The 142,775-nt window shown below is 37.5% G+C and overlaps 6 protein-coding genes and 2 long non-coding RNA genes across 22 annotated transcripts; 5 read left to right on the top strand and 3 right to left on the bottom strand.

The window, feature by feature from the left end:
- Window positions 1-8,760: 8,760 nt before the first annotated feature.
- LOC145214603 (b(0,+)-type amino acid transporter 1-like) lies at window positions 8,761-18,177 on the bottom strand. Of its 2 annotated transcripts, none has more exons than XM_080083163.1 (12): window positions 18,002-18,177; window positions 17,687-17,834; window positions 16,693-16,842; window positions 15,993-16,088; window positions 14,878-15,003; window positions 13,889-14,030; window positions 12,554-12,677; window positions 11,988-12,091; window positions 11,703-11,799; window positions 11,036-11,185; window positions 10,553-10,721; window positions 8,761-10,281 (listed from the first exon to the last, which is right to left on the bottom strand). In XM_080083163.1, the coding sequence occupies exons 1-12, from the start codon at window positions 18,086-18,088 to the stop codon at window positions 10,208-10,210; spliced, it is 1,467 nt and encodes a 488-aa protein (XP_079939289.1). In that variant the 5' UTR covers window positions 18,089-18,177; the 3' UTR covers window positions 8,761-10,207. The 2 variants fall into 2 exon arrangements, with proteins under 2 accessions (XP_079939289.1, XP_079939290.1); XM_080083164.1 differs by having other exon boundaries at window positions 17,992-18,036.
- Window positions 18,178-24,461: 6,284 nt separating this feature from the next.
- LOC145214763 (persulfide dioxygenase ETHE1, mitochondrial-like) lies at window positions 24,462-27,929 on the bottom strand. Its single transcript, XM_080083367.1, has 8 exons — window positions 27,298-27,929; window positions 27,042-27,131; window positions 26,796-26,850; window positions 26,194-26,342; window positions 25,853-25,982; window positions 25,491-25,580; window positions 24,983-25,099; window positions 24,462-24,739 (listed from the first exon to the last, which is right to left on the bottom strand). The coding sequence occupies exons 1-8, from the start codon at window positions 27,418-27,420 to the stop codon at window positions 24,693-24,695; spliced, it is 801 nt and encodes a 266-aa protein (XP_079939493.1). The 5' UTR covers window positions 27,421-27,929; the 3' UTR covers window positions 24,462-24,692.
- Window positions 25,075-26,171, top strand: LOC145214765 (uncharacterized). The gene is made up of 2 exons (XR_013857119.1): window positions 25,075-25,142; window positions 25,772-26,171. It is a non-coding gene; the product is annotated as an uncharacterized LOC145214765 (long non-coding RNA).
- A 1,692-nt stretch (window positions 27,930-29,621) lies between the features above and the next one.
- Window positions 29,622-34,907, bottom strand: LOC145214990 (uronyl 2-sulfotransferase-like). The gene is made up of 8 exons (XM_080083643.1): window positions 34,227-34,907; window positions 33,318-33,568; window positions 32,388-32,467; window positions 31,824-31,983; window positions 31,206-31,300; window positions 30,678-30,797; window positions 30,237-30,277; window positions 29,622-30,042 (listed from the first exon to the last, which is right to left on the bottom strand). Exons 1-8 carry the CDS (start codon window positions 34,333-34,335, stop codon window positions 29,882-29,884), a joined length of 1,017 nt encoding a protein of 338 aa, XP_079939769.1. The 5' UTR covers window positions 34,336-34,907; the 3' UTR covers window positions 29,622-29,881.
- Window positions 34,908-39,856: 4,949 nt separating this feature from the next.
- On the top strand, window positions 39,857-64,419 carry LOC145213558 (neural cell adhesion molecule 2-like). Of its 4 annotated transcripts, XM_080081883.1 has the most exons (23): window positions 39,857-40,031; window positions 46,129-46,286; window positions 46,590-46,734; window positions 47,041-47,184; window positions 47,693-47,830; window positions 48,119-48,224; window positions 48,880-48,959; window positions 50,942-51,034; window positions 52,848-52,984; window positions 53,440-53,596; window positions 54,137-54,435; window positions 54,681-54,806; window positions 55,355-55,490; window positions 55,941-56,078; window positions 56,878-57,005; window positions 57,246-57,354; window positions 57,712-57,804; window positions 58,933-59,040; window positions 61,075-61,204; window positions 61,590-61,613; window positions 61,833-61,928; window positions 62,549-62,692; window positions 63,120-64,419. In XM_080081883.1, the coding sequence occupies exons 1-23, from the start codon at window positions 39,989-39,991 to the stop codon at window positions 63,202-63,204; spliced, it is 2,817 nt and encodes a 938-aa protein (XP_079938009.1). In that variant the 5' UTR covers window positions 39,857-39,988; the 3' UTR covers window positions 63,205-64,419. The 4 variants fall into 4 exon arrangements, with proteins under 4 accessions (XP_079938009.1, XP_079938011.1, XP_079938010.1 ...); XM_080081885.1 differs by lacking the exon at window positions 61,833-61,928; XM_080081884.1 differs by lacking the exon at window positions 61,590-61,613.
- A 4,012-nt stretch (window positions 64,420-68,431) lies between these two features.
- LOC145215187 (uncharacterized) lies at window positions 68,432-88,422 on the top strand. Of its 4 annotated transcripts, none has more exons than XM_080083843.1 (31): window positions 68,432-69,065; window positions 69,192-69,314; window positions 69,376-69,498; window positions 71,539-71,607; window positions 71,691-71,933; window positions 72,339-72,437; window positions 73,556-73,678; window positions 74,803-74,880; window positions 74,958-75,200; window positions 75,269-75,379; window positions 76,726-76,848; window positions 77,548-77,709; window positions 77,770-78,033; window positions 78,147-78,257; window positions 78,425-78,568; window positions 78,632-79,141; window positions 79,197-79,359; window positions 79,429-79,544; window positions 79,611-79,700; window positions 79,885-80,015; window positions 80,270-80,425; window positions 80,766-80,984; window positions 81,643-81,861; window positions 81,962-82,081; window positions 82,146-82,283; window positions 82,349-82,458; window positions 82,519-82,726; window positions 82,784-82,928; window positions 83,397-83,563; window positions 83,638-83,808; window positions 86,742-86,837. In XM_080083843.1, the coding sequence occupies exons 1-31, from the start codon at window positions 68,630-68,632 to the stop codon at window positions 86,748-86,750; spliced, it is 5,124 nt and encodes a 1,707-aa protein (XP_079939969.1). In that variant the 5' UTR covers window positions 68,432-68,629; the 3' UTR covers window positions 86,751-86,837. The 4 variants fall into 4 exon arrangements, with proteins under 4 accessions (XP_079939969.1, XP_079939967.1, XP_079939968.1 ...); XM_080083841.1 differs by having other exon boundaries at window positions 68,433-69,065; window positions 86,770-88,422; XM_080083842.1 differs by lacking the exon at window positions 81,962-82,081 and having other exon boundaries at window positions 68,433-69,065; window positions 86,770-88,422.
- Window positions 88,423-91,180: 2,758 nt separating this feature from the next.
- Window positions 91,181-108,781, top strand: LOC145215188 (uncharacterized). 7 transcript variants are annotated; one of them, XM_080083846.1, is made up of 34 exons: window positions 91,188-91,299; window positions 91,929-92,045; window positions 92,107-92,195; window positions 92,261-92,349; window positions 93,379-93,501; window positions 93,560-93,682; window positions 94,684-94,752; window positions 94,836-95,078; window positions 95,336-95,449; window positions 95,749-95,871; window positions 99,941-100,018; window positions 100,103-100,345; window positions 100,418-100,528; window positions 100,711-100,833; window positions 101,869-102,027; window positions 102,090-102,353; window positions 102,485-102,595; window positions 102,767-102,910; window positions 102,976-103,479; window positions 103,536-103,698; window positions 103,766-103,881; window positions 103,948-104,037; window positions 104,222-104,352; window positions 104,853-105,008; window positions 105,333-105,551; window positions 105,856-106,074; window positions 106,234-106,353; window positions 106,419-106,556; window positions 106,626-106,735; window positions 106,798-107,005; window positions 107,066-107,210; window positions 107,569-107,735; window positions 107,812-107,982; window positions 108,258-108,781. In XM_080083846.1, exons 3-34 carry the CDS (start codon window positions 92,176-92,178, stop codon window positions 108,465-108,467), a joined length of 5,004 nt encoding a protein of 1,667 aa, XP_079939972.1. In that variant the 5' UTR covers window positions 91,188-91,299; window positions 91,929-92,045; window positions 92,107-92,175; the 3' UTR covers window positions 108,468-108,781. The 7 variants fall into 7 exon arrangements, with proteins under 7 accessions (XP_079939976.1, XP_079939972.1, XP_079939977.1 ...); XM_080083845.1 differs by lacking the exon at window positions 91,188-91,299 and adding an exon at window positions 91,444-91,507; XM_080083847.1 differs by lacking the exon at window positions 91,188-91,299 and adding an exon at window positions 91,444-91,507 and having other exon boundaries at window positions 95,345-95,449.
- Window positions 108,782-109,412: 631 nt separating this feature from the next.
- LOC145214660 (uncharacterized) lies at window positions 109,413-115,437 on the top strand. Of its 2 annotated transcripts, XR_013857095.1 has the most exons (5): window positions 109,413-109,750; window positions 112,608-113,196; window positions 113,338-113,392; window positions 113,470-113,549; window positions 113,696-115,437. It is a non-coding gene; the product is annotated as an uncharacterized LOC145214660 (long non-coding RNA). The 2 variants fall into 2 exon arrangements; XR_013857094.1 differs by having other exon boundaries at window positions 112,608-113,392.
- The last annotated feature ends 27,338 nt before the right edge of the window (window positions 115,438-142,775 follow it).

The raw sequence follows: 142,775 nt of genomic DNA on the forward strand, positions 1-142,775 counted from the left end.
GCAAGGAGCCAATTGTTCTATGTTCATGGAATCATGAAGCAACTGGTGAAAGATAGACCTATGAGACTTGGTATGTGTTGAAAGACTGTTTCATCGTATCTCAATCATTCATAAACTTTACCCAGTGGATTACAAGTTTACCAAAAAGGGCTGTTTTAACATTTAAAACAAAGAGGTGTATCAAAATCACCACATAATACTTCAGATCAAAACAATCGCTTGTCTATATGAGCTGATCCCAGTACTGAATACAGGTGCAAAGTTATAACTTTAAAATCATCACAATTTTAGTTTATGCTTATTCTTTGAAACGTACAACTAACGCTTTGGATATCAAAAATTATGATGAAAATGAAAAGTTAGTATGCCTTGTGGGTAAACCTTCACCGATTTGACGGTTTTATAAGACCTTGTCTTTGATCTGAAGTACCTACTGGCTGAAACAGTTATAGATTTCCTGTACACTGAGTCAACATCCTAAACTTGCCTTCATCCTCCACCATAAACATGTGGTCAACGAAAAAGGCCACAAATATCCTTGTTTAACTTGTTACCTTTCCGTTGGCGAAAGTAATAAACCTTTGCCCTAATATGAAACTTTCAATTTTCTTAACAAAATTGATGTTTTTTGTAACGAATGTATTAAAACGTGGGTACACAACGGTGTATTCTTCTAACAACTGTACTACCTGTTTAAAAACAACATTTTTGTAATGTTTCTAGAACGGTACACATGCTTAACACAAAAGCATTTCCGCCTATCAAACTATCGCTGTATTGGATACGAAATATCGCCTGTTCAAAGTTTGCTCACCACGTACTGCCTCAAATTATCCACTAAACAACATAAATCTTCAGTTCTACAAATCATGTTATACATGTTCAACACAAAATCATTTCCGTCAAACTATCACTGTATCGAATACAAAATATCGCCCGTTTTTCTTACGTTCAAAGTTTTCCTTACAAGCTCTACACGTACTGCCTGAAACTCGGCAGTAAACAACAGAAATTTTCAGTTTTACAAATCATGTTGTTGTTTTGGGGCAAAGTGCAGACATCTCATCCACCAACCCCATCCCCGTGTCCAAACCAAATGTGACTAATCGAAAAAAGTCAACAGAATCGCAACCCACGCCCTGTGATCTCACCTGAGTAAATCAACGACCAGACTGCCTCAATCGCAACATAATATTATGATGTCATAAGCGTCTCTTGTTCGTCACAATGATCACGCGCGGATCGAGTTCAACAAGTGCGTAATGAGCATTGTTGTGTCACAATCCGCCGGATGATTGCCCGTCTCGCATCGCTTGAGCCGTGTCACGTGGTGTAAAGGCAGCAACAAATCGTGCCCAGTTGCCGGGGTGATAATTATATCGGTTGATAGCAGGGTAATTATCGGGCAAATATATGAATGGTACTTCGGCTCGGCGCGGGTAAATTGATTTGCAAAATTTCGCCAGTCTATATTATTAAGCGGAAATTTCACATCATTACAGGTATGTTAACTTGTAGACGACCGCCCTATTGACCACGATAGCAGGGTAATATTTTGTAAATCGCTTTTCAGCAAACTCCACCTTAATTGAAATAATCATAACTAATGTGTGCTCGCTTTAACGGAGTTTTGCTTTTGTTGCCCTATACGCAGGGTTGTCATACCGTCCTTATTTCCAAGATTTATCCTTGTTTTTGTTTTGTCTTGAGTCCGTATTTTGTGTTATTTTCAACAACTACAAGGAACAGACTTAATGAAATGAAAATTAAATCCCTGCAATGTAAAAGTAAACCTAGACCTGAGCTGTCGTGAGATGCACAAAGTATTTTCTACGAACAAAAAGTTGCTGTAATAGATTGTTTCTAGCAAAATATATGCCATGTGATTTGTCATGGCTCGTATAAATACAAACATTTGTTCAAAAGCGTTTGTTTCGTTTCATATGAAATTTAATTTTTCGTTTGTCCTTATTTCGATGGCTATACGCAACAATCTAAACGTCTAAGATAACACGAACAACAAATTTGCGTCTTAACGCATCGCCACAGAAAATGTGAACTATTTATAATTGAACATTCTTCAACGCCACGCTCTTGTAAACGAACAAGACATTGATGTAGGTTTACATTGTAAAGGATTTACTACAGGATCTTCACACTTTCTTGATTTACTAAAGAATCTTCACACTCTCCTGCACTAAACAGCAATTCTGGGGCAGTTTTTCTAAGCCAAATAAAACCGATCATCTTATATATATTAGTTTCGAAATGGAAGAAACGCTTTGATTTTTTGCATTGTTGTCTAAAACTTTAATTAGTTGTACCATATTTTCTGCCTCCGATTAAAAAATTAAACATTATAACATTCCCACAATGCAACACCTCTAAAATTTACCAAAACGCCTTTGAATTACAAGACTCAAGGACAAAGAGTTTCATCTCAAGTTAGTCTTCACTGCAGAGCGGCGAAGCTGTTTATTTGGAAAACGAGCTTAGAGCGGCGAATTTTGCTGCAGGCGAGTTAGCGCGGCCATGAAGGCGGGCTCAACCCTGCTTCTCACTAATGCAGACTTAACGAGCCTTCCCGCAAATCGATCCAGCGATATTAAAGCCGGCGCTAGGGCATGTAGCGGAAAATTGGTAAACACGAGTACCCGGTAATGATAAAATCTTTGACAAGCTTGTTAGGAACTGACCTCATCAAATAAATACAAGCGTTACTTTGCAAACTTTAAGCCAGGGTGGCAGCAAAATGAACCAAAACTAAGTGATAAGAAAAACTAATTTTGAAAGTCAGTGTTTTAGATAGCATAGGAGAACGTTCATAATTTAGCTCCATCCTTGCCCTTTTCAAGTAAAGCAACAATCATATGTCAAAATGTAGAATACAACACTGCTGACTTGAAAAAAGATAGTATAGCAGTCAAGTGTGTAACTAAGCGTTAAATAATGAATGCAAACGGTAAAAATGCGCTTTTAAAGACACATTAACGCCGCTTTTTCCCTTTCAAAAGTGCATTGATCTTTCTAAAGAACAAGTTAATCAATTGTTGAGCTCAGACATGGCAAATAAAACTTTGTGATCAAATTCAACCAGAAAAGATACGATCTGTTGGCTTTAGTAATAGAAAACCACTCTGTTTTTGTTCGCACCTTATTCAAATAGAATCATGCATTGTAGTTTTTACCAAACTGACGCGGACCAGACCTTAAGCAAACACGAACCAGACCATTGACAAACTATTGCACTGCAGCAATGACGCTAAACACACAACCAGTGGAAATCACCAGGTTAATTGTCCACCAACCTTATGTTGTATCAATGCAAAACGCAACGTAGGCTAACTACCCTCATTTTTGCACTATAATTTTTTACAAAGTCATTACTTTGTTAACAATAAGTTCTCGATGTCTGTGCATCAAAACGTTGATTGACTTGCCAAAACTTTTCTGTTTGAAATCGTGATCAATTACAAGAGTTAGAAGTTCATACGTGAAGATAATCTGAAAATGCACACCTCATAACATTCCAATTTTAACGCGTTTGCCTGCCAGTAAAATTCAAGAAGCAAACCTGTAAAATTGTAAGTTTGAAGCACACAATTTAGCGAGGTTCCTTCATTAAGTTAAAACCAAAATAAAGTCTTTGATTGGGCTAATTGAGCTTGTTTGGTGATGGTTACTAACCAGTCAGTTAAAAATCGGTTAACCATAGTTTACAATTGCCAGATTGTAGGACTGTTTTATATCGTCTAGCAAATAACCTAAATGCTAAATGCACGTCAAAATACCAAATACCAATATCGAAAGTTTACGTAAAAACTCGTTAAAGATGTCCCAAAGTCCTAATCTCACATGACTAACAACTTCGTAACTCGGACTTTCAGCAAACCAGCATGTTGGCATACCTTAGCTGGGCCACAAAAACAGCGATCACCGAGACAAGCGGCTCCTGGCCAAAAGATACGATCGCCCACTTTCGCCTGTTCGGAGCCGAAGCGATCACACCGCGAAAAGCAAAGCCGACCTTTCATGACTCACAACAGAAAGGCGATCGTTCATGCGTTACGAACCCACAACGCTCTCGAGAAGCGAAAACACGGCCGACCCCCTTTACACGATGACTCGATTGAGTTTGGTGCGATTGGATGTTTTGTTTGTCCTTCGCTGAATGAAACGCCCCTTCCTGGAGTTTCTGCTAGTTAAACATTAACACAAACCCGCAACATCGCCTATTAATGTAAAATGAGGCAACGACTTGCAAATGGCTTATATTTTGTTGCTGCTGAATCTAAATCGTTTACCGTGCTGCAAAACTTGATTCATTGCCGTTTTCAATATGAGTCACATTTTCCGTATTCTAGAAATGATGTTTTTGGTTACAATGACAGAATTTCGTTATTTGAGACAAGTGTCTTTGAACAGCCGATTTTTGTTGCAAATAGAACCAAAGAAACCGACAACATTCCTTAGCACAGTTGCAAAATCATAAACATATATGTATCCTTGAACTGAAACATCCAAACATCGAAAACTACCAGGAAATAAAGACCTGATAAAAGGTAAACCCCAGTTTAAGACAAGTAGCTTTAAAATGTTTTCGTAAATTCAAAACAAAACCAAGTTGATGACCAAATTTGGATCAACAAACTAAACTGTACAGGGTAAACTGTTTAAAACATTGAACCGTTAATACAGCATTTCAAAAATGCAGGCCGTTACCTCATGACTTACTTTTTTGCCTCACTTTCACTTATAAACCGTACAACAAACTTAACCTTGGAGCTGGGCGTACTTAAAACAATTTGTTTACCTTATCCTACACCTACATTTTTGCCCTCAATCTTAAACTTAAAATACCCCTAACTGTCCACAATCAAACACAATGCAAACCTTAGCCAGGCTCAGTGTCAATATTCTGTACATATCGAGCTTACAACGGGTGCTGCTGGCAGGTTGCGACATCGTACAGCGCAGCGAGCAAGACATTTCGTACCAGAAGCTGCCAGCCTGAAGCTTGCGTTGATCCCCAGTGTATTGAAATGCGTCCAGGCGTGACCGCTGTTATTGGAACGCGACTTTAAGTAACGCAGAGCTAGAAATGAGGACAGTCAAAAAGTTGAGCAAGGTTCGAAATTGTTTTAAGTTTGGAGCAAATCATTCGTTTTTTTTCTGTGTTACATTTCTATTGTAAGCATGAAAAGCATGAAACTTTGTGATTCTGCATTTGATGAATTATGTTTCTTTATTCTTGCTGCTTAATATTTTACAACGGAAAGGACTACCTAATTGTTCACTAACAACAAAACACTAACTTGTCCAAGTACGTTTTAAATAATTGCATTCCTAAAACCGGTTTATCATTTGTATGTTTTTTGGTTTTTAGGTTTGTGTTAGGTAAAATTACCAGCTAAAAATTTTAAATTTTCTACAGTGTGATGCAAAAACACAAAGTTTCGACTGAGATTTCGTGCAAGGTTTAAATAACCGCACCCACACAAACAACTGAACACAATGACACTCCTCGACAGGTGGCCTTAATTTGTCACACAATAAGGGGAGAAATACATTGGAGTAAAGGGTTTTAGAATTCCCCCTCCTTGAGAATAATATAAAGTTACTCTTGGAAATCTCTTCTTTTGCAAGACAAAAACAAAATGGTTGGTGCATAATTTTGGGTTTAAATAAATTTTTTTGAATTTTTTTTAACTATGAGCACAAAAAGTGTTTTGTGCCTATAAAATCCATAATGATCTAGATCTTAACCGAAAACAAAACTGCCGAAAGCATGTATGTATGTATTCAATAAATTTTATCACAAGCGTTTGCATATAATGTTTTTGATCAAGCCAAATTTCAAGTCCTTGTCTAGTGTTTCAAAACAAACCACCGACCAAAACTATATCTTGATGGATATTTAATTAATTTCAACTTATAATTGTTTGCAGAGAGAGAAAAAATGTAACCTCATAACGAGTTCGCCGCCTAAAATGCAAACAAAATAAATTCCACATACCTTTTCTCCTTAAATCGCTGTCGTAGGATCTCGGTCTCGCGCGTTGTTTGTGGTGGAGGTAGAAACTGTTGTTTTCTGGCAGATTGCGATAAAAAATACGTGGAAACTGCGGTGATTCCCCCATTTGCGAACCGTCTCGCCACTCGGAGTTGGGAACTATTGAAAAGTTTCCCGAAATTTGCATCAGATTTTCGTTTCATGTACATTTAAGGAAGTCTGGGAACGAAAGCTAATTAGGTAAAGATTTTACTTCACACAAATTACACAATTCGTTTACTACACCTGCTAGTTTTCTTCTGTTTCGATTTTAGTTTAATCTAATCACATAAAAAATTCAAAAAAAAATGTCAAGTTGCAATACTTTTTATTAAAAGTTTTGTTAAATAATGCTAAGAGTACTTAAACAAATAAATCTGTCTTTCTGTTTTGTTTCTCACTTTTTTCCCTCAGATAAGTGTATGGCTGATAATAATAATAGAAATGCATACAAAAGCAAAATAATTTTCGTAACCGACGCTTTTTACGTTTAATTAAAGTCATGATTAAAAATTAAAAATCTTGTTAAAAATTTGCCAGAACATTAAATTAATACTCAAATTTAAATTATCACGTCAGAATGTACATTATTTATATTTCCTATTTCAGTCTATCTGCCTAATAATAATGGTCTTGCTAAAGTAAACTGAATTATTATTTGCTACAAAAACTTTCATAGTAATGAAGCCTTTGTCCGTATTATTCTACGATTCAAATAGTATGCCGTCTTTCGAATCACTCCAGTCATATTTATAACCTCTCCTCCTGCCATTTTCCCCTGTTTTGATCAAAACCGAAGTGTAACACCGCGGCAGGTAAACTTCCTTTCTCCTTAACGGGAAAATCCGAAATTGATCTTCGGGTAACTTCGGACGGCTTCGGATTATGTGGTGCAGGATCTGCATTGTGGTGGGGTGTTTACCTGTTCGTTGCGGTCTAGACGCGTTCAATCGACCGTAAATATCACAGGTGACGTAACGGGCGGGGGCGTTTTAGTCTCAATGAAGACTTTTTGTGTTACAATACAATTTCAGTTACGGTGTCTGAAAATTCGTTTCTTCAGTTAAATTGGTAAACCAATTTTGTAGATAAGGGATATTTGTCCAGAGCTGACAACGCCTGTTGATTTTGCGTGAGATAGAAGTGTTTGTTGGAAGTTTACCAAAGAATATATTTCCCACCGCATTTTATTGCTTCTGTTAAGGTTAAATAGTTTTGCTATATAGTTTCAAATTCATTTGTTGATGTAAGTTGTCCACGTATTTTACTCAACCTGTTTGTAACACCATTTCCGAAACCTGGGAATATGTGCTTATAAAATCAAATTTCGGTTTATTTCAATTTCCCAGTTACTTAACAACAATTGGTAAAAATATTCAGGAGGCAAAAAATGTTGAGCTTAAACAAATAACGTGCATCGTCAATGTTTTCTTTACCGTTTCTAGCCAAAGTCAGTAAACACCACTTCATTGTTGGTCTCGTGTATTGGGGATTGGATTGAAGAGTTTTTGACAAGCAAACTTCAGAGCATGCTGCTACGATTTGTTTCACCCGTCGAAATAAACTCAACTCAACGTTAAAAAACAAAATCAGCCAATGCCTATTTTGTCTAAAATAACAGTCCGCTATTCAAATAGAATCATTGTATTTGTTTTCAATATTACATGCAGTGGCAAATTTCCAACTTCCGTTGCACACATATTTTCATCAAACCGAAAAAAACACGCCAGGAGAAGTGGTCTATATCACGTTATGGCGGGAAAGCCCAAAAATATCTCAACTTCCGCCTGTTTGCTACCGCGATGGGTGCGATCAAAACAGATAAAATCGAACGTCTAGCGCAGCGTCAGACTGCAAAATCCGGTTTATGGTTCGCTAATCCATATCGTCTTCCGCGCACATTGTATTTTAAATGTGATGTAAATAGTCCTAAACCTCTGTAACACATTAGGTGGAGGATTATAAAGCGACAACAGAAGACGTTTTACACGATTTCGGATCAAATTTACCGAAAAAACTTCTCGTCGTTCGATGCGTCGCCACGCAAGCGCTCTTCCCGCCCACCAGGTGACGTAATACTGGGGAATTCCCCGCGATTTGCGTGACGTCGAAAGGAAACCAGGTCAAGCTGTTTCGGGAAACTAACGATGTTATCGAGATCGAGATCAATTTACTTGGGGATTTCTGCATTCTACTTCCCGTAACATTTAAGCAACCGGATTTTGTGGCCATCGCTCGTGAGTTGATGAAGTTGTGAGGGCCAAGGTTGAGGTCAAGGACGAAAATTGTAACTTTGTTTGACAGTTGACTATTTCCCGCACGTTAGATGAAAAGTTTGTAAAAAGGAACAAGAGGAAACGATGTGTTCGAAAAGCAACAAAACCGCAGAGGGTGTAGAAACAACTCCAAAAACATAACTAAGTTAAACTCGCTTGTTTAGACATTTGCTGACTCTATAACCTTTTTAGAACATAAACACTTGTTTCATTTATCATGTTTTCCGACAAAATATGTTGATTTAAGGATTTTGGAATTCCAGAGGGATGGCAAGTGCCGGCGCCCGTCAAAGGTATCACACAAACAGAAGGCAATAAATAAAAGGTTCCAGAGGCTCCTATCGCATCGATTGTAAAAAAAACACGTTGATCAAGTTCAAACTCAACTTTAACGCCTATATGTTTCGGATCAACGATCATCTGTTCAAAAAACACTCACAACCAGTGTTTATTAAGTTGCGCGTGTATTTGAACTATCACAACGAACTACACCAAATGATCACACCTGAAAAAAGAACAGGTCATATTTTTTAGTTCAGACTGGAAGGAATACTCACACCTTATATCAAAACAAGCATAAAACGAAAACAAAACTCGAATGTAGGCCTGCAAGCTAAGAATCGTTTAAATCAGCGGTTCCCAACCTGTGGGTCGCGACCCCAACTGGGGTCACCTGACAATTTGCCAGGGGTCGCCTAAGGCAGTGGTTCCCAACTCATTTTAGGCCATGGACCCCTAGCCCCAATATAATAAACTCATTGACCACTTTATTGTTGAGAAAAAATATAGTCAATGTTAATTTAGAGCCTACTAATTTTATCCTTGGGGTCACCGCAACTTGACAAATGTTATCAAGGGGTCACGGTACAAAAAAAGGTTGGGAACCGCTGGTTTAAATGATAGACATATATTAAGACTAGAGTGAAATATATATATATTTTTAATGGAACTTACAAACATACTTAAATGCATTACATTCTTGGTATGATACAAGAGTTTTCGGCTGTAACACTTTGTCAGAATGCCAATTGGCACAAACAGAATGTAAACGATAGTGTAATATTGTTTCTTTGATTTTAAATAAAACTGAGCCTATACTATCAACACTGTTACATAAAAGTTAAGGCAGATTTAGTGGAGGTAATAGTGGTTTCAAAGTGTACCGGCACAATAATTCTAAAACCAATATGAAATTTCACGAAATTTGACTAAGTTATTAAAGCGCTAACGTAAAAATTGGACGATGATATCACATTAAGGTTGGCAAACTTGGTAGCCAATATAAATGAAATCAAACTTCATTATTTGTCACAAAGAGTTAAACGCCGCATTGTTTTTTTGTTTTATGCGCCAACGAGCATGCCAAGTTGTCAAAAAAGTCGAAAAATGTCAACAAAATTTTCATGATTTGTGTAATCAAAGATGACATAAAGAATGGTAAAATGAATCGTTTTTTTTTGCGTTAAACAAAGTTTGGGTATTTTCGATATTGCCATGAAGCTTAAGCTTGTAAAATGAAAACTTTAAAGGAGATAAATTTTAAACTTTAAGATGAAATCTTTCGCAGTTACTTTTTGGAGTTGATGTACCGCAAGTAATATTTTGTTTTTTTCTGAATCACAGTATACCAGGCTTATTGAAAGCGTCATACCGAATCAGAATTGTTATTCTTGTGTGTGATTTCCCCACATGGTGACATTTTTGCATTGAGAATTGCCGTGGACCGATCAACAACAAGCAAGTCGCTCTAAAACGGCGAAAAGTGTAAAATCGAAATTTTGCAACCAAGCTGTAAGCGTAAATACGACAGCTGCTGGAGACCGATGAACGAATACGAAAATTGTATAAAGGTTGTTTGAGTTTGGGAGTTGTTAGGGTGCTACGTGTCTTTGGGGAGGGGGGCATCGACTGGCGCCACCTGGAGGAGCTTCTGCAGGAAATCGGTCACGGGTTCTGAAAAAGTAAAAAAAGTTACCAGGACAGAATCAAAATGCGAAGATACAAGAACATATATTAAACGCTTCTAAGATTATTTACAGACAAATTTCTGAGCGACTTTAACAATGAAAATGTATGCCACTATACCTTCAAATAAAAAACTGGAGCCAATTATAGCGCTTAAAAGCCTAACAAATACAAGGACACTGAGTTTGAAGTGACTCATTTCGTGCATTGTTTTCTCACAGTCATCAAAACGTCTATTTATCTCCGAGCTTTAGCTTACCCATAAATTCCAGTTTTATGTTAAAGTGAATGAAAGGGACGTAGAAGAGTAGTCCGCTCAATATAAAGAGAGCTGCGTATAGATATTCCCATGCTGGTTGTGTAATGATCGGGTAAAATATGAGGTAGAGGGCAATCACAACAACAATAATGGGAATGAAAATGGGAACCTGCAAAAATAAATACAGTTTGTACACAATCAAAACATAACCATGTTGAAAATGTCCACAATTCACCGCAGAAGCAAGCATTTTAACCAGGTGTTACGACCTTCTTATTAGGGCCTATACGATATTAAACAGGCCTAAAAATTGAACTTTGGCAATAAAGACAATCGATTAATGTTTAGGGAAGCGACTTTGGTTTATTTCAAGAGATATAAAATAGATGGTAAACAAGATATGACAGCCTCCCCTTATTCCAGTACAACGCAAAACAAATTAACTGGGGAATAAAAAAGTCCATATTCTATCTCAAATGTTACCTTGTACGGTCTGTATCTTTTCGGCTGAGTTCTGCGGAGCACAAGCAGAGCTAGAGCAGACCCACCGTGAAACATCCACATACTGAAGGAAAAATAATTCACCAACGAATCGAAGTCATTTGGAACCAGAACCAACAGAGCTATCAGTGTCTGAACAAAAAGTGTAAGTGTTGATGTATAGAAGCAATTGTGCTCTGCATTGAAAGTAATATCAGTGGACTCGGTTATCAAAACGTAACAATTCTACCTCTACTACACCAAGTAAAGTTTACAACCGCATGTTTGCTTTTGTAGAGCCAGTTTCATAAAACTGATTTTTACGCGCCCTTAAACATTGGTTCTTCATGGTTTATGCAATTCAGAAAGGTTTGAGCTTGTAGAAAGTATTAAGGGTTAGTGTCAGCTACCAGCAATAATACTTGTTGATCAAGCTGAACCCATTTGTTTTAATGCTTTGTATTTTATTTAAAACAAAAGGATTTAAACGTGCAAAAATGAGTGTATTTAAATAGTGTTAGCTATTCGACCTGATTTTGCTATATTAGATTAAAGCACGAAGAATTTAAAATTTGAAACTGAATGGGTTGCAAAAAGTTTAGAATAAGAACAATATCTGGTGGCATTGTCGACACTTTTGCCGAAGTAAAGGCAGAAAACTTATTCTTACATTAAAAAAGATTGCAGCAACTGGCGTGATTCTTTTGTAGTTGACCATGGCCAACACCTCAGGCATGTGTCCGTTTCTGGCTGCTGTGTAGATAATTCTGTAACAAAAGTTAAGTATCGTAACTTCAAAAAATAAGTTAGGAATCAAAAAGTAACTTTTCTAGAAAAATTCTCGAACGAATAAAAGACAGATGTGGTTTTTAACAACGAATTATATAGTTACTAATTCAGTCTGTTAAAATGAACACTTGTTCCTTTACTTCCGTAACTAATTATCTGTACCCACCTAGGTCCTGTTATTGTGTAACCGTTGCAACCGCCAAAAGTGGATATGGCGACACCCAGTGGAATGACCCACGACATAGCTCCAAGCAATTTTGTACCAAACGTCTGAAATGAAAAATAGCAAAATTAATATATTGATGTATTGACAAGCGGAGATGTAAATTCCATGTGGAGTTTGAATAAGACAGCCGTATGTTTAAAATATGTTCAGAAAATTGTTTGGGGTTGATGAAGTCTGTTCAAACTTTTTAATGCTCCCGACCACCCCGTTGTCTTGTTTTTATACCTCTCACCTTATTGTTTTATACTTTACACATTTACCTTGCCTATACTCGAATAGCGCAGCTTGTTTTTTGTTTTTTTTTAATTGTTTAAGATGCCCATTACTTGAAATATACATAATAAATACATCACGTTTACTTTGACTTATTAAAGTTTTTTTAGGTTTCAAAAAAGCTTTCAGATGAGTAACTGTCGCATAATTGTTGGAAACCATGAAATTTAAATCGAAACAACGAATTATTGGAACACAATAAATCTAATCGTCACAACGAAAGGAATAATTACCACAGCAACCGCTCTTGAGGACATCATTTCGGTCATGGTCAGTCCAGCCAAATAAGCGGTGTTGGTCAGCAGGTAAACCAACGTTACGAGAGGAATTCCGATGATAATAGCACGAGGCAAGTTACTGTTAAAAAATAACACATGCATTGCTCTCTTGGGATTTCATAAAGTTACATCATATCATCGGATTGGTCTAATGTCTTGAGATTAGTTGAGTTTATTTCGCTTGGTGATAGACAACATAGCAACACAATTGCACTAAAACAATCACCAAGCCGGAAATAGCTGCGCAACGTTAAAACGTTATGGAGCGCACGAAAGTGTCCGACACAATTGATGGATAGCGGTACAACGCGCTGCAGCTACACCATATTATAAGGCGTTAAGTGGCGGGAGCTCACAAGAAAGTGAGTTTGGCGCACTGTGAGTATAACACGACTGGGGGTAAACGATGGTGGGACCAGTCGCGGGGCCCTAGAATCTAACCACCTGTGTTAGGGAAAGAGGCTGGGGTTGGACAGGGAAAAAAACAACGAAAGAAACCCTAGTGTTTAGTAAGCTTACATTTTCAGAGTTATAGAATGATATAATGAGTGGCATGGCGCCAGTTTAAGGTTTCTACAAGAGAAAATAAAGTCTCTACTAGTTCAGTTCCACAGGTAGCAGAGAATTTGTACAACACAATTGTTTAAACCAGGAAATTAAATTATTTTATTCTTCCGTTCATTTTGCATACTTTTTAAATTAAAATTGCGGAACTTTTGCCCCTAAATTTTTCTGATGTTATGTACGACTAATTTTGCACCACCCACATAACTTTGCAAGGGCCAAGCAGTAGGAGCTTCACAGTAAAAGAACTGGTTTGGACCTGTGTGTAAGTTGGACAAAGCTTTTTAAATTATTAAGTCCAAGAGCTCACGTCTACGTTTTTTAAATAAGACACTTTTCGCCTACAAAAACATGCGGATGTATTCTACAAACAAAGAGAGTTCCGCCTACCCAATTTTGCCAAAAAAAAACACGCGACTTGTACCGTTTTGGCTAAATAATACCGATTTATATCACTAACCGACCTACGTAAATTCCAACACAACTAAAACATGCCAGAAAAAGCTTTGTGACATGAAAAGGTTATGGAAAGCATAGTAGGGCAAAAGGGCGAGTGGTTGTAAACACGACCTGCATTTACACCAGTGCTTTCCCACATATCCTTCCCCTTATTCATCCTGTTTTATGTGGTATCAGAAAACTGCACAAAACCCTGTATGGAATGTGAACAGGAAAAAAATTGCTGCACGTGAATCAAAAGAGCACTACTGTTTCATTTAAACTCACACGAATGGGTTCTGCAACTCCTCAGTAATGTAATTCAACTGGTTCCAACCGTCGTAAGCCCACAAGCCTTGATAAAAAGCAGTGCCGATAGTTGACCACTGGATGTCGCCAGTGAAGCTGCTTTCCAGGTTGTCGGTCAGCCCTGCGTGTTTAAACAGTTGATGGCTACTTGAGTTTTCAAAAGCACTTCAACCTTGCCCATTGAAGCGGAATGAACTTATGCGTAAAACTATATAAGCAACCTTGTATGAACCGTTGGAGTTGGAAAATTTTGAAAATTTTCCATTGTCCTTAAGGATCACTGCCTTCTAAAGTACGCGAGAAGCATGTGGTGATTTAATAAGTTAATTGAGTGCTTTAAAGTTAATTCGAGACAATTTCATAACTGTTTTGGGCTACCGCACGGTTCGTCCAGGTACAAACGTTTATTGTAGGTTTGCAAGCAAGCTCTGTTCACGGAACCATCAAAAAGTGTGTAAATATTGTTAAAAAACGTGAAATGTGATTTTTCATATCTAACTGTTTTACTCTAAATTCCTCACTTAACAATGAACTTGTTGCCATAGAAGTTAGAATATAATGAACGTCAATCAGAAACTTTTGGGGCAATTTTGTTCTTCGTTAAAATACTTTGCAACTCTATGTGATGTGTACGTAAAGTTGTTTACATTTTAATAAATTCGTCGCGAGGCAATATTGCATCCAAACAGATTTTAATTAAAACGTTTGAGTTGATTTTATTTCGCTTGGTGAAAAAAACATGGCGAGACGATACCACTAAAACAATCACCAAGCCGGAAATAGGTGTGGAACGTTAAAACGTCATGAAGCGCAAAAAGCGGCCGGCACAATTGCCAGATCATGACTGAACGCGCTGCAGCTACACCGTATTCTAATGCGTTAAAATTGGGCCTAAACGTCTTGTAGATTTGTGACAATTGTATGTGAGAATTAGATTTAAGTATACCCAACTTGGAAAACATGCCCACCTGCTGATAGAGCGTAGACTCCTGTGCAGATAACAATGAATAGAGCAAGCAACTTGGCTACGGTAAAAACTATCTGAATCCTTTCAGCAATCTTTACGCTGTAGCAGTTGATGAAACCAACCAACACTGCAAAAAAACAAAAATCAAGAATAAAACGTGACAATTGTACTTGAATATTTTAACGGGATTAACGTTGCCCTTATTTGGACAAGGAAGCCCCTAGCAAATAAACATATCAATCAAACTATGTCTGTTTCCTTCTCGAGTAAACTCTTTTTATAGTTTCTTTCAAGTAGGGTCGTTCATAAGATTTAAATGAAACGCTAACTTACGTTTAAAACACAGTTTGCAATAAGATTACAGCTATATATCCTGGAGAAGGAAGGAGTGCCAACCGCATTCTGTTAAGTAGCAACTTTATTGCTATAACATGCTCTTACAAAATAAGTAATTTAAACCGATACTAACATAACACACTTTACAGCTAATGTATGGTTTACCGTTTCTGGTAAAATGTTGCGGTATTGGTTCCTTACTATATGATTGTGGGTGAATGCAGTAAAACTTGGGGTTTCGAAATGGTTTCAACAAGTTAAACACAGCAAAGGTTACGTGAACCGACCAATAAACGTTAATGATTGGTGTTGAAACCGAACAACATGTACCTTCACATCACGCCACGGCACCATCGTTAAATCAAAGGTTGTTTTTTATAGATTGACCCAATGCAAGTAAATACAACATTGTGGTGATGGCGGCTTGTCGTTAAAATGTGCCAAATTAACACGCGTTTAGTATGACTTATTGGTATGACTTACTATATATCAGTGATCTATAATGTAAAAACGATATTTGAAATTTAATATAAGGGTACATATTTCCTAATTTTAGAAAACATATTCAACTTTTGGCAAAGGTTTCAATTTTTTCTTTGACCAAATTGGTGTGCCGTGATCTCTGGTCTGTACAGGCGCTTCAGGTCTGTCCCAGTTGTGAGTTAATGTTCATATTTAAGCAAATGCTTTCATTTTATATTTATTTTGAAAGCCATTCGTCAAACCCCATTTCGTCAAACGTTTATACCTATGTTAAGAAACATTGTGTATAATACTCACGTATTGCGCATGCGCTGGTCAGTTTGATCGCCATCGCAGGAACTACATCACCGTCAGAGAAGAAAGGCCGTACCACATATTCTCCAAACACCAAACCTTGAACAGACAATTACCAGAGTTAACCACCACACTTTTACCAGAAAAAAACACATTAAAAATTAGCGCGACTTTTACCTTGCACATTATTTGTTAATGATTGTATGCGACTGTGGCTAATGTATAGTCTCATATCACAGATGATGGCATAATCATTTGCCTAAAAATCTGGACAATACAGCATGTTGCTTTTAACATCTATTTAAGTCATTAAATTTATTATTACACATTAAAGGTTTTTTTTTTTAATTAGTGACAATGTTTTTACTACATCTGCAAGTTCAAATGCTTCGCCAAGATTTATAAGGTTATGTCCTTGGTTTACGAAATTTGTAAGCTCCTTTAAATTTGTATTTTGAAGTATGATTTAGTGTAGGCAATGAAGCCATTTATGATAAGAACAGGCAATGGCATCTTCTTTCACAAACAATTTCGTACGTTACTACACTATGAACAAAGGTAACCGGGGTTCGAACCCGCGACCCTTGCATTGTATAGTTGTAGCGAAACATCGCATTGCGACATTAACAGATCACAACATCATGATGCCATTGTCAAGTAACAAAACGATGTAACCAAAAAATTCAACTACGCGAAACCTTACCTATGATGGCAACAGCAGACGGCTTTAAAACAATAGATGACGTCCATGCGAAGAGGAACGCAGGTACGGGACCAAAAGCCTCTCGCAAGTAAGGATATTCCGCCCCTGATTTCGGAATCATTGTTCCCAGCTCGGCATAGGTGAGCGAACCTATTATGACGACACAAATGATTAAAAAACAGATATGGAAACTTGAGACAATGCAGCAAACCAGACTGCAACGTGTGTATTGTGTCTCGCTAGGACGAGCAGCTTAGGAGAAAGGTGATAAACTGATTGCGCAATATACAGGACTTGTTGTATGTTTTAAGTGGCACGTTTTTGGACTTAATATAATGACTAAATAAACTGCATGAAACTTTGTGTGATGGCGCAAACATAGAAAAAAAATTTAAATACTAAGATTTCCTAATCAATGTCAAATCTGCTAAGTTTCCATGTGGCTGTTTCGTATCATTAGGATACCTGCTGATATATAGATGTTAATTTTATGACAAGTTTTTTAACAGATACACTTCCTTATTTGGATTAAATGTTGTTGTAACTTACATGTTTCTTTACGTAGAAACATTAACGTTTGGATGTACGCCAAGAGTTGTAATAAAAAGTTATGCTCAAGGCCTTGTTGGCAGTTTAATTCAATGTAAATTGTGTGTTTTAACATTTCCTGTTTGCCCGCAAACTTACAACCCTGATAACGTCTGGACCAAACCCTGTTTCAAATCATGCCTGATGAAACAAGCAGAAGATAAGAAATGACATGAGCTTGATAATAGTCAACAAACGTGATTTCTAAGTTTTCCTTGTTTAACAAATAGACCTGCACACTGAAATTTGGTAACTATCAATTGGAGTACCTTTTTGTACACACATCTACATCAAGAGGTGTTCATTTGTGCTATGTTAGCGGACGGTAAGAAAATATTTAAGATAAATTTCGACTGTAATTTCACAGTTACGGTGTTTGTTACGCATCAATGACGTAGCGGCTTACCGAACGTAGCAACCATTCCGCATAGCAACCAGATGCCAAGACTGGCTCCGATTGATCCCACATTCCGGAGGACTCCCACAGGCGAGATGAAGATCCCACTTCCCACCATTGATCCCACTATCACACTCACTCCTCCGAGAAGAGTGATCTGTTACAAGGAAAAGTATTTTCTACTTAACAATAAAAACACAAAATTTAGCAACATTGAAAATAAACAGAACAAAGTTTTTTCAAAAAAAATTATTTCAATTCCGTTTGGTCAAATCATTAAGTTGGAGTTATTTCGTTGGAGATACATTAGTAACCTTGACTTGCCTCTCGTTTTAGACGAAACTTCTTCGACAAATCTTCATCGGTTTCCATAATGTCCTTCTCATCATTATTGTTATTGTTGTTGCCCATGTTGATTACAATTTCCAGTTTATTATATTGATTCAGTTGGAAATTATTGTTAATTGCTTCGTCAAAAATTAAACCAGAGCTAAAGGATTCTATCTGCAAAAAAAGTCAAAAAACATATTTTTTCTAGTTACAAACCTACCTATACTTTGACGACCATTATTAACGAGTATCTTTTAACACTCATTATGTAAACAAAAATTCTGATTTCATGTAAGCATTTTGATTTCAAATCATTTTGAAAAATATTTATTGCATCATCTGTTACATCATAATCAAAATAAAAGCAAATATTATAGTTTTTGTAACAACTTTATAATTAACCGTAAATAGCGTGAAGTTAGAGTGTTTGTAAGCGCAAAACAACGCTACACAACGTTTTAATAGGGAAATCCTGTACACATTCTGATGCAGTTTTGACAAACTTATAATTCTTGCTTTTTTGTTACACAAAGCGCAAAACATTACCACTGGCCCCCTGTCAGTTTTGTCTTATCAATGCCATACATTCTCCACCACCCGTCAGCACTACAAGGACCTAGTCTTCTAGCGTTAAACTGACAAACAGTATTTTTTTAACAGTCTTGTCGAACCGATTGACGTCATGTAACTTTTTGCCGTACACTTAATGAAGCAAACTTTACGATGCCGAAACCAATAAGACGTCGCAAATTAGTTTAATGTACCGCGATGGACCCAGTGAATATTGCGTATTAGAGCGTACACAGTGACGAAATCAACGAAGATTAACCCCTCCCCTACTTATTTGCAAAAGCGTTTCCAACTGACCCTTTAGGCTCTAAACATGACATATCTATTTATATTTACTCATACGTCTACGATGTACGTACTTATAATCCCCTACGCACTAATTTACAAGCTGAATGATAGTTAAGTTATGTACTTTAGTGTAGCGTTTAACAATTCCATGTAAGTCACATAAGGCTCCCGACCACAATGACCAAACGATGCAACTACAGGAAAATATCGTGACATGAAAACAAGTGTAGGTTTGTTAACTCTGTTTTTAGACATGCTAACCTGCCAATATGACAACACTTGCAATGTACAGAAACCTGCATCGACCTATGCTGCCGTAACTACCGATATACAGTTCTAATCTCAATCACGCGTTGTACGCATGCGGAACGCACGTAAGATAACGTTTGGTTTTCCAAATAAACTAATCTTAATACAAAGCCCTTCAGTGAACTTATTTTAATCTCTTTTTAGCAATTTCCACGTAAAATGCGCAGGTGTCGTGTCTTTCGACACGGAATAACTTGTTTGTTGAATTCCATTGAACCGGGATTTGAAACAAAACTTCACGTCTTTGCTCTACTAATTCCAACCTATTATAAACTACAAACATAATTAAAATTAAAAAAAATTAACATGGCTGCATTTGACATTGCAGTTGACAGACCTAATAACAACACGTTCAACCACAATATACAAACTTTACAACTGTGCGGAAGGAAGTTCTCACCGGCTATCGGTTGTGGCTGTGTCAACACAACAAATACGTGGTAACAATTGTCAGCTTTTGTTTACAAATATAGCTTGATGTTTTGTTCTGAGACGGATCAAATTTTCGACTGCCTGAAACTAGTTCGAGAACCGGCTTGAAGTTGGTCCAAATTAAATATATCTGTTTGCTTGTCATGGCACAAATATATTTGAGCTAATGTATAACTGTGTCAATCTTTCGGTGCGGACTTTTTTTAAATCCGTCAAAAATCGAACTTTTAACTGCATTAAATTATTGCTTAAAGTTTGTAAAATACGATAAGTTTTCTACGAAGTACCTAATGTTTAAAAGCATTTCAATTAACATGAAAGTTGTTTCGGAGTGTCATTTAAAAGTTTTTTGTCTTGACAACAAAAAATTCCATCCCAAACATTCTTCGGCACGAATCTTTGGGGTCCTGCAGAATTATTTCTTTCAAATCACAGGCCACGGTTTTGTCCCGAACTGTTGGAAAAAGGGATTCTGTACATCGTTGCTATTTACCAAACTTAACTCTGTGCATAAATCACTTTTTCTTATCTTTCCCAACCTGTCTTCTCTGTGACAGCTCATCCTTCTTTATCTCTTGTGTATTGCAAGACAGCTAATACAAGAAAAGATGACGTAACATGCTTTTTCTGTCGCTAATTACGCCTGCAGCGAACGAATATTCCAAAGCTTCTAAGCGTTTGAACCTTGCGTGTTCGTGTATTCTGCATTATGCGCTTATCTACAAAAGTGGTTTCTCAAATTCAACTCATCTACTTGGACTTATGATAACAGCAGTGATTGCTAAAACTTCTCCATCAAATGCATTCAATGTACACTAGCTGTCTTGAAGTTTTTTTATCAAGGTCCTTTAAATTGTCCAATTAAAATCATGAAGTCCTTTTAGAATAGATGCCAAATAGCAAAACAACTGCAACTTGGAAACCACTTCACTATGTATTTCTTTTCGAATCACAACAAAGTGCATATCGTTGTTAAAAAAGTTGCTACGCCGTTGTGCAGACATTTCAGAAAAGTTTCACAACCATCGGCCTATTATATCCGGGATGACCGCTGTGGTAAATTTAAACCACCCTGAGTACAAGTTAAAGTGCTTCGCACATTAACCAACAACGTACGAATTCGCTTTAAGTGGTTGTTAGAAACACCGCCGAAATGGTTTAGCCAGGTTACTTCCAGCGGTCCAATGCAAGTAAACCGGTTCCAAAGCTTCATTCCAGCAAGTTGCTAAAATTGCACATGTTTTGTAGACTAGCAATTCTACAACTAGTTGACTTTGCAAATTAGCAATGCAGTTAGTATTTTCGTATCTTCTCAAAACGACATTGCAATTGTTCCCCTAAAAATTTCAATTAGATAAATATAAGACAAAGGTCATAGTCGTAACATAAACACGTTTTTAGGGGGTGCAAAGAGGGGGGGCAAGACAGCCCTGTTAGGGTGAGGTCAGTTATCCATCACATTTACAACTAATCACATCAGGTCGTCAAGCCGCAGATGGATTGGAAAACTCCAAGTGGCCCATTGAGAACCATTTCGCGTAAAACAACAAAAGAATCCGTTGTTACGTAGACAAAAGAAAGCGCTGCCACAGCAGGACCTCTTGAAATGAACAAACCGGTGAACTGGGTCAAAGGTCGTGGGTGACCTTAAAATGCCGGTGGTTACGCAATAATGGTCAATGTGACGCGAAAATAGATTTTGCGACGGACTGGTTCGATCTCATCAAATAGGTTTTGCTGATTCAGGTACGCCCAATCTACATTGTGATTTCCCGAGAATTTGAGTATGGCTCACCAAAACAAAGAATTACCATTTTAAAGCGCCAGATTCTGTAAACGGTGTAGCTGCAGCGCGTTCAGCCATGATCCACCAACTGTGCCCTCCAACTTTTGTGCTTCATAACGTTCTGGCATTGCGCAGCTATTTCCGTACTACTGCGTTGCTATGTTTTCTTTCAGTAAGAGAAAAGAACTCAAAGTCTTATATTATATACCACACTGCAAAAAAGCCTTGAGTTGTCTATTTGTTGGAACAGTCTATTCAAAATAAAAAACAACAACATCAATTTCTTAAATTGTTGCAGTTGTTGAAATTCTGGTTCAGTTAAGCTCGACACGTATCTTTTTTTCACATCGTAGTTACATGAGTGCTTTAATCAATAGTAGTTATTCCTTCAATCTCCAAGGATGACTAGGTTGATTAAAACGAATTGATTTTCGTAAATGCGGGAAATTAAAACGATGCCTATCGGTTTAATTTAATCTGGTTCTATCATCTGCCACTGTCTGGATTATACGGTTTTGCACCAACAAACAAAATGAAGAATATAGTATAATTCTGAAAAGAAAAATTGCTACATTTATGTGTTTTTACTGACGGTGAAAATAAAAAACAAAATTGAATTTAATGTAATGATTTATTCGGCGTTAAGCGGCGGAAAACAACCATTAAACCACGGAAAATAAACGAATATTCAATTCCCAATGAAAACATCAAGTACTGCCACTACCACAAAATTAGCCATGGTTTCAACACAACAACAGAAATTTAACACTTCTCTGGCATGCGTTGTTAATCAAATCGTAAATGTAGCTAGCAGTTGTGGCCACAACAATTAGCTGATGTTTGTATACCATTCCTAGCTATCGTTGCTAACAGACTGGAAATGTAATTTGAAACTGTTTCGCCACCCAACAAGTTCCTGTCCGTCGTAACGCCAAACTCTATGTGTTAATTTTGTGCATATACGGGGTTACTAAGCCAACAATTATCAAAAATTTAAAGCATTAATTATTCGGCAGCACATGACCTTTACGCCAAATAAAGACTGAAATCTTATTCTTTTCAACACAACAACAACAACAACAACAACAACAACAACAACAACAAAAACAGTAGTAAAATGACCCTATTTGTAGCTTAACAATCCAGTATTGGTTTTACCAGTCGTGGTCCACAACGTTACTACTATTACGGATATGACGATGGGCGGTTGAGAATCTAGGACACCACAAACATAAGGTGTCGTAGCAACCATTGAAAATATCAACGGTATTTAGTCTAGAGTACTAGGAGATTTACTACAAAACCGTTTGAGGTTTTAATTGCAATGATCTGGAGCTTCACGTTGTACTACGAAACTAAAAAATGTTCAGATTCAAAAATGTATTTGAATTTTTAAATGATGCAAGACAGTTTGACGGCTACTTGACACGAAGTCAAAAAAATGGTTAATCCAGAACGTATTTTTTTACAAATTTTCCTGTTTCTTCACTGCATTAAGTTCTGCACAAAGCGATTCTTTTAAATCCCCTTCCTGACAAACCACACTAACAGATGCTCTGATACGTAGTCTTACAGCCTCCTGAGTTCACTGATTTGCTATTGGCCAGAGAGTCTTAACGTCCTAGGAATAAAGGTATACTAGGCCATATTCGCGGCTTCAACACTACATGCAGGCTACGCTCTCTGGAATACATTTCCAAACTCCTAGCAGAAGCACAACGCCCGAATCGAAATGTAGAGTTTGGTTGTTGGTTGTCAAGCGTGGCACGTGCAATCCTAGTGATGTGTGACGCCCCTTTCTCTCGTGCTGTTTGCGCGGGAAGGACATCTACTTGTTTCTGTAAGTTGTTCTTTGGTTTCACGCACGCGTTGACCGACTGATCGAGTCCTGATAGAATCCAACCACGTGCTATTGCAGAGGGTGCACAATCTGCGGCCGTATGACCGCATGCCGCATGCGAACGATGGAGCAAGTCTATGCGGCCGTGAACATGTAGCCTATGCTAAGCAAAAATACATGTACTGGCGGTTGTGACACAAGTAAATTTTATATGTTTGGATTTCAAAACTGCCCTTTTATAGATTTTGTGGCACTGAATAGTTTTACCAGTCTAGTAGCCATATGTGTCCGACCTTTTGCATGCCTATTGTGTGCAAACAATGCGAAAAACGACCCCGTATGCGTCAAAATATAGATGGTGACGTCATAAACAGTTATCAGCTCCATCTGCGCATCAAGTTAGAAATTAACCTTGGCTTTTCAGGCTCCTTTAAGTATTATATATTTCGAATAAGCCTATTTCTTTACATCAGTATTTTATAAACAAAAACAATAAGACACTTGGTAGCCGTTGAGGAAATAAGTATCTGCGATGCGGCCGTCATAGCGAAAAAGTTGTGCACCCCTATTTAATTGTAGTAAGCAGCGTAATTGTAGTAGTAAGCAACTTTACAAGGGGGATGGGACACAACGCATGATTTGAGTGCTAAGTACACGAAAAATTGCTTCAAAAAGAATTGCAACATTTGATGTGAAAGAGATTAGTGGTTTCAATCTGCAGAAACAAATGTTTTATGTCGTTTCTATCGTAACGTCCACTTAAAATCATGAATGGGCAATGTCTGCTTCTGAAATGTACTTTTGCACTTGACTGTCACCTCGCGGCAAAAAGTTTAAACTTATGTGCTCACTTGGTAACAGAAGCGAGCTTCCTAGGTGTAAATTTTACAGTATTTTTTTTTCTCTTTGACAATTTGAAATGGATTGCAAATGGGCTATAAAAGACGCATAACTTAAGCATTAACAAAAAATGACTCTTTGCATAAAATACCTAGTTGAAAAAGTTGTTGTGTACCTGTCGTTCGATGTTTGGTGTTTTTTTTATAATGGTTGAGGCGAACAGTTACATGAAAAATAGCCTATTATTCTTTAGCCCTCAGTTGTTGGGACATACTGACACAACACTTAGGTTTTTTTAATGACTAAGCTGTTTTTTTTTAACTGAACGAGTCGTACTTTCATGTATGACTTACTGCAGAATTTACTCCAAAAGTAGAAATTGTACCAAATACATGTGTTTCTTTTTTACTGATAAAACGTAAACCACGACACCGCAGTAAAAACAAAAACTTAATCAACAAAACGTGCTAACAAAGAAATTAACATGAATTATGGAACTTTTTAACAACAGAGGTTAGTAATACAAAGCAAGTGTACAAATGTGTGTTGCATATGTTAAATTGTTGTTGAAGTGCTGGTGAGTGTACAATTTCCATGTGGATGTTTGATGACTTAACACTTTATTCATCTATTATTCCACACACTAGGTTGGCAGGGACAGATGCATCTGCAAAAACATGATCAGGTTATATTTTTTAAGTAAAAGTGACATGTTTCGATATTATGGATAGGTTATTTTGTAAAAATCACTGTTGCGGTCTTAATTGTTAAGGTAAAACAATAATGTTATGTAATATTGTCATACCGTTTGAGCGTTATCAATTAAGAAAAAAATTGACAAAAAAAACTGGTAAATTTTTATTTCAGTTTTAAAAGCAAACCTTTTTTTTCACCATATAAGAACACTGACCTATACGTTTAGGATAAGGCAGGTTTAAGTTTTCCATAATGTTTATAAATTCGTCTTTCGATTTGGAAAGTCTTGGATTGTATTTCATTTCCTCTGCGACACTCGTTTCACTGAAACCTAAATCAACAGTGAGTAAAGCATTATGAACTGTGTTCTGTTGGTAAGTTAGCTGGATGAATAATGCATGAAACCATCATATGATTGAATGCTGTTTTTAGCATAACTTTCAGCATAATGTTTTGGTCTGTATGATGTCACACATGTATAAAGGACCATTTAGATGTATAAGGGACCATTATGACCATTTAGAAGGATATTTGTAAAAAGTCACAAATTGTGAGGAAAAAGTGTCAGCTAAAAAAACTTTAATTCAATTAAACTTTTTGTCATACAGCCTACAAACAGAATCATACAATATACCAGAACTTATCTTCAATGTAAATACATAAACGAGAGTAACTCCTGAATTACATCACACGTAATACTCTACTGTTACATCTCTGGTTACCTTTGTAATCATGTGCAGGAAAGATCCTGTAATGTGGTGGCAGAGTGAAGATTTGTTTGTGCACAGATTCATATAGTGTAGATGGGTCACCTGGTCATATAAGAAAATTGCTAGTTTAAATTTATTTATGTTTTCATAACAAACATAGAGTCCATACATAAAAATTATCCGTCTAAAATGCAATGATTCTTTTGTCAAATAAAATATACTGACACACTTACAGATCATTTTACAACCATAAAATTGTGTACTTGTTTTCTTTTCATAATTTCTTTACACAGCACCATGCTAATTGGATTTGATAGTCCTTTCATTGAACTGACACGAAATATGGGTCAACACTTTTCACAAAGGGTACCAACCCTGTTGGAAGTCCGTTCTACCACAGGCCCGAACCATCAAAGCATCACCAGTGAATGCAAGACTGTGTTCATGCATAACGTAAGTTGTGCAACCATTGGTGTGACCTGGGGTTGCTCTGGCCTCCAACGTCTATAAAAATATGACAAACAATGTCAATTTAAACAGGCATCACCCATTTTCACTAAAATGAGTGGTTAGTTTAAGGGCGTTTCTTAATAGACCCAACCATGTCCATTAGCATTAATTTGTTTTATGTTGATATATTTGTACAAAGTGATATATTTGTAGTGTTAAATAAATAAATTCATGTGCAATTCACCCCCTTAAAATATTTGTATACCTGATTACCAAACTTAAGACTATCCATATGTCCAAGATAGACATCAGATTTTCCCCCACTTTTGTCGCTTAGCACAGACTTGCAACAAGGCAATGCTTGTTTTAGCTTTCCAGTTCCCGTAATATGATCAGCATGAACATGAGTGTTTACTACATAAACAAAGAGCAATGTTCAAGTTTTAGTTCAAGAGGCACCTGTAGGTTTAGTTGCATGTGAAGTGATTCTAATGCAGTTTTTCAATTAAATCCTGTGAAGTTACTAAGACATAATTTTCTCTTCAAAAAAAGAGCTTATTCTGATAATAAATATCAACAAACTGATTTTCGTTAATGTGTTTCTTTTTTATTCTCAATGGGAGGGTAACACTTGAATGTGTTGTGCTCACAATGGGCCCTTTAAGCCCACAATGTATTTAAAGCAGGTTACAGATAAGCATCATATATGTTGGAGTATCAAAACAGATCAAGAATATATGCAACAACTCCATGTTAAGAAACAATTTTGTTTTAAACTTCAGTCATGTTTTTGACATGGTATACAAGTTCTGTGCAAACAATAACCCAATTTATTTAAATGTTGGGTACAAAAAATGTGATACTTACAGCCATAAACCAATTTAACATCCAGTTCTTTAATCAATTTTAAATCTCTTTCAACCTGCAAAAAATAGTAAATGGGATAACTTTTATTGCTTTTAACATCATAATGTGATTTATATAATTATACTTTAGCCAACAACTAATCAATATAAACCCCAAAAGAACTAGAAATTTATAATTTAATGAATCTTTTTTGACACAGTGTATATATACTGTATCAAAAACTTGTGTAATGTATCATAAACTTACACAATCGATTACTGGGTCGATCAGAATTGCCTCATTTGTCTTTGTGCATGCCAACAGGTAAGTATATGTTGATGTGTCCTTGTGAAAAAGCTGCACATAAGAAATTGACATGAGATGTTTGTAAAACTACACATTTTTTTCAATCAATCCAAAATGCTCATTAAAATACTTGGTTTTTGTTAAATAGTGCATTTTGCAAGTAAAGGTAAGTTCGTAAATTTTAGTTAAGTAAAAAATTAACTTAATTATTAGATACCTGTCGAAAAAGCAGGCCGTTTCCATTAGATGTGATAGGCATGTTTAAAACAGAATACCAACAGGTCCTAGTGATAATAATAAGCTGGAAACAAAAGCATTTTAGTTTAAGCATCATTAACATTTATACATCGGTTAAATTATTTCAGGCAAGCCTAATTCAAGATTTAGTCTTTTACTAAACTTTGGTTCTCCTGCTTTCTTTCTGTATTTGCATCCTAATTACAAATGAAACAACTGCAGTCAAAATAGCCTGTATTCAAATGCAAAAATCTATTACTTTTCCGTGCTCTTACTCAGTACATGAAAAGCAATTTGACCCCAGAAGGACAAAAGGCAATGCTGGTGTTTGTATTTATATGCTGACGGAAACTGTTGTCGGTGGACAGTAGTCACGTAAGCGCCATGACGAAGCAAAACAGCAGCGTTGACAACACACAACAGTGCACGTATCTCCATTACATTGACATTCTCTTCCTAAAGTTCGTAATGGTTTTAGGTCGCACCGAAGTACGCTAATGTCAGACATTTTGCATTGTGGTAATTTGTGGGCGTTGCCACTTTTGCAGTTGTTTAAACAGGGGGTTTTCCCCCGGGAAATTCTTTCAAATTTGGAATTTAACTCAAATGTCACTGCACTGAACGCTACAAAAAAGATTTTCTCCCGTTTAACTGAAAATGAATAGCTTGTTTTGTTTTGGATCTGTTCTGTTGATAAGGTTTCAGTGCAACGTAAACACACCTGACACAGAAAATTATCCAACAAGGTTTCTTATGGTGGTTTAAGCTAAGCCTCTTTTTCTGTTAAACCCCACCCCCTTGATGCACTAATGCGCCAACCTCACCCTCCAATGCGCGTCCCTGCCACATAGTTATCGCTTAAAATAACGTTGTAGCTGCAGCGCGTTCACCATTCATCCATCAATTGTGTCAAATCACCTTTGTAGCGCTTTATAACGCCCCAACATTGCACAGCTATACCCGGCTTGGTGAATAATTTTGCGCAATTATGCTAGTACAATTTGTATCACCCGGCGAAATAAACTCAATTCAACAGTTAGATTAGAGTAGACTTTCGTTTCACAAAGCTGGAATCTTTCACCAATTATTAACCAAAGCAGAACTACTCTGCCTGCGCTGACGATTTTATGTACATGAATCATCGTATAAGCCTGCCCCGCGTAAGGGATTTTTCCAGGGTAGAACTACTGCGCTCTTCATTTTCGCTTGAAAACACACGAGCGAACACCGAAAAGGTCTGTGCAAACAAAGCTTTTCGGTTTTTACCTAATTTCGCTCAAACCACCGCAAATTAACAGAGCGGAATTTTAGAGTTTAGCTTTGTCAGCACGTTTAGCCTGATGTGTGCTTGACGCCTCAAAATTTTGGTGATAAAGAATTTAAACCATCATACTGTGATTATTTAACTTGAGAATTGCGATTACGTTGGCTAGTGAAATGAAATATGTCTGTACAGAATTTGTAACAAAAAGTTTGAAACCACAAATTTATATTTTAGCATTGTATTACATGAGCATTAATAAGGTACAGCATTGCCACCCACAGTTGCAAGTCCGGTCAATTTTTGGGAGAGTTTCGGAATTAAGTTGACTCGATTCGGGCCTGACTTCAAAATCGGTCACATTTTTGTCATAATTTCTCGATGAAAAGCTTCGTGTGGTGACCCCTGTTAAAGGTAAATTAAACCAAATTCCTCGCTTGAGACTTTGCGCAGCTATTTCCGGCTTGGTGATTGTTCAGTGTTATTTTGTTGCCTTGTTGGTTTTCACCATGCGAAATAAACTCAAACCAAGGCAAGCGGTATTTTGCAAACAAAATCGACATATACCTTAGCGCCACTTAGCGAAACAATGATTTAAAATAGTTGGCCGCTAAAAAGGCGAATACCTCGCAGCGATCGCTCGCCCATTTCAGGCTTAGTCCAGCAGACACGTATTACTGTTTTTGGAAACAACGTATTGTCTCTAAAGTAGGCCTAAAGTACTGGCACTGGGCCACGGCCTGCCCACCGGTGGACGACATTCCTGGTGGTCCACTAATACCTTTCGGTATTTTAGGTGTTCCATATTTTTGACGATGTAACCTTAAAGTGATATACGGCCGTAGAAAGGTTGGGAATCGCTGCTTTAAAGTAAATTTAAATCACAAAAGACACATATTTGTAAAAACGGATGGATGGGTCTTTGTGTTTGGTATAAAGCTCTGGACGCCTAAACTGTCTTTGATTCGCATATGGCCCACTGGTTTTTAAGTCAATGAACAAGAAAGTTGACCTAATTAGGCTACGTGGCACATACATTATGGTAAAACATAAACTTCTGAATGTAATTTTGCGGTCAAAAACTGATATCTCATAAAGTGACTTATGAGGTATAACTTGTAAATTACAAACGTGCATCGATAAAGTACAACACACAACATGCGCTAGCGGAGGTTTTTCGTTTCTATTGAGGACCAATTCGTTGCAGCGACAAAAGTACAACGAGAAAATAAACATAAATTTAACGTTGACATGAGACTAATCGTTCGATTGAGTGAAGCCGATCACAGGGCTTTATTCTTTGTCATGAAATTTTGTTGCTTTTCTTCAACCTGAGAACTTGTTCGTAAAAACGTTTTTTCACGAATTCATAGAAATCGTATTCGTGTCGAAGACTTTGACGTAATATTGACCTCACTTTCGGGGAGGCGGGTTCTTTGTGCAAAGTCTTTGAACCTTTGATTTCTGCAAAGGAAATTTAAACATAAAATAAAGCTTAAAATAAATTTTGATTCTTTTGGCTGCTTACCACAAAAGCAATAATATCAAACTCATCAACTCGTTTTAAAACTCAGTTATCTTCCAATTGAGTCTCTAGTTGTGACTTAATTAATTGACAACGTGCTACTTTGTTGATCAACTAAGTATCAAATTCTTACCTGGCGAGGAATGGTAGATATCTCCAAAGCCGGCGAAGTATCTGGAAATATTCGTGGTTAATTTTAAATAATTAATTAAACAAGTTGTTATCTTGTTAAGATGGGGTTAAACTGAAGACCTGCGTAAGGATACAAACGCCTTCAAAAACCTGTTACGCCAAACAAGCTTTAACCGCAGTAGAAGTCAAATCAGAGTTCGGGTTTGAGTTTGAACTAATTGTGCTTAGTTCGGGTGTGGCTTAACATTCGGCATCATTTGTATACACTAAAACGGCTCATCGTTAAAAAAGATGTTGCTGCCAGGTATGATATCAACATTATAAAGTTCTTCTGCCAATTGTAAAAAATACAATTGCCAGAAGAGCTCTATAAAGTTGATTCGTGGTTAGAATCACAAGTCTATGCAAGTTGTGATGACGTAACTACAATATTGCGTCATACCTTGGCAGTACCGCTTCAAGCACCTTCAAAGTTGTGTTCATATCTTCAAGTAATCCGATCACAGAAAAATATCGAACTGCGTTTACCTTGGACTGCTGTAGGGCGTATTTATCCCTGTTTCTGTAATATGTCAAAAAAGAGTATTTTAAATTTGTTAAGTTTAATAATGAAAATAACAGACCGAATACACGTAATAAGCGACATGCTTCATTCGCACCTTTTTCATTAATCTTTTAATTGACTCAAGTGGATATAAAATGTAGCTGATGTGGCCACTTATAGCACTGATGATAGCATGAGCATTTGCCGCAACGTTTAAACTTTAAACAATAAACCATGTCGCTTTTTTACGTCTATTTGGGCCGTTATATTCATCATTAAACTTATGAACAGATCCGTATGTAGAAAAAATTGTTAAGCTTAACACACAACATAATTTTAGTCTGAAAAAATTACATTATTATGTATTATGCCATGCTTGATTGCCTAAAGCTCGTTCGGCAACACTCTTCAACCGTGCAAACTTACTTGCATTCTGGTCTGAATCCGCAAAAGTGTGCAAAAAGCGGCATAAGTCCTTTGGTGCACAACATTCCTTTCGTCAACACACACTCGTTGAAACTCTATGACATAATCTTTGTTTAAGCTTTGTTAATCTGTTCCGAATAGTGGATTACGAAGAGTAGTGAGATTCAGCCAGTTCTATAGAACCGTTTCACGAAATTGTATGAAATCAGCTAACCGGTTAGCACTACTGGTTACTGTCCATGAACTTTTTGTAACAGAACCGGCTGAAAAATATGACCTTTGTGATAGAACTGGCTGACAAGCAATTTGTATTCCACCGCTGGTTACGAAATAGGAGAATACTAGTTCAAGAGAACTTTGTTTTAAAAGGATGGTCTTATTTTATATTGCAAAAAAGATATCAGGTCTATGTTTGAATTTATTGCCGAACTGTGTGATTCTCAGGCGTTAATCAGGCTTCAACGAGCTTCTCTAATCGTCTTGACCACAATGTTCCAAAAGTGTAATGATGCGGTCTACATGTCCCCATAAAACTATTTCTTTTATCAAACACTGGTTACAATGACTTGACGGTTTGAAAAGCCATTCACAACGGTTCAGTCGGCTACACTTCCTTACCTGGTTTTTCTCTGCTTCTGTAAAGTTGTTTCGGGGCCGGTTCATGTTAACTTGACCTTGACGTTTCTTGAACCCGAAGCGCTGAAAGTAATAAGCGGATACCATACGATCTATCGGATCCCGAATCACGTTGATATAGATTGGAAAATCCATTTCAAGTCTTTCACACGAAAACAAAGCAAGTTTGATGGGTCAAATACTAACAGTAATCCAGCCTCTATGAGGGACAATGATTAGTTAGGTGGCTTTTATGAACAAAATCACTTTTCACTCTTGCTCTATGAGTAGTGGATCCCAATCTGGGGTTTCGTAGACCCACATGGGGTCCAGATGGTTAACAAGATTATGAAACTTGTCAATAGGGTTAAAAGGAATTTATAAAATTGGCTTTATTACTACAAACAAAAATTAAGAATTCCTTCCTGCTCAAGCCTCCCGGGCCCGTTTGACACAGAAACAGGCCAGGACAAGTTTTTAAAGTTAAAATCTCGCCACGGGCTAGATGTGTTGGCCGTTGCCCAAAAAGTTTTGCGTGATCGACCAACAAACAAATTCGGTATTTACCTGCTAAAATCGACATAGGGTAGTTGAGAAATCGTTAGTGTATCGGATGATTTGCTCATCACATATTTTGCAAGAACTCCCTGAAATGACCAAACATAGAAGCGTTTGTGAAAATGTAACGTATAGCTTTATGGATTAATTTTTTTAGGGGGGCGTTTAGTTATTGAAGATACTACATTAATACATATTTAGCAATTGGTAAAACTCAAAATATGTGTAAAGTAAAATAACGTACATCTTAAAATAAAGAATCAGCAAAATGTCTAAATGTTCCTTTATATCAGGGGTTCCCAACCGGTGGTACGCGTACCACTAGTGGTACGCGAGTAGCTTCTGTTTTGTTCACAAAAACCTCAATTTGCAACTTTATATTTTGTTTGTCTGGTTTTGTTTACAAAAAAAACAGTCCCCAGGCCTATTGTCATTGTTACGTAACTATTCCTGTTGTTTCGTATCATTACGATCTTCAAAATACAGGTCATGTCAATTCTCAACAAAAAGCATAGTTGCTACTTGCTATAAAAAGCCGAACAACGCTGCGGCACAGTGGGCGTTAATTATGTCTAATGATTGCTCTTGATAGATATATCTACTGTTTTGGTGCTTAAGATAGCGTTGAATGAAATATGATTCAAACAAATTAGTTGTTCTGCAAGAAGTGGTACCATAGAGCACTGTAGAGCACATTAGTGCTCTATGGTGGTACGCGTGGCAGTGCAGAGCGTCCAGGTGGTACGGGATCGTAAAAAGGTTGGGAACCCCTGCTTTATATAGTATCAAACAAAAAGACGTTTAAAAGAAGTATTTGGCACGTTTAGTATCTTTTGTTACATTTGATGCTACATTACCATAATTAGAATTAGCTGCTGCACAATTAGCAACGCACAAAAACAATAAATCAACTTTTTTAACCAACAAGACTTTTCTTACTTCTAAGTTGTCACCGTAGACTTTTTGGATATTGTGGTGATCGAAGGTATTGAGATTATAATTCAACTTGGCAGAAATCCTTCGTAAAGTCCATATCATGGTGGTGCTCCCACACTTGGCAACCCGATTGTAAAAAACGACTCTGGTATCGTTGACCTCTGTCGGCACCGTCCAATTGCTGTTCAGTTGGGAGTCGGTCAACCGTAAAGCGCCCGAGAGTGGGTGTGGCGTAACCTGGTGGACGATCGTACCTGAAAAAAATAAAAAAACATTCAGTAAAATGTTTGACTCCTGAGTTTTGTGATTGCATTTACTATGGCTATTATGTTTTTAAGTCAGTTAAATTCAATCAAAAGGTAAATAAAACAGCAAGGCGTTTTAAACGTCGTGTACGCTGTCGTAACATTACCGAAACAAACGATATCATTCAGTAAGACAATATGTACGTTTCGGGTTTATACAAGATGGTAGCTACCGATTTCAAATGTTAATACAAGCATGTAGGCTACAAATGATTAATTAAGAAGGAAGTGCTTCTAACTCAAAATCAGTAGACACGAGGTTGTTAATCGAGATATATATTTTACTAATGCAGGCATTGTCAGTCTATAAAAACTGCAAACAACGAAGGTAAAATAAAAGAGAACAGATGCAAAAGCATACAAAATAATATAGTAAAAAACTTAAAACACTAAAATCATTTATATCTAGTTTGATTAACACAGTCTACACCAGAACAAAAGCATAAATCTGACGAGGACGAATCTCAGTGATCGTGAACATTAACATGTCTACTATTAGAGGGGCAGATCCTGTGCATAGCATTTATGTTTACCGAAGCATGTACAACGGTTTAAAATTTGGAATAAGTGGTCACAATAACATGTTTCATACAAATTACTAACTTACCTTTTGTGATGGTGGTTATTATAGTAGAGCTTGAGATATATGTTAGAAGCATGCTACCAACTAAAAGAAACAACAGTATAGTGCGTCGTATGGATTGCCTAGATACCATCCCTGTATCGTGTTTGAAGACTATACTGGTATTTCCGTAAAATAGGTCTACTTGAACTGTTTCATTGATACGATTGTTATTAATCGAACAATTCCATTATTGTTACGAAGGCACATAAACCATGTAATGATTTGTTGGTTGCAAATTTGCTTGATAATTTCTGCTTCAAAATGTTGAATTCAGTTTTCTTTGTTTCACTGTAGTAAAGTAAAAAGGCATTTTTGTAAACTATAACGCTCATGTACAATTAATAAAAATGTCAACAAATTGTCTAAATGTACCTTACCGCATCAAAAAGAATCTGCAGATCAAATAGAAACAGAAATTGCACCATAAACTAAAATCAGTAATTCCAATGAAAACGCACTGGATTATGCAGTCGTTAAAGAATGACATGCTTTATACCCGAAGTTTAGACACATATTTTTATCCACATGGGCATTAATGTCTTACAAAATTAGATAGTTAAGCATGCTTCTTTTAACGGCAAGCATGGGCCAGTATGTTTATCATAGAAATCTAGTTTACTGTTCTATAATCAACATAATTGATTAGTTGAGAAGTATACTACATATCAATTTGTAAATTGCGACTAGATCAACTTTTCTGGTCCTAGAAGCCTTAAAGCTGTAATAATCCAGGCAAATTTCTCTCTCAATTTTGCATCATCGAAATAAACTTTACAAAAGCTTTTCCGCTATCTCTAACTTGCAGCACAGCTCGAAACACCTTAGTCGCACGAAAATAACGTAAAAAAGCGGCTATGTAACCTAAAATCTCAAGTATAGCAGGCCATAAACAGGTTGCACTGAAAGTTGACTGCAGAATTGCCCCAAGGCAGACGGAATTTTCGTTTGGTCGGTGCCAAAAAGTGTCGATGCTCTTTAGCGCTATTTAACGGAATTAGAAATAAAATAGCTATCCACTTGCGGAAAAATAACATGCATTTGTAACCAAATCGACTTCGTAATGGAAGGATCTGTTCGGATTTCGGAACCGAATATTTAGGTATAAATAAAGTAGAACAAGCTGTATTATGATGATGACATTGCTTGGAAATCGCATTCAGGGGCGTCTTAGATTATAAACTAGAAAAAATAGCTTAAAAAGACGAGAAAAGGATCCAAAAGCACTTGACCAAAACAATGAGCCAATTAAATGGGATTTGCTATGTGAACTTCTTAAACATGGAGCCAAAATTTTAAACGTTTATACACGCTTAGTAAGTATAGTAAGTAAGTACTAAGGCAGTGGGCTGACAACATAATGTGTACCGCACCACCAAAACTTACGGAGGGCTTGAACTTGCCTTTTAAAAACGTCGATCGATAAAGTGCTGCACGCGCCAGCCACTCACCCGCACACACCTATTGTTATTGAGAGCTCAAAGAGGATTTGACGAAAGTCAAGTACACTGAACTTTTTGGATGAGAGCTGGTGGATTTATCCGGTGGTTGATAGTTCGGTCTACGATAGAATTGGCTTTGTAGGTTTAATTTGTGTTGTAGTAGGAAGGTTTTACGTAAAAACGATGTTCGGCGTTCTGAAGTGCCTAGTTTTGTGTTGTTAAAAAAAGATTAGAACGAGGCGAAGATTTTTTTAAACTTGCTTACTGTCTTACTTTTTCGTCTCTATGGCAGTAGTAAAAGTAAGTTGATAAAAGTAAGAAACGGAAAAATACGCCAAGAGTAGGTTACGGCGTTACGCCAAGAGTCTCGTCGCAAAGGCATCGGCGCTGACCATTGGCGTAGTCAGGGAGGCAAGGACACAAAAAATAAAAATGCACATTTTGGCACCATAAATCGGTGTTTCGAAAGGAATTGTAAACAGTAAAAATGTTTGCCCTCTTGCAAGTTTTTACCCAAATTTTGTAAGGCTCGCTTGTACTAAGAAGCCGATTACGCATGGGCGCAAAAAGTTTGGTCTGTGAAGGCTTATACAATGACATGCGGTTTTTATTTACATGAAATGACAAACCATAAAATTTTTTTTAACATTTGGGTATTAAAGAATGGACAATCCCGCTATGTGTGGCCAACTGCCAAACTATTTAGCACGAAAAACGCATCAAAAATCGAAATTGACCGTTACTGACTTGTAAGGGCCACCGGAAGAATCATGTATGAGAGCAACATTTTTTTGTCTAATATTGTTTTCCGTTACAAAGTAGAAGTTGGTTTTTCAAAAATCAATACTACACAAGAATTTGAACTAAGTAAAAACGGCGCTTGGCGCAAGCTAAACGACTCACTTTAATGTAATAATCGATTGGCTATGACATCACAACGGCAATATTAAGTTCACATCGATTGGTAATGGGTCATGTGGCACGGAGAGTCAAACTGTGTGAGCAAAACGAAGTGGTTCAGTTCAGTTGGGAATAAAGCATTCCTTTGGATAGAAGGAAATTGCAATGTTTTTGTCAGGGGAATAGAAAATCTGGCAGCGGTGTTTGGCCTTTGTGACGGGAATGTAAATTGTAGCGGAAAGTAGTGGCGTTTACATCCAAAACTTTTTAAGTCAGCTAAGAATGGAAAGTATTTTCCTAGCAGCGAAATCTGACGATGAAATCTATATATATTAGGAATCTATATATTTCGCCTTATTTCATATTCAGTTTTTATTTAAATGGAAACATTCTTAGTTATTTAATCACACAAACGGCGATCGTCGATGACCAACTGACCATGCTGCCTGTTGAAGGGTCAGATTTTGTTCAGTTCAAATACTCTCAGTTTTTTAAATCAAGTCACAAAATTGGTACATTTTAAATACTATTTCGATAACTAGTGTGTTACCCTTTGCATTGTAATAAATATCTTCGCTTAGTTTTGATACACAATATTTTTTTACGGAATTCGAAACCATATTGCCGAAACAAACCACTTCTAATACTGAAAGCATTTGTACGACATATGTTACCCGTTTTATTCGTCTTTTACAATATGGTCAGTTACTGGGCAGCAGCAGAATGGGCGTATTTCTAAATTAAATTACACGGCTCCTCGATTTCATTCGTCCAGCGCAAAAATTGTAAAAATCGCTATAATTCTTTTTCGCTCCTGCCCATGGGACATCCGGCCTTGTTATGACCTCCATGACGTCACAGTGCTCGCCGAGGCTATCCGTAATAAGCATATGACGGTTTGGGTGGATTTTAAGAGCCCAGTGGCTCGTTAGAGAAATCATCTGAGACCTGATCCAAATGTCAGAATTCTTGGGCAGTATTGTGGATTGCTCGGCGGGTTTGCGCAGTGAACCATATCTTGTTGTTCAGTAACATTTTAGGATAAAAATGTTGTTTTAAAATGTTTCGTGCAATACTTAATAGCTTGAATTTTATTTGTTTTCTTCAATGAGAGTAATATATGCGTTTAGTTCAAGGTTCATACGTGGCCTACATGTAACGACAGTAAGAAGTTTTTTTGTCTTGTGATTTTATCCACTCAAACATACTAAACTAAGCAAACCAATCACCCAGAAGAAAACATTTTTTAGGTTCGTATTCCACCAAATGCATAGGCTAAACGTTAGCTCAGATAGGCTACAAAATGCATTGTACTGATATAAATCACACAAGCGTGTGAGCAAATCAGTTTGTTGGGGTGTAGCAGCTAAATGGCAGCTACAGATTTTCAGTTTGAAAAAATTAAAGGTCGTTTTTATCTTTTGTTTTTGCCCTTAAAAATGAACATTCTTAAGAGTTTTTCCACTGTTCTGTCATCTAGTATGGATTAATAGCCTATATTTCATGATTTTTGAATCGATGCTGGTATTATATTCCTAGTAGTACCAAAAAACGAGCTTATAAGCTTATAGTGTATGCACTATATTGGCCCTGTTGTGAAAGGAAAAGGATTTTTGAGATTTTTAAAAAGATGTTTATCACTTCCGTCTTTAAGTTTTAACTCTAATTACAAAAAGTCACCAAAATAAAACAAACAATTAAAGGATACGTGACATGAAACGCGATCGAGACAAAATCTTGTACAAAATCTGAAGATTATACAGGGTTTTATTAAAATATTTGTGGGCTTTTGCCGATACTTTTGACACCAATGCGTTTAGACTCTTTGCGGATAGTTGCTTTTGCAATAAAAAACTTGTGTTTTTGTTCAAACTGTTTGCAGGCTAATTGACATAGTCCAGTCCATAACATACTATGCATTTGATATCAAAGGATTTGCTTATTGTTGTTTGTTTAAGCTTTCGGAAATAAACTGTTTATTGTGGTAGTTTATCCGATATATGTCAACATTTGCGCAGCTATGCGACGAAAAGCTTACAGGATATCAAACTAGGTTGCACGTGTTCAGTGCTGCACGCAATACGCCGTCAACGGCAAGTGCACCAATTAAATTGGCCAATCAGTACTTGTGCTTTCGGGCGAAGCGCTACGGCGCGATTAGAAGTGTGCGAGGGCACGGGAAGGTCTGCTATGCCCAACGTGCGCCATCTGTCCGCTCGGCTATGAATAATTCAAGGCCTTTTTTCCCAAGCACACGCAGTCCAACTGCTCAAGGGAACCACACACCCATTTGTTAGTGAGAAAGAGCGAGTGGTCGGGTGCGCTTTAAACTCATTTTTTGCTGCCTATGGCCTTCAGGGAGCGCATGTTTCTGCGATCCAGCGGTGCACTTTGCTCAGGGAGTTAGTTGGGTTGTTTCTATTGTCAGTCTGGTACGTTAGTAGAGCACTATTAGATCGGCCTGGCTCTATCGATTTTTGTGTCGGCTTTGCAAAACTTGCGCTACGTCAAAATATGTTTTTCTCGTCGCTTGTTTTCCAGCGCTAAGCAAAGTTCAGTTAAGACTTTCTGTGTATTCATATTTAATGTGTAGAAAAAACCTTGAATATGCTTTTGACAACAGAGGTACGTAGACAGGTGGTCAACTTTTTAAGTTGAGGTTTTTTTAGTCAATAAGTCATTATTTGAATGTAAAATTAAAATACAAGTCATGGGTTGTTTATTTGTTGTTACTGTGCAGTGTGCATATATCGTAAAATATAACTTTTAAAGGAATACATTACAATTCAAAAAAATAAATAAAAAAGATTTTTATAAGAACCGGTTACCACAAACATAAGTGCATTATGACGTCTGCAAGTAAAGCGTGAATGATTTAAGATGCGCGAAAAATTGTAATCGGCACACGCTTTTTTTTCAGCACACGATGTACTATTAAGTTTATCCGTATTAGTTTCGTTGTGCAGAACGATTGTGAAGTTTTGATTGTATTTGCAAATCGATTCAAAACCACCTTTTTCACATAAAAGTGGTAATTACGTATAGTAATGCTGTTGTACAATTTGTGCAATATCATTTTTTTAGTAATTATTTTGGTGAAATACTGTTTCTTTAAATTATATTTTGTACAAAATGCAGTATATTTTGTGCAAAAGTGTTTTTGGAATAAACAAATTCCAAATTTTTGGAATAAAGAAAAAACTGTAGTAAAGAGTATTTTTGGTAAATGGAACCCAGTATACTTTTGTAAATAACCTATATTTCTTCAGATTGTTTGAACAATATTATTCTTTTAAAATATTGTATCAGAAAACTTCACAGGCAACCAATTTAAAGTTTTTTTGAGGCCACTGTGTGAGTTGTGCAATAATTCACTTGTGATTAGTGGAAAAAAAACATTGCAAGATGAAGATAGGATTTCTTACTTTACTACTACTTGGATCTGTTGGTAAGTGAGAAAATTTGCAAACTTTTTTAGAAGAAAGAATATAATTTGTAATTTTTTTGATTGAGTTTTTCCAATTAGCATTGAAACATGCACAAGTGGACACTTGTATATAATCTTAGATTTAAGTCTTTTTTGATTTACCACAACAATATGACTAAATAGGCAACTATGTAAGTATTTATACACTTGAAAATATGATTTTAGTTCATAAACTGTTTCAGTGTTTATGGTGTGTAATATTTATTCCAATGATGCAAGGCTAAAATTAACAAATCAATAACTAGTGAATAATGATTTTGCCAATAAATGGTATTTTTTTACATATCAATACAAATCCAATAATAAATCCATTTTTAAATAAGAGATAATAAGAACCAGACAGACACCAATAGACTCGAGTGTCTGCCAACGTGGGACTTGTTTCATGTTCATTATTTCCCTACTGATCTCAGTAACTTCCTTCCTCTGTGCTCTGTTTTCGTGGGAATTACAACCAGTGATAAGCTTGAGCTGTCTGATTTCAAATATTGTGCCCTCAGTGAAATTAGGAAACTTTGCATTACTTTTTAAACTTCTAAATTTTTATGTGTACACAATCAATTTTGGCATATCAACTGAATAATTAAAAATATGTTTTTAAAGAAAATTTAATTACCTTCAGTTAAAGACATGACTATAGACCAGGGGTTCCCAACCTTTTGCTGCTCGTACCCCTTCATCAGGTCTAAGCATTCTTCGTACTCCCAAAAAAAATCTAATGGAATTTTTCAAATATATATTGCTAAATCAAATTGGTTTTATAGCTCAATTAAACGTTTGTAAACCGTTTGTAGCAGATTTACAGCAAGACTGCATTGAATGCCTCCTTTATCTGTGCTTTTTCCCCTAACTTTATGCTTTGTTTTTTATTGCTGGCAGCAAGTAAAGAAAAGCATTGTTATATGAGACATATCTGTTTGAGTAGCTGTTTCATGGCCCAAAGATCTTCGTAACCCTTGATGTTCAAACTCCCCAGTTGGGAACACCTGCTATAGACAATGTTTTAAAACTTAATCACAGCACATGATATTTTACTATTGCCAGCTACATCAATAGTTTTTTTTACTAACAGCCAACAATGTGTCTGTTCAATGGAATTAAAATTAAAAGCAGATGGGCATGTAAAGTAAACTGCTGTATTTTTCTGTAGTTCATTATTGTAACATAAGATGAAGTGTAATAGTCTAACTGCAATTGCTTTTGTAAGTTTTGATTGTTATCCCATTGCCCAGAAAGCAATCAGTGTCTGCGCCCCCTGCGCTGTCACATAGTTTCGAATTGAACGTCAATCATTGCGAAAAGACAACGGCTCTTATCCGTTTGCAATTAACATACATTATCCCAATGGAGCAAGCTTGTGTAACAGGCGATATCGGATGACCCTTGTATTCCGTTCTGTCTTCCAGCGCTAAGTTTAATCGGTTCCTAAAGTAAATGAGGTTAAAGGCCAAACCTACATATATTATAGTGGTACCGATAGCCGTATGTACATGGTGTTATATTTTGTTGCGGTTTATGAAGTACAACCGACCAAGCAATTGTTTTATCGGTTGGACGATACGAGTATAGCTTTTAGCATGTATAGGTTGGGCCATGTTTGTGTCTTTAAGGTGACAAATACGTCTGCCGGGAGATTTGGTCTGTAGTTTACGAGGCGTAATAACGTTTTATCGCCCTGCTGTCAAAAGACGGCGACAGCTCCATTCAGTTACAAGTTGTACAATGTTTTGACGAATTTCCCGCGGGAAACGCAGGATTAAATCATTCGTATCCCATTGTGTGGGCTGTTAAAGTGTAGAAGTTCTTAAAGTTGCTGGGGAATGAGTATGATCGGTATATAGACGCACGCCAAAACTTTGTCGTTCATTATCAGACTGCGTACTGTTGATGAGAACTGCTTCAACATTAACGAAAGCATATAAAGGTTTGCTAAAACTATAACTGATTTTACCCACAGAAGACAATGCAGCCTATGTCTTGTCACCAGCTGCACTAATTAGACCTCATAGGTCAGTGTGCATTGTACACTTCGTTTCATACGCCGATTTTTGGTAGTAAATGAAATGGAGACTATTGTATGGATGGACAAAGTGCGAAACATTCTCGTTATTAGTGACACCAATAGTTGTCCTTTGTAGAACCAATTAAACTTCACCCAAACTTGACTGTTTAATATTTCAGTAGATCACTGATGCGTGTCCCCGTAGCTTCAGACTTTCTCGTCCTTGGCTGACGTAACGCAATAACATATCGATTAAACGTTCGATTAGTTAAGTCTGCTGGCCCGGGCGAAACCCAAAAGACAAAGAAGAATTTCTTTCTGATTTTGTTCTTCAGTTGATTTCCCGCGTGTACAGAGTCATTAAAATTTCCATTACATTTCTTTGTTGCTCAGTTAATGGATGTACGAGTCAGATATATATACGTGTTTTTTCATGTGATAGCTTTGAACCTTCGATAACGGGTGTAAAGTGGATATCTGGTAATATGCCAAATCTTATATGTGATGTTTTTGATGTTTGACGTTTTTAGGAATGAAATGCCCGTATACAACAGATTCAGACACAGCAAATACACTTTACCACTCCGTACATGCTAAGAAGTTATTACTAACACAGACTGGCACATTTAAACGCGGCTTAGTTCAGTATTTGTGGTTCGCGCTAAAATCGCTTGAAAGTCAAACAAACCTCCCTAAATCTCCCAGCAGTTTTAACAAATTTGATCCGGCCTCTGCCTGCGGGTGGGCATTGTTATCAGTGGGTTTATGTTGATTGAGAGCCACGAAACTTACATAAACTAGTTCTTATCACAAAACTCAGTATGAAAATCCCCGCATTGACCCGATTGCATTGTTTTTTTGCCGCTTGTGTATTGTAAGAGTTTATGGCAAGCTTATACCAGGCGTCTCGTTTAATGGATAATAGGGGTAAATTTAAACACGATTGGTCTAATTTTGGTTTTTAGCTTAAGCAGATTTAGCGTTTGACAATTAAAACCCTGCAGCTTGTGGAAGGCAAAACATTTTTATGGCAAATTTCGGAAATAAACTTATCTTAAAAAACACCTTTGATATTTTAAAGAAAGACTAAAATTGCGGTACACCGTTTTCTTCGCTGTATTCTATTGAAAATACAATCACCAAAGCCTTACGAGACGAAATTTCAATCACATACCACTTCTTCCAACTAGCTAATTGAAACGCCAAACGCACTCCATCAATAAAATAACGATCGTACTTCGTAACACCAGTAAACAGATTGCAAAGCGCTTTCCGATATCCAGTTATTGGCTTATTGAATAACAAGGGGAAAACCAGCCCATTGTTTAACAATCTGTTACTTCGAGATCAAGACATATGTCTAAGTTGCGACGGCTTTAATCAAATTTCTTTGGTCCAGTCCCTAAGGTCCATTGTTACTGCGCCCTTTTATCCAGTTTGCCGGCTGTGTTTTTAGATGTGACTGCTCGTAGGGTCATCTATACCCATTAATGACTTTTGACTTATGTGACTGGACATATGTCGTGCATCAATAGTAACACATCTATCATATCAGTAGTTTTAAAACCGTGGTACGTACACTGTTCTCAGGGCCCCTGCGCCAACACAACGACTTTCACAAGTCATGATTTTCTAAAAATGTTTTATCGTTTAACACAGGGGTTCTTAATCAGGGGTACGTGTACCCCTTGGGGGTACGAAGCACTAAAGCACGGGGTACAACATGCAGGGTGAAATCATACCGTATTTAGGGATATTTGTAAAGAATGCGTAACGCTTAAAGGGTACGAGCGCTAAAAAGGTTAAGAAACACTGGTTTAACATCAGGCACGAAAGCATGCTGTAATTGTTTAATACATCATCGATTTGGCCGGCAAATTTCAATGTATTGTGATGTGTTAACCCATTGTAACGCAACAATCAAATTGTTCTTCACACAGCTAATTTTTCACCAAAAAAGACTTAAATGTAACATAACATTTCGCCTATATATCCTAGTTGAATTACGCGACATGTTTAAAACGATTTTACTCCCACTGATAAACGATCGGTTTCGTGTCAGCTGGCACGTGATCTCGCTGCATGACGTAATCGGTTGCGAAACTGGCGCTGCATTAAAAATGGATTGGGTTACTTCAAATAGGTATCAGGGCGTATCCCAAAACCTTAAAAGGCTACCGAAATGTCTTGTTATTAAGATCTGGGACTTTTAGCTGAATTCTGTACAATGCAAATGAAACACAAAAATGTTAAATAACGCTTTTTGGTGGGATTTCCTGTTTAAAAGATATCTATACGTCTTGGAAACTGTTATTGGTCCAGCATTGATCGTTTTGGTAAAAACTCAAAATACGAACCTGAGGTTATGTAACAAACGTTCACTCCGTTTCAAGTTAAGTTTATTTCGCTGGGTTAAAGAACACTTATCGACACAACTACACTAAAACAATCACCAAGCCGGAATTAGCGGCGCAACGTTAAAACGCTACGGCTACGCAAAAAAACAATGGAGGCGGAGGGCACAATTGGTTGATCAAACATCGTGGTATAAAGTGTTATCTGATGGGGATCGAAGTAGCCGTTGTTCTTGGTGTAAACAGTCCAGACACGGAAAAATTCCAGGGCCGCCCTGTCCAGTAGTTTACGATTGATAACAAACCGATCCCTGCAAAACCTCAACAAAATGTCAGGACTAATTTCCGCTGGCTGTTCAACGTTACGTGTTTTGTAAGTCATAGGCCATGTTGTGGCAAACGTGATTGTGTCCCAGGAAATTCTGACAATATCTTATTGTTTGCAGTGACGATTTTTTGGGCTTGAATTACTGGCGATTTACTGGCCTTGAATTACTGGCGATTTACTTTTCAAACCATTTAAAATCTGCAAGGTCAACAGCCGTTTATAAAGTCGGTAACTTTAAAGCTATTCGAAATCGCACAGTCAGCAAGATTTATCACTGACTTTTGTCGGTGTAAATATCGGGTTTGTTTCACATTTTAGTAAGTGACACAACTAAACAAAAACAATCAAGTAAAAAGCAGCTTAACGATAAGGTCAAACACACGGTCGTTTTTTGCACAAACGAGATATTAAAGAGTGGGTTACATTAGTGAGCAAATTCGGCCGGTATTGCTAATAATGCTGTTTACAATTTCCGTAAATTAGGTTTGAAATGGCATTGGAACTACTTAAACTAGGACCATATTACGAATATATTTGTGTAGAAACCAACTTATTTTCAGCATTTTTATTTTTTTAGGTATAAAACATTACCACGTTCCGATACGTACTGCTGTCATCGCCAGACTAGGTTTAACCCAAGGAAAAGTTGTTTTGTAGTAGCGCAAAAAAATTACCTGTGTTTTGTAACATGAATTCCAACAAATAATATAACTTGTTGCAGGAAGTTGGATGAGTGAAAGTTACAAAAAAATGATTGCGTAACTTGACGTTTTTAGAGTTCAACGTCGGGCATGGCGGCTCAAAACAATAGTGGCGCCTTTTTAGTACGCTGGCAGACGCCTTGTAATTGGAAGAGCAACAGCTGAAGTATAGCGCGCCTCGTTACTCGTCTGCTGCGTAATCTCATTGAAATAAGTTAGTGCTGCTTGCCACCTGTTACGAATGATGATGATTGTCATATTGAACGTTGTGTGCAGCTCTGCCCTACCCTATTTATTTTTTGGCTCATTGTTTGCTGTTTATTCTTTTACTTGCACTTGCTTACTACTCCACTTACACAGACAAGCTTACTCTAAATTATTGCTAATGCACCAAAATAGAAGTCCACATTATTCAGTTTAAACAGGGTGACGTTGAATCCAGACTAAATAAGTGTATGTTTGTATGTCTTGACAAGTTAGCAAAACAAGCTATAGGGATCTTAGAGAAGTAGTATTATGATTTGTACTTGCTTAAACGGGCAATCAATAAGTTAGAATTGTTAACAATCATACAAAACAGTTTTGTTTACAGTGCTCTAAACCTTATGTGTGTGTTTTAAAAACGATTTCATGTCTCTTTGTACAAGACAAACTTAACACGACTCTGTTTTAGCTGCCCAGGATGGAATGTCCGAGATTCAAATCCAACCAGCTGTGGAAAAGGATTTCTCTAGGCACGATACTGTCTTGTTAACTTGTTTCTACTCTGACGTTATTAGCAATCCCCAATGGCTGAGACCAAATGGAGAAGCTGTCACCAATGATACAAAGGTAAACTGACTTTGCGATTTTTACTCATTTTTCATTAGCCATTTCCATCTAATACTAGTTTGACATCAGTAAATGTCATTACAATTGCTTTTATTTCCGTTAAAAAGTGTCTTTACCATGGAAAAGTATGCACATGGTTTGCCAAAAGCTGCAATTTTGTTCTCTAAGTTTTTGGAACATATTTAGCACTAAATTTCTGTTGGTCAATCACCACCAAGTATTACATTTGGATTTGTGTTGTACAAATATGGCACAAAACCACCATTTGTCCGTGTGCATAAACATATGAATATTTTTACTCAGGGTTTTTCACTTGACAATGATGGAAGCAAACAATTTCTTCAAATCCAAAATTTGACAGATAACGAAGCTGGTCAATATGTCTGCCAGGGTTATGACAAAAATATTAATGAAACTATTTCAACTTCTGTAAGAGTGATTGTTTATGGTAAGTTATTGTCAAATTCAAAGGATATTATAAGCCATGCTTGTGGTCCAAATGGGCAGCCTCAGTTAGAAATCATATCACAAAAGCAAAAAAAAAACATTTTGTGCTTTGAACCAGTTTAAATTAATGCACAAATGCACAAAAATGCACAAGTCCACCCCACATAATGTATTGTTACTGTGAAAAACTGTACCCAATTGCTTGCAATCTGCACCTTTTTGTCTGGCACTCCTTGTTTAAAGCCACAGTACATTTAAGTGACAGTCCGATAGTTAATGTTTCACAATTTGTTGTGTGTTTTTGCAGATCCAATCAAGTTTGTGAATATCAATGAGGTGCAGCCATTCGAACAAGATAAAACCATCACAGTGACTTGCGACGTGTCAGGAAATCCCCCTGCTACCATCACATGGACCAGAGGAAACAAAAAATTCAAAAAGGATGACACCAGTAAGTATAAGTATATGCTTCCTACTCCTGAGATTTACTGTGTTATAAATCCTGCAACTGCTTTGAATAAAATGTTTTTGAACAAATTAAAGCAGCTTTACAGGTTGGTCATTAGCACAGTGGTTCTCAACTCGTTTCAGGCCATGGACCACCAGTTCAATTAAATGAATCTCATGACCAGTCCATTGTTAATTAAGGATAAGAAAACATCCACAATAAGCATATTTGCATGAAATGTATTCCTCAAAACAGAATTTCAAGGAGTGATCTCAAAAATTGACATCTAACATGGATAAACGTTTTTTGTACTGAATATTCTATAAATTGTATGCAACTATTTCCAGTTTATCACCAAATATAATTAACATCCTATGGACCAACGAAAACATCATCTTATACCACTGGTGGTCCATGTCCCACCAGTTAAGAACCAATACATTACCACAAAGCAACTTCGGCACTAAAACTGTAGCAAACAAATTTTTATGGTGGTTGATTTTTGTTGCAGAGCGAATTTACCAGGATGCATCTGACAATTTGGTGATTACCAAAATCACAAAATCTGATGAAGGTTATTATACATGCACGGGAAGAGAATTGACTAAAGGACAAATTATCAATTTGCCAATATTTGTTGATGTCCAATGTAAGAAAAATAATACGTGTATGATGTCAATATTGGTTTTTGTGTTAACCTAAAAATGGAGCAAAAATGTGTCTTTTAAACATCTCAATTCATCTCTTGACATTTTTTTTCCATAACATTATACTCATGAGAACAAACCTGTTGGTTTAGTAGTTTGTGCTTGTAAATTTTGGTTGGTTTTAAGGTTAGAGTGTAAAGTTTTAAACAACAATATAATTATGTTTAAAAATATTATAGCTTTACTGAGAGTAAAACAGGAAAATGTATATTTATATGTATATGTTGTAGATGGGCCAGCTGGCATCCAAGTACCTGCGTTGGTAAAGGGAATAGCTGGAAAAGATAACATTACTATCGCATGTGAATCAAGCGGGGAACCAGAACCAGCCTTCCGGTAAGCTAACTTTTTGTGGAGAATTCAAAATGTCTTGCCTGAGTTTAGACAACACCGAAAACTGTTACTGAAAACAAGCATCAATTACTGCTTAAACAAGCAATCAATAAACTGGAATTGTTTGTTTTTTATTTTGTGTGTAATTTCATTTGATTTACTCCTAAAGATTTGTTTTTCTACTTTAGCTTGGGTTTTCCTTTGATCTAAAAGCTAATGACTTTTTAAAGATCAATATTTGGCAAAACCTAATGGATTAATTCTGCTGGTTGGTGTTAAGAACTCAGGTTTAATTTTGTTCTTATGGATTATTGTTGAGCAATATTCAGATTAGATGATGCTAATCTGATTCAGGATAATCTAGATAATTTGGAAAGATCAAATAAATGCTCTTGGATCACAGGATATAACAAGAGAGCATAAATGATTTAAATCCTAAAAAATATTGAAAAACACATTTTATATTATAATATGTCTGTTAAATGACTTTAAAGTGTGATTCTGTCTGAAAATATTAGTTCCAATTTGGACAATGTGCAATTACCTGTCGCATTGGGAGTTTGTGTTTAAAACTTTTTTTGAGTCTGCTGCCTGGGTGTACCTTTCTGTGTTTTTGTAATATATACATTTTTTACAATGTAAAATATTCTTTGTACAGTTGGTATCGGGGAACCACTGAATCGGATGAAAATCGTATCACAGAAAATATTAGTGAGGATGGCAAAGTTTTGACTTTGGGTGAGTAATAAAAAACACTTTTTATTTGTTTATGAAACAATCGTTCTGTGTGAATTTACCAAATTTTCACAGAAGAGCCTAAACACAATCAAATTGTAATTAACATGCTTATGTGCAAAAAAGTCATTGAAACCATCAATTTTATGTAATTTAGTATGAACCGCATGTTTTTGATATTGCCCTTTTCATCATTGTTTGACACAATTGGCCTGTGTTAATTATGGGTCCCCTTCCCTGAAGGGGACACATATTGTTTTTGTCTATATTTTTTTTTCTTTTTTCTTTTTTTCTTTTTTCTTTTTTCTTTTTTTCTTTCTAACGCAGATTTGTTCCCACGTTTTGGTCAAGAAAGAATGGTTCAAACTTTTTCAAATTTACACATATTACAGATATTGGTCTAAAGATGGTCCATGTGAATTTTGACCCCGTTTGAACCCTCGGTTCACCCACAGCCCCCCAAAACGTGAAATTTTTAGCGCGGATTTGTTCCCACGTTTTAGTCAAGAAAGAATGGTTCAAACTTTTTCAAATTTACACACATAATAGGTATTGGTCTAAAGATGGTCCATGTGAATTTTGACCCCGTTTGATCCCTCGGTTCACCCACAGCACCCCAAAACGTGAAATTTTTAGCACGGCTATTGTTCCCACGTTTTGGTCAAGAAAGAATGGTTCAAACTTTTTCAATTTTATACACATTACAGATATTGGTCTAAAGATGGTCCATGTGAATTTTGACCCCGTATGACCCAGAGATTCACCCGCAGGCCCCCGAAACGTAAATGTGTCTAACGCTCGTTTGGTCAAGAAAGACACTGTAGGCAGAAGTACCAAGAGAGTAACTCACTGGTTTACGATAGCGGGAGGGCTCAGCTTGACGTCGGACAGACGTTTTACGAGACGTCGTTTCAGTGATTAGAAATCAGCTGTTTTGCACAGCAATGCTATGTCGTTTTATTAAGTTATCACTCACATTTTTAGTTTTGGCGAAGGTTTTACACCTATGACGTGATTTAAGCCTAATAACCGTGCTTCGGTTTTGTATATGTCAAGAAAAACTTTGTTAATAAAAGTTAAGATGAAAAAATTAACTTGACTTTTTTGCCAAATAAATGTTTTTTTAAATGCTCGCTGTCAGGTTGGCCGCCGCATGATCACGGGTTACTTAAGGTCAACTAGTCGGTATTACAAACACAGCTCAGAACTTTCTTCATAACGTAGCGTTTTTTTAACAATCAATTTAGGAGTCAATACTCAAGGCATGTATAAATTAGGCTTAACAGTATTGTTGCACACGAATGACGGCGTGCTATTGAAAACGGTGTCAAAAGGTCAAACAGTCGTTTGGCGTGTGCACCCTGAGAGGTTACTACAGGTCAATGGTACTCATTTTGCGAAATAAAGTTAAATGAAAAACAATTTGTTATGTATACACTTGTAGCAAATTGCTTTTTAATTTAAAGTGTCTGTAACACAACTGTTACAGCTTTCTAAAAAAAATTGCCCGACCTTGGAGGACTATATCTGGGTTAAAGCAAGAGATTAGATTTAAGTCGTTGTTACGTTTTTTTAATGTTTTTGTAATTACATGAATAGTGAACAATTTTAACAATTATACGAACAATTTTTTTTATTGTTGGGTTAATGCTTTCTAAAAATTTGTCCTTAAGAATGTAAAAATCACCGCAACATTTGTTTACCGTAAATCCGCACAAACATGCGTGTGGGGACCCATTAGTTTTTGTTTACAAAAACAATCATATGTGTAGATCAAATGATGTGTATAGTAAATTGGTAAATATCGTATAGAATATATAAAATGGAAGTATATCAGAAAGCCACTCTTCTAGTTTACCTAAAAACGTTCATGACAAATGGAAAAACAATGTCATTTAGTATGATCAACTTGTTTTTATTATTGCTCTACAGAAGCAAGAACTTTGTTTTATGATATGATAGATGATTGTTTTGCTTTTTTGCAGTCAACCCAGATGAATCATTCAGTGGCGATTACACTTGTGTTGCTGAAAACGTTCGTGGAAAGCAGAGTAACACAACAAAAGTGGTTATCCTTGGTAAGTACAACACAACTCACTGCAGACAATTAATAGCGGATTCTGTTTTTATGGCATAGTAAATTCCAAATTGTAGCTTTTCTTGAGGTAAAACTGTATTTCAGCCTTTGCTAACTCCCGATAAATGAGAACAAAGAGCTTGGCAAATTAAAATTGCAATCAGTATGCAATTTTTCCAGCTGTCCTAACTTTATGCCCATATATCACACTGTTGTTAAAGTGGTTTACTGGGTTAAATGACTTGACAACTTTTGGTTGTTTTTTCTTTTCTGTTGTTCATTTGTTTTGTTCTCTCTATTCCAACTTAAAAAATGCTAACCCAGATTTTTTGTATTATGAGACACAACCCTTTTAGTGACACAAACTAGTGTTGCACCGAAGTTTCGGTTGGCCGAAACATTTTAGCCAAATACACTGTAAAGGTTCAGTTAAAAACATCTATAGAAACTGGGATTTTAGGTTCGGTCTGATTCGGCTGAAATTATTCGCCCTCATGGCTGAATATTCGGCTTCGGCCCAAACTTTTTTAGGCAGGTTCGGTGCATCACTAACACAAACATTACTAATTTGGGGTCCAGGGACTAAAATGGTCTAAAATACACCTATACACAACCAGTAGCTGTTGTTGGTTGGAAATCTACAGAAAAAATAAACTTCGTTACATTACTCAAAAAAACAGCAGGGTGACTTTTTGTTTCAATAAATAATTTAAGCCTGTCTGGCTGTTCAAGCTATCTCTTGTCGGTCGCATATATTTTATTAATGCGCTTTCATGCAGGTTAAGCCTTATTTTTTCCAACTACATTCATGCAGTGTGAGTAAAGGGTTTATGTCAATGTCAACAGATGACGTCATCTGTAAAGTTTTAGTATTTTTCCAAAGTTATAACACATTTGGTTTTGAGGCCTGTAGACATATTTACTTTTTGCCTAAGTGTATTGCTTTAATTTTCATTATAGCGCTATGGATGGTTTGGCAGTTAGTTGAATAGAATTTACCAATACGAGCTCCTACAAAAACTGCCTCTCTGATATTATTCATCCACCTTTCTAAAGGGTTATGCCTAGACATTTGTAAAATTAGGTGTGCAATAAGATCTTACTCATTCAATTGTTGGTAAATATCAATTTTAATTTTTAAAACCTGTGGTTGTGGTGTAAAAAAAATTTTGTTGAAATTTTTTTTGTTTAAACTTTTTGTTGAAAACCCTAAAAAAATTATCTGGTTTTTTGACTTGCGTGATGATTGTGTTCAATATTTTATGTTTTTTCAATCGCCGTTGGTTGACATCTTAGTATTTGACTTATTCAGAAATCACAAACACTTGACAAATTTGAAATTGAAAAAAAAAACTAGTATATGTTCAAGCCCAAAGAAATCTTTACCACATTTGAACACTGTCTCACTATATCTCCGGGGATGGTAAACTCAATACATTAGTTGAAAGGATTCCTACTGAATGAGTCATTTTCTTTTATGTAACATGACACCACTGAATTTAATAACTTACAGTTGTGGTTTTATTGTAAGGAACTAATTTGGCACTCTTAGCTTTAACCCTTTTCAAAACTGTGGTTTTTGCTTCTTAATTCAGCATCCACTGTGTTTGACAAAACATGTTCTTTTTGGTAAACTAATAAAATTGTTATACTGTTGTATTAAAAAAAACAAAATTCGATAACAATAATAATTTATTTCTAATCAAAGTAATACTAGATTGTATACAGAATAAAACCTAAGCGCCTTTTAAACAGTAATTGACAAGTTATTTTGTTGGAAGAAAAATTTATTTCTATTTACACATTTTTTTCAGTTTATCCTGAGTTTGTGACACAAAACAATGCAACTGTAAATGAAAATGAAGATGCTACGATAAGTTGTGTGGCAACTGGACAACCCAAATCAGAAGTACGAGTGTACAGAAATGGAAAACTACTTGAAACTGGGCCAGTAAGTCTGAAATCACAAAAAAACTTTGGATGCAAGAAACAATACATTAAATCTCATACACAGCTGAGAATGAAAATGATTTCCAAGTGACTTAATCAGTCAATGAGTTACATGGAGTGTATATATATATTTCTCCTAACTGGCATGGTCAGTTCCCACAGAACCACATGATAAAACATACTAAAAGATGAAAAAAGTGAATCTCATACATAGCATTAATTGTTTTTCTTATTTCAGTTTTTTGTGCATCAAGGTATATACTGTATTATCAACTGTAGTTAAAAAAAATTGATGGGAAATTTTTTTTCTTGATGTGGTTCTGTGTTAAGTTTTTTAATTCACAGAAACACAGTATATTTTGTTCAAAAGTACAAAATAGCTTGTGACTTGTGTGAAAGCTAAGTTATTATTTACACCCAGTATAATTTCATGTTAAATTATTATTTTTTGTTTAGATCGATCAACCATCCAGGATCACTGTGGATTACTTGACAAAAAACAAAGCCACCGTTACATTTTCACCCACTCAATACATGGACGATGGTGATTATAAATGCCTAGCAACCAATGAAGCAGGAGATGCGACCACTTTTATCACACTCAATGTTCTTTGTAAGTAGCAAGTCTTTAATTTTTGTCTTTGGTGATTTTTGTTATGAATGTAGTGCCTCCTTAGCAGGTTTTCACAACTGCACTGAAACACTCCCCGTGCCGGTAGCAGTTGCTCAACAATGAGACAATATTATGTGACAGACTAATTGTTATAAATGGTGGATAGACTACTACAAAACATTATGAGGCTGCACTTACACTACAGTTCAAGTAAAAATAGCTAAAAGAAACTCCCTTTCACCTTAAAGCATTCCCAAAAAAGTGCCAACTCATGACAAATACTGTCTTAACAAGATATAAAAAGTTAAATAAATAAGCAATTCCTGGCAGGCATGATGTCTTATTTATTATTGCTCCTCCAGAAGTTTTTGTAAAATAACTGATATGCTGCATTTTTTTAAACATTTCAGCAAATACTTATGCCATCAGCAGTGATACAATATTGTTGTTACATCAGCCACACTTTATTTTATACAACTGGTTTGTGAAATAAAAGGAGGAACGAAGCATCTCAAAATTAAACTTTATTTTTCTTGCCAGATGGGCCACGCAATGCTGATTTACCGACAGTTTACTCCTGCGTGGGTGAACCTACCCAGCTATTGTGTTCATTCGAGGCAAAACCTGTGCCAAACCTTGCCTGGGGGAAAATGGTTCTGCCAGATGTTGACATGGCTGAAGATGTTAACAAGACTTCAATTAACGACGCATTGTTGCCATTTGTGAAGGACTTTAATGCTGTAGATGCAACTGAAGCCCCAGTGACTCATGTGTTTACCCCTCTTAATGTGACAGATAATGTAGGCACTGAGATGAAGATGGGAAAACTGTTGCTTAATGTGAGTTGTTGTGTTAATTCTAGAGCTTGTACTGAAACGGCAGAGTTCTTTTGGTCTACTTTTTATGGTCATAAACTGCCATTTTTATATTTTAAAATTACATAACTTTTTGGTCATCTGATTTTTTTTTTAAACTGAGTTTCAAAACAACACATCAAATCTGTAATTACCAATTTTATTACCATGCCTTTTAGTATTTTTTGCACATGAGACTGTAGTACTTGAACATAATTATTGCATTTTAGATCAAATTGGTAACGAAAGACAGTTTTGGTGAATATTATTGCAAAGCTGAAAATGTCCATGGTACAAATGGTGGCTCTGCACAACTTATTGAAGCATCAGCCCCTGGTGTACCTACCAATTTGCAGGTAAGATTTTTTTCGCTACAACGATAAAATCCACTTTCAAGTGTTGGTTTGTTTGTGGGAAGGGGACAGTACTGCCGACGAATTCATTTATTTGCTTGATACATTTAATTGCATAGGGTTTATGAAAAAGTTGTCTACCATTCGTTTTAAAAAAATGTTTGCTTTATTGTATAATTGTATAATATGCTTAGTTGCGAAATAAAGCTATGCAATTCAATTATGCACTTTATCTGTATTTCCTAAGCTGTACACATCGGGTTATTTTAATGTAATGGGTTTTATTTTAAAACTTTGCTATGTCACTTTATCTCTATGTCTGAGTTATAGTTCAATGTTAAGAAATTACATTGTGACATTGTTAGACTTACTTACAATAAAACTAAAACCCAACTTTTCAACCTTCCAAATTTTTAGTACTATTTCTTTTACAAAGCAAAACAAATAAACTGAACTCACTAACCAGTAATATTGCAGAGACAGACTTTCCTTTTTTGTTCTCATATGCCACTTGTCTTCTAATGCATTAAACCTGTTTATTGCTCCTCAAGGTGTCGAACATTGGAACCCAAAGTGCAACAGTGAGTTTCTCACCACCTGAAAATCTCACTGTGCCAATCACAATGTACAAAATCGAGGCTCGACCTGTCGATGGATCAACCCCTCTTATCACCAGTTTTGTACCTGGTATGTTGATTGGTCAGTTTGGAACTTTAGAATTTTCGAGAATAGTTACATAAGATCTATAATATCCATTTCTGCTCATCTCTACTGGTGTACCTTGTTAAGTTTATTTTCCACTTCTTCCATATTCAGCCCGCTATGATGATTTAAAATTCAATTCTGCTTGAAAAAAATGTATTAAAAGTGTCCGCTTCTCTGAACTTTTGTTAACACCAGACTCTCAAATTAATTTTGTAAAGAACTGTACACATAAAAAAAATGAAAGTTGTTTAATTAACAATCAAGCAATGTGTTTGAAAAATTCATGGAAACGTTAAAATGCTTTCAACAAAAATTTATCATGTATCCTTGGAACCCATGGCCCGCTATTCCTTTCAGAAAAAATATTCAACAGCCATAGTAAACAACTTATTAGAAAACATTTAGAATTTTTTTTGGATTTCTATTGTACAGAAACAAGCATGCCCGAACAGATGTACACCTTCACAAACCTGGTTCACAACACTGAATACAAAATATTAGTAAAAGCCGAAAACTGCAGAGGAAAAGGAAAAGCTGCGAAGACAAGACCCTTCACAACTGAAATTATAAGTAAGTCATCTAAACTGGCTGTATTCATGTTTGCATGTCTGTATATGTATTACAGAAGCTCAATGTATTACATGATGTACATTTGTTAGTGTGTGCCCTGGCTTTTATGCTAAAATTTTGCTGGGCTATTCTGCTGAAAGTTTTCTGTTTAAACATTCTGCTTAATGGGAGGAATGGCATTTGCTTGTTGAACATTTATTTATCATACAATTATTACAAACAAACAATTAAAATTGCCATGAAACAGTGGAATTTGTTGTTAAATCACATATACATGTTGTTTTGGTGATAAAAATAACGGCCCAAACAGACATAAAAAGCGACATGCTTTAATATTTGGGACATTATTTTTATCATTAAACTTGTGAACAGATTTGTGTTTCATGTTTTTTTGTTCTTAAAAAATGTATTTTCTTATCTAACCAATAATAAAATAATTTTTGTTGCATGTTCATTTTCATCGCATGGCTCATTGCATGTTCAGTCAGTAAGTATTTCTGTTATATTCTAACAAAAAGAAATTGCCAATTTGTGGTTCAACAAAAACCAATTTACATGATGTTACTGTGCCCCAAAATTATTTTGTGAATACCTTTTGTTGTACTCTAACCTATAACAATTACAACAGCTATATTTAGATATAAAAGTTTTTTTTAATCTTGAAAAATTATTGATATCATATGTCAACTTGTCAATCACCAACTTACCTGAATTTAAAGTGTTTAAAAACACTTTTTTGTGTAATAAATAACAATGTAAGAAGAGGTAATTGTGTACCAACATACTTTTAATACTACAGCTAAGCCTGGCCGTGCTTCATTTGTGACATCACAAACACCTACAGAACCAACCTCTTACCCCCTCGAGTGGCAAATTGGCAACACTGGAGGCGGAAAAATTTCGCAAGTCCAAGTCACCTACTGGCCTGTAAGTAAAGTTACGAAAGTAAAAGTGAAGTTAATCAACATACATGTCGAAAGTTTTAAAAGAAATTTTCAAACACGTAACTTAGTTCACGCATGGTAATCTGTTATAATAAGAAAAAAAGATGTTTTTTATAAAAAAAATATTTGCAAAAAGGAAAGAAGTGCTGCTCCGAAACATATGCAACTAGCACAGAAAACAGTTGAATTGCTTTCAAAAAGTCCTTTTCTAAATTTTTGACAGATGGTTGAAGGAAGGAACAACACAAAACCAATTTCTGCTGATCATATCGTAACGGTTACATACAGCGACTCGGATAAGGAGTTTGTTGACCAGAAATTTTCACTAGAAGGTATACATGCTATCAGTGTGTTGGTGTCCTGATAAAGAATAAGACATTTATGTCGATTTGACAACACCAGATTGATTGTAGCTGGTTCTATTTTTACAGTTCAAAATATAGTCAGATTTGTCTTTTAGAAAACTGTTAAGTAGAATTAAAAAATAATGTAACTTGAATAGGAAATATATTCATACATAAGTTGAAAACTGTGCTAATAGTAGCAATTGTTATAAAACACACTAATCGCTTGAATCTAAATAGGTTTGCTCACACAAAAAATGTATCATAGCCAATTTACCCAAGGTTGAGATTCCGTTTGACTCTATTGCAGGATTTTATTTTAATTTGTTGAGTATTTATTTATAGGACTGAAACCAGGAACGACTTACATGGTGAAACTTACGGTGACTAACGAAGTTGGATCTGCTGACTCCCTTTCAGAATTCAAAACACCTCCAAGTTAGTGATTAAAGTTTTTATTAAAATGTTGAAACTCGCTTAACTTTGGTTTAGGCCACTTTTAAGTTTTTCTTTGAGGTCTTTTATGTTTTGACAGCTTGGTATTTGGTTGTCGCTTATATAGGCCACTTGAGGTTAACATTTTAACAGTTTGGTTTGGGGTTTAATTTCATTTTGCCCATTTGAAATGTTTGAATTAAGGCTGTTTCATATTATTTCATATTTGACAGCTGTTGACAATTCATTAGACAAGAAAACAACAAAAGAAGAAATTATAGATTATGAAGAAGAAGAAAATGTTACTACAGTTGAGGAAAAGTTAGTTTCAGAAATTGATAAGCAGTGCAGTTCTGTATTGAGTATTAAATCATATTTTTCAAAAGTTTAGATTTGTTGGAGAATCAAGCAGTGACAGACAGTCAAATAGACAGCATGAGGTTTACTACTCAAGAAAATAAGAATCAGAATGAGACAACCCTGCAATCAACCTTAGTGGAATCTAAAGAAATCAATTTAAGAACTCCTAAAGGAGCTTTTAGTCAAATTGAACAAAGTACCATGGCAGCCAGTACAAACATAAGCGTGACAACTAGTTCAGCTTCTTCAAGAAATTTCACAGATTCTCAAACTGTGTTGCCAATGACCGCAGTGCATGACACTATAATTTCGGAAATAAACTTTACAACTGCAGACTTTACCCAGCTAACAATGTCAACCGCTCCAGTGACATTAAAGTCAGGCTTGGTAGATGAGAGAGCAAGGTTGGCCGATATTTATCAGATTAGTGAAGGAAATATGACAGGTTAGAAATTTTTACTAAAAAGACTTCAGTGAAACATACTTTAGACAGGCATAAAACTATATGACAGTGGAGCTTATACCATCTGACCATTACTGCTAGCCACTAGCCACTAAACATTAAATGTTTTTAAATTTTAATGTTTATGGGATTAAAAGTAGACAGAAGAGCATAGTTTAAGTCACAGTCAGTTATATAGCAGTGTTTTTTAACCTTCAGTCTGTGATCTCAACCAAATTTATCAAAGGTTTTACACAACCAACTTTTTACCAACAACAACTTATTCCATTTATGCTAATTTCATCAAAGCTATACTTTTTTGTGTCCAGAACCCACCGAGGCCACCACTACAACAGTTGATTTGACCACTGGAGCTTCAAATACTCTCATTATTGGTGTAATTGTTGCCGTTGCTTTGATTTTGCTGATAATATTTGGTGAGTATTGCATTAGTTGGGCAAGCTATATTTATGGGTCCCCTTCCCTGAAGGGGACACATATTGTTTTTGTCCGTATTTTTTTTTTCTTTTTTTCTTTTTTCTTTTTTCTGTCTAACGCTGGTTTGTAACGCTCGTTTGGTCAAGAAAGAGTGCTTCAAATTTATTCAAATTTGGACATATGTTAGATATTAATCCAAACTTGGTCCACGTGAAGTTTGACCCCAAATTACCCAGCAGTTCACCCACAGGCCCCCGAAACGTAAAATTTTTAACGCTGGTCTGTAACGCTCGTTTAGTGAAGAAAGCGTACTTCAAATTTATTGAAATTTGGACATATGTTAGATATTAATTCAAACTTGGTCAACCAGAAGTTTGACCCCAAATTACCCAGCGGTTCACCCACAGGCCCCCGAAACGTAAAATTTTTAACGCTGGTTTGTAACGGTCGTTTAGTAAAGAAAGAGTGCTTCAAATTTATTCAAATTTGGACATATGTTAGATATTAATCTGAACTTGATCCACCTGAAGTTTGACCCCGAATGACCCAGCGACACACCCACAGACCCCCGAAACGTAAATGTGTCTAACGCTCGTTTGGTCAAGAAAGACACTGTAGGCAGAAGTCCCAAGAGAGTACGTTTACGAATAATAGGGCAGAGCGGGAGGGCTCAGCTTGACGTCGGACAGACGTTTTACGAGACGTCGTTTCGGTGATTAGAAATCAGCTGTTTTGCACAGCAATGCATGTCGTTTTATTAAGTTATCACTCACATTTTCAGTTTTGGCAAAGGTTTCACACATATGACGCGATTTAAACCTAATAAGCGTGCTTCGGTTTCGTATAATGTCAAGCAAAACTTTGTTAAACAAACTAAATATGAAAAAATAAACTTGACTTTTTTGCAAGATAAAAGTTTTTTTTAAATGCTCGTTGTTAGGTTGGCCGCTGCATGACCACGGGTTACTTAAGGTCAATTAGTAGGTATTACTAACACAGTTCAGAACTTTCTTTCGCCATAACGTAGCGTTTTTTGTTTTTTTTTGAATCAAATACTCAAGGCATGTATAAATTAGGTCAAACGGTGTTGTTGAACACCAAGGACGGCGTGCTATTGAAAACGGTGTCAAAAGGTCAAACAGTCGTTTGGTGTGTGCACCCTAAAGGTTACTACAGGTCAATGGTACTCGTTTTGCGAAACAAAGTTAAATGAAAAACTCGTTTTGCGAAACAAAGTTAAATGAAAAGTTATGTATACACTTGCAGCAAATCGTATTTTAATTGTCTGTAACACAACTGTTACAGCTTTCTAGAAAAAAATTGTGTTTAAAACCCGACCTTGGACGACAATATCTGGGTCAAAGCAAGAGATTAAATTGAAAGTATTTGTTTCGTTCTTTTTTAATGCTTTTGTAATTATACGACAATAATAGTGCAAAAAAATACAACAAAATTTTTCATTGTTGGGTTAACGCTTTCTAAAAATTTGTTCTTAAGAATTTAAAAATCACCGCAACATTTGTTTACCGTAAATCCGCACAAACACGCGTGTGGGGACCCATTAGTTTTTGTTTACAAAAACAATCATATGTGTAGATCAAATGATGTGTATAGTAAATTGGTAAATATCGTATAGAATATATAAAATGGAAGTATATCAGAAAGCCACCATTCTAGTTCTTAAAACTGATTTTGACAGTTTTTTTTCAGTGTTATCCTTCAACTGGCTCCAAAAATCAATTAATCATTAAAAAAAACTTCTGCTTGACAAATTTCACTATTTTTAGTGCAAAGTTATGGTTTACATTTTTGTTGTAAAAATAAACAATACAGTATTTATTAGCTGTATATTGATCCAAAAAACATTTTATTGTTTATAAAAAAAAATATTCGCCTGTCTAATCTTTGTATGGTTTTCAATCATGGCAACCTTTCTCACCATTTTGTGAGTTAAGATCAAGTTAGCAAAATAAATAGTTTCCTTGTTATTCTTTATTAAACATTTTCATGATAAAAGTCTTGTTTTGTTGCAGACATTTCGTGTTGTATTTCACGCAAGTGCGGTTGCACCCACTTTATTTACATTAACTCTTGTGGAGCTTCTAAGAAGGATTCGAAAACTCTTGAGACCAAAGATGCAGAGGAAGGTTCAGCTGAATACAGGTAACAAATTTCAAACAATAAGACTGATGTTTTACTTCAAAAAACATACTTTTAAGTTAAGCATTCCAATTTAAAGCAAAATGTAAAAAACCACACTCATATGTTTGAGAATGTTACTTTATAAATGAGATTAAAAACATAAAAATACATTTTCTGTTGCTTTGTCAGGTGTGCGGTATAATGTAATATTTGCTTTCAAAATTTTGACAAAGTGGTTTTTAAAAATTTACTTTATTTACTGTTGCAAGTTTAAAAATTTATTAAAAATCAATTGAAACACCAAGTGTAGATAAAATGAAGCATTAATTGCAAGCCTCGATAATACGCAAAGTATAATTTGGTATATTTGTGGGCAAAATTTAATCCAAGCTTGTTTTGTTAAAAGACAAGGAGTAACTGGCACTTATAGGTGAGCTTTAAGTGTGTGCTTAGGGTTTTTGTGCTGTTTGACCAACAAATGCTGCTATGCATGTTTCAATGCTGAGATTGCTGTATTTTTATCCATCATTCACCCAAACACAAACATGGTTTTACTCTAAATTGATTTTTTCCAAACCTTTGTCATCCAAGACAGACTTAAATTTATTGAATACCATCTCGATACGTAGCTTTATCTTTTATTAACCAGAAAAGACAATAAAACGGATGAAGTAACTGCTGTAGGTGATAGTAACGACAAGCAGCCTTTAACAGAGGAAGCAGAACCTGTAGCTAACGGGACGCAGTATGTCTAAAATGCTGCATGTCTATGTAATGTTGTACATTATTTTGTTGTACAATGCTGTCTCTGTGGGGTCGATTTTACTTAAAAAATTTCCACAAAAAACAAGCATTTAAGGTTGCTCGTGGATGAAAGAAATTAAAATGTTTTCAAAGTTATATTTTTGTTTTGTACATTTAGTTGTAATTCTGGCTCAATGGGGCTAAATTTTATCCAATTCCAAAAAACACATTCAAGTTCTGAGTGTCATGTGGTTTTAGATACCACACTGGACAATAATTATATTTTAAACATATGTGTATTTGATGTGGTACAGTAGATGTTTTTGTTTTGCCAAGTCTGTTTTAAAATTTGATTTTTTCTAACCTAGCAGGACTCAAAGAGAACATAACTTAGAAAAAAGTGGTTGTTTTATTAAAATACACACAGTTATAGTTCATTCAGTTCAATTCATTTTGTATTTGTATGCTTTTTTACTGGAGACTAGTTTGGTCAAAACGTCCATAACAAAAACTGACCCATAATTAGATGATACACAAGCTGTTGCATGCATGTATTTTGTATATGTGTGTGATGAGGCATGTGTTGTATTCACTCATGCCATCATAACATTTCATTGGTAGGCAAGAACATGGCATTGTGAATGAGGAGACTCCGTTGAATGATGAGCAAGTTTTGAATGGAGACAAACCTACCAATGCAAAGACCCCACTTGTTGCAAATGAAGTTGAAACTCCAGCTAATTCACCCATGGAGGGAAAGGCAGAGTATGTTGGAGTTATGTTTGGGTCCTGGGTACTTTTTGTCCAACTTAAAAACATCCTTTGTTTAACATGCAATGTTATTTATCCTGATGAAGGCGACCTGTATAGGACGTCGAAACGTCGAAATAAACATACAATTGCCAGAATAGCTCTATAAAGTTGATATTATGTCGGGCAGCAACTAAAAAAAATTTGTACAATAATCCAAATTACCTATAGATTTTTAATTGAGCTGGATTTATTCGGAGATAAGTTACGTTTTTTTGCATTTATTTCTCCCCTCATGGAAAGAACAGTAACCTTCAATTTGTTTCTACACATAAACTTCTTTTTCGGTTTATTTTAAAATTTATTCAACCTTTTTTTTCCCTTTCACATAAACTTTCACACAAACTGCAAACTTTATCCTAACCATCAATACTTACCACAGGACTAAGGAACCCGTTAAGCTTGATGACGTCAACGTTGCCGTTGGCGACGCCGACAAGCCTCAAGTGCAAGAAACCACTGCATGATGACGTCATCCCCATTTACGTCACACCGCTTGTCGCCGCACGTGTGACGTCATGTGAAGTTTACCGGCGATGGCGTTTTTTTGCTTTTATTTACCGCGGTGACGTCATTAAGCGGCTGCTGACGTCACCGATTGACAAATTTGATTTTTTGACGTCATTGCATGTCGGTTCTTTGCCCATATATTTAATGTTTGTGTGGAATTTTCGTTCATTCCTTCACTGCCCCCCGCTCATGCTCTCTGACGTCATCAGTTGGTGACGTCGCTTGTAAATTATGTACATTTTTCTTGCTGTAATTGTTAAAACAGCGGGCGGTCGTTTAAAACTTGTTGTACAGAAGTCGTGCTTGTGTAAAGTGATGCTTAAGTTGTTAATGGTGGATGGTTTAATCCTGATTTGCCCCACAATAAGTGAAGTATAGGCCAGTTACGATCGAACATGTTTTGCCCGCTACTGCAAAGTCGAGGAGAATTTTACGTTTATTTTTGCATTTTTGTTTTACGTAGCGACTTACTTTCGTTCTTTTGTCCTTCTTCAATTTTTCTTTTGTTTTTCATTCTGTTCCAGCGAGAAGCGAACCACCTAAGATGACATCATTAAACAACACGCGAAGAATTCAACATGCGACTATCGCCGTAAAACTACCAGATTTTTTTACTATGTACTCCTGCTCCACTGGTGAACAACAATACTGCACAAGTCAAGAAATGAATGTGTTTTTATATCTTAAACTAACTTTGTTCTATTTTGCCAATTTCTAAAACCAACAGTGTTTTGTAAAGTCAGTTAGCCATGTTTTTCTATCTGTTCACAAACATTTGTCCCGACTAAAGTGTTTATGAAGTTGCAACAAAATCTAGTTTCGGACCGAGCCTTATGCATTCAATCGTGACAAGAAGATAAAAACCACCCCTTGAACCGTCTAAACGTCGTTCTGAACACAACAAATCTGTACACTCACCTTTAATTAAGCGAGGTGAGATAGTTGAAGCAAACCGTACGAATTTTCCACATGCCTTTCGCATTATATCCTCGCATTTTTTCACATCGGGTGTTTTCATTTTAATTGCTTCCTTGCTACAATGGTGCGTTGCATGACTGTTTTTCGATTGTGGGAAAGGCGGCATATTATGACGTAACAACGGCTACTAGCGCTGTTTCGAATTCGTTTCCGATTGTATTATGTCGTAACAATAAAAGTCGGTGTTGACAACATTTGCACGATCTACATTACGAAGAAGATTTTGATTCTTGTTTTGTGCAGTGGTGGGATTCAGCCGGTTCGCACCGGTTCTTTAGAACCGTTTCACGAAATTTTATGAGATCAGCGAACCGGTTAGCATTTCTGGTAACTGTCAATGGACATTTGTAACAGAACTAGCTAAAAAATATGACTTTGAAATCCTACCACTGGTTTTGAGCGAAAATGCAGAAAAAACAACGAAATTTGAGGCGTTTGTATTTACCCAGCCCTATCTCTTACATTGTATTTGTGTAGAGCCACTGTCAAACAGTAAAGTGCAACATATGGTCTTGACGGAATCAAGTTATACTTTTGCCGAAATCCATTGGGTGCAATGTGTTGTTTAAGAACAAACTTGATCGGTTATAATACGCTGGAGATTAAGTCACCCTTGGTCGGGCTATATCAAAGTGTACATGGGTTATACCACATTAACTTATTTGAGCTAAGATATTTGTGAATCGGGCCACATGATTTGGTTAATCTCGGACTTTTGCATGGTCACATAATGTATTCAATACATTTTGTTGCATTCGGAAAACGTTGTTTGATTGCTTACCGGGTAACCACCATGCCTGTTCAGCACATGGATACTAATTAAAAGCAGATCTGTGATCATTGCAACATACAAGGAAGTAGGAAATCCTTAAAAGAACTCGAGTGGGCTGAGACAACGCTGTCAGATGTTTTGTTCATTGCAAGTGAATACAATGCGTAGGTAACACAACGTAGCGATTTCCTACCATGGTCTTATGTATTTACTGTCTTTGAAAGTTGAATGCCTAGAGAGAAAGTCACTTTTTTGTGGGGGTTATAACGATTTTTGGTCGGTGCTTGGGTGTGTATTGAAACGATTTGTTTGTGTATCTGTCAGTTTTACAAAGACCGACAACAATGCTATTTTGCTTGTATAGTCTGATTATTGTAACAGGATTCATTTTTTCTACCAACGGAAGTGGTAAGTTCACCTGTGTTAAACAAATCAAATTTAATCAGCTGGCCCAATACCACAAGCTTGCATTAGTTTTTGTGCTGCAAAAAAGGTGATGGAGTTTATTAAGTTGCACCAACTAAATGTATTTAAAAGTCCGGAAAATGACATGTGGTGACGTCACATCAGACCAGACAGCAAAACAGATTTTAAACAGTAATATATGTCAAATAACATCGATTTTTTTGTGTTTTTATATCTGACTTTCGCACAGGCGGATTAACAACTTTAGGTAAAACTCCTTTAGACCAGCCTTTTAGCGTTAATGTAAACACAGTGCATTGTCTTAAAAAACAGTTGAATGTGGATGTGGTTAATAAGAGATGTGGGTTGCATTGCATTAGCATATTCTTTACAGCAGGGGTGGGCAACCTGCGGCCCTTTATTAAAGGTTGTGCGGCCCGCAGAGACGCTTGGATTTCAAAAGTACTAGCAAACGAGTCCAATTAATACATATTTTTGAGCTGATTAATGCGCCTGGTGCTAGTTTACTGCGATCTGGCAAAATGTGGCTAGAATCAAATACGAATTATACTTGTAGTTAAGCATATTTGGAAAGAAACTAAGCAAAATCACTTTGTGTTATGCACATGTGCGGCCCGCGATCCAATTTTGACATTCATAATTGGCCCTACAGTAACAAAGGTTGCCCACCCCTGCTTTACAGGGTGGTACTAAATATCGTATATCATAGCGCACGGTAAACCGCACGGTATAACCTACTGCACGGCATGCCGTATAGCAGGCAGACATGGGGCAATTCGTATTCGTCATTCGTATTGGAATGCATTCGAATACAGGTTTTGCCACCTTCGTGCTGTATTCGAATGATTTTGGCTTTCGTTCGATAGTGCATGAATACAATTCGAATGGTTGATGTTATCTTTTGAACCAGCAATTCATGAATACAAAAGCTTGAGTAAATTTATTCGAATGCAATTCGAATTGTTGTAGGTTTTTGCCAACCTAAGAATTTGCAAATTTGAATACACGATATTTTTTACGAATACAATTCGATTTGTTGTCAGCCTTTGGCAACGTAAGATACGTAAAATCAAATACATGACTACATTTTTACGAATACAATTCGAATTATCGATTACCTCCAAACTATGAGCATTCGAGAATATTTTGCTACATATTTTTGCCAAATATATTCGAATACGATTCAAATTGGCGGTGAACGTGACCTGATTTGACAAGTTTTTGCAATGACACATGGAAGTTTAATTGTGACGTTACATAAATGGAATTGTGTTACAAAGCTTGCAACATTGCGTTGTTCTCAGCACATGACAGGTGTAGCGTGTTCATGAAGCAAACATCTCATGTTAATTTGGTGAAATTTATATAACGGAGACTTAAATCAGTCAAGCTAATATGACAAAAAAGCTTGTTGGTTTACATTTTTACAAACAAATTTGCAATTCAAAACCCATATTACTTTTTGATCGAATACCTTTCAAGTTTCGGGGCGCCTTTATTTCTTTTATTTTCCGCAACTGCAAATACCCGAATCGGTGCACTCGAATGCTATTCCAATTGTTTGCTTCTTACAACAACTGAACAATTCGTGAATACTTATAACTAGAACTATTAATTCGAATACAATTCGAATTGCTACTTCTCAAAAAGTACAAAGTATTCATGAATACGAATACACGTTTGGGGTTTATTTGAATAGTATTCGAATTACACGTTGTTGTTTTTTGGTCAACTATTCATGAATACTAATACTTGACATGTTTTATTCGAATACAATTCGAATTGCTGCCACCTTAACATTACGAAACAATTCGTGAATACCAATACTTGACTCGCATTATTCGAATACAATTCGAATTGTCGAACTTTATAAAGTGCGTAGAATTCATGAATACGAATACATGCCTTGGTTTATTCGAACAGTAGGCTAGCCTATTCGAATTACTTGTCGTTGTAGTTTGGTCAACAATTCATGAATACAAATACTTGACTCGTTTTATTAGAATACGATTCGAATTGCTGTTACTCAAAGATTACCAAAGTATTCATGAATTCGAATACAGTCATGTAGGTATTCGTGAAGTATTCGAATACAGGACGCGTGTATTCGACCCCATGTCTGAATTAGCAGGGGTGTCCAAAGTGCGGACGCGGGCCAAACGCGGCCGTTAAAAAAAGTATACATGGTGCTGGCGCAACAAAATCCCAAGATTTCCTTACAAACCGTATATTTTGTGTTATAATTGTCCGGTCGAAAACGTGGTCCGCGGCCGTCATCACCTGATAAAAATTGCCCCCCCCCCTGATTAAAAAAGTTCTAACAATATAAATGAAAATAAATTGTAGTGTTGTTTCAATTAGAAACCCTCACCCCAACCCGTCAACTTTAACCGTCAACGCGTTCAAAAGTCCGCAAAAGGATAACTTTGGGATTAAGAACATCTATGTCCATTAAAACTGGTTACCATGTGGTATCATGTGGTCTACCGTTTGGTATCATGGGGCAACATGCGGTGTTAAGTACCATAGGTCTTCACATACCGACTATGGTATTACTTGTGTGCCATAATAACATTTTATGGGAGATTCGTAACGTATAACGATAGAATGGCGAACGGCTTCAGAAGCGTGGTCAAATATTTCTAAAAAACATCAAAAATAAATACATGCGGATGAGGAAAAGGCAAAAAACCATTCCGTCTTATTAGACGTTGATGAGTGCTCTCTTGGAACCCACAAATGTCACATTGAAGCTACTTGCATCAATACAAACGGAAGCTACACGTGCAAATGTAAAGACTGGTTTGCTGGAGATGGATTTACATGTAGAGGTATTAACTGCACACTACTGTTTTGTGTGCAAAGTATATACTACAACGATTCACTGATTTTGGATTTGTAGATGTTTCCCCTGCTACTATTAATTGTCTGCTAGGTGGCAATGTGTATTTAAATACATCGACGGTTGACGGTTGCAGCCAATAAAAGTGTTATTTTTTCAAGAAGGACAGGTTAAAAGAACGAACACTCGTCTCGGCATTTTGTAACGAACACGAATATTTTAAATTACTTGTAATGCTACCATTATATTTTGTTCAATTTTTAAATGTATTCAACTTTTCAACAAGAGACAGCGTTTTAAAGATTGGGAGTGTCACAAATAGTTGTTGTTCTTGTTGCCCTTATGTAGAATAATAAACCCTGACATGTTGTGTTTTCATCCAGGATACTGCAACATAAACTGCTCTCAATCCTGTAACAACACATGCTCTGTTGGTGGTGAGTGTAGAGAAGGACCAAATGGGTACACTTGTTTCTGCTCCCGAGGATCCACCTGTGAATGTCTGTGTTGCAGATGCCATATGATACCTTGTTTGTGTAATGAAAGCATTTGTTTTGTAGCAAAGCCAACTGTGCGTATTATTCGAATAAGCAAGGTAGCACCAAGAAGTATTTTGGTTGTTTGGGAAGTGGGAAATGCATACGGTGCATATTCCTATACTGCTCCACATACATCTGGAACATATTCTTACACGGCGGAATATTTTAGTAACTTGGTTTCTAACACCAATTACACAATTACAGTTTCAGCATATAATAATGTTGGAAAAACTGATCAGTCAATTTTTTATTGGTTTTCAGGTAATATTTTTGTTTTTGTGATCTAGGTTTACCTCAGACTTGGCAATGCAAAAAAATAGCACGGCCCAAAAGTAGGTATTTTGGGGCTACACATGTATTAAGCAAAGCTTTTTCATATCCACACAGAATTGGGGGATTCAAACAACATTTCAATCCAAAATGAAATTAATACTCCATTGATAGACTTACAATGCAACAACAAAACACACTGTTGTCCTGGTTTTATTATGAATGGAGCTAACTGTCAAGGTACAAAATTGCCAAAGCATCATTTTAAATGAAAAAAAAATGTTTGTACATATTTTTTTAGATATAGATGAATGTTCTCTTGGAACCCATGACTGTCACATCGAAGCAACTTGTCACAACACTAATGGAAGTTTTACTTGCAAGTGTAGTAACTGGACAGCAGGAGATGGAAAACATTGCTTTTGTAAGACAATGTTTTTAATGCTTGTTTTTTTCACTGTTTTATTGTAATGTTAAATATATATACCTTCCAAAGAATACTTAAGATCATTAGCATATAATGAAAAATGTAGGAAAGTTACATTTCTAGTAATATACTGTTACATTTAACTATTGTGGGATAGGGGAGATGCGAGACCATTGGGCATGAAGGACCTTTGGGCCATCATGTGTTTCTCTCAAACTGGCCACTGTAGCGAGTTCTCAGTCATACGTTAAAGTACTTGTGTTGCAATAGTTTTAAAGCTGTAACAACAAGAAGGTCAGTCACTTACAGAAGAAACTGTGAGCAGAACTAAGTTTTCGCAGCTTGAAAGTAAATATTTTGCTCCTTTACATTTTTGTAATTTCTTCATAAGAGAAAGCTAGTTAAAACACGAAGTTTGCAGGATATTAGTTAGTTAATTGTAGCGTTAGGTGAGCATTAATATTTCTTAGGTTAATCTGTGTAATGTAGTTCAGTAAGATAAGTTCGTAATGGCGGCAATACAGGACCATTGAGCCAGTTGTTCACAGGACCATTGGGCATGGCCCTTTGACTTTACACCATTGGGCATGGCCCAAAGGTCCTTGGCCTATGAAGCTATTGATGCTGGTTGTATTTATTTCTTTTGATTAATATTAGATTTATTTTTCAATAAAATTGTTCTACTTTCAAAACAACACTTTTAAGCTCCCTCGTGCGTGGTTTAATGGTCCAGAATATCACATGAAAATACTGGCCCAAAGGTCCTTTATGCGAGTCCCCAAGGGTAAGGACCTTTGAGCCATATTTTTTGTAATTTTTAAAACAGAATATCTTGCCAACTTATTTCCAAACAAGAAAGTTATGCCCTTGTGTAAGTGTGTTAAAACATGTAGTATTAGTACAGGTGTTAAATGGCAATTTTTCTTTCGAACTCAAAGAAATAGTCATGAAAAACTGAAATTTGGCCCAATGGTCCCGCATCTCCCCTACCTACTATGCTAAAGTTATGATTTGTGCAGTTACTAGGGATTTTCAAAGTAGAATAACTGAGTATTCTAGAATAATTGTTTAGAATCCAGAATATCAAATCCAATTCTTGTAATAATTTGGTTAAGTAAGAAAACAAATTTAATACATTATAAAACATTATTTTTCATTTAAAATGCCATAAAAGAAAAAAAACAAAGAAAATCCACTGCTGAAAAGCTTGCGAACCTGCATAAAAACAAAATGTACAAAGACAAAGAAACTAGCACAATCACAAAAAGATATCTGTAAAAGTTCACATATTTATTTAAAGGTTTGTATTGCTACTGCATGAGTAATGTGGACATCCTGAGGTAATTTGGTTTGCTAAGAAAAGACTGACATAGACTATCCAAAGTACAGTTTATTTGACTTGACACAAATGCCTCATGACATGCAGCCTGTAAACAAAATTGGGACATTGGCATAATTTTTAAATTATTATCATTAAACTGCTTGGACTTCTGTGGCACACAAGTTTAATTTTGCAATGTTTACTCACTTTTTTATGTTTGTCTGTTTTAAGAAAGTCCAAGATGTGCACTGGGTATTACTGCATTTTGTTGAGGATATTTATAGACAATCAAAAGCTTGGAGAAGCTTTTCTTTGCTGCCTAATGCAAAACCGTTCACTGTATTATTTTGATGTTGTTAAAATTGTAACAACTAAATGATGGTACAACATTGCAAACTGCATCGCATCAACTGATGCGTAACAAACAAGTGTCACATACTAACTATTAAGCATGCCTTCCATGCACACCGTGATTATGACTTTGTTATAGCGCCAGCTGATGTGACTCATACAAGCCTTTAGCCATATTTTGCGACAGGTAAAATGACCGGGAGCCAACACAAATAAGGTACACATGGTTTACATTTTTAGGAATCGTCAGAGCACAAATTTATTTTAGTTCCAAATTACCCGATATTAACGGCGAAATTGGATTTGAATCCACCCAATTCGATATTCTACTTTGAACATCCCTAGCAGTTACTTTTCTTTTCCAGATTATTGTCGACCATCATGTAGCTATTGCGGCAACTATGCTCTAAGAACTTGTGAAACAGTTTATGGAGGTAAGAAACATCAAATATTTTTTTGCTTTTTACTCATAAAAACATCCACACTAATATATGTATTTTGCTGTTGTCTTGAATAGATCCTAAAATTCGCCACTTGAGAGTGGCATGGAAGAATGACACAGCTGCTGCTCTTTTATGGGATCAAGGAGCTTCTTTTCACAATTCCATAACAATCAGTAACAACAGTTGGAGTGAAACTTACAACAATCATTTTCAACAAATCTCATTCACAAACCTTCCATCAAATACATCATACACAGTTGTAGTACAAGCTGAGTTAGGGGCCAAAACGACACAGAAAACTGTGAATTTTACATTGGGTAAGCATCACAGTTTTTCAATAAATGTTTTGATTATTATAAATACAAAAAAACAGCAACTTAATTAAAGTTAGTTTAAAAATCAACTGGAAACAAAGTTTACACATAAGGTGTGTTTTAAAGCACTTATTTTGGTTGCATTTTACGAAAGATTTACCACATTATTGTTTGAAAACATTAATTCATCCATGTTCTAAATCTACAAACAAAAATGCATCAACATTTAAAAAATAATAAGCCCAGAAAACCAATTGTACCCTCATTATTGTCGCGCTTTTTAACGTCTGAACGTTGCGCAGCTATTTCCAGCTTGGTAAATATTTTAGCGCAGTTGTGTTGCTACAATTTTGTCATGCGAAATAAACTCAACTCAACTCATATACTAAGTTGCCTGGATGTTTTCAGATTTAGAAACAACACCCAATGTAAGTGTATCAACAATATCGACAATACAATTTGACGGATGCGTTAATGGATATAAATTAAAAAATGGAACATGCCAAGGTTTGTGTTTCTATTTGGTATTTACATGCTACCTTCCATGCTACCTACCCTTTATTATGGGTCCCCTTCCCTGAAGGGGACACATATTGATTTTACTCAAATTGTTTGTTTTTTTCTTCTTTCTTTTTTCTTCTCCCCAAAGTTTCTCCGACTCGTATTTCCATCAAATCCTTGATTTACACAGATGGTAGATGTAGTTATGTAGATGTGCATCCCACTTTGTTTTTGTTGATTACCCCAGTATTTACCCCGCTCGCCCCCTAAAATGGGTATTTTTCCCCCGAAGTTTATCTGACTCGTTTTTCCATCAAATGTTTGATGGATTTGGCTGAAATTTACACAGATGGTAGATGTAGTTATGTAGATGTGCATCCCACTTTGTTTTTGTTGATAACCCCAGTATTTACCCCGCTAGCCTCCAAAAATGTTTTTTCCCCAAGTTTGTCTGACTCGTTTTGCCATCAAATGCTTGATGGATGTGGCTGAAACTTATGCAGATGGTAGATATAGTTATGTAGATGTGCATCCCACTTTGTTTTTGTTGATAACTGCAGTATTTACTCCGCTAGCCCCCTAAAATGGGTTATTTTCTTCCCAAAGTTTGTCCAACCCGTTTTTTCCATCAAATGATGTGGCTGAAACTTACACAGATGGTAGATAAACTTTGTTTGTCCGGATAACCCCAGTATTTACCCCGCTAGCCCCCTAAAAGGGGTGAGTTTGTAAACAATGTCAGAATTGGCTAAAATTTGGATAGCTTGTAAAGTATGCCATTTATAGGTGTCGATTGTTCTGTTCAACCCTGTAGCCCTAACATTTACCCCACAAGCCCCCAAAGTGTAAAACGTATGTGTGTGTTACTCGGCAACACAAACAAAAGATTTCTGTGACACAATAGTCTTACAAGCAACCAGTTGTATGTTACTCGTTTGCGACTTTGTGGGTTGCTTGGTGGACGTTATTGCGCCATTGCAGTTCGGGAGTTGTTAACAGCCCTTTGACATCAGAAACATTAATGGTTGTTGCTCAAAACACCAATATGTGCTAAGCCACCCTTCTAGTTTAAATTAACTTTTTTATTCTTGCAAAAATCTACTGCACTCTTAACTAATTCTTAGATATGGATGAATGTTCACTTGACACACATGACTGTCATATTGAAGCTACCTGTCACAATACAGATGGAAGTTATACTTGCAAATGTAAGGACTGGTTTATTGGAGATGGTAAAATTTGTGTTGGTGAGTACATGAACTACTTTTTGAAAAAATAAATGCATGTGAAGGGGGTTATAGGACTTCGTTTAGATCAGGGGTTCCCAACCTGTGGTACGCGTACCACTAGTGGTACGCGAAGGGTTTTCAGGTGGTACGCGAGTAGCTTTTGTTTTGTTCACAAAAACCTCGATTTGCAACTTTATATTTTGTTTATCTGGTTTTGTTTACAAAAAAAATATTCCCCAGGCCTATTGTCATTGTTACGTAACTATTTCTGTTGTTTCGTATCATTACGATCTTCAAAATACAGGTCATGTCAATTCTCAACGAGAAGCACAGTTGCTATGAAAAGCCAAACAACACTGTGGCACAGTGGGCGTTAAGTATGTCAAATGATTGCACTTGGTAGATATCATCTACTGTTTTGTAGCTTAAGCTAGTGTTGAATAAAATATGATTTGAACAAATTAGTTGTTCTGTAAGAAGTGGTACATAGAGCACAGTAGTGCTCTATGGTGGTACGCATGACAGTGCAGAGCGTCCAAGCGGTACAGGGTCGTAAAAAGGTTGGGAACCCCTGGTTTAGATAAAACAGAATTGTTGCCCAGTATATTTAACCTCAACTCTTTACTAGCCATTACTCTTTGCCTTTTTTTCAATATAGACAACTCCTCTATGTTACTTATGATTTCTCTTAATGTAACATGTGTCAAAAAATAGAAGTTATCAATTATTGCCCTTGACACATTTTAGGTGAGTTCTTAGGAAGATGAAAAATAGCAAAAGTTTGTTTTTTACATTAAGCAGAAAAAGTTCAAATGATTGTTGATATAGTGCAATTAGTCCCATGTTATTTAAGTAAGATTGGGAGCACATAGACATTCATTGACAGGATACACATGCTCACAAACATTTGTTATGCTGTGTGATGTAAAAGTAGTATATCTCCTTGTATGTTACTTTTTCAGTAAATTAAATGTTTATTGTTTATTTATTGTCTTTGCCATGTATCATGTTGTATACAAATAATAAAACTCAAAAACAATTGTGCTTGTTAAAAAAATGCTCCTACTTTTAACTTCATGTGTAAAAAGGTTTTGTAAAATAAAGTGTATTTATTTATATAAGCACGGTTGTTGTTTTTTCAGGATATTGCAGTAGTCTTTGCAGATATTGTAGCCATGGTGCAAGTGGGTACACATGTATTTGCACAGAAAATTGTACAGGTAATATTTGTTATTTAGTTTCCACATACTCATACAATTAATACAAAACCGAATATATTAATAACAATTACAAGCAGAAACTCCAATTTTATTGGACCTGAAACTTGTATGGAAAACTTCCACAACTCTTGGGTTTACATGGAGAACTGGAAATGCTATTCAAAACATAGTAAAATTAACTGGCCCTGGTGTTGAACAATGGGAACACAGTTTTAATTCAGCTGTTTTTCTTGACCTAAAACCTGGAACAAAATACAACTTAACTATCACAGCAATTAACAATGCTGGAATAAGTATCATCAGTAAATATTTCACCACTGGTAATAAACACAACACACATTAAGTGTATGTGACAATGAATTTATTTTGTTTTCTGTTGTTTGAAAAGAGAATAATTCTTCAAAAGTTGTTGGTGTAATATCTAAACCCATTTTAAACTGTGACAACAACTCATCTATGTGCTGTCAAGGATATACACTAAAAAATGGAATTTGTGCAGGTATGTGTGTGGATAAACAAATATAAGGAGTAACACTGTGGTTTCCCTTTTCTTACATGGGTTTGTTTTCACCTTTTTTTGGTCTAATTATGGGTCCCCTTCCCTGAAGGGGACACATATTGATTTTACTCAAATTTATTTTGTTTTTTCTTCCTAAAGTTTGTTTTACTTCGATTAGTTTTACTATCAAATGTTTAATTGATTTGGATGAAACTTGAACAGAGGGTAGATATAGCTATGTCCATCCCACTTTGTTTGTCTTAATAACCCCATTTTTTATCTGCTAACCCCTTAAAATGGATGAGTTTTTAAACAGTGTCGGAATTGGCTTAAATTTGGACAGTTTGTAGAAAGCTTACTTCCTTTGTCTCGAGTAACCCCGCTAGCCCCCTAGCCCCCTAAAATGGATGAATTTTTAAACAGTGTCAGGGTTGGCTGACATTTGGTTAGCTTGTAGAGTATGTCATTTATAGTTGTCGATTGTTATGTTCAACCCTGTAGCCAGTGGTGTGATTCAGCCGGTTCGCACCGGTTCTATAGAACCGTCTCAAGAAACTTTATGAGATCAGCGACCAGTTGTCATTACTGGTTGCTGTCAATGGACTTTTTGTAACAGAACTGGTTGAAAAATATGACTTTTATGATAGAACCTGGTGACAAAAAAATTGAATCTCACCACTGCCTGTAGCCCCAACATTTACCCTACTAGCCCCCACAGTGTAAAACGTGTTTGTATGTTACTGGGCACCACAAACAAAAGATTTCTGTGGTGCAATATTGTTACAAGGACAACCAGACATATGTTACTTAAGTTAGTTGGTTGCTTGGTGGACGTTTTAGTGTCATGGCAGTTAGGGGATGTAAACAGCCCAACGGCGTTAGGGGCATTAACGTTTTTTGCTCAAAACACCACTAGTGGTCAATATAATAAACATTGGTTGATTCCGATTTGTATAGTTTGTACTCTACATAGTACTATTTTTAAGCCCAGTGCCGATCACTGTGTTTCACCTTACCACACCAAACTTCCTCATGGTTATCTCTTAAAATGCTTTATTTTTAACTTTGCATGTGTGGGGACCCATGAGTTTCTGCCTGCAGAAACAATTATAGTTATAAAAGGCGGTGGCTAATATGGGACCCAATGTAAAATAAGCATAGGAAATATATTACCGTTTAAATAGGTTATAGTGTATGTGCAAAGCAAAAATGTGCTAAGCCACCATTGTATTTAAATGTGGACAACTATTTTTAACCAAAAACTGTCATTTATTACCCTATTACAATTGTGATGCCGTCACTGTTAAAGTTTATTTTTACTCAAATAAGTTTGCATGTATTTACAGATATTGATGAATGTGCCAATGGAACCCACAATTGCCACCAGGAAGGAACTTGTTTTAACACTGAAGGGAGTTTTTATTGTCAATGCAATTCAGGGTTTGCTGGTGATGGAATCACTTGTGTTGGTATGGACATGAATACAGTCGAATTCTAGTTCATCTCGCAACCAATTTACCAACCTTGTATGTGCGTTAAACCAGAATCTGTGATAATTGGGATGGAAATAAACAGCACATGTTGTCAACAGAAGTGATTCATTACCTTTCAAGTTCAAATAGGTTACTATGATGCAGGGCCCACTCAGAACTAGACAAATAATGCGTATATAAACCACAGTGCATATTGTAATGTCCTACTTATTAACTGTCGTGGTTTAAAGCAACCTCCCATGTGTGTTTTATGACCCATGATGCCTGCCTTAAACAAGTTTTTGAGAAGGACAATGTTAAATTGAAGGACACCAATTCAAAAGAAGTAAGAAAAGCCAATACCGCTTCTCTACCAAAACATAACCTCACTCACAACATTTTTTTTTAGCTCTACCAGTATAAATAATGAAAAAAAAATGTTGATACATTATGCCTGGCAGCAACAGTTCATTCATTACCTCACTCTCCTTTGCTCTCTTCCAAAACATATTATTTAAAATATTGCTCATGGTGCATTTTTAGACCAGTTTGTAAAGAGCAAAGAATTCATTGAGTAGAAAGCATAAAAGAACAAGAAAATTTTAATTATTCATTCCTGGTTTGGTGCAAAATTTAAAACACCTTTACAAATCTGAGTAAAACTTGGTTTCGTTGTTAAAATGCTTTTATGTTTAGGTGTTTGCTACCACCATGATTCATACTTTTCACATTGGGGATGGTATCGTCTCTATCTTGGAAACTCTTATTATTATATTACCTGCAGATATTTTGGTCAGTGTATTAGTGGAAGTATTTTGGGATCGATCTGCGAATGCATAGTGCCTTCAAAATGCAAGGGTAGGTATAACACATAGTAATGCAAAGACACAAACTATTAGAGATACTACTATGTTGCAGCCAGGCTTTGTTGTTTGAAAGTGGATTCTCAATCTCAATCATCACTGACTATTACCTGGGATCAAATGCATAAGGAATACAGTTTCCTATATAATGTTGAACTTCGCCTCACAAGCAATCTACGAATGGTTGCATACTATCCTGGTATTTACCAATCTCAAGCTACATTTGGTAACTTGACAGCTGGAATGCAATACACTGTAACTGTGTTTGTATCTCCATTATACTTGGCTTCTGAGAGTATAAATTATACAACATCAACAGGTATCATGATATTTACTTATAGCAAAAATAAACGTTTAGCAAAATTTTGTGCATTAAATTAGAAGTGACAATTTTTTTTAAAAATTTTAGACTATTTTTCTGTTTTTGTACAGTGTCAACATCTGGACCAAATGTTTCAGTTCTATCAGTTGGATATCATGAGATCACTATTGCTTATGATAAAATTATAGGAGCAAAACAATACAATATTGTTTATCAGCATGGTAATGTTAAGTTTGAAATGATACCATGGAAGGGTTAATGAGAGTGTTTATGTCAACACAAAACTTTCCTTTAACATTAAAAAATCTGTTGGTATGAGTATAACAAGCACATGTTGACCTGCAGCCAATGCACATTTATATTTGCTGTCATCATTTGTTTTGTTTAGGAAACTATACTAAAAGTGTCCTGATAAGCACCACAAATTACACACTTTCCTGTTTGATGGAAAACACTCAGTATAACATCACTGTATATGTTGTTTATGAAGCAGCTGTTGGAAATCCTGGAACACCAATTCATATTATAACAAGTATGTTAAAACAGAATTAAAGCGAGTTCTTTCTTTTGACATAAAACTTATTGATGATTTCAGAGAGTATACGGAATCATGATACAAAAGCAAGTTGTGCCATTGCAAACCCATGTCATTTAAATGCAACATGCAAAACAGAAGCAAACATATATTTATGTCAATGCAAGAATGGATTTTTTGGCAATGGAAGGTGTTGTTCTGATGTCGACGAATGTATTCTGAAAACAGACAATTGTCATGGCAATGCCATTTGCGAGAATACTCTTGGCAGCTATTTTTGCTCTTGCAATCCTGGATTTGCTGCAAATGGAACAATTTGCAAAGACATAGATGAATGTATTTTAAACACAGCAAACTGTCACATAAATGCACAATGTAGCAACACAATAAGCAGTTTTTATTGTTTCTGTAACAAAGGATTTGAGGGTGATGGTTTTGAATGTACTTCTGTGAACCAATGCTCTATGGGGACTCATGATTGTGATTCAAATGCTAAGTGTGGCAATTTTAATGGAAATTTTAACTGCACTTGCAATGCTGGTTATGAAGGAAATGGAAAAACTTGTAACAGTAAGTTGCATTACCATGCCAAAATGTTTCAGTGGTACTAACATTTTTTTTTCAGAATTGTTCCTTCATGAGTTTTCTCAAAACTTTACCTCAAATGCCTTAAGTGATGAAATGCTTAAAACAAAACTTAAAGAAAATCTACTGAAAGCATTTCAACATAAAAACAACAATGTTAGAAAAGTTATTATTCACACTTTTCGGCCCAATTCTACAGTGAGGTAAAAAAAAAAAACTTTTGTATATAAACTGACATAAACAGTTTAATAATTTGTTTGCTCTTTACACAGATATTTAGTTCAGTTTAGTAATGGATTTCAACCTCCTTCCGTTCTTCTAAGTGGATATGTCAAATATTCCTCTCAAAAAAATTCCAATGGTTTGCTTTTGGGGATTCCCCAGACCAGTAAGTCATTGATGCCATGCAACAAAAACAACTTTGTCATGATCTGAAACTGTTTGTTTTGTGCAGCTTCCTGCCTAGAAAAAGTTCTTAAAGGATTTAACTTTCCAGAAGTTTCTGTGAATTCCATGAGTTATACTACAGAGCTATGTCCTGGAGGTTTAGTACATGAAAAATATGTTTACATTCAGATACTTATGGTTATTTGTACATCTAGGGTGCAAGCTTTATACAATTAACCAGAAAAATCATTTCTACGTTTTTTCTTTCAGTTTGTTTGAAATAAATGTTGTCAACCCTACTTGAAATGTGTGGTGTGCATAAACACCATCGAATTTTCCAGGTTACTCACAGGCATCATTGCGATGTATTCCTGCTGTGAGTTTTGGAGTTAATGGTGAACTTCGCTCATCACAGTTTGATGAATCAAGTTTGTCTGTCATCAAATGTGAAGTTAAGATTAAAGATATTAAGGTAGTATCTGACTCTTCATGTTAAATGTACACTTAAGTTTATCCCTTCATAATGATGGTGTCCTTTATCTCACTTACAACAGGCCTGCTTTTTTATGAAACAACATGGCCCATAATAAAAAAACATCTGCACATGTGCATGTATTGTCCTTACCTTTGTTCTGGTATAACAAAGATCAATTTATTTTTAGAGATGTTTCAAATTTTTCAAAAAGTTTCAAATTCGTCTGAATCCTAAAAAAACTTTGTTTTCAGATTAACGCATCAGAAGTGACTCAGGAGACAATAGAAGAAGTTGCTAGTTCTCTTCAGATCATCACATCTGGATCAACACTGGATGAAACAGAAGTACAAGAATCGCTTGAAGTTGTTGATTTAATTGCTGAAGCTGTTGAAGGTGGAAAAGTTGAGGTAGGTCGTTTACAAGGCATGTAACCTCAAACAACCTAATAAATGATTTAATATTAGTGTTTGGAAGAATTGTGCAAGTTCACTTTGATGACTTTCTCATTTACTTACATTTACTATTTTATTTTGCTTCACCTTGTTTCAATATTGTTTTACTTTGACATAAACAAATACTGCTACATAACTTCGATTATTACTTGTAAAAACCATTAAATGATATTGTGTAGCAACATGCAGCAATATCTTCACAATTGAAATAAATCGTTGGTCTTGTACTGTACAAGATTTATTTGGTTTTGGAAATTTATTTCTGAAATTGTATTTTATTTGTATTGTTTGTTAGGTGACGGAAACTCTTTTGATTAATGTTGTCACAACCATTTCTCATGTCACTCAAGCATTGCAAAGTGCACAAGGCAGCCCCTTGTCAAACCCAACTCAAGAGCAGTCAGCAATCAGACAAAGCATCAGCCAATCACTCAGCTTGCTTGCTTACAATATTAAGCTTGATAACACCACTGATCCTGTGTTGGAGATAAAAACTGAATCAATAGTGGTTAGGGTAAGTACAACTTTGCAATAATTTTGTCACCAAGTGTTGTCTATAAGCAAGTTCAATAAGGACATGTTGTACGGAGTTATTTCAACATCTTTGGGAATTCAACTCCAATCGACTTCTTGCGCCTGGTTTTGTCTTATACCAAAACTGCCTCTCTAATACAGAAAAAGCCCTGTAGTGACGGCCCACTACTAAAGCAAAAGAGAGATACAAACTAGGCATCTTGTTTATGCAAAACTATACAATAAAACACATGTCAAGGCAACTCGTACTTAAGTTCACTTCCCACAATTCCATTAGAAGCAAGGCAAAATGCAGGTACAATATGTCACAGTGCAACACACAGGATGCCCAGGGGGCAGACTGACCTTGGTTCCTTCTCAAGCATGTTTCACAACACCGATCACAGAGATTAACAAACCACAGGATCCCAGAGACCTATCCAGGTGTTGACAGAAGCAATGAGAGGCGAACATAGAAACATAGGGGAAGTTAAATTGTGCAAAACAATTAGTAAATACTGTGTGGTCAGAACAATGCGCATGCCAAACAAGGAAAATACAAGTGCCAAAACATTGAAACAAATTTTGTCATTTTTATCAAATTTGGTCACAGTCATTTCATGTCACCAGTCAAGAAACACCCAATTGTACATGTACAGGTAACAGAACAACCACAAGAAAGATTTCCGAGGGGTGTGTGGTTTGCCCCGGAAGTAAAAGTCAATCAGGCAATTACAAGTGTTGTACCTGCCAATATTTCAGTTCCTGGTTCAGTTATTTCACAAGCCTGGAAAAGCGCCAATAGTTCAAAGTTGAGGACCGTCTTTTTCCTGCACAAAGGAGATACATTGTTCCCATCCAAGACTGAAGTTGACTTTGTAAGTCACTTATTTCTGTAAAATAGTAAAGTTTGTTATGTTTTATATTGTGAATGTTTGTTTGAAATTTTTTAGTCAAGAACATTGTTGATTGTTTAAGGTTATGATGGTAGAAATTGGTGACAATATTTCTCTCACCAATTTAAATCCACCTGTGACAATAGAGCATACAAATGAACAGACACATTATGGAGAGAAAAGCTCAGCACGGGCTTTAAAAGTAAAAATGCCTTAAAAATACATTCATGTTTTGCAAAATTAAACTGTTTCTTTTTTGGAATCAGGTAAAAAGAGTGCGACAAAGATGTGCTTACTGGGATCCTGATGCTCTGGACTGGAAGACTGATGGATGTTGCCTTGACAACACTGCTCATCCACCTGTGTGCAAATGTGATCACCTGACCAGCTTTGCTCTCTTAGTTGTAAGTTTTATGTCATAAAATGAACCCTTATTACAAACATACCAATTGAAAGAAATGTTTTGTAGACAACAAATGAAATACCAGAAGATATAGTTCTTTCCACAATCAGCAATATTGGATGTGGTCTCTCCATTTGTGGATTTACCGCTACCATTATTCTACATGTTCTGAACAAGTTGGTGTTTGCTAAACAAATAAATTTAAAAAAACATATTAATTCGTTCTTGTCCATTAGAGCACAATTGAAGAATGTCCTAAACCAAATTCAGCTGCACATTTGCACAAATCTTCTTGTGGCCTACTTAGTTTTTGTAACTGGTGTTTCAAGTGTGGACAATTCAGAAGCATGTACAGCTATTACTGCCATCCTGCAATACACTTTTTTAACCAGTTGGATGTGGATGACAGTTTACAGCAACAAACTATACACTGCTCTTGTTGAAGTATGTTCATTTAATTCTGATTTTGTGACATAAATTAGACAAACTTTCTTTTTGAAGGTCTTCAACACTACAATCAACAGCTACATGAATAAAGCTTGTATTTTTGCTTATGGCATTCCTGCAGTGGTTGTTAGTTTTAACCTTGCTGTTACTTTGTTGTATTTTGGCAAACAACAAATCAATGAGGATTTTTGTACAAAAGGTATGTTGAATGGTTGTGTACAGTAGCATCTCATAGAATAAACGCATATCTTAATCTCGGTTCTTTCATTGTAAGAGGCGTCCGTTTTTCGAAACATAATTTTTATTACCCTCACTTACCAATAGCATAGACTAAGGCTATGAAAAGCCGCTGTTAACTGCTGTGGACATGAATGTTGAGTTGAGTTTATTTCGTCGTTATAACAAATCGTAGCTGATTAATTGCGCTAGAATAGTAACCAAGCCGGAAATAGTTGCGCTACGTTGAGACGTTAAAAACGCGACAAAGTAGAGTACGCAATTGGTGGATAGATGGGAAATGTCCTGCTATTACACCGTTAGCACAAAACTTCGTGTTGGAACTCATATTCGTGATGGTCATACACATCGGCATTTTGTTACAAGCTTTCACTCCGGTATCCCAAGGTAAATAGCTGAAGTTAAATTCAATCGCTGTGTTTATATACAGACGATCCTCAATACCTATTATCAACAACATATCATGCTGAGAACATGTGTTGGCTACAAGGCTACTCCCTTTACTTTGGCTTTCTGTTTATCATTGGTTTGGCTTATCTCAACAATCTTGGCATTGCAATCCTGGTACTAAGGAAAGTCATCTTCAAACGTCAGAAAGTATATGGACACATATATCGCACCTTGTCCTGTACCGAGTGTCAAATATTATAACAATGCCACTTGTATTTTAGATTCGGTCCACAGCTGCAAAAGGTAGTAAACTGCACCAACTATACATGGCTTGTTCACTTTTATTCTCTCTCGGTTTGACATGGATTTTTGGATTTCTCATGTTAATTTCTACTGATCCAACTTACAATCAAGTGTTGAACTGGCTCTTTGCTTTATTCAACTCATTTCAGGTCTGTTATTGGTTTCTACATGATCGATACTGACTTTAACGACTGCGTGAAGTAATATAACCCTTTAGACCAGGGCTACTCAATTAGTTTTGTCATAGGTCCAGATACAACAGGTATAAATCAACGACGACCGGACACTTCTGTCAGTACTACAAATGCAGAATATCTTAGCCAATTTTTGTTGTAACTAAACGCGGTCCAACATAAACACATATGGATGTGCCAAAACTGCAAGTGTTCTGTTTGGTCCAGCACCGAGCATCTCACGTTAATGCTTGGTGCTCGGCCGAGCACGCTCGGCTGCATTATGACGTTACAAACATTCACGCAAGTTTTAGCATTACAAGGTCGCTTACGTCACCAACTGTGTATTAAGCTGTACAGGCCCATAAAGTACACGTTTTTTCACAATCATAATGCATTTAAATAAACAGTCATTTTTGTTCTTACACCCTTTCAAACAAAATTTTCGTATGTTAGTATGAATATGCAAATTTAGTGCTCGGGTCAGTTTGTGCAACTGCTCGGCCGAGCACCAAGCATCAAAAACGGCGATGCTCGGTACCGAGTACTCGGGTTTTGGCTCGGTTCGGCCCATTACTAAACACATTTGTTTAAGCCGAATGTATGTCACCAAACCAAAGCTTGTATCAAGCGCTAAACGTTCATTTACTCTTTGCGAAAGTATATTGGCACTACTAATCGCAATGCGGACGCTGGTTTAAAGGGCCCCGGCAGCGACGATGTGACTTTTTCTACACTTTGGTTATTTAGAATTACCATACTTCGGGGATTCCGTATCACTAATTTTTTTTTGTCCTTTGGTTTGTCGTTTTCGAGATATTCAATCAAACAATGAGCTCTCGAGCGACACCTTGGTTTAAAATGCAACAGCAATTGTTACGTCACCTCGTACCAACTTCTAACAATGGCGTTGGTCAGCTGTTGTTTTTGTTGCTTGTTTTAGCTTTGATGCGTACATTTTTTACTGTTTACAACTGACAGAACCAACGTAAATATTTAGTTGACAGTTAAGAATTAACTAACAACTGTTGGCTTAAAGATGTAGATGTTTTGTTGTTTACAAAAGGTATTTTTAGCATACCGTATACAGTCTCCACACTAGAACAAAAATACTGACTATTTTAACCATGAGCTCAAGTGAATCAGAAGAAGATAGTTATGCTCTTGTGGATTAGGGACATATTGCAGCCTTTTCGTTTGAACCACAGTACCAAGAGAATGAACTAAGCGTGGACGAACCGCAGTCTGCCAGCCTTCAAATGCAAATGGAGCATACAAATTGGTAACAGTTTTGCCTTGATGAGCTAAGTTTAGTTTCAACAGTATTATTGTAGGTGTTTATGTACAAACTGTGTGATAATGGAGGAGAGAAATCATGCGTTTGTTGCCATGAAATTAGTAAAGTGCAACAGCAGTTAGCCAAATTCAACGAATATTCTGAGTTGAATCTGCTTTGTATAACTCCCCATCCTGGATTTGTACCCATTTGTCTCAATGCGTATGCATTAGAAACAGCATATTATCGATTTAAACGTCAATTCGGAAGCAATTATGGGGGTAACACCCGTCACGAGTAAGTTTTACTGCGCTAACTGGAGCACATGCAACCAGCAACTGCTATATATTTAGGCGTTACAGATATACAGCCTACAGAAAATTTGTTAAATGGTGCTGGGGAAGACTTGGAAAAAAACATCAGGGTTACATTGCCAGCATGCGTCGTAATCAAAGTTCGCAGTACTTTTCCTTCTGACGAGTATGCTGGATTCAAGGGTCGGAAACTTGTATGATTTCGGCCAAAACTACATGCATAACGAGGCGTTGTAGTGTCATTTGTTTGTATTATTACAAAAACAAAATGTATGTAGGCCGTATATCTGTTTCCTCTCGAATCGCAACCATACACAGAACACACTGCAGGCATTTTTGCACACTTAAGTCTAAAAATAAGAACAATTAAACACCAAAATACTTTAACTGACTAACGTTTTTGGCGTTGCTGAACGTTAACAACCACCGACAACAAACACGCTCCAAAGTTCCAAAGTAAGTTGGTACGAGGTGACGTCACAGGACGTTTGGACAATGTGATAAAATGTCCCCAAGGTGTCAGTGTTTTGAAATTTTAAAGATAAATATTTGACTAATAACATCGATTTTTGTAATTTTAAACCTGAAATCGTGTTTATAAGCATTCAACAAATAACATATTAAAAAATAATTTTCCGGTGCCGGGGCTCTTTAAAGACTGCTGCTGCATTTCAATGATTAGGCAATTAACACACGATTGATAGTGTATGTAGCCGTATTCAAAAGAACGTCGAGGTCCACATCCAACGCCTCAAAAGGTCAGGATTTGTACCGCGGTCCGCCATTTGAGTAGCCCTTTAGACCAAAGTTAACTGTATATGCCCCCTTTTGCATATATCATTCTCTTCCACGTGTTTCTTAACAAACCAATTTAAAACTGTTGCAAATCAAGTCCAGGTAAGCTCCTTGTTAGTGAAGTTATTAATATTGTGTTGCCAGCGTGCATATGTGACACACAAAGCAGTATGAACCAAATCGGGTAAAGGAATACTTTCACCTATATTTGCCTGTAAGAAAGTCAAACTAAGCCCTCGGGATATATCTACTCCCGGTAGAAGTTTCGTTGTAGATCGTTTATTAGAAAAGCAAAAGTTTAGATTTGATACACGCTGAAATAGTTACTTAATCAAACGCGTTTCGTTGCAAAAATGCCTTTATTCCGAAAAACCAAACCATTTGGATTTTGGACTTTATATATTTATTTATACGACAACATATCTTTTGTTACGTCACATATGTGTGACGTAGTAACAACGTGAGCAAGTATTGACATGAGGTCCACGTTCCTTAAACATAACACATGTACAATTTACCCTTAGGAATTTTGAACAACAATTTAATGTCCAGGGAATCTTTATCTTTTACATCACTTGTGTGAAAAGAGAAGACATGTTCATCTTCTGGTGGAATCCCATGAGAGCAAGGTTTGAAGGATTCAGAAAGAGATTTGAGGATGCAGTTGGCATTGAGCCAGCATCATTTTCTCCTCGTACCATGGCAACAAACTCCACCGGAGTTTCAGCAACCAAATCCAACTTCTCTTCCACATCGACTTAAGTGAATTTTCGTAGCATCTTAATCTTGACTGTCACTAAAATTGTCGGGTTATTTTTGTGCACCGTTAATTGTTTTTAAGACTATAGATTGTTCTCATTATTCTGTTAAAATAAACCGCTGTTTATAGTATCTGTAATTTCATCTGTATATTCTAAAAAAATAGCCTAATCCCTATCAGCAGCACTTAGCGGCTACCACGGCGTAATTTTGTGGTCACTTGGTGTCTCAGGAGAGTGAAAGCTAATGGACAGGAACCGGTGTCAGATGATAATAAATCTCTCATCCAGTACCAATAACATTAATGTATTGGGTTTCCTACTTTCGCTGTCTTGTCAACTGTGCAAAAACTTACCCGAAAAAATGTCAAACATGGTCTTGCCTGAAGTTAGCGAATCTGCCGTGAAGTAGAGTGCAGAAATTACCAAAGATGCCGCAAAATGTTTGCTTTTTCAAAGTTCACACATTTTCTGCTGTTTTGTTAAATACTTGTTGACAAAATTCAGGAGTTTCTGACACTGTTTTATAGATTATGTTTTGGTCTATTTTTCATTAAAATCAGTATCACCCACCACAATAAAGTTGAAAGTTATCTTTCGTTTGACACCTTTTGTGTTGTTTGCCTGCCAAGCGTTTCGCGGGGAAATTTGTTAATGCGCCCCATGTTTTAAAAACCTGGAGAACCAATGTTGTTGATGTTGTGACTCTTTTTCTTGGCGATAAATTTCCTTACGTTTTTTACAATTGTGAAACTATTCGATTTTGGTTGATTGATTTTGCTTATGTCTTTAAATTCAGCAAAATGAACTACATCAATTTAAAACAAGATCTGTGATCATTGTTACGTATAAGAATGAAGGAAGTTGCAACAGGGCTTCTATATAACCTTGTAACACACAATGTTTGGTGCACGCACTTTATCGAGGTGACGTCGAAATGCAGGTCACTTGAAATGCTTACGTCACTTGTCATCCCAGGTAGGAGCTTGCTTTTTTCGTTGTACAAAAGTTGTGCTTGTGTTAAGTGATGCTTAAGTTGTTAATGGTGGATGGTTTAATCCTGATTTGCCCCACAATAAGTGAAGTATAGGCCAGTTACTTTATGCGTTCAATCGTGACAAAAAGATAAAAAAAAAACACACCCATAAACGTCGTTCTGACTCTAAAACTCGATTTCAGACAGACGTACTTTTCACAGTCACCTTCAAAAATCATCGCCACGGTTGGCTAAACATAACAAATATTTCCACATGCCTTTCGCATCATATTCTCGCACTTTTTCATATCGGGTGTTTTCATTTTATTTGCTTCACTGCTACAATGGTGCGTTGCATGACAGTTTTTCGATTGTGGGAAAGGCGGCATATTATGACGTAACAACGGCTGCTAGCGCTAGCGCGAATTCGTTTCCAATTGTATTATGTCGTAACAATTAAAGTCGGTGTTGCAATTGAACTTTTGCATTGTTTACAAAAATTCCCATTTTCAAGTTGCTTTACAGCCAGCTGAAGTATAAATACATTATAAATTTTTCTATTTTGACCCAATGTTCTTAGCGAAACCCAGATATTCTTTATTGAAACCCTTGGGTACAGTGTGAACTTCTGTGAAGTACGAGAACAAACTTGATCGGTTATCTTACGCTTAGTATGGGGGTCGGTCGGTAATAAGCTATACTGCATTAACTTTTAAGGACTTCGGGACCGCATAATTTAAAGTAATGTCGGACTTTTACACGTTCAAGTCAAAACTCATAATTTCATTTGAGGTTTTTATTTTTACTCGGTATATAAAGGAACTAATGCTATTTATAAGCAGGTATGTAATCATTACAACATACAAGGAAGTAGGAAATACTCTCGAGTGAGCTGAGATCTACAACTCTGTCAGATGTTTTGTGCATGTCAAGTGAATACAATGCGTAGGTAACGATTTCCTACCATTGTCTTATGTATTAACTTTCCATAAAACATGAATGCCTACAAAGGAAGTAACTTTTTGTGGGTGTTATGACGATTTTTGGTGGGCGCTTGGGTATTTATTAAAACAATTTATTTGTGCATCTGTCAGTTTTACAAAGACTAGCAAAAATGCTGTTATACTTGCTTAGCCTGATTATTGTGACGGGGTTCATATTAGGTACCAACGGAAAAGGTAAGGTATATGTTAATTAATCTAATTTGATTATCAATTTCGATGTTTTAATGTAATTTCATTCACAGTGTATTTAGACGAGCCAAAAAAATAGTAAACAAGTTTAACAACCGAAGGGATATGCACCTCAAAGGGAATGCGAGCACTAGCTGGTAACATAAAAATAAGAAATTTGGCCCACACATTTAAAAATTTCGGACACCATTTGTGCATTGCGGCGGAGTTTTAAAATGAACTCAAGTGTACCAAATAAATCTAAAATATTCTCAACAACTGCAGTTAAAAGTAGGTATTTTGTGAGCACAAATACCAATATGTGCTCCAGATTAAACGTTAAAAAGGGATAAGGGCATTAGATTAACTCGTTTAGACCGTTTTCGGTGTCGGTACTAGACGTATACGTTTTCTTCCATTGAGTTGGGTTGAGTTAAGTTGAGTTTATTTCGCTTGTTGAAAGACGACATAGCCACACAGTTGCACTACAACAATCATCAAGCCGGAAATAGCTGTGCTACGTTGAAAACTTAAGAAGCGCCAAAAAGTGGCGGGCACATTCGGTGGATAATGGCTGAACGCGCTGCAGCTACAACGTTTTAAAAGCGTTATGTGATGTGAGCTGGCAAGAAATTAGGTGTGCTGCGCAGTGAGTATAACACGACTGGGGAGGAAACATCGGCGGAGCTAGTCGATGGTGTTTTATAAAAAACTAACATCCGAAAGAAACCATTAGTTCACTTTGGACTAATATTATAATGATATTTTCGGCAATAGTTTTTCTAGGGTCGTTTCATTCGACGTTTGAGTTGAGTTGAGTTTATTTCGCTCGGTGAAAAAATTGTAGCAACACAACTGCACTAAATATTCACCTTGCCGGAGATAGCTGCGCAACGTGGAGACGTTAAAAAGCGCGACAAAGTAGAGGGCACAGTTGGTGGAGATATGAGAAACGCGCTGCAGCTACACCGTTATTATAAGCGTTATGTGACGGGGACTCACATCAGAGGGTGGGGTTGGCACATTAGGACATCAAGACTGGGGGTGAAACGTTGGTGGAACCAGTCAGGTTGGGACCTAATCTAACCACCCGTGTTAGGGAAAGAGGGTGGGGTTCGACAGGAAAAGAAACCACCAAAAGAAACCCGGCATGCCGGATAGTTTCGAGCGCCGGAAGAAAGGGTGCAGAACACACGTTGTGATGTTACATTTGACTTAATTGTTAAAAATTCTAAACCTTTAAAACTAGTCGTAGTTCGCATTGGACTACATAAAAAATAGATAACAGATTAACGTAAAGGAACACTTCCTCTAATATGTACACGAATAGTAAAAAGAAAAAGAAAACAAAACAAAAAAGTCGAAATTCAGAAGCAACACGTATTCGGTCGAGGACATCGAAGGGGGACGTGGGTCGCAGTATCACATCCATCCGGGTTGTTCAACAGCTGTCTGTAAAAATATTGGCAGCAAGTCAACTGCTCGAGCAATTACCAGACAACAATCACACAACGCAAGTGATTTTGTTAGTTAACACACATGCACATACATACTAAAACAGGTGTTTGTGACAAACCAAACTTTTATAGTGTGGGCTATAGGTGTATTATTAAAAAATACAGATTATAAAGTCGTAGCCGAGAAAATTAGTGGTCAAGTGGTACATCAACCGTGATAACGCTATTACAAAAATTATGTTAGTAGTGATAAAGTAATAGTAGTGATCAAGTAATAGTAGACCTAAGTCCACATGTGGCTGCTGGCACTATACAGTCAGTAACTGAAAACGCATGCTAGTTAGCTGGATCTGCAGTAGAGACAAGGGTTGTCCAAATGGCCGATTATAAAAGGTGGTGAATGTGAACAAAAACTGATGTTTAAAATACACTGGGTTTTTGCGTGCAATGACAATGACGAAAGACGTCAGAAGCGTGTGAAAATACTTCTGTTAAAGTCACAAAAACATACGTATGCGTATGCGATGTTAATTATAGCAGAAGGGCAAAAAACCTTACAATTTGCATTAACAAATCATCACTGAAAGTCTTTTTAGACATCGATGAATGCTCTCTTGGAACTCAGAAATGCCACGTTGAAGCTACTTGTATCAATACAAACGGAAGCTACACTTGCAAGTGTGACGATTGGTTTGCTGGTGATGGATTTAATTGCAGAGGTATTTTAATGTATTTTCATCCTATTATGTATTGAAAATAATTCATCGAATTTTGTGGTGTTTTTTCCCGCCATTGCCAATTTTCTGCTAGGTGGCAATGTGTATTTAAAAAATACAAAAACGGTTGCAGACTTGCTGTCTCTGGTTGCAGTTGCACCCAAGCGAAGGTTTAATGTTAGTGAGAGTAACTGTAACTGCAAACGGATAGGTGTGAACACGTTACTTAGTAATTTGGTTTGGTAAATGCTTTTTTAAGACATTTGTTAGATTTGTAAAATTGTTCAATTTTGTAAAGGAACACGTTGTAAACAATTGGTCTGAACATCGTTTCTGATGGGTGCACAAACACGATTTTGTTATGAGTTTGTGTCAGAGCGAACAAAAAATTGTGACATTAATGGCGACTGAGCCAATGGCATATCTTTCCAGATCCCAGTATTCCAGCTAGCAAAAGAGTTTTGATCACTTTATGACCATCATCACATGTATTTTAATGATGAGTTTCATGTCTGCATACATTTGTCTCCACAGCTGTACAATCACATGTTGAACACCCCTGGTTACTTATCCTTTTAAAAATCTAACTAAGGGAAATTTAATATCACTATGTTATGTTGTTTACAATCTAGGATACTGCAACATAAACTGCTCCCAATACTGTAGCAACACATGTTCTGTTGGTGGTCAATGTAGAGAAGGACCAAATGGTTACACTTGTTTCTGCTACAGAGGATCCACTTGTGACTGTATGTGTTGCTTTCACTATATGTTAACTTTTTTGCCCAATGACAGCATTTATTTATGCAGCAAAACCAACTTTACGAAACACCCAAATAAAACGGATCAGAGCACAAACAGATATTTTGGTTGTTTGGGATGTGGGAAATGCATACCAGGTTTGGGCCTCTATCTCTCCACATGTATCTACACGAAATTCATACACAGGAGCTTATTTCAATAGCTTGGTCCCTGACACCAATTACACAATAACAATATCTGCACATAATGATGCTGTAACAACTGATCAGTCAATAACTTACTGGTTTCCAGGTAATATTGTTTGTCTTTTTAATCTGTGTTTATCTCTGACTTGACAATGTACAAAAATGTCAACTATTATTAGGCTATATATCAGGGGTTCCCAACCTTTTTACGATCCCGTACCACCTGGATGCTCTGCATTGCCACGCGTACCACCATAGAGCACTAATGTGCTCTACAGCAGCGCTTCCCAACCGGTGGGCCGCGGCACACTGATGGTCCGCGACGTTCTTTTTGGTGGGCCGCGAAGTTTTTTAAACTACTAACATACCAATATGGAGGTTAAAAAAAGTTACACAGTTTGTGTGAACGTACTTTCAAATTTAACCATTTTTCTCAAAAATATGATACTATAGTATACTCACTATGAAAGCCCCATGGCGCATAAGATTTCACGTTAAACAAAGCTTTATTACACAAACAAACTGCGATTGTTACGTCACAACAGTATTTGTACTAGTTGTAAAATCTTGATGCTGGAACTCATTGTGGTTTTCTCGCAATATTATACGGTGGTCCGCCCAAAAAACAAAATTTTTAAGTGGGCCGCGAGCTGAAAAAGGTTGGGAAGCACTGCTCTACAGTGCTCTATGGTACCACTTCTTGCAGTACAACTAATTTGTTTGAATCATATTTCATTCAACGCTATCTTAAGCACCAAAACAGCAGATATATCTATCAAGAGCAATCATTTGACATAATTAATGCCCACTGTGCCGCAGCGTTGTTCGACTTTTAATAGCAAGTAGCAACTATGCTTTTTGTTGAGAATTGACATGACCTGTATTTTGAAGATCGTAATGATACGAAACAACAGGAATAGTTACGTAACAATGACAATAGGCCTGGGGACTGTTTTTTTGTAAACAAAACCAGACAAACAAAATATAAAGTTGCAAATTAAGGTTTTTGTGAACAAAACAGAAGCTACTCGCGTACCACCTGAAAACCCTTCGCGTACCACTAGTGGTACGCGTACCACCGGTTGGGAACCCCTGCTATATATGTATAAAGCAAAATATTTTTGAACTCTTACAGAAGTGGCAGCTTCAAACAACAGTTCAATCCAAACTGAAATTAATAAACCATTGATAGACTTACAATGCAACAACGAAACACATTGTTGTCCTGGTTTTATTATGAATGGAACTAACTGTCAAGGTATTAAATAAAGAATCTTTTCAAATGCGAAAAAATGTTTGTACAAAAATATTGTCAGATATTGATGAATGTTCTCTTGGAACCCATGATTGCCATATTGAAGCTACTTGTTACAACACTAATGGAAGTTTTACTTGCAAGTGTAGTAACTGGACTGCTGGAGATGGAAAACATTGCTTTTGTAAGACAATGTGATTGATGCTTGTTTTGTCCATGTTTTTTTTCTTTTGTCCTTTTTCTGTCTAACATGGATATGTTTGGTGAATTCTCTTTATAGTTGATCTTGCTACTCTGTTGCTACATTTAGTGGATCAGGGCTTTGTCGATTTCAACCAATAATTGAGTTCATGCATTTTCAGTTACAAGCAAAGTTGCACACTTTTTATTTTCATGTCTTGCAAGTTAATCTGCATATTATTACTGACAAAGCAAAATAATTCGCAACATGACAACAAAACAGCCCTTAAAGATCATTAAGATTTTTGTTAGGTTATCTTACTGTCAGATTATTGCAAATCAAACATAATTTGGAGGGAGTATTAAATGTCTTTAAGGGCCAAAAATACCTATCAATGTAAATCAAAGGCGACAAAATAAAAACTTTTGGTAAAGTGATAACATTGCAAATCCAGTATCTTATTTATGTAATTTACACCTAAAATGGTGATGTTGAGATAACAGACAAACAAACCAACAAAAAACTGCATGTGTTATTGTCATGTTTAAAAATAATGGCCAACGGTGATGAAACAATTGCATTGAGCAACTGTGATGAGCTTTCTATCTCAAAATTTTGCATTCATAACCAGGTGTATCTACTTATCATTCACTTTCATCGACCCCAAGTAAAAAGCAAAAAAATATAAAAACACTTCATGAGCTTCACAAAACCCCTGTAAAGCTGCTTGTTGTCATGTACCGCATGTTTGCAACCCTGGTTTAATGCGACATGAAACCATTTCTTGTACATGTGCATCGATGTGGCTTTGCTGCATGTTTTTAATTATTCAATGTATGGTTGTTGTTTGTTTGCCTAGTGGAGGGTGAAAGGTCAATATTTACACATACAATATAAATTTTTAGGAAAGCTACATTTCTAGTGATATTGTAAGTTAAATTTAAATATTGCAGAATACCTACTATGCTACATTTATGATTTAAGCAGTTAGTTTATTTTTGCAGATTATTGTCGGCCATCATGTAGCTATTGTGGCTATACTGTTTTGAGAACTTGTGAAACAATTTATGGAGGTAAGAAACATCAAATATTTGTTTGCTTTTTACTAATAAAAATGTCCACACTAACATACGTATTTTGCTGTTGTCTTGAATAGATCCTAAAATTCGCTACTTAAGAGTTGAATGGAAGAATGACACAGCTGCTGTTCTTTTATGGAAGCAAGGATCAACTGGTTACACTCGCATTACAATCAGCAACAGCAGTTGGAGTCAAACTTCCTATTATCATTTTCAACAAATCTCATTCACAAATCTTCATGCAAATACATCATACACAGTTGTGGTACAAGCCTACTTGAACTCCAAAAATACACAAAAAACTGTAAATTTTACAACAGGTAAGCATGGTGCTTGTGATTTGCATGAACAAGAAACATGAACAATTACGTTGAAATTGTTCATTAAAATCGACTTGAAACAAATTAAGCTGTGCATTATAAAGCATTTAATTTAGTTGCTTTTTAACAAAAGATTACACAAATTATTGAATCGATAATCTATTTATGTTCCAAATCTACAAGCAAAAAAAGCATTATCATGTTGAAAACAGTTAGCCCACAAATGTACAGAAACATTTTAGTCATATTATACTCAGTTTTATCAGATTTTGAAACAACACTCAATATAAGTGCTTCTGTATCAACCATATCAACAATACAATTTGATGGATGTGTTGATGGATATAAAGCAAAAAATGGAATATGCCAAGGTTTGTGTTTCTATAGTATTGACTTGCTGCGTGCCACGAAATATTGACATATCTGCCTCAATGTGTCAAATAACTTCTAAAGCTGAAAACTAAAAAATCTGGCATGGCAGCATTATGATGTGTAGGTAATTCATGGCTGGCAGTCAGCTACTTGTTTTCCTTCAAATTGCAAAAAAGTTGTTCAGGAATTTTTTTGTGAAATATTTCCAGCACTTTTGTCTTGTACGTTTTATTTGATTTAAGTTTTTTATTCTTGGACTTATTAACTAAAATCTACTGCACTATTAACTAATTCTTAGATATTGATGAATGTTCACTTGGCACACATAACTGTCATATTGAAGCAATCTGTCACAATACAGATGGAAGTTATATCTGTAAATGTAGAGACTGGTTTGTTGGAGATGGTAAAGTTTGTGTTGGTGAGTACATAACTTCTTTTATATCTTAAAATTTTAATGGAATGTAAAGTGGGGTTATGGGATTTAATTTAGATAAAACTGACATGTTGCCCAATATATTTAATGTCAACTCTATAGTGGCCATAGCTGTTTGTCCTTCTTTAAAGTAGGTGATGTAGAACAATCCTTTATATAAGCTATTGCTGCCAGGCATAATTTTAAGTTTGTAGAGCTCTTTGGCAAATGTAATTTTGTTCCGACGTCCTATATGGGTCGTCTTCATCAGGGTAAATAACACTGAATGCGACTAGTACAGTGCACGATTAGCAAAGGGAAAAAAGAATGGAACGCATCATCATCCAGTGCCATGCCTGAACCAGGCTTCGGTTGCCATGAAACACTAGTTTCTCCAGATGTGACTATTTCTTGCCAGTTCAAAAGTATTCTCCGCTTGGATGTCCAGAAAGTCCCTAACTTAATTAATAAACATTTTCCTTTGCCGTCCAGGTGAACGTTTTCCACTTGTTTTGCCACACAAAATTATGTATTCTTGTTTTTGTTGTCTGTTTATGTGGCCGAAAAACTTGAGTTGTTAAAGTTTTCTTGTGCTTACCAGTGATCTTTGTTGATTATTTTGAATTAATACCTCATACTTGGTTTTATGGGAGGTATATGATATTCGTTGCATTTTTCTCAGGAACCACAATCTCAGCACTCAGGTTGTCAATCAGTTCCTTTGTGAAAGTCCAACTTTCACAACCGTAGAGTAGAACGGGCCACACATAACTTTTAAGAACTCTCACATGGGTATTTATATTTAAATTTTTGTTTGTCAAAATTTTTTGAGGTTTATGAAGCAATGTTTCGCCTGCACAATTCTGGCTTTAATTTCATATTTGCACCGACCATCATCTGTAAGTATACAACCAAGATATTTAAACCTTCGAGTTTGTTTAATTGGTTTATCTGAAACCAGTATGTTACATTTATGTGCTCCTGCCACTTTGGCAATGACCATGCATTCTGTTTTATCTTCATTCACAGCCATTCCCATTTTTTCACTTTCTTTTTCAACTGTTGTTACCAACTTTCAAAGCTTCTCGCTGTATAGTTCCTTAGTGTATTCTTGCCAACGATGTCTAATTTCCTCTTTTTCAAACAAGATCTTTCCAGTTTTACTCTTCTCACAGCCCAATTTCATCCAGTTTCCCTTCTATCCATTGAGCTGGTTAATATTTTGGTGGGCTTTTTTCACGCTGATATTAAAAAGCTTATATACCTCTTGACATTTTTGATTTACAGATTCTTCATCAGCAGAGTTGCACTTTAATTTAATAAACTTATCTAATTCTTTGTACTTTGAAGCACCTTTTTTTCCAGTAAACCTCTTATGTCATGTGTCGTCCAGCTTTGCAAGTTCTCTCTCTGGACTTTTAGCAGGTTGTTTTCCATTGATATTCTCAGGGACGTTTTGATTTTCTGGAATATGTCTTCTGGCCAACTTCATTTTTTGTCATGCAAGTTTTTCAGTGCATTACCCTATTCACGTTTCAGTACTTCCTTTAATCCTACATTTTGACAGACGTCAACATTGTATTGTAGTTTTCTTACCGGTTTTCGACAAATCTTCAGTTTGGTATAGATATTTGCGACAACAGGTACATGGTCACTCGAGCAATCAGCACACCGATAAGTCTTTGCATTTAAAACACTATTCCTGAAGCGTCTTGAAATTGTGATGTAATCTATTTGATTTCTTGTGTGGTCTCTTGGAGATTTCCATATCCAGATGTGACACGGATGATTCTGAAACCATGTGTTGCAAATAGTGAGATTGTTGATACCGCACCAATCCATGAACATATCTTCACAATCATTGCTGTTGAAAAGCCCATGTCCACTAACAATGTCTCCGTTTCTTCCTCTTCCCACCTTTGCATTGAAATCTCCCATCACAATTGTTATTTCACCACGTTTGCATTTCTTTTTAGTTAAATTCAGTTGTGTGTAGAACGTTCTAATCTCATCATCAGGGGATTTTTCAGTAGGAGCATAAACCTGTATAATATTGAGATTAGTCCTCTGCCCTTTCAGTTTGGGGAGAATGATTTTTTCAGACACAGCCAAGCATCCCATAAAACTTCCATCAGTTTATTTCCCAATATGAATCCAACACCATGCTCATGCTTGCTACCTCCAGACCATATAATTTTCAATCCTTGTTTAGTAATTTTGCCTTGGTCTGTCCATCTCATTTCAGATATGCCAAGAATATCAATTTTTAATCTCTTCATCTCCAAAATCACATTTTCCACTTTTACTTTCTGATGCATGGTGTGTACATTCCATGTTGCAATCCTTTTCAACTTTGATTGTTGTCGACAAGTAGCAGAATAACGATCAAATATGTCCTGACGAACATCATAATCCCTACCGAGCAAGGTAGCTGCTCCTGACTGGAGTTGGTTATCCTTAACGCTGTTATTGTTTAATTTTTTTTCTATCAGTGTTCATGTTCACTAGGCAAAAAAATACAAAGATGGTTTGCCATTGCCTTTCACATAGTCAGCCTAACTGTTTCCGTCCAACACCACGAGGAAGTATGCGGGGACTTGGTAGTGTTTTCTTCGCAAACAACACAACCCCCATTTTTGACGGACAATGGAATGCAAGCTCGTTACAATGCAACGAAAACACCGTGTGATAACGAATGATTGGGCCTTTAATCTTTAAGCGGGTGCCTGTAGCACGCTGAAAGCATCACATCTGTTTTGATGTTCATTGTGTTGCCCCGTTGGTGAATATTCTATGGCTCAAGATATAGTTTTTCCTGTAGTCAGGCTCCCGGGCCACAACAGAAGCCGCATTGAAATTAATACGGTGGCCTTGTGATACCACGTGATTGGAAAGGGCTGACTTCTTTGCAGCGTTGTTGTCAACATCCCGTTGATGTTCTTTTCGGCGGGTGTTAAGTGACCTTCCAGTCTCCCTGATATATATCAACAGACACTCGGCGCAGGGAGTAGAATCGGAAGAAAATAACATTTACCAGAAGATCTCTACAAACATAACAATCCTTTATGTTACCTATGTTTTTTTTCTGTTGTAACATGTGTCATAAAATAGAAGTTATGATTTATTGCCCTTGACACATTTTTAGGTGAGTTTGTGAAAAGATGAAAGTTTGCTTTTAACGTCGACCAGAAAAAAACCCATCCTGTTGTTGATATAGTACAATCATTCACATGCGTTACTATTAGGGATGGGCCAAGCCGAGCCAGAACCCGAGTACTCGGTACCGAGCATCGCTGTTTTTGATGCTCGGTGCTCGGCCGAGCAGTTGCACAAACTGACCCGAGCGTTAAATTTGCATATTCATGCCCCGCTAACATACGTAACTAGTGTTCTAAAGGGTATCCAAGAAAAAAAACGAATGATTTTTCAAATGTATTAGATGGTGGGAAAACGCGTTCTTTATGGGCATGTACAGCTCAATAAAACACCGCCGGTGACCGGGGATTTTTTGTGACGTCATAATGCACCGAGCGTGCTCGGCCGAGCACCGAGCATTAAAGTGAGATGCTCGGTGCTCGACCAACAGAACATTTGCAGTTTTGGCACATCCCTAGTTACTATTATGATTTTTAATATGTATGCCGCATATACATTTGTTACACCGTATGATGTAAAATCATTGTCTTACCTTGTTTAGTTTATGGCCTTATCCTGCACACACGTTGTGTATGTCCCTTGTTCAGGAAATTATATGCTTTTTGTTTTATTTCTGGTCTTTCTTTACTACTATTGCATTACAAAGTTTACAATAACTCGTCCTTTCTGAATCTAAAATGGTCACACTTGATTAATACCCTTCCAGTTTGCAAAAACAGATGAATGGGGACTTATTTGACATACACATGTTGTATTTATTATAAATGGTATTAGTAGAAAATGATCACAAACAAATAATAGAGATTGAAATCAGTTTTATAATTTTGCTTGTTTAAATAGGCATTATCATTTTACATTCAGCTTTATGTTTTAAAAATGTTTCATGATTTAAAATTGTATATTTGTGATGTTTTTATAGGATATTGCAGTAGCTCCTGTGGATATTGTCACCGTGGTGCAAGTGGAAACACATGCTTCTGTAAAGAAAATTGCACAGGTAATGTTTGTTGTTAAACTTGTTAAATACACATACCCCAACTATTTACACAAAATCCAATTCAATATCAGTAATTACTTCCAGAAACTCCAGTGTTGTTGGACCTGAAGCTTGTATGGAAAACTTCCACAAGTCTTGGGTTTACATGGAGAACTGGAAATGCATTTCGCAATATTGAAAAATTAACTGGCCCTGGTGTTGATCATTGGGAACACAACTTTGGTAGATCTGTTTTTCTTAGCTTAAGACCTGGAACCCAATACAACTTAACTATTACAGCGATAAACAATGCTGGAATTAAAAGCATCAGTAAATATTTTACCACTGGTAAGAACTCCCCAAGTCAATACATATAAAGTGTATCCAACAATGATTTTTGTTGCTGTTTTTTTTGAACAGACAATAATTCTTCCAATGTAATAAATGCACTTTCTAAACCCATTTTAAACTGTAACAACAATTCAACATTCTGTTGCTCTGGATATACACAAATAAATGGTAGTTGTGCAGGTATGTGTATAAAATATATATGAAGTTTTGCTTTTTGAAGAGGAGAGTTCGATCTTTACAATTTTACTGTCTAAAATGGGTTTGTTTTCTTTATTCAAAAGATGAATAACTGTAAGTAACACACAAATATTTAAAATATCAAATTGCCATTTATTGCTGTATTGAAAGTCTTGTACCCACAGATATTGATGAATGTGCCAATGGGAGTCACAATTGCCATAAGGAAGCAACTTGTTTTAACACTGAAGGGAGTTTTAGTTGTCAATGCAATTTAGGGTTTGCTGGTGATGGAAGCACTTGTGTTGGTATGTACACAAACACAGACCAATCCGGTTAATTGCCAATCTTTAGAAGCAATTACCATGAATATGTAATAAACAGAATGTGACATAAACAGTAGCCCAAATTTTGTCAGAAGTGATCATGTACACTGTGATAAAAAAATACTCACCAACAAAAGATCAACAACTAAATCACAGTGCAAAAATATATTTCCAAATATGTCATGTTATGATGCAATTGGCCATATGTGTTTCTAGAAGGATGAACAATGCACACACACTCTACAGTATGATGCACATTTAGCTTTTTACATTTTGACACACTACATTTTCTCTCTCAAAATGATTTGTCACTCTTTTTACTTTTCTCACTTTTGTAGCCATGTTTGTCCTCAAGCAGAAATTTGGGTTCGTTTTAATCGACTGTTACTTAGAAGCTAAGAGAGAAAGGCTTCAGAATGTATAGTTGCTTGGTATCTTCAATAGTGCAAGTTTACACTTTTCCAGGTAAAGTAATGTTGCAACCATGCTCACAATCAGAGACAGATGTTTTTAAGAAAGGTTGTTCTTAGACATAACTTGCAACCAGCATATTACATTTGTGACATCAGTTAGGGGCTAATAGCATTGAGTCTTATATCTCAACCTTTTCATTATTTTTTTTTGTATTCACATGTTTGTTGAAGCAGACGTATTTGCTACCATGCTATTTTAGACAAGTTGGTAAGAACAGAGTATTGTGTAACTGCAGAAAAAAAGAGTAAAAAGGCAAGAGAAAAGGCAGTCTCTATTTCTCCACAAAACATCAGGACACATTTTTAACTGCTGCTGGCAATCGTTTATCAAACACACACACTGTATAACATGTCATGAAGGTTATAGCATTATATCCTTTTGTTTAAACTTTATTATTAAAAACATTAGTTGTCCTGTGTAATTTTCAAGTAGTTTTAATATTTGTTGATATGTTGTTGTTACTTTCTTGCTAATATAAATTTTTGGTCTGTGAAACTAAAATATTTTCGAAAAACATAAATAAAACTTGTTTTCTATGTTTAGGTACTTGCAACAGCCATTATTCATATTATTCCTATTGGGGTTATTATGGGTTACATTATGAAAACTCTTACTTTTGGATTAACTGTGGATATTTTGGTCAGTGCACTACAGGTGTTTTAGGATCAATCTGCAAATGTATAGTTCCTTCAAAATGCAAGGGTAATGTTAGCAACTCCCATGTCAAGGAACGTAAACCATGAGATACATTTTGTGTGTTTCAGCCAATCTTTGTTGTCTAAAAGTTGTTTCACAATCTCAGTCAGCATTAACTTTCGACTGGGATACAATCAATAAAGATCATAGTTTTTCCTACAACGTGGAACTACGCACTACAAGCAATCTAGAAATGGTTGCATACTATCCCGGTATATATAGTTCTCAAGCTACACTTGGTGACTTGACACCTGGAACACAATACACTGTAACCGTGTTTGTATCTCCTTCATACTCTGCTGCTGACAGCATAAACTATACAACAGCTACAGGTAAAAGAGCATGGCATTTAATTACAATGGCCAATAAAACACACTAAGCATAGGTCTGTGCATTAAAAATGGTATGGACAAAATTTAAAAAAATCTTTATTTAACGACCGTCTTTTCTGTTTTTGCTTCAGTATCAACATCTGGACCTAATGTTTCAGTTCTGTCAGTTGGATATCATGATATCACTATTGCTTATGATGATATCTCAGGAGCAAATCAATACAATATAGTTTATCAGCATGGTAAGAACAGTAAGTTTAAAAGGATACCATGAAAGGGTTAATACAAAGTGTTTATGTCAACACTAAAAAAATTTTCAACATAAAAAAATCTGTTGTTGTTAGTATAACAGCCACATGTTGACTTGCAGCTAACACATATTTATATTTGTTGTCATAATTTGTTTCATTTAGGAAACTATACTAAAACTGTCTTGACAAGCAGCACAAGTTACACACTTTCCTGTTTGTTGGAAAACACTCAATACAACATCACTGTGTATGTTGTTTATGAAGCAGCTGTTGAAAACCCAGGAACATCAATTCACATTACAACAAGTATGTTAAAAGTATTTAAATCCGAAGCAAGTTATTCTTGACATCAAATCTCTTGATAATTTCAGAGAGTGTAGTGAGTAATGATACAAAAGCAAATTGTGCCTTAGTATGTCATTCAAATGCAACATGCAAAACAGAAGCAAACAGATATTTATGCACATGCAAGGATGGATTTTTAGGCAATGGAAGGTGTTGTTCTGATATTGACGAATGCATTCTGAAAACAGACAGTTGTCATGACAACAGACTTTGTGAAAATACGATTGGTGGTTTTGTTTGCTCTTGTGATGTTGGTTTTGTTGGATATGAACCAAATTGTGACGATATTGATGAATGTATTTCAAACATAGACAACTGCCACATAAATGCACAATGCAACAACACCATTGGAAGTTTTATTTGTTTCTGTAACCAAGGATTTAAAGGAGATGGTTTTGATTGCACTGCTGTGGACCAGTGTTTTATGGAAACTCATGATTGTGATGTAAATGCAAAGTGTAACAATTTAATTGGGAATTTTACCTGCTCATGTACTGCTGGTTATGAAGGAAATGGAAAAACTTGTAGTAGTAAGTTGCATTACAATTCCAAAAATGCTTCAGTAGTATTAACAATTTTTTTTCAGAATTGTACCTTCATGAGTTTTCTCAAAACTTTGCCTCAAATGCCTTAAGTGATGAAATGCTTAAAATGAAACTTAAAGAAAACCTACTGGAAGCATTTCAACATGAAAACAACAATGTTAGAAAAGTTATTATTCACACTTTTCGGCCCAATTCTACAGTGAGGTAAAAAAGCAACTTTTGTACATAAACTGACATAAACAATTCATTAATTTGTTTACTCTTTACACAGATATTTAGTTCAGTTCAGTAATGGATTTCAACCTCCTTCCGTTCTTTTAAGTGGATATGTCAAATATTCCTCTCAAAAAAATTCCAACGGTTTGTTGTTGGGGATTCCCCAGACCAGTAAGTCATTGATGCCATGCAACAAAAACAACATTGTCATGATCTAAAACCGTTTGTTTTGTGCAGCTTCCTGCCTAGACAAAGTTCTTCAAGGATTTAACTTTCCAGAAGTCTCTGTGAATTCCATGAGTTATTCTACAGAGCTATGCCCCGGAGGTTTAGTACATGAAAAATATGTTTATATTCCGATACTTATGGTTATTTGCACACCTAGGGTGCAAGCTTTATACAATTAACCGGATTAACCAAAATCATTTATACGTTTTTTCTTTGTTTGAAATAAATGTTGCCAACCCTACTTTAAATGTGCGGGGTGCATAAACACCATCAATTTTTCCAGGTCATTCGCAGGGATCATTGCGATGTATTCCTGCTGTGAGTTTTGGAGTTAATGGTGAACTTCACTCATCACAGCTTGACGAATCAAGTTTGTCTGTCATCAAATGTGAAGTTAAGATTGAAGATATTAAGGTAGTATCTGACTCTTCATGTTAAATATACACTTAAATTTATTGTTAAACGAACTAGTTTGTACTTAGCTTACTGAAGGAAATGTCCAGGATCCCTTTATGATCATGGTGTCTATTATTCCACTTAGAACAGGCCTGCTGTTTTCATTAAACAACATGCCCATTATAAAAAAAGCATCTACACACAGTGTTTTTTTAAGGTGTTTTGGGGGACCGAAACGGTCCCCTAAATTTCTCCAGCGGTTTCCCAAAATTCCAAAATCCCCCCAAAAACCCCAAAATTTGGCAAATATGGCTATTTTTGGTATTTGAATGAAACACTTGCGGTCTCTTAAAACTGCTTAGCGGTCACTCAAACCAAATCTTAAAAAAAACCTGTCTACACATCTGTATTGTCCTTATTTTTGTATTGGTAAAATCAAGATCAATTCATTTTTGGAGATGCTGTCATGTACATTGGTTTTAAATTCATCTACATCCTTAAAAGAAATTGGTTTCCAGATTAATGCATCAGAAGTGACTCAGGAGACAATAGAAGAAGTTGCCAGTTCTCTTCAGATTATTACATCTAGTTCAACACTGGACGAAACAGAAGTACAAGAATCCCTTGAAGTTGTTGATTCAATTGCAGAAGCTGTTAAAGGTGGAAAAGTTGAGGTGGGTTTACAAAGCATGTAACCTCAAACAACCTAATAAATGATTTAATATTAGTGTTTGGAAGAATTGTGCAAGTTAACTTTGATGACTTTCGCATTTACTTACATTTACTATTTTATTTTGCTTTACCTTGTTTCAATATTGTTTTACTTTGACATAAACAAATACTGCTACATTACTTCGATTATTACTTGTAAAAACCATGAAATGATATTGTGTAGTAACATGCTAAAATATCTTCACAATTGAAATAAATCATTGTTGTTGTACTGTTTTATTTGGTTTTGGAAGCATTTCATAAATTTTACTTGTTATGGTTGTTAGGTGACGGAAACTCTTTTGATCAATGTTGTCACAACCACTTCTCATGTCACACAAGCATTGCAAAGTCAACAAGACAGCCCCTTATCAACCCTAACTCAAGAGCAGTCAGCAATCAGACAAAGCATCGTCCAATCACTCAGCTTGCTTGCTCACAATATTAAGCTCGAAAACACCACTGATCCTGTGTTGGAAATTAAAACTGAATCTATAGTGGTCAGGGTGAGTTCAACAACTTAATATGTCCTAAACATTTTTATTACATAGGTATAATAGTACAGGGGTTTAACAAACATTCAAATTTGGGTTGAAAGACTGTAAACTCTTGGTTATGCAAAAAGTATCTATACCATAGAGATGGCAAGGAATTTTGTTGCTTTGTCATTTGGAAGTACCTAAAACTCAATTTACACAAAAAGTATTTGCCTGACAAACTGGATAGAAAACATATTCAGTAGGGCATTAGTATTGTAAAACAGCTATTGTATGTTACAAGTTTATAAACCATGAAATCCTTTATGTACAGGTTACAGAACAAGCACAAGAAAGTTCCCCAACTGATGTGTGGTTTGCCCCAGAAGGAGAAGTCAGTCAGGAAGTTGCAAGTGTTGTACCTGTCAATATTTCTGTTCCCGGTTCAGTTATTTCACAAGCCTGGAAAAGCACAAATGGATCAAAGTTAAGGACAGTCTTTTTCCTGCATAAAGGGGATGCATTGTTTCCATCCAAGACTGAAGTTAACTTTGTAAGTGAATTTATAGCTTCTGTATGTTCAAAACAGTCAACTTTATTTGTAATTTTTGATTTTTTTCTGTAATTTCAACTAAACTAAAGTTGAAACTATTTCTTTGACACTATCCACAATGTTTTTTTAGGAATCATTTTCAACAAAATATGTTTTTAGGTTATAACTGTAGAAATTGGTGACAATATTTCTCTTACCAACTTAAATCCACCAGTGTCAATAGAGCATGCAAATGAAGAGACCCACTATGGAGAAGAAAGCTCAGCACAGGCTTTGAAAGTAAAAATGCCTAACATTATGTGCTAATGTTTTATCAAACAGAACAATGTTTTTCCTGAAATCAGGTAAAAAGAGTGCGACAAAGATGTGCTTACTGGGATCCTGATGCTCTGGATTGGAGGACTGATGGATGTTGCCTTGACAACACTGCTCATCCACCTGTGTGCAAATGTGATCACCTGACCAACTTTGCTCTGTTAGTTGTAAGTTTTATGTCATAAAATGAAACGTAAATGCAAACTTATCAACTACAAAACCGTCATATTTTGTAGACAACAAATGAAATACCAGAAGATATTGTTCTTTCCACAATCAGCGATATTGGTTGTGGTCTCTCCATTTGTGGATTTACCGCTACCATTATTCTACATGTTCTGAACAAGTTGGTGTTTGCTACGTTACCTAAACCGAAACATACATAACTTTGTCCCTCTTGTCCATTAGAGTGCAACTGAAGAAAGTCCCTAATCAAATTCAACTTCACATTTGCACAAATCTTTTTGTGGCCTACTTGTTTTTTGTAACTGGTGTTTCAAGTGTTGACAATCCAGGAGCGTGTACATTTGTTACTGTCATCCTGCAATACACATTTTTAACCAGTTGGATGTGGATGATGGTTTACAGCAACAAACTATACACTGCTCTGGTTAAAGTATGTACATCTATTCCTGGCTATTTTTTAACATAAACTACCTAATCTTTCTTTTTGAAGGTGTTCAACACAACAATTAAAAGCTACATGACCAAAGCTTGTATTTTTGCTTATGGCATTCCTGCAGTGGTTGTTACTTTCAATCTTGGTTTAACTTTGTTGTATTTTGACAAACAACAGCTCAATGAGGATGTTTGTGTAAAAGGTAAGATAAATGGCTTGGTGCACAGGCCACTTATTATTCACCAGAAACATTTGATTGATCAAAACATGTACAGATTTTTTGGGCATGTTTTCATTGTTAATTGGTCTAGCTAGGGAGTAATTTAATACGTGAAAGTTTCTTCTCAAGCAGTAGTGTAAATCTTGCTGCACACAAGCAAACTCAACTACTTTCGAAGGGCCACTTTGCAGGCTATCAGTGCAAAAAAATGAAATGAACTAGTTTGTTGCAAAATTTGTAGCATTGTCGCACAAACCCCATTTCGACACCAAACCTTCTTAATATCATGTCACTGCACACCTTAGATACAAGGAAATTAAATGATTGTCTTCTTTTGCAGACGATCCTCAATATTTGCCTTCAACAACGTATCACGCTGAGAACATGTGCTGGCTACAAGGCTACTCCCTTTACTTTGGCTTTCTGTTTATCATCGGTTTGGCATTTCTTAATAATCTTGGCATTGTGATACTGGTACTAAGGAAAGTCATCTTCAAACGTCAGAAAGTAATAGAACATTTAAACTCTGCAAGCATCAACTATTTTAACAACAACAGCACCACCAACAACAACATATTTTTAGATTCAGTCCACAGCAGCAAAAGGTAATAAGCTGACTCAACTGTTTATGGCTTGTTCACTTTCATTCACTCTTGGTCTGACATGGATTTTTGGATTCCTCATGTTAATTTCGACTGATCCAACTTACAATCAAGTGTTGAACTGGCTCTTTGCTCTGTTCAACTCATTTCAGGTGAGTAATATTCGTCACAGTGTACTATTACCAAGATTAAAAATAGGAAACACAGTTTTAAGAATAAACAAACATAATAAATAATATATTGTTATGTCATACATGCGACAGTGTATGAATGCCGGCAAGGCACAGAGTGGCAACATAACGTATTCAATTCTCTGTCAACCAGTAAGCTACACTCGCAGCTAAGGGCTATTGTGTTTTATAATACTAGGACGTTCAGCAGAATTTGCGATATTCACAAAAACAGACTACAAGACTTTCATGTTTAGGGAATCTTCATCTTTTACATCACTTGTGTGAAAAGAGAAGACATGTTCATCTTCTGGTGGAATCCCATGAGATCAAGGTTTGAAGGATTCAGAAAGAGATTTGAGGATGCAGTTGGCATTGAGCCAGCATCATTTTCTCCTCGTACCATGGCAACAAATTCCACTGGAGTTTCAGCAACCAAATCCAACTTCTCTTCCACATCCACTTGAGTGAACAAGAATCTTCCTGATTTAAATTTCTCTAGATGGCTGTAAATTATACTCTCTGTTTGAAACTTGCATCTTCTTCATAAATTAAGTGAAAATTATTTTAATTTCCCAGTGGTAAAAGACCTAACCGCTGATGTGTACGCATATCTATTATAGTTTCCTTGCCATACTGTTTTCATAATCTGTGTGTTTTCCAATGCGTTTTTTAAATTTAAACTTTCGTTATTTGGCTTTGAGTAATCTTGCTGTTCAATCAAAATGTGTAGTTTCGATGTGTTACGCGGAATTAATAAATACGTTAAATATTTCGATAATTGTGTAGAATGATTTGTCCTAGATTCGTAGACTAAAGCAATGTTTATGTTTTCGGCACCCCACCAAAAAATACTTGTTCTGCCGTTGAGGCTAAACTTACAGTGTAACCTAATGGTATGTCAGCCTACATCAGTTAAGCTTAATTTTGCGCAGTGAAAGAAAACATGAATTGCACGAAAACAAATTAAGCAATATGTTCATTATGCCGAAATGTGCTGCGCAACGTGCAATCGGAAGCTTGACAAAGTAGAGGGCACAATTAGTGAAGGCGGGTGTAGCGCTGCATGTTATAGGGCAACAAAGATTTAGATCTCAAAATATAGCATAGTGCCTTTTGGGCCGTTGTTTAAGTCAGTATTTGCGCATTTTCAAAAAATTGTTGTTTAGAAAAGCACAGTGGAAGGATCATAGAACCAAAGGATAATCTATGGCAATATCACACAATTTTGCATTAAAAATCACAAGTTGGAGTTGGCAATCCAGACAACTTAGCCGATCACAAATTGAGAAATGGGTTTTAGTAAAAGTGTTTTTCATGTTATCTTAAAATGGTTCATCTTTTTACTCAAACCAAAATTATAATATTATTACTGTAACCACTGTGCATTAATCTGTTCATAAGTTCACTGATGAATGTAACAGTGTGGGATTATGATCTGTACAAACGTATTTGGCAAGTAAATCCACCAACACCTCAAGCATGTAATTCCACACAGCTGTATACCATATGTTGTCACCTTTTGTTGACTGTTTGTCGTTGACAGTTGTACGTATATATACATGTTGTTTCGAACGATGCTATATCACTTTAATATCATCATCACTGTAACTCAACTTAACTTTCGTTCTAATACAAAGTCACTTTCGTTCTAATACAAAGTCACTACGGATTTAATTGTGCACAAAACGGACTTCAATTAAGGATTAGATCTAGCAAGTGATCAGTCGCTACAACAGCACAAATAGAGGTAAAAAGTGACATGCTTTATTATTCAAATGGCCATGCTATCATCATTAATATTAATATTTATTTACGCCTTATTGCGCCGCAAAACGCCCGACTGTGTCTTATAGTTTTTCATTGATTGTTGTGATTTGTTATTTTTTTTTACCTACTGGTTGTATTTTCACTTACAATTGCGAAGACAGCACATCCACATTTAAAAGTTGATTGAAATAACAAGCGAAGATATAATGTTTTTAAAGCTGGTTAAGGAGGTCAATAGTCATGTCGCACGCGTTTACAATCAATTTATTTCCCAAAACAAATTCGGGGTCAGTGATTTAGGGTTCTTGAAAGCCTGATTGTTAAGGAATTATCAATTTATGTTGCTGACTGTGGTTTATATACCAGTACTAATATCCGATTTATTAAACATCAACTTTAATTTAAACCTTTTATTTAAAAATTAATTACTAAATTTTTTAATTTCCAAACGTTTGACCCGCGCCACATCATCAAAATTTAACACGCTTGAGTGGGCGCAACCAATCAGCGCTCAGTGAGGTTTTTGGCGTGTCAAAGTCATTCCAGTCACAGTCATTTGTCTCGTGGTGTTTGCGTCGTGCGGATGTGGAATCATCCTGAAGCTTAAAGGTAAATCCAAGTTCTGTCTTTTATGCTACATAATAGAAAATATACTTCAATTTAATTCAATAATTTATTTGCCACGCTTTGAAATTTAAACAATCGCATAAACGAAGTGATAAAGTAAGTAATAACTGCTTCGACAATATTGTAGCGTATGTGGACCTTGATCTTAGTGTAATTGTAGGCGAATTGTAACGATTAAAACTATTTGGATCTGATTTATGAATGGTTGGTCTGTGTTTACTTGTTGCACCAAACCTAATCATAGTGATATATTCAGATAATTTAGTAAATTAACATTATTTATAATCTCAGTTTCAATCTTAATAGCACAACAAAACTAACTTAACCAGCAACCATTTAAGCCTTGAAGAAAAACTAATCACTACACGAGACCTTTGCAACGCTTTGCTCTCTAGGCATTGTGACGTCACACAAGCGGGCGCGTTCTTTAAAAATCGGCGTGGCTTTTAAAATTTGCAACGCGCGTTGTGTAGTTTTAGCCTTGTCGGCCTAGACTTATCTATACGACTTGCACAGCCCGGTCTTCTACACGTTACTTAATGTGTTATTTTATTTGCAGAATCAGATGTTCTTCTGCTCAACGATCTCTTCAACTTTCATACATTATCGTCGAACAACTTCAAATATTTTACTTGTATGTAAACATAGGAGTCTGTCGTGGGTCAACCGGGTTGCGGAACTGTTAGGCCTAACTTAGGTTAACTGGCGCTAGGGTTGAGTGACCTATTCTTTGTCCGAGTTGGGCCCGTAGAGGAAGTCCTTCTCGGTCAAAGAATGGTCCAAGTCGGTAAGAGTGCTACTATGTCAGCAAGTTGGCGCTAGGGTTAGAACTAGAGTGGCACTCGTTAACTAAGGGTAGGTTATAGTTAACATAGGTTGGGTACGTTTGGGGTTCGCGCGCCACTTAGGGCCTTAGTTTAGATCGATTTCTAGCTAGGTGTGGCGCGTTGCTAAATGGCTTTAGCTAAAATAAGGTGCGCATAGAAACACGGCCTGGGCATGGCCTCCACCGCATTGCATTGGCCGCGGTGTAGACGACACAGAGTAGGAACACCGCTATTTCCAATGAAGGTCCAGGCTCGTGGACCAGAGGAGACCGGCTTTGCATATAGTCCGAAAAGTTTCGTGATCCACCCTGGTAGGGCGCAAACTATTGTAAATTTTTTCCCAGCCCTGCGTTTGCGTACAAATTTGGGTCCTTGCGGGGGGGACTCTGAGGGCAAGGGACAGTAATGCCATGTTGTTGAGATATACGCTTTAATACGTTACTGCCCCTTTAAAAAAAAACTTTTGCGCCTATCCTAACTGTAAATATAGGGATGTTGTGGATTTTTTTATCGGGTTTGGCCAGCTTGTTTTATCCATGCTTGTACATCCGGCTCAAGGTTATCCTTCCTAAAAAGAGACCGAGAATTGGATATCAAGCATGTGGTGTAATAACTCCTGTTAATCGCAATATAACTTGAATATTAAAAATTTCACTTAATTAAATGCCCCAAATTTCCCATTTTGCTGGTTAAACCCATTTTTTTATTTGTGGATTTAGGCTAGCTTACTTAATACTTAATTCAGTTCCGTATTCCTGCTTGATCCGGCCACCCAGTCATTATGGGGCAGTGACAATTGGGTGGTTGTAAAACACGACAGACTCACCTTCTACTTTTCTAGGCTAATTTGCGACGATTGTATGCAGGGCAGTTAGTTGAGATTAGCTTGTGTACTTTTACGTCGCGCGCGCAGGGACGATGGCGGTTCCAACGTTTTTTCAGAAACTTATCAAACGAAGCAGACGAGCAATCGATTCGTTCCACCGACTATGTTTTTTCTGACAAATTAAAACTTAATTATGATACTTCCTGTTCCGAAAGTATGATATACCTCTGTCGTTTCCCTCTTTCACCAACAAAATTGTGTGCGGAGTCCACTTTTTCTGTCCTTTTATTTCTTTTTAAGCAGACCAGTTCTTGGGGGGTGTTGTGCCATTTTACACCAGCCGACAGGTCCTTCATGATGTTATTATTGTGTATTTTTTATCGCCCGTCGCTCGCTCTAACCATGCGAACCGCCATTGTCAAGCGTTAGAACGAGAAAAACTTTTAGTTGTCAGATTTTGCTGTACTTGCCTTTCCAAGTCAACTTGATAATTTGTAAGTCTCTTGTTGTTGATCCAGTTTTTTTTGTTAAAAACTTAATTTGTATTTGTTTTTCAGATTTTTGGTGAAAATATTGGAATTTTTACAAATTGAAATTAAGAAATGCAAAAATACACAAAATAACTTGTAAACTCAGGCCACCCAATACAAGGTACGTTTGACAATCGTGTTTCTTAAACTTCAGCTTTTTTTCTGCATGAAATCAATTTTCTGTTTTTTACAGGTTTAATCTTTGTTTTGATTTTCAGATTTTAATTTTTATTTTCCGCAGGGTTAACAAACAAGTTCTTTTTCAGATTTAAAAAAGCCTTTTTGAAATATTTGAATTGATAATAATTTGTTTTGTTTTTCAGGTTTTGTAATTTTGAAACTTGATTTGTTTTTCAGATTAGGCTTTTGACATTAACTATTGTTTTGTACCTGTTTACTTTAACTTCCAATGAATAATTCTGTTTACTTTGCAGGTGTTTAGGAATTTACAATTTGGTAAAAATAATGCATTTTCGGGTATTAAAACTTACAATATAACTTACTTGTTAAATATTTAAAGTCTAACTTTTTTGCAGGTTTACAAACCTCTGTTTTTGTTTTTCAGCTATTTAAGGTTTAAACAGGTTTAGAAATTTAGGTTTTAATGCATTTTCGGGTGTGTTTTCTGTTTAAAAAACTTACAATATACATGTTAATTATTTAAAGTCTAACTTTTTTTGCAGGTTTACCAAACTGTGTTTTTGTTTTTCAGCTTTTTAGGAATAGTTTTAAAAACTTAGGTTTTATGTTTCCACAGGTTTGTTTACCATTTGCAAGAGAAAAAAAAAACTAACCAAGAAGAATTGAATTCGGTAAAACCTTTTGTTTCCAAATAATTTTATTACCCTTGAACGCGTGGTATAAGTAATGTTTCTAATTGGTTTTTCAGATGCTTGATAGAAGAGTGACGTCAGACCAAAATCCAGCAAACGACGGCGTGAGCATAATTTCAACCATCAAGTAATAAAGGTAACAGAGATTCACTTTTAATCACTGATGAAATCACTAATAGATTTTGTACCTAAAACCTGTGAAATTACATAACTTAAATTGTTGTGTTCATATTTAGGCTATTGGTTTTTGTTGAGTTCAACCGATTCTTTTTTATATTTCAGAAGTCGTCCTCACTTCACCGGTGTCCAAAGCACGCTGCCTTCAGCGCGGGAATTCCTCTGACATCATCGTCAGTGACGTCATGAAATTCCGTCAGATGATGTCATCTGAAGCATCACATCACTCCGAACAACGTCCCCCCATGGTGATGACATAACACCATTCCGTCAGATGTCAACCGTCCATGTTGCTATCGCAACTTCATTCGTCACAGTGACGTAAACGACGTGACGTTATGCTGGGTTCGATTCTGGGGTGGACTTCTTCCGTAGTCAGCCCCTGACGACTGCAATGTGCTTCTCCAGCATGTTTGTTCGGGAGCTGTTATGCCCTCTTTCCACACACTTTTTGACTGTTTTACACGAAAACACGCACATACCGACACAGCGTTATGTTACAGTCGGGCATGTTTAGACAAGTCTGCGATGTGTAGAACCTATTGCGATGCTTTTAATAATTCCGTCCTGCAACATATTTGATTCGAGGATTAGAATTGTAATGCATAACTCCATAGTATCAAAAACACTTTTACTTTTACGCGATATTCTATGCATCGTAACATGCTTTAAATCAGGGGTCGGCAACCCCTGGCACGCGAGGTGATTTTTTTGGCAGGCCAACAATTTGCGTGTTCAACGTAAAATAGCTACTAATTTAACATGTTACACTGCTTGTTTTTTGTTTCTTATGCCATTCTCTTAAAATCCAGTCTACATGCACTAAACGCTCTCTCCTGAAAATTTATATCAGTTGGCACAAACCACTATTATTCGGAAAATGTTGGCACGCGAAATCATATCCATATGGAAATAACAAGTAAACTGGCATACGTCGCTTAAAATGCTTCCAACCCCTGCTTTAAATAGACTGATGTTTTACCTATGTTTTTGTGATCATATACCGACGAATTTGACTCATAACATTGTTTATTATTTTGGCTAAATAATAAACATTCTCTCATAAACTAGGCCTGCGCTCCTTCTCTTCGCTGTTTTTCAGTTCCTATAATTATAGATGTAAGCTGACTAAAACTGTTGTTTATTGAACGAATTTTACTTGCAACGTAGCAGTATTTCATTCTTATTCATAACTTGCAATGATGCTTCATTATTCAAAGCACAATTGTTTTTGGGGTTATTAATGTTTTTTTTTGTGTTTTTCTTGTTTTAAAGTGTTTGTTTTGAATGACAGTTGTATGTTTTGTGTTCTACCATCTTCTGCTGCAGGCGCTTTAAAACTTGCTTAAATCAGTTGCTTATTAATGACAATTATATATTGTATGTACGTGTGTTAATTGCCATTACAGTACTTGTGTTGTTATTTTCCGCTAGAGGCGCTCTACATCTTTCAACTAAGCTATTATTTTCTTCGCATAAGTAAAGTGTAGTTTAATACGTAAAAGCTGCAATGGATAATTATTGAAACATACCAATAACTAATTTATTCGTTTTTTTGGCTAAATTAATATGCGGTTAGGTGATCTTTCTCCGATCTCGCCCTTCGTTGTGCTTTATTGGGAAGTTTGCCAAACAATTTGTCACCTCACAGCGCATTTGAATGCAGTAAGAAAAGGCAAATTGGTTTTTAGCCATGTCACTGTCCCAGTATATGTATGTAAAACAAGTGTGTTCGAATTTTAGCGACTCTTTCCGCCAAATTATAACGCAATATTTACCAATTTCTGCTAAATATACTTTGACATTATTGTTGTCGCAAAAAATTGGAATACAGCTGAAAATATTGATGATTTGTTTATTGTGCTCAGATGATAGATAATATTTGGAGCAAGATTTTATTATTATGTTCAGTTTTGCGGAATTAAAAATGTATTATTTGTTTTGGAAACAAAGTAGGTGATAGAATAGCAATTATAGAGGGGGTTGATGGACATTCACGCTTACAAAATACGTTTTTCTAAGTTCTAACTAATGTCCCTTCTGCGTCCATGTCTAGGGTTTGGTCTTAGATATCTCATTTCAACCTGTATGATCATCACTATTATTTTGTGACCTAGCTCTAACATAAAAACAACAAATTAAATCACTGTTAACGTTTTCAACAGAGCAAAGTGCTAGATTAGTTGATGCGACACTTTTTGTATGTGGAAATTTAACGCTTGTCTGATAAAAAGTCAAGTATAATTACAACTAATTGGCATAGACATGATCAAGTAAAATAATTTGCTTTATTTTCTGGCGGAAAGCACAAATCTCTACCGGTCGTCAGTATTTATACATATAGATAGATGTAAACGTTATTTAAAGCAGACAAAACCAACAAATTCAGCTAAGTCAAGCTATTTATATGCCTCGAAATAATACAACAAAATAACCAGCAATAATCTCTACGTTAAAACTGAAAAAGTTTAGGCCAAAGTTTCTTTTCCTCCTATTATTTCTCACAACAAACTGGAGTGCCGTTGGATGGATATACTGACCAATACGGCCAATATCATGTCCTCAGCGGCAGTGGTGAAAACTTTTACACTGAATACAAAACTTGAACAATCAAATCGACTTGCAAAGTTCAATTTGCAAAGTCAAGTTGAATCGACATGACAACTATAGCCGACAAGGTAGATCATGTTCAGCTTATTTAGACACAAAACATATCCCCTGAAGTTAAATATTTTACCTTTCAGGATCGTTCCTAATCTGTGCCGAATTCGGTATCACGATGAAATGCAGGATGGTGTTCCCATCAATCGGAGATCCTGGCGACCAGACCTCTTAGGTTCTCACAGGTCGAAAACCCACCCAAAACCGGATTTTTCTTCGATTGTTTGACCCCCGAAAATCGAAAAAAACGGAAAGGCTATAGCCTTAGGGTTTTTTCGAAAATCGGGTCAAAATTTCGGGTTTTCGATTCCGGTTTAAACCGGTTTGGAGGTTCGGTAGGAGGCTAAAACCGGCTAGAACCAGTTTGAAACTGGAATCTTCCGGCGAAAACCCAGCCAAAACCGGATTTTTCTTCGATTTTTTGACCCCTGAAAATCGAAAAAAGGGAAAGGCTATAGCCTTAAGGTGTTTTCGAAAATCGGGTCAAAATTTCGGGTTTTCGATTCCGGTTTAAACCGGATTGGAGGTTCGGTAGGAGGCTAAAACCGGCTAGAACCAGTTTGAAACTGGAATATTCCGGCGAAAACCCACCCAAAACCGGATTTTTCTTCGATTTTTTTGACCCCCAAAAGTCGAAAAAACGGAAAGGCTATAGCCTTAGGGTGTTTTCGAAAATCGGGTCAAAATTTCGGGTTTTCGATTCCGGTCTAAACCGGTTTGGAGGTTCGGTAGGAGGCTAAAACCGGCTAGAACCAGTTTGAAACTGGAATATTCCGGCGAAAACCCAGCCAAAACCGAATTTTTCTCCGATTTTTTGACCCCCAAAATCGAAAAAAGGGAAAGGCTATAGCCTTAGGGTTTTTTCGAAAATCGGGTCAAAATTTCGGGTTTTCGATTCCGGTTTAAACCGGTTTGGAGGTTCGGTAGGAGGCGAAAACCGGCTAGAACCAGTTTGAAACTGGAATATTCCGGCGAAAACCCACCCAAAACCGGATTTTTCTTCGATTTTTTGACCCCCGAAAATCGAAAAAAGGGAAAGGCTATAGCCTTAGGGTTTTTTCGAAAATCGGGTCAAAATTTCGGGTTTTCGATTCCGGTTTAAACCGGTTTGGAGGTTCGGTAGGAGGCTAAAACCGGCTAGAACCAGTTTGAAACTGGAATATTCCGGCGAAAACCAACCCAAAACCGGATTTTTCTTCGATTTTTTGACCCCTGAAAATCGAAAAAAGGGAAAGGCTATAGCCTTAGGGTGTTTTCGAAAATCGGGTCAAAATTTCGGGTTTTCGATTCCGGTTTAAACCTGTTTGAGGGTTCGGTAGGAGGCGAAAACCGGCTAGAACCAGTTTGAAACTGGAATATTCCGGCGAAAACCCACCCAAAACCGAATTTTTCTTCGATTTTTTGACCCCCGAAAATCGAAAAAAGGGAAAGGCTATAGCCTTAGGTTTTTTTCAAAAATCGGCTCAAAATTTCGGGTTTTCGATTCCGGTTTAAACCTGTTTGAGGGTTCGGTAGGAGGCTAAAACCGGCTAGAACCAGTTTGAAACTGGAATATTCCGGCGAAAACCCACCCAAAACCGGATTTTTCTTCGATTTTTTGACCCCTGAAAATCGAAAAAACGGAAAGGCTATACCCTTAAGTTTTTTTCAAAAATCGGCTCAAAATTTCGGGTTTTCGATTCCGGTTTAAACCGGTTTGGAGGTTCGGTAGGAGGCTAAAACCGGCTAGAACCAGTTTGAAACTGGAATATTCCGGCGAAAACCCACCCAAAACCGGATTTTTCTTCGATTTTTTGACCCCCAAAAATCGAAAAAACGGAAAGGCTATAGCCTTAGGGTTTTTTCGAAAATCGGGTCAAAATTTCGGGTTTTCGATTCCGGTTTAAACCGGATTGGAGGTTCGGTAGGAGGCTAAAACCGGCTAGAACCAGTTTGAAACTGGAATATTCCGGCGAAAACCCACCCAAAACCGAATTTTTCTTCGATTTTTTGACCCCCGAAAATCGAAAAAAGGGAAAGGCTATAGCCTTAGGGTTTTTTTTCGAAAATCGGGTCAAAATTTCGGGTTTTCGATTCCGGTTTAAACCGGTTTGGAGGTTCGGTAGGAGGCGAAAACCGGCTAGAACCAGTTTGAAACTGGAATATTCCGGCGAAAACCCACCCAAAACCGGATTTTTCTTCGATTTTTTGACCCCCGAAAATCGAAAAAAGGGAAAGGCTATAGCCTTAGGGTGTTTTCGAAAATCGGGTCAAAATTTCGTGTTTTCGATTCCGGTCTAAACCGGTTTGGAGGTTCGGTAGGAGGCTAAAACCGGCTAGAACCAGTTTGAAACTGGAATATTCCGGCGAAAACCCAGCCAAAACCGAATTTTTCTCCGATTTTTTGACCCCCAAAATCGAAAAAAGGGAAAGGCTATAGCCTTAGGGTTTTTTCGAAAATCGGGTCAAAATTTCGGGTTTTCGATTCCGGTTTAAACCGGTTTGGAGGTTCGGTAGGAGGCGAAAACCGGCTAGAACCAGTTTGAAACTGGAATATTCCGGCGAAAACCCACCCAAAACCGGATTTTTCTTCGATTTTTTTGACCCCCAAAAGTCGAAAAAACGGAAAGGCTATAGCCTTAGGGTGTTTTCGAAAATCGGGTCAAAATTTCGGGTTTTCGATTCCGGTCTAAACCGGTTTGGAGGTTCGGTAGGAGGCTAAAACCGGCTAGAACCAGTTTGAAACTGGAATATTCCGGCGAAAACCCAGCCAAAACCGGATTTTTCTTCGATTTTTTGACCCCTGAAAATCGAAAAAAGGGAAAGGCTATAGCCTTAGGGTTTTTTCGAAAATCGGTTCAAAATTTCGGGTTTTCGATTCCGGTTTAAACCGGTTTGGAGGTTCGGTAGGAGGCTAAAACCGGCTAGAACCAGTTTGAAACTGGAATATTCCGGCGAAAACCCAGCCAAAACCGAATTTTTCTCCGATTTTTTGACCCCCAAAATCGAAAAAAGGGAAAGGCTATAGCCTTAGGGTTTTTTCGAAAATCGGGTCAAAATTTCGGGTTTTCGATTCCGGTTTAAACCGGTTTGGAGGTTCGGTAGGAGGCGAAAACCGGCTAGAACCAGTTTGAAACTGGAATATTCCGGCGAAAACCCACCCAAAACCGGATTTTTCTTCGATTTTTTTGACCCCCAAAAGTCGAAAAAACGGAAAGGCTATAGCCTTAGGGTGTTTTCGAAAATCGGGTCAAAATTTCGGGTTTTCGATTCCGGTCTAAACCGGTTTGGAGGTTCGGTAGGAGGCTAAAACCGGCTAGAACCAGTTTGAAACTGGAATATTCCGGCGAAAACCCACCCAAAACCGAATTTTTCTTCGATTTTTTGACCCCCAAAATCGAAAAAAGGGAAAGGCTATAGCCTTAGGGTTTTTTCGAAAATCGGGTCAAAATTTCGGGTTTTCGATTCCGGTTTAAACCGGTTTGGAGGTTCGGTAGGAGGCGAAAACCGGCTAGAACCAGTTTGAAACTGGAATATTCCGGCGAAAACCCAGCCAAAACCGGATTTTTCTTCGATTTTTTGACCCCTGAAAATCGAAAAAAGGGAAAGGCTATAGCCTTAGGGTTTTTTCGAAAATCGGGTCAAAATTTCGGGTTTTCGATTCCGGTTTAAACCGGTTTGGAGGTTCGGTAGGAGGCTAAAACCGGCTAGAACCAGTTTGAAACTGGAATATTCCGGCGAAAACCCACCCAAAACCGGATTTTTCTTCGATTTTTTGACCCCTGAAAATCGAAAAAAGGGAAAGGCTATAGCCTTAGGGTTTTTTCGAAAATCGGGTCAAAATTTCGGGTTTTCGATTCCGGTTTAAACCGGTTTGGAGGTTCGGTAGGAGGCTAAAACCGGCTAGAACCAGTTTGAAACTGGAATATTCCGGCGAAAACCCACCCAAAACCGGATTTTTCTTCGATTTTTTGACCCCTGAAAATCGAAAAAAGGGAAAGGCTATAGCCTTAGGGTTTTTTCGAAAATCGGGTCAAAATTTCGGGTTTTCGATTCCGGTTTAAACCGGTTTGGAGGTTCGGTAGGAGGCTAAAACCGGCTAGAACCAGTTTGAAACTGGAATATTCCGGCGAAAACCCACCCAAAACCGAATTTTTCTTCGATTTTTTGACCCCTGAAAATCGAAAAAAGGGAAAGGCTATAGCCTTAGGGTTTTTTCGAAAATCGGGTCAAAATTTCGGGTTTTCGATTCCGGTTTAAACCGGATTGGAGGTTCGGTAGGAGGCTAAAACCGGCTAGAACCAGTTTGAAACTGGAATATTCCGGCGAAAACCCAGCCAAAACCGAATTTATCTTCGATTTTTTGACCCCCAAAAGTCGAAAAAACGGAAAGGCTATAGCCTTAGGGTGTTTTCGAAAATCGGGTCAAAATTTCGGGTTTTCGATTCCGGTTTAAACCGGTTTGGAGGTTCGGTAGGAGGCTAAAACCGGCTAGAACCAGTTTGAAACTGGAATATTCCGGCGAAAACCCACCCAAAACCGGATTTTTCTTCGATTTTTTGACCCCCAAAAATCGAAAAAAGGGAAAGGCTACAGCCTTAGGGTTTTTTCGAAAATCGGGTCAAAATTTCGGGTTTTCGATTCCGGTTTAAACCGGTTTGGAGGTTCGGTAGGAGGCGAAAACCGGCTAGAACCAGTTTGAAAGTGGAATATTCCGGCGAAAACCCACCCAAAACCGGATTTTTCTTCGATTTTTTGACCCCTGAAAATCGAAAAAAGGGAAAGGCTATAGCCTTAGGGTGTTTTCGAAAATCGGGTCAAAATTTCGGGTTTTCGATTCCGGTTTAAACCTGTTTGAGGGTTCGGTAGGAGGCTAAAACCGGCTAGAACCAGTTTGAAACTGGAATATTCCGGCGAAAACCCACCCAAAACCGAATTTTTCTTCGATTTTTTGACCCCCGAAAATCGAAAAAAGGGAAAGGCTATAGCCTTAGGTTTTTTTCAAAAATCGGCTCAAAATTTCGGGTTTTCGATTCCGGTTTAAACCTGTTTGAGGGTTCGGTAGGAGGCTAAAACCGGCTAGAACCAGTTTGAAACTGGAATATTCCGGCGAAAACCCACCCAAAACCGGATTTTTCTTCGATTTTTTGACCCCTGAAAATCGAAAAAACGGAAAGGCTATACCCTTAAGTTTTTTTCAAAAATCGGCTCAAAATTTCGGGTTTTCGATTCCGGTTTAAACCGGTTTGGAGGTTCGGTAGGAGGCTAAAACCGGCTAGAACCAGTTTGAAACTGGAATATTCCGGCGAAAACCCACCCAAAACCGGATTTTTCTTCGATTTTTTGACCCCCAAAAATCGAAAAAACGGAAAGGCTATAGCCTTAGGGTTTTTTCGAAAATCGGGTCAAAATTTCGGGTTTTCGATTCCGGTTTAAACCGGATTGGAGGTTCGGTAGGAGGCTAAAACCGGCTAGAACCAGTTTGAAACTGGAATATTCCGGCGAAAACCCAGCCAAAACCGAATTTTTCTTCGATTTTTTGACCCCCGAAAATCGAAAAAAGGGAAAGGCTATAGCCTTAGGTTTTTTTTCGAAAATCGGGTCAAAATTTCGGGTTTTCGATTCCGGTTTAAACCGGTTTGGAGGTTCGGTAGGAGGCTAAAACCGGCTAGAACCAGTTTGAAACTGGAATATTCCGGCGAAAACCCACCCAAAACCGGATTTTTCTTCGATTTTTTGACCCCCGAAAATCGAAAAAAGGGAAAGGCTATAGCCTTAGGGTGTTTTCGAAAATCGGGTCAAAATTTCGGGTTTTCGATTCCGGTCTAAACCGGTTTGGAGGTTCGGTAGGAGGCTAAAACCGGCTAGAACCAGTTTGAAACTGGAATATTCCGGCGAAAACCCAGCCAAAACCGAATTTTTCTCCGATTTTTTGACCCCCAAAATCGAAAAAAGGGAAAGGCTATAGCCTTAGGGTTTTTTCGAAAATCGGGTCAAAATTTCGGGTTTTCGATTCCGGTTTAAACCGGTTTGGAGGTTCGGTAGGAGGCGAAAACCGGCTAGAACCAGTTTGAAACTGGAATATTCCGGCGAAAACCCACCCAAAACCGGATTTTTCTTCGATTTTTTTGACCCCCAAAAGTCGAAAAAACGGAAAGGCTATAGCCTTAGGGTGTTTTCGAAAATCGGGTCAAAATTTCGGGTTTTCGATTCCGGTCTAAACCGGTTTGGAGGTTCGGTAGGAGGCTAAAACCGGCTAGAACCAGTTTGAAACTGGAATATTCCGGCGAAAACCCACCCAAAACCGAATTTTTCTCCGATTTTTTGACCCCCAAAATCGAAAAAAGGGAAAGGCTATAGCCTTAGGGTTTTTTCGAAAATCGGGTCAAAATTTCGGGTTTTCGATTCCGGTTTAAACCGGTTTGGAGGTTCGGTAGGAGGCGAAAACCGGCTAGAACCAGTTTGAAACTGGAATATTCCGGCGAAAACCCAGCCAAAACCGGATTTTTCTTCGATTTTTTGACCCCCGAAAATCGAAAAAAGGGAAAGGCTATAGCCTTAGGGTTTTTTCGAAAATCGGGTCAAAATTTCGGGTTTTCGATTCCGGTTTAAACCGGTTTGGAGGTTCGGTAGGAGGCTAAAACCGGCTAGAACCAGTTTGAAACTGGAATATTCCGGCGAAAACCCACCCAAAACCGGATTTTTCTTCGATTTTTTGACCCCTGAAAATCGAAAAAAGGTAAAGGCTATAGCCTTAGGGTTTTTTCGAAAATCGGGTCAAAATTTCGGGTTTTCGATTCCGGTTTAAACCGGTTTGGAGGTTCGGTAGGAGGCTAAAACCGGCTAGAACCAGTTTGAAACTGGAATATTCCGGCGAAAACCCACCCAAAACCGGATTTTTCTTCGATTTTTTGACCCCTGAAAATCGAAAAAACGGAAAGGCTATACCCTTAGGGTTTTTTCGAAAATCGGGTCAAAATTTCGGGTTTTCGATTCCGGTTTAAACCGGTTTGGAGGTTCGGTAGGAGGCTAAAACCGGCTAGAACCAGTTTGAAACTGGAATATTCCGGCGAAAACCCAGCCAAAACCGGATTTTTCTTCGATTTTTTGACCCCTGAAAATCGAAAAAAGGGAAAGGCTATAGCCTTAGGGTTTTTTCGAAAATCGGTTCAAAATTTCGGGTTTTCGATTCCGGTTTAAACCGGTTTGGAGGTTCGGTAGGAGGCTAAAACCGGCTAGAACCAGTTTGAAACTGGAATATTCCGGCGAAAACCCACCCAAAACCGAATTTTTCTTCGATTTTTTGACCCCTGAAAATCGAAAAAAGGGAAAGGCTATAGCCTTAGGGTTTTTTCGAAAATCGGGTCAAAATTTCGGGTTTTCGATTCCGGTTTAAACCGGATTGGAGGTTCGGTAGGAGGCGAAAACCGGCTAGAACCAGTTTGAAACTGGAATATTCCGGCGAAAACCCAGCCAAAACCGAATTTATCTTCGATTTTTTGACCCCCAAAAGTCGAAAAAACGGAAAGGCTATAGCCTTAGGGTGTTTTCGAAAATCGGGTCAAAATTTCGGGTTTTCGATTCCGGTTTAAACCGGTTTGGAGGTTCGGTAGGAGGCTAAAACCGGCTAGAACCAGTTTGAAACTGGAATATTCCGGCGAAAACCCACCCAAAACCGGATTTTTCTTCGATTTTTTGACCCCCGAAAATCGAAAAAAGGGAAAGGCTACAGCCTTAGGGTTTTTTCGAAAATCGGGTCAAAATTTCGGGTTTTCGATTCCGGTTTAAACCGGTTTGGAGGTTCGGTAGGAGGCGAAAACCGGCTAGAACCAGTTTGAAAGTGGAATATTCCGGCGAAAACCCACCCAAAACCGGATTTTTCTTCGATTTTTTGACCCCTGAAAATCGAAAAAAGGGAAAGGCTATAGCCTTAGGGTGTTTTCGAAAATCGGGTCAAAATTTCGGGTTTTCGATTCCGGTTTAAACCTGTTTGAGGGTTCGGTAGGAGGCTAAAACCGGCTAGAACCAGTTTGAAACTGGAATATTCCGGCGAAAACCCACCCAAAACCGAATTTTTCTTCGATTTTTTGACCCCCGAAAATCGAAAAAAGGGAAAGGCTATAGCCTTAGGTTTTTTTCAAAAATCGGCTCAAAATTTCGGGTTTTCGATTCCGGTTTAAACCTGTTTGAGGGTTCGGTAGGAGGCTAAAACCGGCTAGAACCAGTTTGAAACTGGAATATTCCGGCGAAAACCCACCCAAAACCGGATTTTTCTTCGATTTTTTGACCCCTGAAAATCGAAAAAACGGAAAGGCTATACCCTTAAGTTTTTTTCAAAAATCGGCTCAAAATTTCGGGTTTTCGATTCCGGTTTAAACCGGTTTGGAGGTTCGGTAGGAGGCTAAAACCGGCTAGAACCAGTTTGAAACTGGAATATTCCGGCGAAAACCCACCCAAAACCGGATTTTTCTTCGATTTTTTGACCCCCAAAAATCGAAAAAACGGAAAGGCTATAGCCTTAGGGTTTTTTCGAAAATCGGGTCAAAATTTCGGGTTTTCGATTCCGGTTTAAACCGGATTGGAGGTTCGGTAGGAGGCTAAAACCGGCTAGAACCAGTTTGAAACTGGAATATTCCGGCGAAAACCCAGCCAAAACCGAATTTTTCTTCGATTTTTTGACCCCCGAAAATCGAAAAAAGGGAAAGGCTATAGCCTTAGGTTTTTTTTCGAAAATCGGGTCAAAATTTCGGGTTTTCGATTCCGGTTTAAACCGGTTTGGAGGTTCGGTAGGAGGCTAAAACCGGCTAGAACCAGTTTGAAACTGGAATATTCCGGCGAAAACCCACCCAAAACCGGATTTTTCTTCGATTTTTTGACCCCCGAAAATCGAAAAAAGGGAAAGGCTATAGCCTTAGGGTGTTTTCGAAAATCGGGTCAAAATTTCGGGTTTTCGATTCCGGTCTAAACCGGTTTGGAGGTTCGGTAGGAGGCTAAAACCGGCTAGAACCAGTTTGAAACTGGAATATTCCGGCGAAAACCCAGCCAAAACCGAATTTTTCTCCGATTTTTTGACCCCCAAAATCGAAAAAAGGGAAAGGCTATAGCCTTAGGGTTTTTTCGAAAATCGGGTCAAAATTTCGGGTTTTCGATTCCGGTTTAAACCGGTTTGGAGGTTCGGTAGGAGGCGAAAACCGGCTAGAACCAGTTTGAAACTGGAATATTCCGGCGAAAACCCACCCAAAACCGGATTTTTCTTCGATTTTTTTGACCCCCAAAAGTCGAAAAAACGGAAAGGCTATAGCCTTAGGGTGTTTTCGAAAATCGGGTCAAAATTTCGGGTTTTCGATTCCGGTCTAAACCGGTTTGGAGGTTCGGTAGGAGGCTAAAACCGGCTAGAACCAGTTTGAAACTGGAATATTCCGGCGAAAACCCACCCAAAACCGAATTTTTCTCCGATTTTTTGACCCCCAAAATCGAAAAAAGGGAAAGGCTATAGCCTTAGGGTTTTTTCGAAAATCGGGTCAAAATTTCGGGTTTTCGATTCCGGTTTAAACCGGTTTGGAGGTTCGGTAGGAGGCGAAAACCGGCTAGAACCAGTTTGAAACTGGAATATTCCGGCGAAAACCCAGCCAAAACCGGATTTTTCTTCGATTTTTTGACCCCCGAAAATCGAAAAAAGGGAAAGGCTATAGCCTTAGGGTTTTTTCGAAAATCGGGTCAAAATTTCGGGTTTTCGATTCCGGTTTAAACCGGTTTGGAGGTTCGGTAGGAGGCTAAAACCGGCTAGAACCAGTTTGAAACTGGAATATTCCGGCGAAAACCCACCCAAAACCGGATTTTTCTTCGATTTTTTGACCCCTGAAAATCGAAAAAAGGTAAAGGCTATAGCCTTAGGGTTTTTTCGAAAATCGGGTCAAAATTTCGGGTTTTCGATTCCGGTTTAAACCGGTTTGGAGGTTCGGTAGGAGGCTAAAACCGGCTAGAACCAGTTTGAAACTGGAATATTCCGGCGAAAACCCACCCAAAACCGGATTTTTCTTCGATTTTTTGACCCCTGAAAATCGAAAAAACGGAAAGGCTATACCCTTAGGGTTTTTTCGAAAATCGGGTCAAAATTTCGGGTTTTCGATTCCGGTTTAAACCGGTTTGGAGGTTCGGTAGGAGGCTAAAACCGGCTAGAACCAGTTTGAAACTGGAATATTCCGGCGAAAACCCAGCCAAAACCGGATTTTTCTTCGATTTTTTGACCCCTGAAAATCGAAAAAAGGGAAAGGCTATAGCCTTAGGGTTTTTTCGAAAATCGGTTCAAAATTTCGGGTTTTCGATTCCGGTTTAAACCGGTTTGGAGGTTCGGTAGGAGGCTAAAACCGGCTAGAACCAGTTTGAAACTGGAATATTCCGGCGAAAACCCACCCAAAACCGAATTTTTCTTCGATTTTTTGACCCCTGAAAATCGAAAAAAGGGAAAGGCTATAGCCTTAGGGTTTTTTCGAAAATCGGGTCAAAATTTCGGGTTTTCGATTCCGGTTTAAACCGGATTGGAGGTTCGGTAGGAGGCGAAAACCGGCTAGAACCAGTTTGAAACTGGAATATTCCGGCGAAAACCCAGCCAAAACCGAATTTATCTTCGATTTTTTGACCCCCAAAAGTCGAAAAAACGGAAAGGCTATAGCCTTAGGGTGTTTTCGAAAATCGGGTCAAAATTTCGGGTTTTCGATTCCGGTTTAAACCGGTTTGGAGGTTCGGTAGGAGGCTAAAACCGGCTAGAACCAGTTTGAAACTGGAATATTCCGGCGAAAACCCACCCAAAACCGGATTTTTCTTCGATTTTTTGACCCCCGAAAATCGAAAAAAGGGAAAGGCTATAGCCTTAGGGTTTTTTCGAAAATCGGGTCAAAATTTCGGGTTTTCGATTCCGGTTTAAACCGGATTGGAGGTTCGGTAGGAGGCTAAAACCGGCTAGAACCAGTTTGAAACTGGAATATTCCGGCGAAAACCCACCCAAAACCGAATTTTTCTTCGATTTTTTGACCCCCGAAAATCGAAAAAAGGGAAAGGCTATAGCCTTAGGTTTTTTTTTCGAAAATCGGGTCAAAATTTCGGGTTTTCGATTCCGGTTTAAACCGGTTTGGAGGTTCGGTAGGAGGCTAAAACCGGCTAGAACCAGTTTGAAACTGGAATATTCCGGCGAAAACCCACCCAAAACCGGATTTTTCTTCGATTTTTTGACCCCCGAAAATCGAAAAAAGGGAAAGGCTATAGCCTTAGGGTTTTTTCGAAAATCGGGTCAAAATTTCGGGTTTTCGATTCCGGTTTAAACCGGTTTGGAGGTTCGGTAGGAAGCTAAAACCGGCTAGAACCAGTTTGAAACTGGAATATTCCGGCGAAAACCCACCCAAAACCGGATTTTTCTTCGATTTTTTGACCCCCAAAAATCGAAAAAACGGAAAAGCTACAGCCTTAGGGTTTTTTCGAAAATCGGGTCAAAATTTCGGGTTTTCGATTCCGGTTTAAACCGGTTTGGAGGTTCGGTAGGAGGCTAAAACCGGCTAGAACCAGTTTGAAACTGGAATATTCCGGCGAAAACCCACCCAAAACCGGATTTTTCTTCGATTTTTTGACCCCCAAAAATCGAAAAAACGGAAAGGCTATAGCCTTAGGGTTTTTTCGAAAATCGGGTCAAAATTTCGGGTTTTCGATTCCGGTTTAAACCGGTTTGGAGGTTCGGTAGGAGGCGAAAACCGGCTAGAACCAGTTTGAAAGTGGAATATTCCGGCGAAAACCCACCCAAAACCGGATTTTTCTTCGATTTTTTGACCCCCGAAAATCGAAAAAAGGTAAAGGCCATAGCCTTAGGGTTTTTTCGAAAATCGGGTCAAAATTTCGGGTTTTCGATTCCGGTTTAAACCTGTTTGAGGGTTCGGTAGGAGGCTAAAACCGGCTAGAACCAGTTTGAAACTGGAATATTCCGGCGAAAACCCACCCAAAACCGGATTTTTCTTCGATTTTTTGACCCCTGAAAATCGAAAAAACGGAAAGGCTATACCCTTAAGTTTTTTTCAAAAATCGGCTCAAAATTTCGGGTTTTCGATTCCGGTTTAAACCGGTTTGGAGGTTCGGTAGGAGGCTAAAACCGGCTAGAACCAGTTTGAAACTGGAATATTCCGGCGAAAACCCACCCAAAACCGGATTTTTCTTCGATTTTTTGACCCCCAAAAATCGAAAAAACGGAAAGGCTATAGCCTTAGGGTTTTTTCGAAAATCGGGTCAAAATTTCGGGTTTTCGATTCCGGTTTAAACCGGATTGGAGGTTCGGTAGGAGGCTAAAACCGGCTAGAACCAGTTTGAAACTGGAATATTCCGGCGAAAACCCACCCAAAACCGAATTTTTCTTCGATTTTTTGACCCCCGAAAATCGAAAAAAGGGAAAGGCTATAGCCTTAGGGTTTTTTCGAAAATCGGGTCAAAATTTCGGGTTTTCGATTCCGGTTTAAACCGGATTGGAGGTTCGGTAGGAGGCTAAAACCGGCTAGAACCAGTTTGAAACTGGAATATTCCGGCGAAAACCCACCCAAAACCGGATTTTTCTTCGATTTTTTGACCCCCGAAAATCGAAAAAAGGGAAAGGCTATAGCCTTAGGGTTTTTTCGAAAATCGGGTCAAAATTTCGGGTTTTCGATTCCGGTTTAAACCGGTTTGGAGGTTCGGTAGGAGGCTAAAACCGGCTAGAACCAGTTTGAAACTGGAATATTCCGGCGAAAACCCACCCAAAACCGGATTTTTCTTCGATTTTTTGACCCCTGAAAATCGAAAAAAGGTAAAGGCTAAAGCCTTAGGGTTTTTTCGAAAATCGGGTCAAAATTTCGGGTTTTCGATTCCGGTTTAAACCGGTTTGGAGGTTCGGTAGGAGGCTAAAACCGGCGAGAACCAGTTTGAAACTGGAATATTCCGGCGAAAACCCACCCAAAACCGGATTTTTCTTCGATTTTTTGACCCCCAAAAATCGAAAAAACGGAAAGGCTATAGCCTTAGGGTTTTTTCGAAAATCGGGTCAAAATTTCGGGTTTTCGATTCCGGTTTAAACCGGATTGGAGGTTCGGTAGGAGGCTAAAACCGGCTAGAACCAGTTTGAAACTGGAATATTCCGGCGAAAACCCACCCAAAACCGAATTTTTCTTCGATTTTTTGACCCCCGAAAATCGAAAAAAGGGAAAGGCTATAGCCTTAGGTTTTTTTTTCGAAAATCGGGTCAAAATTTCGGGTTTTCGATTCCGGTTTAAACCGGTTTGGAGGTTCGGTAGGAGGCTAAAACCGGCTAGAACCAGTTTGAAACTGGAATATTCCGGCGAAAACCCACCCAAAACCGGATTTTTCTTCGATTTTTTGACCCCCGAAAATCGAAAAAAGGGAAAGGCTATAGCCTTAGGGTTTTTTCGAAAATCGGGTCAAAATTTCGGGTTTTCGATTCCGGTTTAAACCGGTTTGGAGGTTCGGTAGGAAGCTAAAACCGGCTAGAACCAGTTTGAAACTGGAATATTCCGGCGAAAACCCACCCAAAACCGGATTTTTCTTCGATTTTTTGACCCCCAAAAATCGAAAAAACGGAAAGGCTACAGCCTTAGGGTTTTTTCGAAAATCGGGTCAAAATTTCGGGTTTTCGATTCCGGTTTAAACCGGTTTGGAGGTTCGGTAGGAGGCTAAAACCGGCTAGAACCAGTTTGAAACTGGAATATTCCGGCGAAAACCCACCCAAAACCGGATTTTTCTTCGATTTTTTGACCCCCAAAAATCGAAAAAACGGAAAGGCTATAGCCTTAGGGTTTTTTCGAAAATCGGGTCAAAATTTCGGGTTTTCGATTCCGGTTTAAACCGGTTTGGAGGTTCGGTAGGAGGCGAAAACCGGCTAGAACCAGTTTGAAAGTGGAATATTCCGGCGAAAACCCACCCAAAACCGGATTTTTCTTCGATTTTTTGACCCCCGAAAATCGAAAAAAGGTAAAGGCCATAGCCTTAGGGTTTTTTCGAAAATCGGGTCAAAATTTCGGGTTTTCGATTCCGGTTTAAACCTGTTTGAGGGTTCGGTAGGAGGCTAAAACCGGCTAGAACCAGTTTGAAACTGGAATATTCCGGCGAAAACCCACCCAAAACCGGATTTTTCTTCGATTTTTTGACCCCTGAAAATCGAAAAAACGGAAAGGCTATAGCCTTAAGTTTTTTTCAAAAATCGGCTCAAAATTTCGGGTTTTCGATTCCGGTTTAAACCGGTTTGGAGGTTCGGTAGGAGGCTAAAACCGGCTAGAACCAGTTTGAAACTGGAATATTCCGGCGAAAACCCACCCAAAACCGGATTTTTCTTCGATTTTTTGACCCCTGAAAATCGAAAAAAGGTAAAGGCTATAGCCTTAGGGTTTTTTCGAAAATCGGGTCAAAATTTCGGGTTTTCGATTCCGGTTTAAACCGGTTTGGAGGTTCGGTAGGAGGCTAAAACCGGCTAGAACCAGTTTGAAACTGGAATATTCCGGCGAAAACCCACCCAAAACCGGATTTTTCTTCGATTTTTTGACCCCCAAAAATCGAAAAAACGGAAAGGCTATAGCCTTAGGGTTTTTTCGAAAATCGGGTCAAAATTTCGGGTTTTCGATTCCGGTTTAAACCGGATTGGAGGTTCGGTAGGAGGCTAAAACCGGCTAGAACCAGTTTGAAACTGGAATATTCCGGCGAAAACCCACCCAAAACCGAATTTTTCTTCGATTTTTTGACCCCCGAAAATCGAAAAAAGGGAAAGGCTATAGCCTTAGGTTTTTTTTTCGAAAATCGGGTCAAAATTTCGGGTTTTCGATTCCGGTTTAAACCGGTTTGGAGGTTCGGTAGGAGGCTAAAACCGGCTAGAACCAGTTTGAAACTGGAATATTCCGGCGAAAACCCACCCAAAACCGGATTTTTCTTCGATTTTTTGACCCCCAAAAATCGAAAAAACGGAAAGGCTATAGCCTTAGGGTTTTTTCGAAAATCGGGTCAAAATTTCGGGTTTTCGATTCCGGTTTAAACCGGATTGGAGGTTCGGTAGGAGGCTAAAACCGGCTAGAACCAGTTTGAAACTGGAATATTCCGGCGAAAACCCACCCAAAACCGAATTTTTCTTCGATTTTTTGACCCCCGAAAATCGAAAAAAGGGAAAGGCTATAGCCTTAGGTTTTTTTTTCGAAAATCGGGTCAAAATTTCGGGTTTTCGATTCCGGTTTAAACCGGTTTGGAGGTTCGGTAGGAGGCTAAAACCGGCTAGAACCAGTTTGAAACTGGAATATTCCGGCGAAAACCCACCCAAAACCGGATTTTTCTTCGATTTTTTGACCCCCGAAAATCGAAAAAAGGGAAAGGCTATAGCCTTAGGGTTTTTTCGAAAATCGGGTCAAAATTTCGGGTTTTCGATTCCGGTTTAAACCGGTTTGGAGGTTCGGTAGGAAGCTAAAACCGGCTAGAACCAGTTTGAAACTGGAATATTCCGGCGAAAACCCACCCAAAACCGGATTTTTCTTCGATTTTTTGACCCCTGAAAATCGAAAAAAGGTAAAGGCTATAGCCTTAGGGTTTTTTCGAAAATCGGGTCAAAATTTCGGGTTTTCGATTCCGGTTTAAACCGGTTTGGAGGTTCGGTAGGAGGCTAAAACCGGCTAGAACCAGTTTGAAACTGGAATATTCCGGCGAAAACCCACCCAAAACCGAATTTTTCTTCGATTTTTTGACCCCCGAAAATCGAAAAAAGGGAAAGGCTATAGCCTTAGGTTTTTTTTTCGAAAATCGGGTCAAAATTTCGGGTTTTCGATTCCGGTTTAAACCGGTTTGGAGGTTCGGTAGGAAGCTAAAACCGGCTAGAACCAGTTTGAAACTGGAATATTCCGGCGAAAACCCACCCAAAACCGGATTTTTCTTCGATTTTTTGACCCCCAAAAATCGAAAAAACGGAAAGGCTACAGCCTTAGGGTTTTTTCGAAAATCGGGTCAAAATTTCGGGTTTTCGATTCCGGTTTAAACCGGTTTGGAGGTTCGGTAGGAGGCGAAAACCGGCTAGAACCAGTTTGAAAGTGGAATATTCCGGCGAAAACCCACCCAAAACCGGATTTTTCTTCGATTTTTTGACCCCCGAAAATCGAAAAAAGGTAAAGGCCATAGCCTTAGGGTTTTTTCGAAAATCGGGTCAAAATTTCGGGTTTTCGATTCCGGTTTAAACCTGTTTGAGGGTTCGGTAGGAGGCTAAAACCGGCTAGAACCAGTTTGAAACTGGAATATTCCGGCGAAAACCCACCCAAAACCGGATTTTTCTTCGATTTTTTGACCCCTGAAAATCGAAAAAACGGAAAGGCTATAGCCTTAAGTTTTTTTCAAAAATCGGCTCAAAATTTCGGGTTTTCGATTCCGGTTTAAACCGGTTTGGAGGTTCGGTAGGAGGCTAAAACCGGCTAGAACCAGTTTGAAACTGGAATATTCCGGCGAAAACCCACCCAAAACCGGATTTTTCTTCGATTTTTTGACCCCTGAAAATCGAAAAAAGGTAAAGGCTATAGCCTTAGGGTTTTTTCGAAAATCGGGTCAAAATTTCGGGTTTTCGATTCCGGTTTAAACCGGTTTGGAGGTTCGGTAGGAGGCTAAAACCGGCTAGAACCAGTTTGAAACTGGAATATTCCGGCGAAAACCCACCCAAAACCGGATTTTTCTTCGATTTTTTGACCCCCAAAAATCGAAAAAACGGAAAGGCTATAGCCTTAGGGTTTTTTCGAAAATCGGGTCAAAATTTCGGGTTTTCGATTCCGGTTTAAACCGGATTGGAGGTTCGGTAGGAGGCTAAAACCGGCTAGAACCAGTTTGAAACTGGAATATTCCGGCGAAAACCCACCCAAAACCGAATTTTTCTTCGATTTTTTGACCCCCGAAAATCGAAAAAAGGGAAAGGCTATAGCCTTAGGTTTTTTTTTCGAAAATCGGGTCAAAATTTCGGGTTTTCGATTCCGGTTTAAACCGGTTTGGAGGTTCGGTAGGAGGCTAAAACCGGCTAGAACCAGTTTGAAACTGGAATATTCCGGCGAAAACCCACCCAAAACCGGATTTTTCTTCGATTTTTTGACCCCCAAAAATCGAAAAAACGGAAAGGCTATAGCCTTAGGGTTTTTTCGAAAATCGGGTCAAAATTTCGGGTTTTCGATTCCGGTTTAAACCGGTTTGGAGGTTCGGTAGGAGGCTAAAACCGGCTAGAACCAGTTTGAAACTGGAATATTCCGGCGAAAACCCACCCAAAACCGAATTTTTCTTCGATTTTTTGACCCCCGAAAATCGAAAAAAGGGAAAGGCTATAGCCTTAGGTTTTTTTTTCGAAAATCGGGTCAAAATTTCGGGTTTTCGATTCCGGTTTAAACCGGTTTGGAGGTTCGGTAGGAGGCTAAAACCGGCTAGAACCAGTTTGAAACTGGAATATTCCGGCGAAAACCCACCCAAAACCGGATTTTTCTTCGATTTTTTGACCCCCGAAAATCGAAAAAAGGTAAAGGCCATAGCCTTAGGGTTTTTTCGAAAATCGGGTCAAAATTTCGGGTTTTCGATTCCGGTTTAAACCTGTTTGAGGGTTCGGTAGGAGGCTAAAACCGGCTAGAACCAGTTTGAAACTGGAATATTCCGGCGAAAACCCACCCAAAACCGGATTTTTCTTCGATTTTTTGACCCCTGAAAATCGAAAAAACGGAAAGGCTATAGCCTTAAGTTTTTTTCAAAAATCGGCTCAAAATTTCGGGTTTTCGATTCCGGTTTAAACCGGTTTGGAGGTTCGGTAGGAGGCTAAAACCGGCTAGAACCAGTTTGAAACTGGAATATTCCGGCGAAAACCCACCCAAAACCGGATTTTTCTTCGATTTTTTGACCCCTGAAAATCGAAAAAAGGTAAAGGCTATAGCCTTAGGGTTTTTTCGAAAATCGGGTCAAAATTTCGGGTTTTCGATTCCGGTTTAAACCGGTTTGGAGGTTCGGTAGGAGGCTAAAACCGGCTAGAACCAGTTTGAAACTGGAATATTCCGGCGAAAACCCACCCAAAACCGGATTTTTCTTCGATTTTTTGACCCCCAAAAATCGAAAAAACGGAAAGGCTATAGCCTTAGGGTTTTTTCGAAAATCGGGTCAAAATTTCGGGTTTTCGATTCCGGTTTAAACCGGATTGGAGGTTCGGTAGGAGGCTAAAACCGGCTAGAACCAGTTTGAAACTGGAATATTCCGGCGAAAACCCACCCAAAACCGAATTTTTCTTCGATTTTTTGACCCCCGAAAATCGAAAAAAGGGAAAGGCTATAGCCTTAGGTTTTTTTTTCGAAAATCGGGTCAAAATTTCGGGTTTTCGATTCCGGTTTAAACCGGTTTGGAGGTTCGGTAGGAGGCTAAAACCGGCTAGAACCAGTTTGAAACTGGAATATTCCGGCGAAAACCCACCCAAAACCGGATTTTTCTTCGATTTTTTGACCCCCAAAAATCGAAAAAACGGAAAGGCTATAGCCTTAGGGTTTTTTCGAAAATCGGGTCAAAATTTCGGGTTTTCGATTCCGGTTTAAACCGGATTGGAGGTTCGGTAGGAGGCTAAAACCGGCTAGAACCAGTTTGAAACTGGAATATTCCGGCGAAAACCCACCCAAAACCGAATTTTTCTTCGATTTTTTGACCCCCGAAAATCGAAAAAAGGGAAAGGCTATAGCCTTAGGTTTTTTTTTCGAAAATCGGGTCAAAATTTCGGGTTTTCGATTCCGGTTTAAACCGGTTTGGAGGTTCGGTAGGAGGCTAAAACCGGCTAGAACCAGTTTGAAACTGGAATATTCCGGCGAAAACCCACCCAAAACCGGATTTTTCTTCGATTTTTTGACCCCCGAAAATCGAAAAAAGGGAAAGGCTATAGCCTTAGGGTTTTTTCGAAAATCGGGTCAAAATTTCGGGTTTTCGATTCCGGTTTAAACCGGTTTGGAGGTTCGGTAGGAAGCTAAAACCGGCTAGAACCAGTTTGAAACTGGAATATTCCGGCGAAAACCCACCCAAAACCGGATTTTTCTTCGATTTTTTGACCCCTGAAAATCGAAAAAAGGTAAAGGCTATAGCCTTAGGGTTTTTTCGAAAATCGGGTCAAAATTTCGGGTTTTCGATTCCGGTTTAAACCGGTTTGGAGGTTCGGTAGGAGGCTAAAACCGGCTAGAACCAGTTTGAAACTGGAATATTCCGGCGAAAACCCACCCAAAACCGAATTTTTCTTCGATTTTTTGACCCCCGAAAATCGAAAAAAGGGAAAGGCTATAGCCTTAGGTTTTTTTTTCGAAAATCGGGTCAAAATTTCGGGTTTTCGATTCCGGTTTAAACCGGTTTGGAGGTTCGGTAGGAAGCTAAAACCGGCTAGAACCAGTTTGAAACTGGAATATTCCGGCGAAAACCCACCCAAAACCGGATTTTTCTTCGATTTTTTGACCCCCAAAAATCGAAAAAACGGAAAGGCTACAGCCTTAGGGTTTTTTCGAAAATCGGGTCAAAATTTCGGGTTTTCGATTCCGGTTTAAACCGGTTTGGAGGTTCGGTAGGAGGCGAAAACCGGCTAGAACCAGTTTGAAAGTGGAATATTCCGGCGAAAACCCACCCAAAACCGGATTTTTCTTCGATTTTTTGACCCCCGAAAATCGAAAAAAGGTAAAGGCCATAGCCTTAGGGTTTTTTCGAAAATCGGGTCAAAATTTCGGGTTTTCGATTCCGGTTTAAACCTGTTTGAGGGTTCGGTAGGAGGCTAAAACCGGCTAGAACCAGTTTGAAACTGGAATATTCCGGCGAAAACCCACCCAAAACCGGATTTTTCTTCGATTTTTTGACCCCTGAAAATCGAAAAAACGGAAAGGCTATAGCCTTAAGTTTTTTTCAAAAATCGGCTCAAAATTTCGGGTTTTCGATTCCGGTTTAAACCGGTTTGGAGGTTCGGTAGGAGGCTAAAACCGGCTAGAACCAGTTTGAAACTGGAATATTCCGGCGAAAACCCACCCAAAACCGGATTTTTCTTCGATTTTTTGACCCCTGAAAATCGAAAAAAGGTAAAGGCTATAGCCTTAGGGTTTTTTCGAAAATCGGGTCAAAATTTCGGGTTTTCGATTCCGGTTTAAACCGGTTTGGAGGTTCGGTAGGAGGCTAAAACCGGCTAGAACCAGTTTGAAACTGGAATATTCCGGCGAAAACCCACCCAAAACCGGATTTTTCTTCGATTTTTTGACCCCCAAAAATCGAAAAAACGGAAAGGCTATAGCCTTAGGGTTTTTTCGAAAATCGGGTCAAAATTTCGGGTTTTCGATTCCGGTTTAAACCGGATTGGAGGTTCGGTAGGAGGCTAAAACCGGCTAGAACCAGTTTGAAACTGGAATATTCCGGCGAAAACCCACCCAAAACCGAATTTTTCTTCGATTTTTTGACCCCCGAAAATCGAAAAAAGGGAAAGGCTATAGCCTTAGGTTTTTTTTTCGAAAATCGGGTCAAAATTTCGGGTTTTCGATTCCGGTTTAAACCGGTTTGGAGGTTCGGTAGGAGGCTAAAACCGGCTAGAACCAGTTTGAAACTGGAATATTCCGGCGAAAACCCACCCAAAACCGGATTTTTCTTCGATTTTTTGACCCCCAAAAATCGAAAAAACGGAAAGGCTATAGCCTTAGGGTTTTTTCGAAAATCGGGTCAAAATTTCGGGTTTTCGATTCCGGTTTAAACCGGATTGGAGGTTCGGTAGGAGGCTAAAACCGGCTAGAACCAGTTTGAAACTGGAATATTCCGGCGAAAACCCACCCAAAACCGAATTTTTCTTCGATTTTTTGACCCCCGAAAATCGAAAAAAGGGAAAGGCTATAGCCTTAGGTTTTTTTTTCGAAAATCGGGTCAAAATTTCGGGTTTTCGATTCCGGTTTAAACCGGTTTGGAGGTTCGGTAGGAGGCTAAAACCGGCTAGAACCAGTTTGAAACTGGAATATTCCGGCGAAAACCCACCCAAAACCGGATTTTTCTTCGATTTTTTGACCCCCGAAAATCGAAAAAAGGGAAAGGCTATAGCCTTAGGGTTTTTTCGAAAATCGGGTCAAAATTTCGGGTTTTCGATTCCGGTTTAAACCGGTTTGGAGGTTCGGTAGGAAGCTAAAACCGGCTAGAACCAGTTTGAAACTGGAATATTCCGGCGAAAACCCACCCAAAACCGGATTTTTCTTCGATTTTTTGACCCCTGAAAATCGAAAAAAGGTAAAGGCTATAGCCTTAGGGTTTTTTCGAAAATCGGGTCAAAATTTCGGGTTTTCGATTCCGGTTTAAACCGGTTTGGAGGTTCGGTAGGAGGCTAAAACCGGCTAGAACCAGTTTGAAACTGGAATATTCCGGCGAAAACCCACCCAAAACCGAATTTTTCTTCGATTTTTTGACCCCCGAAAATCGAAAAAAGGGAAAGGCTATAGCCTTAGGTTTTTTTTTCGAAAATCGGGTCAAAATTTCGGGTTTTCGATTCCGGTTTAAACCGGTTTGGAGGTTCGGTAGGAGGCTAAAACCGGCTAGAACCAGTTTGAAACTGGAATATTCCGGCGAAAACCCACCCAAAACCGGATTTTTCTTCGATTTTTTGACCCCCGAAAATCGAAAAAAGGGAAAGGCTATAGCCTTAGGGTTTTTTCGAAAATCGGGTCAAAATTTCGGGTTTTCGATTCCGGTTTAAACCGGTTTGGAGGTTCGGTAGGAGGCTAAAACCGGCTAGAACCAGTTTGAAACTGGAATATTCCGGCGAAAACCCACCCAAAACCGGATTTTTCTTCGATTTTTTGACCCCTGAAAATCGAAAAAAGGTAAAGGCTATAGCCTTAGGGTTTTTTCGAAAATCGGGTCAAAATTTCGGGTTTTCGATTCCGGTTTAAACCGGTTTGGAGGTTCGGTAGGAGGCTAAAACCGGCTAGAACCAGTTTGAAACTGGAATATTCCGGCGAAAACCCACCCAAAACCGGATTTTTCTTCGATTTTTTGACCCCCAAAAATCGAAAAAACGGAAAGGCTATAGCCTTAGGGTTTTTTCGAAAATCGGGTCAAAATTTCGGGTTTTCGATTCCGGTTTAAACCGGATTGGAGGTTCGGTAGGAGGCTAAAACCGGCTAGAACCAGTTTGAAACTGGAATATTCCGGCGAAAACCCACCCAAAACCGAATTTTTCTTCGATTTTTTGACCCCCGAAAATCGAAAAAAGGGAAAGGCTATAGCCTTAGGTTTTTTTTTCGAAAATCGGGTCAAAATTTCGGGTTTTCGATTCCGGTTTAAACCGGTTTGGAGGTTCGGTAGGAGGCTAAAACCGGCTAGAACCAGTTTGAAACTGGAATATTCCGGCGAAAACCCACCCAAAACCGGATTTTTCTTCGATTTTTTGACCCCCAAAAATCGAAAAAACGGAAAGGCTATAGCCTTAGGGTTTTTTCGAAAATCGGGTCAAAATTTCGGGTTTTCGATTCCGGTTTAAACCGGTTTGGAGGTTCGGTAGGAGGCGAAAACCGGCTAGAACCAGTTTGAAAGTGGAATATTCCGGCGAAAACCCACCCAAAACCGGATTTTTCTTCGATTTTTTGACCCCCGAAAATCGAAAAAAGGTAAAGGCCATAGCCTTAGGGTTTTTTCGAAAATCGGGTCAAAATTTCGGGTTTTCGATTCCGGTTTAAACCTGTTTGAGGGTTCGGTAGGAGGCTAAAACCGGCTAGAACCAGTTTGAAACTGGAATATTCCGGCGAAAACCCACCCAAAACCGGATTTTTCTTCGATTTTTTGACCCCTGAAAATCGAAAAAACGGAAAGGCTATACCCTTAAGTTTTTTTCAAAAATCGGCTCAAAATTTCGGGTTTTCGATTCCGGTTTAAACCGGTTTGGAGGTTCGGTAGGAGGCTAAAACCGGCTAGAACCAGTTTGAAACTGGAATATTCCGGCGAAAACCCACCCAAAACCGGATTTTTCTTCGATTTTTTGACCCCCAAAAATCGAAAAAACGGAAAGGCTATAGCCTTAGGGTTTTTTCGAAAATCGGGTCAAAATTTCGGGTTTTCGATTCCGGTTTAAACCGGTTTGGAGGTTCGGTAGGAGGCGAAAACCGGCTAGAACCAGTTTGAAAGTGGAATATTCCGGCGAAAACCCACCCAAAACCGGATTTTTCTTCGATTTTTTGACCCCCGAAAATCGAAAAAAGGTAAAGGCCATAGCCTTAGGGTTTTTTCGAAAATCGGGTCAAAATTTCGGGTTTTCGATTCCGGTTTAAACCTGTTTGAGGGTTCGGTAGGAGGCTAAAACCGGCTAGAACCAGTTTGAAACTGGAATATTCCGGCGAAAACCCACCCAAAACCGGATTTTTCTTCGATTTTTTGACCCCTGAAAATCGAAAAAACGGAAAGGCTATACCCTTAAGTTTTTTTCAAAAATCGGCTCAAAATTTCGGGTTTTCGATTCCGGTTTAAACCGGTTTGGAGGTTCGGTAGGAGGCTAAAACCGGCTAGAACCAGTTTGAAACTGGAATATTCCGGCGAAAACCCACCCAAAACCGGATTTTTCTTCGATTTTTTGACCCCCAAAAATCGAAAAAACGGAAAGGCTATAGCCTTAGGGTTTTTTCGAAAATCGGGTCAAAATTTCGGGTTTTCGATTCCGGTTTAAACCGGATTGGAGGTTCGGTAGGAGGCTAAAACCGGCTAGAACCAGTTTGAAACTGGAATATTCCGGCGAAAACCCACCCAAAACCGAATTTTTCTTCGATTTTTTGACCCCCGAAAATCGAAAAAAGGGAAAGGCTATAGCCTTAGGGTTTTTTCGAAAATCGGGTCAAAATTTCGGGTTTTCGATTCCGGTTTAAACCGGATTGGAGGTTCGGTAGGAGGCTAAAACCGGCTAGAACCAGTTTGAAACTGGAATATTCCGGCGAAAACCCACCCAAAACCGGATTTTTCTTCGATTTTTTGACCCCCGAAAATCGAAAAAAGGGAAAGGCTATAGCCTTAGGGTTTTTTCGAAAATCGGGTCAAAATTTCGGGTTTTCGATTCCGGTTTAAACCGGTTTGGAGGTTCGGTAGGAGGCGAAAACCGGCTAGAACCAGTTTGAAACTGGAATATTCCGGCGAAAACCCACCCAAAACCGGATTTTTCTTCGATTTTTTGACCCCCAAAAATCGAAAAAAGGGAAAGGCTATAGCCTTAGGGTTTTTTCGAAAATCGGGTCAAAATTTCGGGTTTTCGATTCCGGTTTAAACCGGTTTGGAGGTTCGGTAGGAGGCGAAAACCGGCTAGAACCAGTTTGAAACTGGAATATTCCGGCGAAAACCCACCCAAAACCGGATTTTTCTTCGATTTTTTGACCCCCGAAAATCGAAAAAAGGGAAAGGCCATAGCCTTAGGGTTTTTTCGAAAATCGGGTCAAAATTTCGGGTTTTCGATTCCGGTTTAAACCTGTTTGAGGGTTCGGTAGGAGGCTAAAACCGGCTAGAACCAGTTTGAAACTGGAATATTCCGGCGAAAACCCACCCAAAACCGGATTTTTCTTCGATTTTTTGACCCCCGAAAATCGAAAAAAGGGAAAGGCTATAGCCTTAGGGTGTTTTCGAAAATCGGGTCAAAATTTCGGGTTTTCGATTCCGGTTTAAACCTGTTTGAGGGTTCGGTAGGAGGCTAAAACCGGCTAGAACCAGTTTGAAACTGGAATATTCCGGCGAAAACCCACCCAAAACCGAATTTTTCTTCGATTTTTTGACCCCCAAAATCGAAAAAAGGGAAAGGCTATAGCCTTAGGGTTTTTTCGAAAATCGGGTCAAAATTTCGGGTTTTCGATTCCGGTCTAAACCGGATTGGAGGTTCGGTAGGAGGCTAAAACCGGCTAGAACCAGTTTGAAACTGGAATATTCCGGCGAAAACCCAGCCAAAACCGAATTTTTCTTCGATTTTTTGACCCCCAAAATCGAAAAAAGGGAAAGGCTGTAGCCTTAGGGTTTTTTCGAAAATCGGGTCAAAATTTCGGGTTTTCGATTCCGGTTTAAACCGGTTTGGAGGTTCGGTAGGAGGCGAAAACCGGCTAGAACCAGTTTGAAACTGGAATATTCCGGCGAAAACCCACCCAAAACCGAATTTTTCTTCGATTTTTTGACCCCTGAAAATCGAAAAAAGGGAAAGGCTATAGCCTTAGGGTTTTTTCGAAAATCGGGTCAAAATTTCGGGTTTTCGATTCCGGTTTAAACCGGATTGGAGGTTCGGTAGGAGGCGAAAACCGGCTAGAACCAGTTTGAAACTGGAATATTCCGGCGAAAACCCAGCCAAAACCGAATTTATCTTCGATTTTTTGACCCCCAAAAGTCGAAAAAACGGAAAGGCTATAGCCTTAGGTTTTTTTCGAAAATCGGGTCAAAATTTCGGGTTTTCGATTCCGGTTTAAACCTGTTTGAGGGTTCGGTAGGAGGCTAAAACCGGCTAGAACCAGTTTGAAACTGGAATATTCCGGCGAAAACCCACCCAAAACCGGATTTTTCTTCGATTTTTTGACCCCCGAAAATCGAAAAAAGGGAAAGGCTATACCCTTAAGTTTTTTTCAAAAATCGGCTCAAAATTTCGGGTTTTCGATTCCGGTTTAAACCGGATTGGAGGTTCGGTAGGAGGCTAAAACCGGCTAGAACCAGTTTGAAACTGGAATATTCCGGCGAAAACCCACCCAAAACCGGATTTTTCTTCGATTTTTTGACCCCTGAAAATCGAAAAAACGGAAAGGCTATACCCTTAAGTTTTTTTCAAAAATCGGCTCAAAATTTCGGGTTTTCGATTCCGGTTTAAACCGGATTGGAGGTTCGGTAGGAGGCTAAAACCGGCTAGAACCAGTTTGAAACTGGAATATTCCGGCGAAAACCCACCCAAAACCGAATTTTTCTTCGATTTTTTGACCCCCGAAAATCGAAAAAAGGGAAAGGCTATAGCCTTAGGTTTTTTTTCGAAAATCGGGTCAAAATTTCGGGTTTTCGATTCCGGTTTAAACCGGTTTGGAGGTTCGGTAGGAGGCTAAAACCGGCTAGAACCAGTTTGAAACTGGAATATTCCGGCGAAAACCCACCCAAAACCGGATTTTTCTTCGATTTTTTGACCCCCGAAAATCGAAAAAAGGGAAAGGCTATAGCCTTAGGGTTTTTTCGAAAATCGGGTCAAAATTTCGGGTTTTCGATTCCGGTTTAAACCGGTTTGGAGGTTCGGTAGGAGGCTAAAACCGGCTAGAACCAGTTTGAAACTGGAATATTCCGGCGAAAACCCACCCAAAACCGGATTTTTCTTCGATTTTTTGACCCCCAAAAATCGAAAAAACGGAAAGGCTATAGCCTTAGGGTTTTTTCGAAAATCGGGTCAAAATTTCGGGTTTTCGATTCCGGTTTAAACCGGTTTGGAGGTTCGGTAGGAGGCGAAAACCGGCTAGAACCAGTTTGAAAGTGGAATATTCCGGCGAAAACCCACCCAAAACCGGATTTTTCTTCGATTTTTTGACCC

Source organism: Phallusia mammillata, chromosome 2, assembly GCF_965637545.1.
Source record: "Phallusia mammillata chromosome 2, kaPhaMamm4.hap1.1, whole genome shotgun sequence".
NCBI classification, from domain to species: domain Eukaryota; kingdom Metazoa; phylum Chordata; class Ascidiacea; order Phlebobranchia; family Ascidiidae; genus Phallusia; species Phallusia mammillata.

Coding starts and splice junctions, on each gene's coding strand:
- LOC145214603 (XM_080083163.1), bottom strand. CDS start 18,088: ATGGGCAACAACAATAACAATAATGATGAGAAGGACATTATGGAAACC. Junction 17,835..18,001: donor AGTTTCGTCTAAAACGAGAG/GCAAGTCAAGGT, acceptor TCCTTGTAACAG/ATCACTCTTCTCGGAGGAGT. Junction 10,282..10,552: donor CATAAAACTGGAATTTATGG/GTAAGCTAAAGC, acceptor TTACTTTTTCAG/AACCCGTGACCGATTTCCTG.
- LOC145214763 (XM_080083367.1), bottom strand. CDS start 27,420: ATGTTAATGATGCTTAAACTAAAATGCTTTTGTTTCCAGCTTATTATT. Junction 26,343..26,795: donor TGTTAAATTGGTTTATGGCT/GTAAGTATCACA, acceptor TTGTTTATGTAG/TAAACACTCATGTTCATGCT. Junction 25,983..26,193: donor GTCTTAAGTTTGGTAATCAG/GTATACAAATAT, acceptor ATATTTTTATAG/ACGTTGGAGGCCAGAGCAAC.
- LOC145214990 (XM_080083643.1), bottom strand. CDS start 34,335: ATGGTATCTAGGCAATCCATACGACGCACTATACTGTTGTTTCTTTTA. Junction 32,468..33,317: donor TCTACGGTGACAACTTAGAA/GTAAGAAAAGTC, acceptor TGGTCATTTCAG/GGAGTTCTTGCAAAATATGT. Junction 31,984..32,387: donor CCCTATGTCGATTTTAGCAG/GTAAATACCGAA, acceptor TTCGTGTGAAAG/ACTTGAAATGGATTTTCCAA.
- LOC145213558 (XM_080081883.1), top strand. CDS start 39,989: ATGAAGATAGGATTTCTTACTTTACTACTACTTGGATCTGTTG. Junction 48,225..48,879: donor GAACCAGAACCAGCCTTCCG/GTAAGCTAACTT, acceptor TTCTTTGTACAG/TTGGTATCGGGGAACCACTG. Junction 59,041..61,074: donor GATTTTGCTGATAATATTTG/GTGAGTATTGCA, acceptor GTTTTGTTGCAG/ACATTTCGTGTTGTATTTCA.
- LOC145215187 (XM_080083841.1), top strand. CDS start 68,630: ATGTTGTGTTTTCATCCAGGATACTGCAACATAAACTGCTCTCAATCC. Junction 69,066..69,191: donor AATTTTTTATTGGTTTTCAG/GTAATATTTTTG, acceptor ATATCCACACAG/AATTGGGGGATTCAAACAAC. Junction 69,499..71,538: donor AGATGGAAAACATTGCTTTT/GTAAGACAATGT, acceptor TTTCTTTTCCAG/ATTATTGTCGACCATCATGT.
- LOC145215188 (XM_080083846.1), top strand. CDS start 92,176: ATGTGGGAAATGCATACCAG. Junction 102,354..102,484: donor AAACTATACAACAGCTACAG/GTAAAAGAGCAT, acceptor TTTTTGCTTCAG/TATCAACATCTGGACCTAAT. Junction 103,882..103,947: donor GTTGGGGATTCCCCAGACCA/GTAAGTCATTGA, acceptor TGTTTTGTGCAG/CTTCCTGCCTAGACAAAGTT.